Source organism: Scyliorhinus canicula, chromosome 7, assembly GCF_902713615.1.
Source record: "Scyliorhinus canicula chromosome 7, sScyCan1.1, whole genome shotgun sequence".
NCBI classification, from domain to species: Eukaryota; Metazoa; Chordata; class Chondrichthyes; order Carcharhiniformes; family Scyliorhinidae; genus Scyliorhinus; species Scyliorhinus canicula.
Genome location: NC_052152.1, coordinates 41,725,295 through 41,843,473, shown reverse-complemented (window position 1 = coordinate 41,843,473; position 118,179 = coordinate 41,725,295). Strand labels below are relative to the sequence as shown.

The 118,179-nt window shown below is 45.2% G+C and overlaps 1 protein-coding gene across 3 annotated transcripts; it reads left to right on the top strand.

Moving 5' to 3' along the window:
- The first annotated feature begins 24,189 nt into the window (after window positions 1–24,189).
- cip2a (cellular inhibitor of PP2A) lies at window positions 24,190–98,953 on the top strand. 3 transcript variants are annotated; one of them, XM_038801858.1, is made up of 22 exons: window positions 24,190–24,296; window positions 27,838–27,941; window positions 33,514–33,661; window positions 37,684–37,793; window positions 38,616–38,710; window positions 41,888–41,984; window positions 45,891–46,013; window positions 46,299–46,444; window positions 49,820–49,895; window positions 54,500–54,727; window positions 59,264–59,423; window positions 60,233–60,374; window positions 66,680–66,779; window positions 67,691–67,809; window positions 70,865–71,045; window positions 73,947–74,021; window positions 77,204–77,314; window positions 87,422–87,618; window positions 89,772–89,885; window positions 91,316–91,398; window positions 95,856–95,995; window positions 98,029–98,953. In XM_038801858.1, exons 2-22 carry the CDS (start codon window positions 27,840–27,842, stop codon window positions 98,197–98,199), a joined length of 2,718 nt encoding a protein of 905 aa, XP_038657786.1. In that variant the 5' UTR covers window positions 24,190–24,296; window positions 27,838–27,839; the 3' UTR covers window positions 98,200–98,953. The 3 variants fall into 3 exon arrangements, with proteins under 3 accessions (XP_038657786.1, XP_038657785.1, XP_038657787.1); XM_038801857.1 differs by lacking the exon at window positions 24,190–24,296 and adding an exon at window positions 24,312–24,362; XM_038801859.1 differs by lacking the exon at window positions 24,190–24,296 and adding an exon at window positions 24,443–24,600.
- The last annotated feature ends 19,226 nt before the right edge of the window (window positions 98,954–118,179 follow it).

The window sequence follows — 118,179 nt, the reverse complement described above, 5'->3', positions numbered from 1 at the left end:
GGAATTGTAAATTCAAAAGCTAGTTGAACAGAAGCACGGCATTCCTGAAATGCAGGTTTCTACCATTCTGAAATAAAGAAGGATGACTTTGATTCACCGTTCCTTCACGTCGGCGGGATTTCCGTTCCCGCTGCAGTGAATGAAGATTTGGCTGTCCTTGCTGGCAGCGGTAGCGAGGTGGACACGCAACAGAGAGTTCCGCCTGATGTTTTGAAAGATTCAAAAAGAAATAAGATTAGGCTAAAAGAAAATGGAAGTGTATGAGAAAGATGTCTGTTGTTGATTAAACACTGCTCTGGAGATTTAATCAGAAAGGAGCTCAGAAAGTCCAAAGTGACAATTGAAAGCTAAAGTTAATAAGCTTGCCAAAGGACTTAGTGTAGAATTCTTCGAAGTACTAAATAGTTGAATGAATTCCTGAGCAATGGGAAGTGAGTCAAAGCCTTGATTATGAATCTCCGATTCGAGTTCGCCCCACCAACACTGCCAGCGAGAACGGAGAATTTGGTACTCAGCCAAACTCCACTCACTGTAGCAGGGCCAGAGACTTGTGCCCGCGTGAATGGACAGAGAATTCAGACCCTTATCTACAAAAAGCTGAGTGGATAGTGACCAACCTGCATGAACTGACTACATAGTGTCAGGTTTATTATGAGTATCTACCTGACTGTTCTTACAATAGTGATGAGACGAGCCTTTTCTACCATGCAATTCCTGATCAAATTATGCAAAATATGGAGAGAAGTAAAATGCAGCAAAATGAGAAAAGGACAGTGCACATTGTCATTATGAGTTAGTAACTTGGACTTGGACAAGGTGAAACCTCTTGTGGAAGGGGAAAGTGAAATCCCACATTGGTTTGACAACATGGAAACTTTTCTAACCTGTTATGAAAACAATGCTACTGCTTGAAAAGCAGAACAAATTTCAGAAATGGTTACATACATTCAATGCCAAGCAGGGAATAGCACAAGACAACGGCATTTTTGATGGCCGATACCATGTGACAATCTTCTGGATGGCAGGGTCCAATTTGTGCCATCCATCATCATTTCCACCATCAAGCTGAAGGATCCAGGAACTAATCATAGTCTGAATCAACAGTGCACCTGAGTACCTGATGGTTTCCATTTAAGATGGAACAGATGAAACTGTTATTTCACAAGTTATGAACATCTATATTATGTTGGATGCTATGCACTCATGCAGTAGAGTTTGTAGTTTATGTAATGGAAGAGAAAGTGCAACGGTTATTGGCTTTAGATTCCTACCAAAAAAATGCAGAGTTCTATGTAGCTAAAAAAGATCAAGAGATAGCTGGCGGGATTCTTCATCGGCCGTGCTGAAATCGGGAAATGCGATTGGGTGGAGCATCGCGCTTGAGCGGAAAATCGTGGCTAGCGCCAGGCACCCAACAGAATGCCAAGCCCTGGTGCCTCAACAGCAGCGTCAGTGCGTTCTACTCAGCACGTAGAGTAAATGCCGTTGGCATATCATTAGTGCGCCTGACCCAGTATTCTCTGGGGCCTTCGCAATGCTTCACCTCCACCAGGAGGAATTACCGCTCGTGGTTTCAAAAATCAGGAAACAGGTGCTGTCGCTGCTGAGGGAGAGAGGATCCAAAAAGTGTCCAACCTCGCCATAGTGTGCTGACAGTTGTGTCGCTGGCTGGGGGCTTCTGCCAGGGCTGGAGCAATCAGCGGGAGGCGGCCAGGAGGTGAGCCGTGGGGTCGGGGTGGACGAGCATGGACATCAATGCCGCAGCCTGCAAGTCGGCCCTGTGACTGCGTATGCTGCTGACTGCCCACTGTGAACTTAATGCCGCGGGCGTATGGGTGCCCCCCCAGGCCACCCCTCCAGGTATCCTTTGGCCCCAGCCGACCCATCAATGGGATTGCACACTCCAGTGCAATCTTGTCTGTGTGTGGAGTGGAGTGCTAATATGCAGCTGCAGCTAGTCAGCCTCTCGAATGCCAATCCCGGCCCCACTGAATCCGACAACGTTTTTCATTAGAATCGTAAGTGTTCCATGTGGCGCAGGTGCTAGCCCATTAATGGTTCCAGAATTGTCAACCAATTATGTCCCGGCATCAACAGTTAGGGCGGGATTCTCCGTCCCGTCAGGCCCATTTTCTGGTGTGGTGTGCCCCTGCCGGCAGCGGCATCCTCCGTCCCGGCAGCCGGCCAATGGAGTTTACTATTGTGGCCACCCCCATGCCGTCGGGAAATCCATGGGTTTGAGTGTGCTGCCGGTGAAGCGAAGGATCCTGCCACTAGTTTCTGAAACGGAGAATCTCGCCCAGCGTTTTTCTTTAGTTTTGTATACACTTTTTTGAGATGTACTAATTTGTCGCTACATTAAAAAGCAAAATGAGCATTTTAATTTAAATTTTTAAGTATTATCATTGTAAGAAGTTATACAATATTTAGTCAAATAAAATGTTTTGCACCAAAACCAGTCTTTATTTCTGTTGTTTTTGCTGCTTTATAGAAATTACTGTTTTATCCTAATGTACGAGGTCGTCCTCCATAATTCTTGCTGTACTGAGCACTTAGCATAAGTAGGAAGTAAGGAAACATTAAAAATATTTTTTCTCAATTTTATTTACCTTAAGGTTATTTAAGTTCTCTGGGAAGTGATTGGTTTTTAAAATATTTTTATTCTCCATTTTCACATTTTCTTCAAACTTTACACCCTACTAACAAACAGTAAACGGTAACGAATACAATGTCAATCCCCTTATTAACAACAACGATCCCATCCTCCTACCACCCCAAACAACAGCCCACTTGTCAATATAAGCATCAAATAAAACAAAACCTCCCAAGGAAAAAAAAAGAAAAGAAAAAGGAATCAGGAATCGTCTATGGTCACCATTGACATATATAGTCCACCCTCCCAACACCACCCCCTCCCCCCACTAATATTCAACGCCATCCAATCCCCGAAAGAGTACTGTGAATGACACCCATGAATTGTAGACCTCCCCCCCCCCCCCCCACAGATTCCTACCCTCCACTTCCTCTTGTAAATGCCTCCCCCCAGCTTTGGTTCCTTCCTCCAGCTTTTCACCACGGCTAGACTCACCGAAACCTGTTCTACCAGGCTCCGATGGCCGCAGTCCCTCCCCTCACCTCACTCCCGTTCACTGGCCGACTTAAACTGGCCAGCATGGAGGCCCCCGCCCGGGTCTCCTTCCCCCTTGCCCGGTCCCAGGAAAACAAAGAAATCCCTTTTAGCATACAGCCCCAGCATACACACCCAACACCCAAAGAACCATCATTGCAAATGAAAGTCCCAACTCTTCCCTTGTCCAAATATACAGCACGACTCATTTAGTACATACACCAACACGCAGTGAAAAAAATAAAGTTACGTGAGGCTACATCGGTACAAGACCCGCTGTCAGTCCCATTTCTCAATTCTGCCACAGTCCTTCTGCCTTCGCAAACTCCTCCGCCGCTTCCGCGTTCCCAAAATAAAAGTCCTTGGATTTGTAGGTCACCTGGATACACTATGCCGCACTGCACCTTGCTGTTGTACAGTGCCTTCTTCACCCGGATGAGGGCCGCCCGCCTCCTCGCCAACTCCACCGTAAAGTCCTGGTATATGCGTATACCAGCTCCAGCCCACTGCACCACCCGCTTCTGCTTTGCCCAGCACAGGACTTTCTCCTTCATGCTGTACCTACAGAAACACACAGTTACTACTCTTAGCGGCACACTCGCCTTTGGTATAGGCCTCCATCACCTATGAGCCTGATCCAGTTCATAGCGAGGGGCATCGTACCTCTCTTCCAATAGCTCCACCAACATCGTGGCAAAATACTCCGTCGGCCTCGGGCCTTCCACCTCTTTGGGCAGACCCACGGTGGTCAGATTCTGCCGCCTGGATCTGTTTTCCAGGTCTTCCATTTTAGCTCGCAGACACGTGTTGGTCTCTATCACCCGCCGCAGCTCCTTCCCCATCGAGGTGAGTGTGGTGAATGTACATCATATAATTCACAGTGTATAGTATTGCATTCACACTGTATAGCATTGTGTCTTTGTGGGCTCTGTCTATGAGCCATTGCGCGACTCTGCCCACAGGGGGAGATGAGGAGCTTGTACAGGGCTCCACCCTCAGCTCCGCCCATGGCCCCTCCCACTACCGGAAGTATAATGTGCTGCAGCCTTGTGAGTCTGTCCTCGGTTCTTCTGGTCGCAGGGAGGCTCAGTTGTAAGTCTATTAAAACCACAGTTTACTTCCTATCGTGTCTCGAGTAAATTGATGGTCACATCAATTTAATAGACTTAAGAAAATTACTATGGAATCAGCCTTCAAACCTGATCAACTAGAACTCGATCCGCAGGCTGCAGAGGCGAAGGAAATCTTTCTACACTGGCTTCGGTGTTTCAAGGCCTACCTGGCTGCGTCGACTACCTCCGCTACTACTGATGAGCAGAAACTCAGTCTGCTGCACGCACGGGTGAGCCATCGCATCTCTACACAACTCAACAGTACCGACTCGTACACCAAGGCCCTCGCTATGCTCGACCGATTATACTGGCGGCCTGTAAACGAGGTCTACGCGCGGCACATTATCGTTACCCGCCGCCAGCGCCCCGCAGAGTCGCTAGAGGACTACCTGTGCGAATTAAAAGCCCTTGCATGGGAATGTAACTTTCAGGCTGTAACTGCCTCCCAGCATATGGAACTCGCTGTCCGTGATGTGTACGTTGCGGGGGTCCGGTCTAATTATGTGCGCCAGTGATTACTCGAAAAAGGGGCCCAGAACTTGGAGGACATGGTAGCGCTAGCAACCTCAATGGAGGTCGCGTTTCAAAGTCTCATCTCATTCCCCGCAGACCAAGCGACCCCACCATGGACCCCCGACCAGCGACTGCCCCAGGCCTGCGCCGCGCGGCCACCCACCCACTATGGGGCACCAGCATGCCATTTTTGTGGCCAGCCCCAACACCCACGGCAGCACTACCCAGCCCGCAAAGCGACCTGCAGCAGCTGCGGTCGAAAAGGACATTATGCCAAAGTATGCCTGTCGAAATCAAAACCCTCTAACTCCCCCGCAGTCCAGAACAATCGCTCCCCCAACTCGCAGGCCCGCAGACCCCGCAATGTTGCAGCGTGTATGCCGACTCCGCCTCCGCCCGACATGTGCAACTCATGGGGGCCGCCATCTTGGCAATCCTCCCCCACGCGGCCGGCCATGTGCGAGTCATGGGGCCGCCATCTTGGGCGCCATCTTCTTCATCGCCCGCCACATGCGATCAACGGGGGCCGCCATCGTGGCCATCACCTGAAGTTCACCTCAACGACTACGACCTCCACGGACAGTCATCACGCGGCCACTCCAGCACTGCTGATCGAGCCACTGACTACCCGCAACTCAACGCAGTCACTTTGGACCAGTCGTGGCCAAAGCACCTCAGGAGCTCGATGATGTCCGTTCAAGTCAACGGATACAAGACACCGTGCCTCTTCGACTCCGGGAGCACCAAGAGCTTCGTACATCCTGACCTGGTAAGACGCTGTTCGCTCCCTATCTTCCCTGCACAGCAATCTATCTCCCTCGCCTCGGGCTCGCACTCGGTCCAAATACCAGGGCGCACCGTTGCAACCCTAACAATACAGGGCGCCAGCTACTCTAATTTCCAGCTGTACGTACTCCCCGACCTCTGCGCCCCACTCTTACTCGGGCTCGACTTTCAGTGTAACCTCAGGAGCCTCACACTCAGCTTCGGCAGACCCCTACCTCCTCTCACTATATGCAGCTTAGTGATTCTAAAAATTGACCCCCCTCCACTCTTCGCTAACCTAACGGCTAACTGTAAACCAGTAGCCACTCGCAGCAGGCGGTACAGCCTGCAGGACAGAGTATTCATTAGAGCCGAAGTCCAGCGGCTCCTACGTGAGGGAGTCATAGAGGCCAGTAACAGCCCCTGGAGAGCTCAGGAGGTGGTTGTCAAGACCGGGGAAAAGTTCCGGATGGTGGTTGATTACAGCCAAACCATTAACCGGTTCACGCACCTCGATGCGTACCCCCTCCCCAGAATTGCAGACATGGTCAACCAGATCGCCCAGTACCGCATCTTCTCCACGGTGGATCTGAAGTCTGCATACCACCAGCTCCCAATCCGCCCGGAGGACCGCCACTACACGGCGTTCGAGGCCGATGGCCGCCTCTTCGATTTCCTCCGGGTCCCCTTTGGCGTCACGAATGGGGTCTCGGTGTTCCAACGAGCAATGGACCGAATGGTGGACCAGTACGTCACCATCTGCGGCCATGACCAGCAGGACCACGATGCCAACCTCGACCGGTTTCTCCAAACCACCCAGAAACTCAATCTCACCTACAAATGTGTTTTCCACACTACCAGACAAGCCATCCTCGGCTCAGAGGTCGCTCTCGCCGCCACTCTGAATCAGGCAGGGAGACCAGTAGCTTTCTTCTCCCGAACCCTCTCCGCTTCGGAACTTCGACACTCCTCAGTCGAAAAAGAAGCTCAAGCCATTGTGGAAGCCATACGGCACTGGAGGCACTACCTCGCAGGTAGGAGGTTCACCCTCATCACCGACCAGAGATCGGTTGCCTGCATGTTCGACAACTCGCAAAGGGGCAAAATAAACAACGATAAAATCTTGAGATGGAGGATGAACTCTCCACCTATAATTATGACATCATATATCGGCCGGGGAAGCTCACGAGCCCCCCAGATGCCCTGTCCCGCAGCACATGCGCCAGCGCGCAAGACGCCACTTAAAGGCTATCCACAACGAACTCTGCCACCAGGGGGTCACCCGGCTCGCCCACTACGTCAAAGCCCGAAATCTGCCTTTCTCCACCAAGGAGGTAAAAGCCATCACCAGGGATTGCCCGATCTGCGCGGAGTGCAAACTGCACTTCTATAGACCAGACAAGGCCCACCTGGTAAAAGCATCCCGGCCCTTTGAAATCCTGAGCATCGATTTCAAAGGGCCACTCCCCTCGAACAATCAAAATGTGTACTTCCTCAACATCATAGACAAATTCTCCCGCTTCCCCTTTGCTATCCCGTGCCCCGATATGACCTCCCACACAGTCATCAGAGCCCTGCACAGTGTCTTCACCCTGTTCGGCTTCCCCAGCTACGTACACAACGACAGGGGTTCGTCCTTCATGAGCGATGAGCTGCGTCAATACCTGCTCGACAAGGGCATCGCCACGAGCAGGACTACCAGCTATAACCCCAGGGGAAACGGGCAAGTGGAGAGGGAGAACGCAACGGACTGGAAGACCGTCCTACTAACCCTACGGTCCAAGAATCTCCCGACCTCCCACTGGCAGGAGGTCCTCCTCGACACGCTCCATGCAATTAAGTCCCTCCTGTGCACTGCCACTAACCAGACCCCTCACGAGCGATTATTTGTTTTCCCTAGGGGCACTACCACGGGGGCTTCGCTCCCATCTTGGTTGAGGACACCTGGCCCGGTTCTCCTCCGGAAGCATGTCCGGACACATAAAATGGACCCACTAGTAGAAAGGGTACTGCTGCTACACTTGAACCCACACTACGCCTTTATAGAACACCCCGACGGCTGTCAGGACACCGTTTCCCTCCGGGACCTGGCGCCTGCAGGATCCACCACCACCATCACCACCGCCGAGGTACCCCTCACACTACACCCCACCAAACCCCCCACGCCCTGTGCCCCCACGCCTACAGGTTTCCTGCACTCCCCTTCGCCCGTCGCACCGGTCAGGAACAAAGCTCTGACCAAACCACCCCCGGAGTCCACTCTCAGATCCACACCGCCCGTCACCACCCAGCTACCCGAAGAGGCTGCAACCCCGGTGCTCCGCCAATCCCAAAGGACGACTCGGCCACTGGACCGGCTCAACCTGTAGACCCGTCACCCCCGCTTTTTTACAGGGGGTGAATGTGGTGACTGTACATCATGTAAATCACACTGTATAGTATTGCGTTCACACTGTATAGCATTGTGTCCTTGTGGGCTCTGTCTGTGAGCCATTGTGCGGCTCTGCCCACAGAGGGAGATGAGGAGCTTGTACAGGGCTCCACTCTCGATTCCGCCCATGGCTCCACCCATGGCCCCTCCCACTACCGGAAGTATAATGTGCTGCAGCCTTGTGAGTCTGCCCTCAGTTCTGTTCGCAGGCAGGCTCAGTTCTAAGTCTATTAAAACCAGTTTACTTCCTATCGTGTCTCGAGTACATTGATGGTCACATCAGTGAGTTGATTACTGTGCTGTGATAATGCCTCTTCCACTTCCTTCAGTGTCTCACCTTGCTCCTACACCTCCGCCGCTGTGCTCGATACCGCTGTCACTGCTATAAAACGTTAATTGAACCACTTAACGAGGCTTCATGCCGCAAATGACTGTGCCGCCGGCTGACTCTCTGGAACCACGCTCGCCAGCCGCCTGCTAACAAGGGAGCGCGGTACTTAAATTGCACCTGCACAGCCAACCCCACACAACTCGCAGCGATGCCACTAAGGAGACCAGCCCATGATTCGGGGATGCCGACCTGGCCAGACTGTTGCATGCAGTAGAGGTCAAACAGGATGCCCTGTCCCCCGAGGCTCAGCCACAGGACAGCCAGTGACATCTGGAAGGAAGTGACAGCGGCCATTAGCTCGGGGAGGGTCACCAGGAGGACAAGCACCCAGTGCCATGAAAAGGTCAATGACCTCCAGACGGCCGCAGGGGTTAGTTGGCTGCCCCCGCCCCCCCAAAGAGAGCATGTGCCTGGCACAGACCCCATCTACATTTTGAACTGCATTTTGAGGAGTCCGATGCAATGCTCAATGCCAGCCTAGATGGCCACGTGAACCTCTATATATCGGGTCTCCGTATCAGTCTCTGGCCTCCGTACTGGAGTCATTAGCCAGTTCCTCAGCGGGTACCCCTTATCCCCCAAGAACCAACTGGCCAACCTGGGATTGTCCTCAAAGAGGCGGGGACGAATCCAGGGAGGACCCTGGGATGTCGGACTGCCCCAGGATGTAGCTGCCATCTTCATGTGGTGGTTGCACACGAGCTGGATGTTCAGGGAGTGGAACCTCTTCCAGTTGACCTCACGGATGCACTTGTGGGCTGGAGCTTGTGTGATGCCACACAAGCCCTGGAATGATCCTGAAGCATAGAGGTTCAGGGCAGCGGTGATCTTGGCGGCCACCGGGACCGGGTATCCTCATCCTCCACGTAGTTCCAAGTCTGCAAGAACATGGTACAGGTGCCAGACCATCTCCTTATTGAGGCGAAGCCTCCGGTGGCACATGCTGTCCGACAGATCAGTGAAGTCTGTTCACCCAGGGCCGTCGCTGTCATCCCCCTCTGGGTCCCTCCCTAGCCTCATGAGTGGCTGAGTCATCAAGGTGTGGGGTGGAGTCCTGAACATGGGCCGCCACCTCAAGCTTCTGTCTATGTTGTTGCAGCCACCTTCTCCGGCATCTGGCCGCCTGGCCTGCCAAAAGCACGAGGGCAGCTTCCGCAGGGACCAAGATATTATCCATCCCGTGTAATAACTGTAAGGAATTGGAGAGGTTGTGAGACTGACAACTAGCGGTATCATCCTCCCCAAGGACCCTCCTTTCCGCCATTGTTCCCCCCTCACCCCCCAGGCAATCCTGATCGCAGCAGGAGGCCCTGCTCACCGGATCCCAAACCCTGTATCCCAGACACCCACACGTAACGTTACCTGGAACAGGCGCTGATCCTCTCGCCGGTGCACACATCTATCTTCTAGTCGCTGAAGTGTCCTCAGTGCTGGGGCCCAGAGCCTGGGTGTTCGGATGTTGGCTGCTGCATCCATGGTGTTGCCTCCCGCAGTGTTCAGGCACAGTGTCCAGGCATCACAGTCTGATTGGGATGCTGGGCAATAACTACATGGCACACCTACCCATGGGGATCCACTTGTGGTGTGAAGTGCTCACTTTACTACGATTGCCAAATCCCGATTAGCAATTACATTCAGCCGCATGGCCAGAGGCTTCCGGGGCCAATGTTCAGTCATGGGTGGGTGCGTGGGTGGTGGGGCTGGCGGGCTTGGGTAGTCCCTGGAGCAGGAACACAAATGGGTTGACATGGCGAGCCCATGGGTGCTGAGACACCCATCTCCACCCCCCGCCCCCACAAGCCATGGGCGGCCACCACATCCCTGCCTGGGAACAAAGATGGCTATTCACCTCCTCGGGTCCCCGCAGCAACTATTCTGCCAGCTTCACATTCGATAGGCAGTCACTTTTGTTAATTGTATGGAGATTAGCCTTAAGTGGTGATTATTGGTTTCTCCCCACATTAGACCGGTTAGATTGCAAACCGATCGGTGCCCAATGGGGTTCTTGTTTTTGGCCTTTCCTGCGAACTAACGGCCTTGTCGCGCTCCCGCTTAGGCGCCCTAGGTTTTTCTATGTCCGATATTTCCTGTGTAAGTTTTTTAAAAATTCATTTACAGGACGTGGGCATTGCTGGTTAGGCCAGCATTTATTGCCCATCTCTAGTTACCCTTCGGAAAGTGGTGATGAGTTGCCTTCTTGAACCGCTCCAGTCCTTGAGGTGTAGGTACACTCACTGTGCTGTTAGGGAGGGTGTTCCAGGATTTTGCTCCAGCAACAGTGAAGAAATGGTGATATGTTTCCAAGTCAGGGCAGTGAGTGACTTGGAGAGGACCCGCCAGGTTGTGGGGTTCCCAGGTATCTGCTGCCCTTGTCCTTCTAGATGGTAATGATCGTGGGTTTGGAAGGTGCTGACTAAGGAACCTTGGTGAGTTACTGCAGTGCATCTTGTAGATGGTACACATGGCTGCCACTGTTCGTTGGTGTTGGAGGGTTTGAATGTTTATGAAAGGGGGAGCAATCAAGCGGACTGCTTTGTCCTGGATGGTGTCAAGCTTCTTGAATATTGTTGGAGCTGCACTCATCCAGGCAAGTGGAGAGTATTCCATTACAATCCTGACTTGTGCCTTGTAGATGGTGAATAGGCTTTGGGGGGTCAGGAGGTGCTGTAGGATTCCGAGCCTTTGACCTGCCCTGGTAGCCACAGTATTGATATGGATAGTCCAGTTCAGTTTCTGATCAATGGTAATCCGCAGGATGTTGATTATAGGGAATTCAGCGATGGTAATGCCATTGATTGTCAAGGGGCTGTGGTGTGATCCTCTCTTGGAGGAGATGGTCATTGCCTGGCACTTGTGCGACGTGAATATAACTTGCCACTTGTCAGCCCAAGCCTGGATATTGTCCAGGTCTTGCTGCATTTGGACATGGACTGCTTCATTATGTGAGGAGTCGCGAATGGTGCTGAACATTGTGCAGACATCCGCAAACATCCCTACTTCTTTTTTTGAGTATTAATATAGAGTCCTCAATTATTTTTTTTCTCCAACTAGGGGGCAATTTAGCGTGGCCAATCCACCTAACTTGCACATCAATGACACTTAGGGCGCGATTCTCCGGAAACATAACCAAGTGTGCAAACAAGTGGTAATTGTCGCGAGTTTCCCGCCGCTCGGCCCAGTGAGGCGACAATGCTATTCAATGTTTTTTTTTAATTTTAGTGTACCCTCAATTCATTTTTTCTAATTAAGGGGCAATTTAGAATGGCCAATCCACCTAACCTGCACATCTTTGGGTTGTTGGGGTAAAACCCATGCAGACACGGGAAAAATGTGCAAACTCCACTCCACACAGATAGTGCCCCAGGGCCGGGATTCGAACCTGGGTCCTCAGCGCCGTAGGTTGCAGTGCTAACCACTGTGCCACGTGCTGCCCTCCATCCCCACTTCTGACCTTACGATGAAAGGAAGGTCATTGATGAAACAGTGACGATTATTAACAATGTTGCTGCTTTACTGGGCAACATTGCACTTTCAATAGGGTGAACTTCTGCCATAAACTTCTCTCCCTCTTCAAACATCAACTATCATTTTGTTGCATTATCTGTTCGGTCATCCAGTTTACGAGAACAACTAACTCAGCCAACAATAACAGACAGCCCTGAGAATTAATCCAATAATCAATTTGGGTGTTGTTGCATATCAGCAGGTTTTTAATTATTTTATTCATCTAGGTAGATGTCGCTGGCTGGGCCAGCAATTATTGCCCATCCCTAAATGCCCTCGAACTGAATGGCTTGCTAGACCATTTTAGAGGGCATTTAAGAGTCAACCACATTGCTTTGGGTCTGGAGTCATTCGTAGGCCAGACCAGGTAAGGATTCTTTCCCTAAAGGGCATCAGTATTCGTGAATCAGATGGGTTTTTAGGGCGATTGAAAGTGGCTTTGGGGACTTTTAATTGAGGATCTGCCACTGTGGTATTTGAGCTTGGGTTCCAGAGATTTATCCCTGATCGCTGGATTACTGACAGTGACAATACCATTATAGTGTCTGCAGAAAGATTGAAAAAAAAACTGAGTCAACTTGAAACTACCCAAACTGTGGTTTTCACTTGCGGGAAGGAAGATCTATAAATATGAGCAAAATTCCAGCTTGTACTTTCAATTTGAAATGTTTTCTTTGGATTCAGACCATCTAATACAATAGATTTCACTCAATTATTCAAGATGAATTATAGTTCAAAAATAGTCTGAGACTTTTCTTTCTATTTGCCAGTAAGCTTACTCTGCTTTCTTTCCAAATTACACCTCAGTGAAGCATTTTACTTTCATTTGACAACATTCACTATTTGGGCTTCTACTTTATTAATATTTTCAAATATGTTTTTATCGGGCAGGCCCTCAGTGTGCCCTGTTTGACCTTTCCATGCATCTATCAGATAAAAAGATTGTTGTCCTGTAATTTGATTTAAAAAGGGACTGATGGAAACAACTTTGCATGGCAACCTTAGTGAATAATGGGACCATCATTGTATCTCCTCAATCAATGAGATTTGAGAAAAGAATTGAGAAGAGAGGAAGAAAGGAATGGCTGAGAAGGAAGGTGAAGAAAGTAAGAGAATTCAAAGTTAAATCAGTTATCGGAAAGGAAACAAAGATTGGATTAAAGGAAAGAAAGAAGAGACAAAAGTAAGAATTACTTTTAAAGGGCATTATTAAAATCTCCAACAACAATTCATACCTGAAAAAATGTGACTACACTACTAATTGTTCACCTTCTGGGCCAGGGAGCTTGGCAGTCGATAACAAGTGTCACATTGATGTGGAGATGCCGGCGTTGGACTGGGGTGGCCACAGTAAGAAGTCTTCCTGTTAAAGTCCAACAGATTTATTTGGAATCACTAGCTTTCGGAGTGTAGCTCGTTCATCAGGTGAGTGAAGAGTTAGGTTACACAAACACAGCTCATATAGACAAAACCAATGATGCAAGATGATACTTTGAATACGAATCTTTGCAGTTAATTAAGTCTTTACAGGTCCAAACAATGCGACTGGAGAGAGGGAAAATCACAGATTAAAGAGGTGTGAATTGTCTCAAGCCAGGGCAGTTAGTAGGATTTCACAAGCCCAAGATAGTGGAGGTGGACAGGGAATATTCGAGGGTGCCCACCATGGAGGGATTGGCGAGGAGGAAAAAATTGCAGGGACAGTTTGACAGGCTGACAACAGGGAGGGTCTACCAGCTGCGGAGGAAGGCTGCATCCAGGGAAATATTGAAGATATAGACTGAGGCTGAGGATGTGGTGTCAGAGCCAGGGAAGATAAATGAGGCATTTAGGGAGTATTATCAGGGATTTTATGAGGCAGACCCGGGAGAAGAGGAGGGGGACATGGGGCAGTTTCTGGACAAGCTGGAATTTCCCCAGGTGGAGGAAGCAAAGAGGCAGGTGCTGGAGGAGCCCCTGGGGCTGCGGGAGTTGCTAGATAGTATAAGGGGTATGTGGCATGGGTGCGGTTGCTGTGTGTTTCAGAAATGGTGAAGGTGAGGACGAATGCTATGAGCTCACAAAGCTTGGCCTGCTGGGCAGGTTAGGAGGGTTCTTGGGGTACAAGCTGAATATAGGGAAAAGCGAGGCATTCCCAGTGAATGAGCTGGCACAGCAGGCTAATTTAGGGAGGATGTCATTTACCGTAGTGAGGGATAGGTTTACGTAAATGGGGATTCATGTAGCGAGGGAATGGACGGGGCTCCATAAGTGGAACTTAACGAAGCTGATGGAGGAGGCAAGGGAGGATCTAAAGAGGTGGGATACACTGCACTTAACGTTGGCGGGGAGGGTCCAAGCGGTGAAAATGAATATTCTGCCGAGGTTCTTGTTTATCTTTCAAGCTCTTCCGATCTTTATACCAAAGGCCTTTTTTCGGAAAGTAGACACGATCATTTCTGCCTTTGTATGGGCGGGGAAGGTGCAGAGATTGGGGAGGACCCTGCTGCAGAGGCAGAGGCAGCAAGGGGGGTTGGCGTTGCCAAACTTGCTTCATTATTATTGGACGGCAAATATGGACAAGTTGCGGCGTTGGTGAGAAGGGGTAGAGTGGGTTAGGATGGAGGAAGAAGGGATCTAGTTTGAGGGCTATGGTGACAGCAGCCAATGGCTCCAAGTATCCAAGTAGGTATTCAGGGAGCCTGGTGGTGCAGTCCATGGTGAAAATATGGAATCAGTTGAGAAGGCATTTTCGGGTGGAAGGGATGTCGGTGCTAACGCCGCTGTGCGAGAATCATGGGTTTGAGCCGGGGGGATGGATAGTGTATACAGGAGGTAGAGGGAGGAGGGGCTGGAAGGTGAGGGATCTGTATTTGGAGGAAGTGTTTGCCAGTCTGGAGAAGCTAAGGGATGGATAGTGTATACAGGAGGTAGAGGGAGGAGGGGCTGGAAGGTGAGGGATCTGTATTTGGAGGAAGTGTTTGCCAGTCTGGAGAAGCTAAGGGAGAGGGTACAGCAGCCAAAGGGGAGAGAGTTCAGGTATCTGCAGGTTAAGGACTTGGGCGCGAGATGAATATTTGCTGCTGAGGTTGTAATCTTTGTAGTTGGCAAACTTGAAACCATTGGTTGGTTTGGATCTTTTAGGATCTACTTCAACTAGACCTCATGGGTTGCAGGAATTCTTCTGGAGAGTCACTTTCACTTGCCTGATCACCACTATCAATTTCACTGAGACAATCTTAAAATCCCCTGCATGAGATTTTACAAGAAGGTTTTCCATCCACTCTTCTCTTTCTGCAGAACAAGATTAGTTGCAGTGAAGAGAAAGTAAAAGGCCAATATTCTAGACCTCTAGAGATCTCGGGAGAGTTCTCAGCATTGTGCCATACCGAGCTTTCCAAACAAAGGTTAGACTTTCACAGATCTAGCTGGCGACTGCTTGCAGTCTTTTGATCAGAGGTTTAAACTTGCATAGGCCTGGCTGGAAAGAGAACGCTGCAGCATTTAAATCAGGAGTTAACCTTCACAAGTCCGACTGTTTCAAAATTCGCCAGCCTCAGCTGAAAAAAAACTGTTCTTCCTAAGGTGTAAGGAGTACTGAATTAAAATGGAGCCGTGCTTCTTCATCCCAGAAACCTCTGGGGTGCTCCACTAATCACAATCGAGAATAGAGTATGTCCCAAATACCCAGAAGAGGAGTGATGCACTATCAATTGACCACAGAAGCGAGGTTGTAGTCCGAACTGAAGGCTTTAATAGACAAGATGTTTCCCCAGCAGCTCAGGTACAGAAAGGCAGCTGTGGGGAATACACGGGCTCTTATACCCCGCCTTACTGGGCAGAGCTACCGTACAACTCTAACCAATGGGTGACTAGTGTTACATACCATCGGGCCAATGAGCAGCGAGCCTTCTCCACCAATGGTGTCTTGGCATTGCTAGGTACCGTAATACCTCTAGTCATACTACCACAAGGAGATTGGCTGCTAGCCAAGTCCATCAAACTGGCAACACGAGCTATGCCACAGAGCACACTGCACGGAGGGAATTCTCCTTGTCCAGTCCAATTAGCAACTTGCAGCAGGGGGCTTTCAGTTCAATACCAAAAGTCTGTAGTTTTTAAAACACCTAGTAGTACAGGCATTAAAAGATAATCAGGATCATACAAGAGTTTACAAGAGGTTTGTTACAGATGCAAGAGTTGGCACACATGGACTGGGAGGTCACCCAGTACCTGTGGCCCTGAAAGCTACTGCCGCTCTGAACATCTAAGCCAGCGGGTTGTTTCAGGGCTGCATGGCATTTCCCAGTCATCAGTGTACAAGCACATAAGGGTAGTCACAATTGTGCTATTTGTGAGGGCCTACATGTACATCAACTTGGGCCGGGACCAAGCGATCCAGGACCCCTAGGCCAGGGGCTTTGCCCACGTAGTAGGCATGCCACAGTTGCAGGGTGTCATCAGCTGCACCCACGTGCCTCTGCGTTCCTCATTTTTGATACAAAGGGATACCATTCCTTCAATATCTATCTTGTCTGTGACCATGCAATGCCCAACATATAGGTGTATGCCTGTTTCCCAGGATTGTACATCATAGTTATATCTTGGCGCACTCGCAGAACCCAGCTGTTTTTGAGGGAGAGCAGCGGCTGGAGGAATGGCTCCTCATGGATGAAGGATACCCACTCAGGAAGTGGCTGATGATGTCAGTGAGAAGGCCATAAATACCCGCTGAGACTCGCTACAATGAGACTAATGCATCAACGCGTGAACTGGTCAAGGCGGGGTTCCAGTGCCTGGACTGGTAGAGGAGAGCCCTCCAATACAGCACCCAGAGGGTGTCCCACATCGTAGTGGTCTGCTGCACTCTGCAACCTGGCACTGCAGTAAGGCGAGCAGTTGGACCAGAAGGAGGTGGAGGAGCATCACATCTCCTCGCATGAAGCGGAGGGCAGTGATGGGCAACCCGCAGAGTAGGTGCAAGGTCGGACCTTGGCCGATGGTTGGGGCCTGGATAGGGCACAGGGCTATGGACTCTCAGTTTGGTGAGGACCAGCATGAGAGTGTGAAGACCCTCCCCGACGATGTCTCACTTTGCCTCACTACTATGGAGCCTGCGTGTGGTCATCGACATGGCCACTCTATTCAGGGGCAGGGTGTTAAAACGACTGACCGGATGCTACAGGAGAATGATGAAGACTTGCAGTGAGGACAGAGTGATGCTCATTTAAACCTCTGTGAAATGTCCTGCATGACAGAACTGAACGTGACCTGCCACTGAACAGGGGGTGATCTAGGGGCCCACAGAGACAGAATAACACATCTGAGCTGCTACCGCCTCTTCTGAGGTTAGGGGTCCTGGTGTCCTTCTCCACTTTATGACGAGGTGGCCAGATTCTCACATATTTTCAGCTGTTGGCATCCTCATAACTAGAGGATTTTGGCACACATGAGAGGTCTGAGCGTTGGGGTGAGGGTGGGGGAACCTTCCATAGATGGGGTTGGGGCTGGGGGAGGCCTGCATCAAGAGCGATGCAGCATTCCTGCATCAGACTTGGAGGTGGGGGAGACATTACACTGCCATTCTCACACTGCACAGTGAGGAAGCGCTGAGTTTACGCAGGGTTTTGCGGAGCTTGCCGCCATGACATGATAGCATGGACATTCTTTCTCGGTGATCAAAGTGATTTTTAATGTCTGCTATTTATTACAATGGTGTATTTTATTTAATAGTGTCTAGATTCACCTGTGCTCACTAGGTGGCTATTGTTTGCAACTCTCCTAGTATGTTGTTGCACGTTTTACTATGGGCGTAAAACGCGTTTATTGGAGTGTATTAACACGCCTACGAGTTCGACGTGTGCTTAACACTGCTAGGCTCTGTTCTATGTAATTATTTAGCTCTGGGAGTCGCCAGTTGCCGTATAGGGCAAACGTCACAGTATTCCAAGGTCAAGTTCAAAGTAATAAAGACGATACACCGATTAGTAAAGTTCAAACGATCAATATTTTATTATACAGTTAATAATAAATTACTCATGCACACACTAAGAGACTAAGCTACAACTAACATAAGCAAACAGAATACTTATCTAACAGGAACAGGCAAGGTCAGAGAACGAGGCCTTCGTCCTGGTTTTGTCTGCAGCCTTCAGCAAGCGTTTCTGGTACTTGGGAGTCTAGTGGGCTTGGGATCGCGTAGCGAGCGTTGAACTTACGGTTTCGGCGGCTGGTGCCTCAACGGCTGGAGTCAGGATACCAGGTGTCAGTCGGAGCCGGAGCACGGGTTTTTAACAGACCGGACAACACGAGGTCCCTATCTTTTATAGGGGTTCCGTTGTCCTTCCCTCTCTCGGGCGGGCTCTACCTATTGGATCAATTTCTTATCGATACTGGATTAGTTCCCCAATGCGAGGGGGTCTCCGTGATGGAGGGGGCGTTTCTTATGTCCTTTTGTTTGGAGGTTTCTGGTGCCTCGATGTCTGGGTCTTGATTGGAATGTGTCCATTCAGAACCAAATGTATCTATTGTGTGGGTGTTCAAGTCTGATGGCCTCATTAGCATGCAAAGCGTTTTGCCATTTGCACCTAGCTAAGGTCTTTTCACCTGAGCCCAAACTGGTTTCTGCTGCTGCAGAATGCAAACTGCTCTTTGCAGACTGCTGTTCTGGCTGAACTGTCTGTTTCCCAGCAGCCTTCCATTTTAGTTTGGCTCAGTGTCCATTTTGCGTGGCCAGCATGGCTACAATGTCTAGGTGTATCCCAGGATTCACAGCTGAGGTTGAGGTGACCTGTTGAATTCCATGCTCTGTTGCCTGAGATTTTCCCCATTTGTCAACGGGAATTAACACTTTAAAAAAATGGTAAGATTTCCGCCCAGTTGAGTATGGATGTAGCAAAGGCATACATTCAGCAGGGGGTGGTGGTGGGGGGTGGATGTCAAATGTTTTGTAATTTCTACTTAGATAAGGACTAACGCACGCTCTGGAAAGTCATTCAAATATAATGCCTGTGGGAAAAAGGATCCTCTTTGAAAAATAAATGTTCAATATGGGAGACATTTATGGAATTCATTGCTCCTATTTTCTGAGTATTTATAGACACTCAAATCAATGGTCATCCAGACTTAGTGTCTGCAAACACAAAACCAGCAAAGAGAAGTATAAAGAAACCAGATTATCACATGTAGGTGTGAATAGAACCATTCCTCCTCCATTGTGTGGCAATGGCTTCTAACATGGTTTCATATATGTAGATAAAAATATTGATCATGTGTAATTAAAATTGATTTGAGATAACACATCTTATTATTTCAAGGACCAGTCAGGGGAGGGCAGTCTGGGACAAGCAGCACAAAGGGGAACCACCATACAGCAAGAAGCATAGAATCCTGCCGAACAACCAATCAATTCAGGCAGGGAGAGAGGAGCGAACTCTTCCACTTGCTTCTAACTTGCAAGAGTATTTACCATTTCTATACAAGTTTAGCCACAACTTTGTGTTAAAACCCAGACTTTCAATCTCCATTTAACCTCAGAGAACCTAGAGAAGGAACTCATCAAGACGGCAATGTTTCCCATCTTGTAGATCATAGAATTTACAGTGCAGAAGGCCATTCGGCCCATCAAGTCTACTGCAGGTGCTCTTTACCTACACCTAGGTAAAGAACACCTTACCTAAGCCCACACCTCCACCCTATCCCGATAACCCAGCAACCCACCTAACCCGCACATCTTTAGACTGTGGGAGGAAACCAGAGCACCCGGAGGAAACCCACGCAGACATATAGTGAACTTGCAGAATCCGCATAGACAATGATCCAAGCCTGGAATCGAACCCGGATCCCTGGCACTGCGAATCGATAGTGCTAACCACTGTGCTACTGTGCATGTTAATAACCAAAGTGCATGTTTCATCTCCGGAACTCACCTTTTTTTGTATATTTGTGTATTTATGTTTGATGAAGTGTTTTCTTTATACTTACATTTCAGGTGTTGCGTAAATAAACATTTATTTAATTTGATTAAAACACACTAGGAAGCTTTTTTGTGCCTAGCCTTTAAAATCACAACACTTAAAACGGGTTTAAAACTCTCTCTCTAAAATATTGTGTTCGGGGCTGGGGGAGGAGGTAGGGGATTCTTTTGGGTGCCTCAGAGATCGGGATGCCATTTAGAAATGATGTCTCAATCTCTTCATGGGTGTGGTGATATGCACCACTGTAAATACACAAGGGGTTAATGCAATACACTAAAACTAGGTAAACACTAGAGGGAGCACCAGAGACATCATGACACACAGACATTCAACCAATAGGTCAGTAAGATAGGACACGACCAATGGGCATTCAAGACACACCCAGAGGTGACACTACCACAAGGGGGCTACCCATATAAAAGGACAGGGCACACATGCTCTTTCTCTTTCCATAGGCAACACTCAGAGAAACAGCGGCAGATCAGGAAGCATCACACCCACCGCATGGATTAGAGCAGACTGGTTAGTTAGATTGAGTTATTATAGTTAGATTAGCAGGAGAGTCGAACTCAAGTAGGAGAATTGTTAACTGTTCAATAATGTGTAAACCTATCACCAAGTCTGAACCTTCCTTTATCCCCTAGTATACATCAAGGAAGCAGCTTATGCTACATGAAGAAGCATAACACAACATGGTACCAGTTAGTGCCTGTTAAATCTACATAGTTCAACTCAACATATTCGTGAGAACCAGCAAAAGCACCCAGGCAAGATGTTCGAGATTCCGGTTCCGCAGCAGCTCAGGTACCACAGCAATCTCATTGCAAACTGGCGTGCGTTCAGGCAGAGATTCGAGATCTACCCGGTAGCGTCCGGCCTTGATGGCGTGGCGGATGCAGAGAAAATAAAGCTTCTGCTCACCATTGCGGGTGCAAGAGCAGCAGGAATCTTCGAGACCTTCAAGTACTCCAAAGGGCAAGACAAGAGAGACTTCCAGGTAGTCCTGGACAAGTTTCAAGAATACTGTGAGGAACACACAAGAGAGAACGGTAAAAGAGACGCCAATACTCACCACGAGGCGAAGGTGAGGCTGCAAATCCAGAAAACGGCAGTTTTGATTGGCAGCCATCTTGGGGAAAGGAACCGCACATGCGCAGTTCCCCAAAAGAAGCATACCGGAAAAACAATGTTTTGCGCATGCGCGAGAAGCTGCGCATGCGCAATTGCAAAAAACAGTACAGGAAAAGCGATCTGCGCATGCGCGATCCATTCCTACGCTCTACATCACCAGCGTCATGATGTCAGAGGCCCCGGACCACGGACCACTTAAAGGGGAAATGTCCCAAAACAGTAAAAAAAAATGTTGAAGCCAGAAAACACAATTCTTTCACCTGGAACGACAGCACAATGCCTGAACTTCGACCAGGAGCTGAAAGTAAACTCCCCAGAACCTTGCAACAAGCAGTTAGCACTGCCGTAAGAGATGATTTAGTCCTTGAAGACTACGACTCAGACGTTGATGACTTCTTTGGACATCGCGAGCACAATAACAGCTCTGACACAAAAAGTGATGATATGGTCCTTGAAGACTACGACTCAGACGATGATTTCATCATTGGACGTGGCGACCACAGTACCAAATCCAAACTGCAACGAGATGTGTTGTACAGTGAAGAATCCGACACAGACATGGACGAGTTCTTCGGATTTGAGGATCCTCAGCCCAGCACAGACGACATCCTAACCCAGAAGTACAGGATTCTGCTGCGGCCTGACACCAAGAGATAGAGAGTGGTACAAGCCCACAGAGAGCGGCCTGATGCCAGGAGTCAGAGAGTAGTGGTCACAACGCCACAACAGTGGTCCACGCACCACGAAGAGTCCCCGACTCCACACAAGAGAGTGGTCCACGCACCACGAAAAGTCCCCGACTCCACACAGAGGGTGGTCCACGCACCACAAAGTGCCCCGACTCCGCACAGAAAGCGATGACAGATTCCACAGCGGGACCACTGTATGTCTCCACACAGAGAACACAGAGAGACTCCACAGCAAGACCACCGCATGACTCCACACGATGCCAGACTCCACAGAGAGAGTGGTACAAGCCTCCAGTGAGCTCGTTGACAGACTCCACGATGGAAGCAACGCAAGACTCCAGAGCGCAGTCCTTGCATGAACAAGACCATGAAGGCCTAGCAACCTCATCTGAGCAATGAGCCGCCGACGATGCAAGTCTGCCACGCTCAAGTGCACAGGAAGAAGACTATGACAGTCTACCACGCTCACGTGAACAACAAAAAGACTATGACAGTCTACCCAGATTATTTGAGCCACCAGAAGACTCTGCCAGTCTACCCAGCTCATCTAACCGACAAGAAGACTCTGAAGGTCTACCCACTGTATGTATGACAAAGGCTTCACAATTCCCATACAAGGTGTGACATCTCAGCGAGACTTACAGATCTCAGGTAGTATGTACAGAGGCACTCGACAATCAAAGTGAGGCTACTAGTGATTCCAGTGACAACACGTTAATTCAAACCTCATCCACTCGAGCCTCTCCACAGGAAAATGCATTCCTGAACGTTCTGACTCCGGACGGGGAGCATCAAGACACCTCAGATGATTCAAGTGAACCTGAAATTACTCTGGACGGGGAGTGTCAAGAAACCAAAGCTGATTCAGGTGAGCCAGAAAGGACTCCAGATGGGGACCATTGACAAGCAAAAGATGATTCTAGTGAACCGGACATGACTCCAGACGGGGAGCGCCGAGGAATCAGAGACGGCACGCTCAATGTAACAGCAGATGCCAGAAAGGACACTCACACAAGTAACTTTGTGAAGGACTCGAATTCTCCACTCGGTGTGGTCACTGAGCCCAACAAACACAACAACAAAACCTACGAAAACAACAACACCGACAGAACAAGAAGCGTACCAAGGGCACCAATGTCAACAACAAGCACGACAAAACCAACAACACTGGAACGATGACTGGTACGACATGGTACAACTCTGCAAATGCAGGACAATGTAACAGCACAGCTAACAGTGGCAAGAGTACAGCCATAACGTGGCTTAACAGCAAATCTCACCGATTCAAGTTTGCTCCACTGCAAACAGGCAAACCAGCTTTCAAGGAAGATGAGAGTGCTCCGCTACGAACAAGCAAACCAGCTTTCAAGGCAGCTGACATACTGCATCAATATCGCAATCACAAGAAACAGTCCAGGTTGGACGACACAGATTACATTCTGCATCACTACCACAAGCATAGAAAAAAAAGAGTCCAAATCAGACAACAAAGTGATTTGACCACTTCTTGGTTCCTTAAGCACAGGGACACTAACGGCGTTCACAAGGACATGCCGCCATCACCACCACCATTTCACCAACCAAACAAGAAAGCCACTCGACCATATTAATTCATGAACTTTGGACTCATACATATTATTAGTTATTGTGTAATCATCACTGTCATCATGATTTGTACATGTCATCACTTATCTACCTATTTTGTTCAATTTTCTTTAATACTGTACAGAAAATATGTAACACGGAGAAAGGGGGTAATGTGGTGATATGCATCACTGTAAATACACGAGGAGTTAATGCAAATACACTAAGACTAGGTAAACATAAGAGGGAGCACCAGAGACATCATGACACACAGACATTCAACCAATAGGTCAGAAGATAGGACACAAACAATGGGCAGTCAAGGCACACCCAGAGGTGACACTACCACAAGGGGGCTACCCATATAAAAGGACAGGGCACACATGCTCTTTCTATAGGCGACACTCAGAGAGACAGGGGCAAATCAGTAAGCATCACACCCACCGCATGAATTAGAGCAGACTGGTTAGTCAGATAGAGTTACTATAGTTAGATTAGCAGGAGAGTCGAACCCAAGTAGGAGAATTGTTAACTGTTCAATAAATGTGTTAAACCTATCTCCAAGTCTGAACCTTCCTTTGTCGGAGTATACATCAAGGAAACAGCTTGTGCTACATGAAGAAGCATAACACAATGGGAGCTCCCCATTGTATAAAAAGCAGGGCAATGTGCGGCCTTGGCCGCGCGTTACCCGTTCAGACCCCTTATTCAACACAAGTCCCGTTGAATAGCCATGTGTTTCTCGGCACTGCGGCTTAACTCGCTCACTCGGGGACTTTCTTCCATTTTGGGAAGATAATAATAATCTTTATTGCCACAAGTAGGCTGACATTAACACTGCAATGAAGTTACTGTGAAAATCCCCTAGTCACCACATTCGGACTTGCGTGGTTTGATGTCATAATTTATCTTATACTAACCCTGTGAATCTCCTTTCATTACGTTGAAAGGTGCTTTATGAATAAGTTGTTGTTGACCTGTCAGGGAGTCCCAGCGGGGGACGTCCTCACTGTGACGTCAGAACGCCGGCCCGCCCAGCCATACGAACCGCTGCGCAAGCGCCAGACCACAAGCTGAACAAAAAAAACTGGAAGGTAAGCGGAGGAACTTTCATGACGCGGCGTATCGGTGTTTGAGCAAAAGAGAAAACATGCTCAGAGGTCAGAAATCCACCGGCACTCATTGCAGCGGAGCAGTTATTGTCGTAATGCGCGGCGCAGTTCCGATCACACAACCGGCCCAACCGTTCCCTGGGACGGTTAAACTGTTGGGGTGTTATAAACTGTGTCGGAGAGGGGGTGTGAAGGGAGATGGGGTGAGCTGGAAAACAAACGCTGTACGTTGCAATTTTCTTGCTTAAAAGCTCAAGGGAATTAGTTCGATGAGAAACATAATAAGGTCAGTATCTGCAACAGTTTTGGTCTTGGATTGGTATTTTGAGGGAAGCTGGCTTGTTCCAATCTACCCCCGCGACGTTGTGGTAAATGCCGGCGATTTAAACTGAGCGCGCGAGCTGGCGGTGTTTGTAAAGCGCGCGCTCGAGAGGGGGCGGGTGAGGAAATATAACCTCTTCCGGGGGGGGGGGGGATGCAATATAACGTCTTTCGGGGGGGATACAATATAACGTCTTTCGGGGGGGGGGGATGCAATATAACGTCTTTCGGGGGGGTGGGGGATGCAATATAACGTCTTGGGGGGGGGGGGTGGGGGATGCAATATAACGTCTTTGTGGGGGGTGGGGGATGCAATATAACGTCTTTCGGGGGGGGTGGGGGATGCAATATAACGTCTTTCGGGGGGGTGGGGGATGCAATATAACGTCTTTCGGGGGGGGGGGATGCAATATAACGTCTTTCGGGGGGGGGATGCAATATAACGTCTTTCGGGGGGGGGGAATGCAATATAACCTCTTCGGGGGGGGGTGCAATATACCCTCTTTCGGGGGGGGGAGCAATATACCCTCTTTCGGGGCGGGGGGATGCAATATAACCTCTTTGGGGGGGGTGCAATATAACCTCTTTCGGTGGGGGGGGATGCAATATAACCTCTTTCGGGGGGGGGGGGATGCAATATAACCTCTTTGGGGGGGATGCAATATAACCTCTTTCGGGGGGGGGATGCAATATAACCTCTTTCGGGGGGGGGATGCAATATAACCTCTTTCGGGGGGGGGATGCAATATAACCTCTTTCGGGGGGGATGCAATATAACCTCTTTCGGGGGGGATGCAATATAACCTCTTTCGGGGGGGATGCAATATAACCTCTTTCGGGGGGGATGCAATATAACCTCTTTCGGGGGGGATGCAATATAACCTCTTTCGGTGGGGGGATGCAATATAACCTCTTTCGGTGTGGGGGGGTGCAATATAACCTCTTTCGAGGGGGGGAGAGGATGCAATATAACCTCTTTTGGGGGGAGGATGCAATATAACCTCTTTCGGGGGGGGGGAAGGATGCAATATAACCTCTTTCGGGGGGGATGCAATATAACCTCTTTCGGGGGGGGGATGCAATATAACCTCTGTCCGCGGGGGGGATGATGCAATATAACCTCTTTCCCGCGGGGGGGATGATGCAATATAACCTCGTTCCAAGGGGGGGGGGGGGGGGGATGCAATATAACCTCGTTCCAATGGGGGGGGTGGGTGGATGGAATTCAACATAACCTCTTTCCTGAGGGAGGGGGATGCAATATAACCTCTTTGGGGGGGGAATGCTATATAACCTCTTTCGGGGGGGGGGGGGGGAATGCAATATAACCTCTTTTGGGGGGGGATGCAATATAACCTCTTTCGGGGGGGGGGATGCAATATAACCTCTCCCAGCTGCACTGACTACACAGCAACTTCACCCCCCCCCCCCCCCCCCCCCCCCGCCTCCCTCCCTGTCCAAGCTCCCGCACTTACCTTGGACACTTTCGCCCCAGCCTATTCCAAGGAACAATGGGACCTTGGCTTGTTTGTCCATAGATCTCTGAAGGCAGAAGGGCAGATTAATCGGATGATAATCTTTTTTGTCGCAAAGTAGATTTACATTAACACTGCAATGAAGTTACTGTAAAAAGCCCCAGTCGCCACATTTCGGTGCCTGTCCGGGTACACAGGGAGAATTCAGAATGTCCAACTCACCTAACAGCAGATCTTTCAAGACTTGTGGGAGGAAACCGGAGCACCCAGAGGAAACCCACGCAGACATGAAGGCAAGCATGTTGTATGCCTTCTTGCCCACTCTATCGACCTGCAATGCCACCTTCAGGTTACAATGGAACTGAACTCCAGATCTCTCTGTACATCAATTTTCCCCAGGACTCTTCCGTTGACCGTATAGTCCGCTCTTGAATTGGATCTTCTAAAATGCATCACTTCGCATTTGCCTGGATTGAACTCCATCTGCCATTTCTCTGCCTAACTCTCTAATCTATCTATATTTTGCTGTATTCTCTGACAGTCCCCCTAGCTATCTGCAACTCCACCAATCTTAGTATCATCACCTTGAAATCGTGACCCCTTGTAATTGACACCCCCACTCTTGGGAAAAGCTTGTTGCTATCCACCCTGTCCATACCTCTCATAATTCTGTAGACCTCAATCAGGTGGTAGAGGCAGGCACGATAGCATCATTTAAGATGCATCTAGACAGATATATGAACGGGCGGGAACAGAGCGAAGTAGATCCTTGGAAAATAGGAGACATTTTTAGATAAAGGATCTGGATCGGCGCAGGCTGGGAGGGCCGAAGGGCCTGTTCCTGTGCTGTAATTTTCTTTGTTCTTTGACCTTGGACACTGGAGCTGTGTAGCAACTGTGCTAAGCACTGTGCCACCCATGAAAAAGATATGGGTCGCTTGCCTTTATCAATCATTGCATAGATTACAAAAGCAGGAAGTCATGTTGGAGTTGTATAAAACTTTTTTGAAGCCATAATCGGAGTACTGTGTGCAGTTAGGAAGGATGTGATTGCACTGGACGGGGGTGAAGAGATTCGCTGGAGGAGAGAAGATAGGGGCATGGACAGGCTGGATAGGGAGTAGCTGTTCCCCTTAGTTGAAGGTCAGTTATGAGGGGACACATGTTCAAGGTAAAGGGCAGGAGGTTGAGGAGGGATGTGAGGAAAAATGTTTTTACCCAAAAGGTGGTGACATTCTGGAATGCACTGCCTGGGAGAATGGTAGAGGCGGTTTGCCTCGCATCCTTTAAAAAGTGCCTAGATGAGCACTTGGCACATTGTAACATTCAGGGCTATGGGCCAAGTAAATGGGATTAGGTAGGTAGGTCAGGCGATTTTCATGTGTTGGTGCAGACTTGATGGGCTGAATGGCCTCTTCTACGAGGCTTTATGGCATTTAATGCTGTAAAAGGGGGAGCATGCCCTCCTTGGCTACATTTATTTTGGAATCCACCGCTGGACCCAGGGACTCCCTGCACTGCCATAATCTTGCTTGACCTCGGTCAGAAAGGTCAGGAGAGACAGGCATTGAAGAAATTAAGTACAGGAAAGTCTGTAGGGAGTGGCAGTCCAACGCTGATTGTCACTCCAAGAAAGTTATGACCCAATGTTATTGTTTTCTTTGATAGTAATGTGTTAAAATTGTGAAATCTATCAATCTGTTAAATTCCCTTTTTTTGTTACCTAGAAATGGATCCAACGTCTTCCATGAAATCTCTGTTGCTGGCAATCACCCAATATAAAAATGCGAAAACTGAAAGTAATGTTTTGCAAGTGCAAAGGCAATTGGATGTAAGTACAGAACTTATTGTATGGAAGAAAAGTTAATGTATTAATACTCTTTACAAGTGTGAGATGTTTCTATATATGTCCGCGATTACACTACAAAAACAATCAATTGACTATAGAATGCTCTTGACACTGAAAGAATGTTTCATTTGATTATTTTCATTTCTCTCCATTGTTGCTGTGCTCCCATCCTTCCTCATTCCCACCTTTCTCCCTTTTTCCTCTGATTGACATAAAATGTCTCCATGGTTTTAACTGTAGCATTTTATGTTATCATTTTTAATGGATTTGTCTTATGTCAGTCTTTGGAATAAGGAAACCCTTGTTTAAGCATGTCAGCATTTTATAATGGAACAATCCATAGGCTCTGGGCGAATAGTTGACCTTGCATAAAAGTTGACCCCTGACATTTTATCAAAAAAGTAGTAACCCTTTCTACTTATATGCTCACTATGGCTGTCATAGATCGACTCTCCCTCTCACTAAATCTCATCTGCTTCATGCTTTTTGCCCTGTGTTACTGTAAGCGAGGGCTCAGAAGAAGAGTGACGAGAGGAAGGAAGTGAGCGAAAGGAGCTGCAAGCCGGAGAGTTAGACAGGGAAGTGAAAGGTGGGAGAGTTGGGCCGGGAAGTGGTCAGCGGGAGAGAGTCTTGGGGAGGAGGAGATGCCATGTCAAAATGTCACCGCTCTGCCAGCCCTGGCACAAAACTATTTCAACACCACAAGTAAAATCTATCCTTTTTTACCTAAAATTTGGCCTCACAAAGTTGACTTTTATACAAGCACATATGATATTTTTGGAAGATTTGGTGAAGGAATTTCCTCCATTGATTCCATGCTCAGCTGATGTTTTCTTTTTAAAGCATTTAGTTTACTCATTGTAATTGCAAATTGTGCGCTGCCAAAAGGAAGTTGAATTTATTAGACTGTTCTTTCAAAGACCATGCACAATGAAAAGCCTCTTGTGCTGTAAGATTCAACGAATTGCCAGTTAAAAGCATTTTGAGAACATTGTGTAATTTTTGAAACAAATCATTAACTTTTTTTCTTCAATTAAAATTTCCAACGTTAAGATACCAAAATTAGATTTTAAATAAAATATTGAAGAAACCTGAAATAATTCCTTGGACTTAAACAACATTTTATTTGGCTGCTTTTGAAGAAATGAAGAAAACCTTCCGGACCAGACCAATGTCAAAAGCTTAATTCTGGTTAAAAACTTATATTTGTGTGTGCAGTGCATCGACAACATAGGTATTGGCCAGCAATGTGGAAAATTGCTCAGGTACGTCTTGTACACAAAAAGCAGGACTTACCCAACCCAGCCATTTCCAACCCATCAACCTACCCTTGATAATCAATAAAATGATGGAAGGGTCATCAGCAGTGCTGTCAAGCGGCACTTGTTTTGCAATAACCTGCTCACTGACACTCTGTTTGGGTTCTGCCAGGGTCACTCAGCTCCTGACCTCATTTCAGCCTTGGTTCAAATATGGAAGAAGGAGCTGAAATCCAGAGGTGATGTGAGAATAGCTTCCCTTGACATCAAGACAGCATGTGACTGAATATGGCATCAAGAAGCCCTAACAAAACGTGAAGTCAATGGAAATCCAAGGAAAGCCCTCTGCAGGTTCAATTCATATCAGCCACAAAAGATGATGGTTGTGGTGGTTGGAGGTCAATCATCTCGGTTCCAGGACATCATTGCAGGAGTTCCTCCGGATAGTGTCCTATGTCTAACCATCTTCAGCTGCTTCATCAATGATCTTCCTTCCATCATATGTTGAGAATTGGGGATATTCGCAGATTGTGCAATCAATGTTCAGCACCATTCGTGATACTGAAGAAGACTGTTTCCAAATGCAGCTAGACCTGGATAATATTCAGGCTTGGGCTGACAAGTGGAAAATTAACATTAATGCTACACAAGTGCCATCTCCAACAAGAGAGAATCTGACCATTGCCCTTGACGTGCAATGGTATTCCAATCATTGAATCCCCCAATATCAACAAGTGATTCTCACCTTACCTCTGGATTGTGCCATTGACTAGAAACTGGACTAGCCATATAAATCATGTGGCTACAAGAGCAGGTCAGAGGCGAGGAATCCTGCAACGAATATCTTGTCTCCTGACTCCCCAATGCCTGCCCACCATCTACAAGGCACAATTCAGGGGTTTGATGGAATAGCCTTCACTTGCCCAGATGAGAGCAGCTCCAACAACACTCGAGAAGCTTGGCAACATCTAGGACAAATTAGCCCGCTTGATTGGCACCTCATGCACCAATCCTTCACTCCCTCCACCACCAACTAACAATAGCAGCAGTGTGTACCGTCTACACTTTAGACTGTAGGAAGGCTCCTAAGGCAGCACCTTCTAATCCCATGATTGTTACCAACTAGAAGGTCAAAGGCAGTAGACACGTGAACACCACCACCTGCAAGTTCCCCTCCAAGCCACACACCATCCTGACTTGGAAATATATCACTGTTCCTTCACTGTCACTGGGTAAAAATTCTGGAACTCCATCCCTGGCAGCACTTTGTGTACCTACACCACAGTGAACACAGCGGTTCAAGAAGGCAGCTCACCACCAAATTCTCGAGGGTACTTGGGGATAGGCAATAAATGCTGACCTAGCCAGTGACATCCACAACTTGTAAATTAATTTAACAAAAAAGAATCTGAGTCGGGAATATCTGATCCGGGGAATATGTTGTTTTCTCATCTTCAGTTTTCCCATGGATATTAGTGTGAGCAGTGGAAGGATTTATAGGTTGATTAACACCTGGAATATAAACACTGCTACCATGGCTGAAGCAATCATTATACTAGCAGATAGTGGTCTTGTGTAGCAGGAGTTTTTAGGTTTTTCATATTTTTTGCAATAAGCGCAGCAAAGTAACAAAAACAATCTGCAAAATGGGTACAATACAGAAGAATTACAGCAAACATAGAAACACGCAAGACAGGATAAAATTCAGAACAGTACTCTTAAGATACCGGCGCCTCTAGTTTATAAAACAAATCAATTTCAACAACAGATTATCATTGAGTGGGGGAAAGGAGGAACAGTTGAGGATGCATGCCTACTGCGATGGCAAGACTAACAAAATGAAATAGCTCATGGAAAACCCAACAGGAGTAAGTCCGCCAATGTGGAACCTAAGAATTTAAGATAGGGATCCACCTTAGAGTGGATCAGGAATTCCATTGGGATGCAATCCATAATTAGCCTATGCCAGTTTTGAATTGAAAGATATTTTTCACAAATCCAGGAGCATAGGATATTCTCACGAGCTACAACGGTCAAGATATTGTAAGCCTTTTTCCGTTAGAATCATCTGCAAGATCCAGAATCACGAACAAAGGATTTTAAGGCACTGGTTTTCAACCTGTGTGCTGTGAAAAAAGTCCAAGTGTGCCATGAAATTTTGTACAAAGGTATTGAAAATCAAAGTAAAACAAACCTGTTGTTTCAGCTAAAGCAATATGCAATCCAACCAAAATTAAAACTTGTAGAACTCATGAAGATTAATAATCAAATACTTTAAAAATGAGGTATCGGTTTTTCGATTCTAAAATGTGAACATTCTAAACGTAGGTGGCCAAAGGGTGAAATTGAGATGACATGATAGTTTTTTTATAATAATATTATTCAAAGCTTTTCAACAAAAATATAAATATACAGAATGTCAAAAGAACAACTAAAGAAAAATGACTTTCTGATAGGCTTATTCCCTATCAGTAAATTTAGAGTTACCAAGACTCTGATTGATGATGTTTCCACCACAATAGTCACCTCTCTGTATGGGGCTCTCATATTGGCTGTGGCCTTGCGCTGACGCGCTGTGTTTTTCTTTGAAAGTCTGCCTCTGGCCACACAATCTAATTGCAGGGATTAATATAATACTGAAAATAATTGTGAAAATAGTTTAACCAGGATTAGTATGCTCCATATGAGACTGTGAGTACTTGTTATTTTCTTCTCCACGGACATTTTTTCCCACAGACCATTTTCTTCTTCAACGGATACACAAACCACCTGCAGTACCCATGGTCCGTGGACCGCAGGTTGGGAACTACTGTTCTATCCCAATGAAAAGTCTTAGCAGCCTCCAACAGTGCCCCATCTAGCTATGCCAAGGGGCTTCAGTGTAGCCCCTACCCAATGCTAAATATCAAGGCTTGGAAATGGAGCCCGCAGATTGTAACCCGTGACCAGTGTCATTTACTTAGTTAGGTCAGGCTGCAGATGCTCCCAAAGATACAGAGACAGCCACCCTGGCCCAAGCCCTCATCTGAGCAATTCCAAGTACAGATATTCATCATTCCTTTAGGAGGAGGTTTTAGACCTACAAAAAAAACTTCAAAGTAACTAATGTTCGGTCCTGATTGTAATTTCTGTTAGACCTTTTGAACAAGGAACTTCTGGGAATTCCTCAACCTTTCTCTTTGCCATGATTTCAGATGCCCAAGGTTCCCAACTGGAATTTTAAGTTCTGGCCCAGAGAGACCAGGATCCTGCCCATATTCAAGGCTACACTCCCATTGCCAATGGGACCAGTCCCCCCTCCAGCCATTTGAACTGAGGGGAGTCTAGTTGTCAGGCTGTAATTGGCACATATTTCATAGCATTGCTTTGTATTCTTTCTTGGCTTAAAATCTGGTAACGGATAAAATTAAGATACATAGGTAAAAAAAATTATATGAAGTAGAGACCACTATATATGGCTTTCACAGAACAATGAAGTCAAACATCAAAAATTTTCTAGAGTACCTTTTGATGCAAATGGAATTTCATAGAATTTACAGTGCAGAAGGAGGCCATTCGGCCCATCGAGTCTGCACCGGCTCTTGAAAAGAGCACCCTACTCAAGCTCTACACCTCCACCCTATCCCCATAACGCAGTAACCCCACCCAACACTAAGGGCAATTTAGCATAGCCAATCCACCTAACCTGCACATCTTTGGACTGTGGGAGGAAACCAGAGCACCCGGAGGAAACCCATGCACACACGGGGAGAATGTTCAAACTTTGCACAGACAGTGACCCAAGCCGGCAATCGAACCTGGGACCCTGGAGCTGTGAAGCGATTGTGCTATCCACAATGCTGCTGTGCTGCCCTTTGACTCTTATCATTCTGTTAATGGCACTGATGTTGCCTCCTACATGGCTTGAGTGTCCCTTTTATAAAATAATATCTTCCAACTCTAATGTACTAATACTGGTAGTAAAAATCCAGAATGATCATGAGTTTAACAATGGCTTTTTGATGTTATTGATGCATTATTGGATATACTGTATTCTTCAAATGTTCACTGCAGATTTCCAATCTTAAGAATGGCCAATCCTGTTCTTGTTCAATTTACGGTTTAAACTCCTATAATTTGTATTCATAGAATAATGGGCAATGTTAGCTAAAATGACAACTGATTTAGAAGCTTCTGAACAAGCAAATTGAAAGAGACAAGGATTATGTTTGGCATAGTGTCCTTGTCACAATCTTTATTCATGGTCTAGAAATATCCAAGGAATCAAATTTTGAAATATTCTTTTATCTTTCTAGGTAATTTGTGGGACAAAAGCCGTAATGATATTTGCAACAAATCAAAGTTTACCAAGTGAATGTCTGAATAGCCTTGTGGAACTTGTTGGTGACCCTAACATAAAAGTGACATTGACTCTAAAGATTATTGGATTACTAACACAGCTAGGTATGATTCATTTTGTTAGAATAAATTGAATGCTATAGTTCAATTGTGGATTTACATTATTTATCATTTTTATTTTCACTTCATACTGTAATAAAATTTGTTTTCGCTTCTAGATTGTTAAAAGTTTGAATACAAACATGCATATATATGTATCTGTAAAAGGTAAGGGGAGAGAAACTGAGTGTAATCAATATTTTCAACTTTCTCCAAAAACTTATTTTTAAAATTGCTTGTACCTTTTCATGGAAATTTATACTTTTGGCTCAAAAGTTTTGGAAAGTCTATAAATTAAATCAATTCTTTTGGATTATTTGGATTATATACAGATGGGACAGAGTGATGTGATAACCCACAGTCCGGATGACCACATTAGTATAATGTGAAGGAAAAGGATGGGCCTAATTGAATAGATATAAATCATTAGCTGGGACTTTAAAATCTGAAGGGAATGGACTCAAAAAAAGGGGACAGTAATTATCAAAAATTTGAAGTCAGACTGGGAGTAATTAGTATAAAATAACTTGAGTGAAGCACAGAAAGCTATATGATAATTTTTTTGCAAGGAAATATAATCTGATATTCTACTATTTTCCTAATATATAAGGATCCTGGGGAGATGCAGGACAATTTATTGCAATTAAAAGGTTGTGATGTGCTTAGACTGAGTGCAGTATTTGGAACTATTATAGTATCAGGATAAGATACTTTTGAAATTGTAGTGAACAGGATTCAACTTGTGAATTATCTAAATTTGGGAATGCTAAAAAATCCAAAGCTATAAATGTAGAAAGACATAAGCATTCTCTTCACTGTTTTTCTGGGGTAAGGGACTTGGATTAAAAAATTATCCTTCCCTGACGTTTATGTTTTAAACTTCTGAGGATAAAGCTATTTTTGTCTTTCAGTTTATCAGAAGTCATTGTAAAAATATCAGATGAGTCTTTTTTACTTACAAATTAATGAAATCTAATAAAGCTACTCATTGTAATTTGTGTATTAAGTATAATTTGGTCATTTAAGATTCATTACATGTATTGTTTTAAAGGATGCTTTCTAAATCCTTTGATTCTTTTTTAGTTTTCTGGTTTTCGCAATCTAGACTGATGGTGTAACAGCCAGCCTATTTTCAAACTTCCATGATTCTACAGTAGTCCCCCTTTATAACGCGGGTGTTGGGGTCCAAGACAGCCACCCGCGTTGCAACCGAGCCGCGGATATCCACGATGGGGGTTTTAAATTTATTTAAAAATCTATGCTAGCGCTTCCCATTGAGAGTCTACGGGGGGCGGGGGAGAGGTCAGACCCCCGTAGACTCACAATGGGAAGCGCTAGCATAGATTTTTAAATAAATTTAAAACCGCCATCGTGGATCCAATTAAAATTTCAGCGGCCGTCACACTTTGATCCGGAGAAGGAAGCTGCTCTCACTGAAATCAGCCGGCCGCTGAAATTGGACACTGCCCGCTGCTCTCTCCCTCCAATCCAACTTTTAAGTTGTAATGTTTCTGATTGGGAGGGAGGAGAGCAGCCGGCAGTGTCAATTTCTTTTTTTTTCCTCCGGCTTTCCCCCTCTCCCCCCACATCCTCCACTAGACCCCTCTCCCCCCCACACCCTCCGGCTCGCCCCCTCTCTCCCCACACCCTCCGCTCGCCCCCTCTCCCCCACACCCCCGACTCGCCCCCTCTCCCCCCACACCCTCCGGCTTGCCCCCTCTCCCCCCACACCCTCCGGCTCGCCCCCTCTCCCCCCCACATCCTCCGGCTCGCCCCCTCCCCACACCCTCCGGCTCGCCCCTCTCCCCCCACACCTTCCGGCTCTCCCCTCTCCCCCACACCCTCCGGCCTCGCTCCCTCTCCCCCCTCTCCCCCACAACCCTCCTGCTCTCCCCCACAGCGTCCAGCTCGCCCCTCTCCCCCCACACCTTCTGGCTCGCTCCCTCTCCCCCACACCCTCCCTGCTCTCCCCCACAGCGTCCAGCTTGCCCCCTGTCCCCCCACACCCTCCGGCTCGCCCCCCTCCCCACACCCTCCGGCTCGCCCCCTCCCCCCCCTCTCCTCCCCTCCCCCCCCTCTCTTCCCCTCCCCCCCCCTCTCCTCCCCGTCCCCCAACACCCGCAGGGCCCCACTCTCTCCGCCAACACCCGCAGGGCCCTCCTCTCTCCCACCCAACACCCGCAGGTCCACCCTCTCTCCCCCACACCACCCCCCTGTCTCCCCCACACCTCACAGGGTCTCCCCCCCTCCGCTTCCCCCCAACACCCCCGCCCCCCACCTCTCCCCCCCCCCCCCCCCCCCCCCCGCAGACCCCCCTCTCTCCCCAACACCCGCAGGGCCCCCTCTCTCCCCACACCCCCAGGGGTTCTCCCCCACACCCCCAGGGGGCCCTCCCCCCACACACCCAGGGGTCTCCCCCACACCCGCCCCCCTCCTCTCCCCCCAACACCCCCCCCCTCCCTCTCCCCCCCCCCCAACACCCGCCCCCCCCTCCTCTCCCCCCCAACACCCGCCCCCTCCTCTCCCCCCCCAACACCCGCCCCCCTCCTCTCCCCCCCCCCCAACACCCGCCCCCCTCCTCTCCCCCCCCCCAACACCCGCCCCCCTCCTCTCCCCCCCAACACCCGCCCCCCTCCTCATCTCCCCCCCAACGCCCGCCCCCCTCCTCTCCCCCCCCCCCCCCAACACCCGCCCCCCTCCTCTCCCCCCCCCCCAATACCCGCCCCCCTTCTCTCCCCCCCAACACCCGCCCCCCTCCTCTCCCCCCCCCCAACACCCCGCCCCCCCCCCCCCCCAGGGCCCTCCTCTCTCCCCCCAACACCCGCAGTCCCCCTCTTCTCCCCACACCCCCAGGGGGGTTGCTCCCACACATCCGCCCCCCTTCCTCTCCCACCCCCAACACCCGCCCGACCCCCCCCCTCTTCTCCCCCCCCAACCACCCGCCCCCCCTCTTCTCCCCCCCCCCCCCCCAACACCAACCTTGCTGTCCTGGGATGACCCTATCAGGACCAAGGAGCTCCAAAGCAGCATCACTAACGGGATCATTCAGTGCAAAAACCTCGCCATCTGTGATCCTCTTCCTCCCCCCCCCCACCACACCCGCCCCCCCCGTCTCTCTCTCTCCCCCCCACACCACCCCCCCCCCCCCAACCCTCTCTCCCGCCCCCCCCCCCTCTTTCCCTCCCCCCCCCTACCCCCCCCCCACCTCTTCTCCCCCCCCCCCCCCCCCCCCCCCCCCCCCCCCCCCCAACACCCGCCCCCCCCTCTTCTCCCCCCCAACACCCGCCCCCCCCTCGGCAGTGTCAATTTCAGCGGCCGGCTGATTATTTCAGTGAGAGCAGCTTCCCTCTCTGGATCAAAGTGAGCCGGCCGCTGAAATTGACACTGCCCGCTGCTCTCTCCCTCCAATCCAACTTTTAAGTTTTAATGTTTCTGATTGGAGGGAGAGAGCAGCCGGCAGTGTCAATTTCAGCGGCCGGCTCACTTTGATCCAGAGAGGGAAGCTGCTCTCACTGAAATAATCAGCCGGCCGCTGAAATTGACACAACTGACAGTTGGGGTCCATAATCCCCCCCCGCGGTATATTGCGGAGCGCGGTATAACGGGGGACTACTGTATTACCAGTAATTGAGGAGTGTGTGAGGACAAACCATGGTTATTCACTTCATATGCGGAAATGTCCGACCTCACTTTGGTGTCTCCTTATAAAGAATATTGAAATCAGGGCACCCTGTGAGGGAGACCACTTTCTTATAAAGTGTGTCGGTAGTTTAATGAGCTACACTGCCATATTGGATAGGCACATGGAGCACACCAGAATGACAGGGAGTGGGATAGCTTGATCTTGGTTTCGGACAAAGCTCGGCACAACATCGAGGGCCGAAGGCCCTGTTCTGTGCTGTACTGTTCTTTCTATGTATTTTGTTTATAATTGCAGAAGTTGACATTTTTACATGGAACTATTTCACATTATTGCACCTGACATCAGTACCAGTTTTAAAGTATTTTATTTTATGTTTCTATTCCAGCATCAGACAGTGAAAGCAGAGAGACTTTGCACACATACAACCTCATTGGTGCACTTGCAGCAGTGGTTCAACATTACAGTACAGCTCCCAATGAGCAGGTTGTACTGCAGGTATGAATCTAGTATAATTGGCAAGTACCTTTGGCATGGGGTGCAGAAGAGGAGAAGATTCAAGGACGGAATAAGACAATAAATGTTAAATTGTTAGAAATTCGGAGGAGTGTTTTTAAAATAACTACTCTCATCAGACCAGAATCATCTTGTTAACTGCCTTTCTATGGTATTTAAAGATTAACTAGGACATCACATTAGGTGGCACAGTGGTCAGCACTGCTGCCTCGTAGTTCCAGGGACCCTGGTTCAATTCTAGTCTTGGGTGCCTGTCTGTGTGGAGTTTGTACTTTCTCTTTGTATCTGTGGGTTTCCTCCAGGTGCTCCAGTTTCCTCCCATAGTTCAAAGATGTGCAGGTTAGGTGAATTGGCCATGATAAATTGCCCTTAGTGTTCAGAGATGTGTAAGTGGGGGTTATTGGGTGGAGTGCTCTTTCAGAGGGTCGGAGCAGACTCGATGAGCCGAATGGCTTTCTTCTGCACTGTAGGCATTCTGTGAACATAACAATTTGTTTTGTCAAAGTAGTGTAGAGTAGAGAGTTTTATTTTCCGCTTTTCTTTTTTTTTCTAACCTCTTTAACAAGTGTTACTTTGTAACAACATTTATTTATTAGCTATCAAAAATTCACTGAAAATAAGTTTCAGGTAAATATAATTAAGGATTTGCTAACACACTGTTCCATGGCTGTGTATTTCTTGCTCTTGAAAATAATTCTATCAAAACTTGAGCACCAGAGATTTATATGTATTTATTTGTAAGGTATGTGTTAATTGCACAGTTTTGAATTTTAATAAATTACTTAATCATTTATTTTTCAACAGAGCTTGCAGCTTCTACAGAAAATGACTTACAACACCAGGGTTTTTAATTGTAGTGCAAATATTGATGTGCTGATTACTTTTCTGATGAAACATATGTAAGTTTGTGACAGATTTATTATTATTAACAATCTGATTAGAACAACTTGTGTGTGTTTATGGTGCAGCTTTAATATTGTCATTGTATTGAAGTTCTCTCTGTCCTCTTTTATGTTTCAATTATTGCAGACCATTTCCAAAGGTTTCCACATTACTGGCCCCTTGATACCAGAAAGAAACACCCTTTCCCCAACAGTAAGAACCCCTCCCCAAACAGCTGATGGTGATTAATTCTTTAAAGTAGGAAATGAATGGCTGCCACTTCAGGTAGAATCCCTTGACCACCCCCGAGCAAAAACTGATAGCCAAGTTCTCCACGCACAAGTATGGCCTCAATTGGGACCTTGGATTCATGTTGAATTACATTCACCCCCCACCATCTGGCCTGGGCTTGCGAAATCCTACCAACTATCATTGACTTTGTCTATATATGTGTTTGTGGACCCCACCTCTTCACTCGCCTGATGAAGGAGCTGCGCTCTGAAAGATAGTGATTCCAAACAAACCTGTTGGACTTTAACCTGATGTTGTAAGACTTCATAGGTGACAGACAGCCTCACCAGATATACTATCCCGAACAGAACTGCCTTCTTGTACAAGGTAGCCGTACCGTTGTTAAAGGCCGCCCGCTTCCTCACCAGCTCCGCTCCCATGACCTGCAATAGGTTGCCCTCCCATTTCCAATCCCGATAATCTTTAGCCCATTTCAGAACCTGCTCCTTTCCTTGGAAGCTATGGAAGTGAACTATGACTACACGTGGCAGCTTGTTCGGCAGCAATTTCAGACGAATTTCCGATGGGCCCTGTCTAACTCCGGAGGGGACGCAAGACCACTTTTCCCCCATCATTTGCCCAAGCATCTGCACAAGATCCGAGGTGGGATCAAGGCCCTCTATCCCCTCCGAAAACCCCACATCTCTAAGGTTTTGCCTCCTGGAACGAATTCCGAGATCATCGACTTTGGCCTTCAACCTCTTGTTCTCATCCCGGCTTCCAACAAAGCAAGCTACTCACCATGCCTCATCAATGCTTCCTCCATACCCTCTAGCACCTCAACATTGTTTTTCGCCGTCTCAGCAGTCTTTTTCAAGTTTGAACCGGACAGGGTCCAGCGCTTCCTTGAATGACTTTTACAAGTTCTTTCTGTCAATTTCCACTGATGGTCGAAGTGGGTGTCCAATTCCCTAGCGAGCACGCTAGCGAGCATATCCGCTGTTATTGGGGGGGCCATTGTGCCGATACAGCATCCGCCATTTTGTCCATGGAGGAACTGTGCGATGCCTCCGGATCAGTCGATGCATTACTTTCTGACGCTTGTTTACTCTCTTTTTTTGTCATTGAGACGGCTCAGGAATCCTGTATACTCCACCAAAAGTGTTTCTCTGTAAAAACGTCACTGAGAAACCGGGTAAAAAGAGCTTTAAAACACGGATTCTGGTGGGAGCTGCTTAGTAAGTGACCTCTCCTCACATGCCAACCGCCACTGGAAGTCATTTGTTAACATTTCTGACTATTCCTCGGGGCCTGGATTTCCTTTAGCCTTTATGCTTTCACTAGCACCTCCGTGTCTCTGGCCTAAACTCCCTCATGTGATGCTGTCAAGATAAATTCAGTGTTGTTTTCTTGGTCAATGTTTAGTCCATTATCAAGATTGCATTTTGATCATCAGAGCATTGTCTGCGAACAACCTGTTCCTCACTGCTGCTGAAATATTACCCCATGTCTTCATCTTTGCAGTTGATAGCACTGCATCATCTTTGCAGTTGATAGCAGTCCGCACTGTCTGTGCGGAGTCTGCACGTCCTCCCCGTGTGTGCGTGGGTTTCCTCCGGGTGCTCCGGTTTCCTCCCACAGTCCAAAGATGTGCGGGTTAGGTGGATTGGCCATGCTAAATTGCCCGTAGTGTCCTAAAAAAGTAAGGTTAAGGGGGGTTGTTGTTGGGTTACGGGTATAGGGTGGATACGTGGGTTTGATCATTGCTCGGCACAACATCGAGGGCCGAAGGGCCTGTTCTGTGCTGTACTGTTCTATGTTCTATGTACTGTTCTATGTTCTATAACTGCAATGCTTTCCACACCTGCATCCCTGATTCAATACTTCACAACATTCAGCTAATCCAGAACTCTGCTTTGTCTCCTCCGCTATAATGCTCTTCACATCCTTCCCTCCTGTTTGAGTTTATGACTTTTAAGATGTGAAATGCTAAGTTTTTTTAATCTCCATTTCTTAATTAAAGAAATGGGGTACATCTTACATTGGGTATCTTCAATTGAGCCTTTTAAGGGCAATTATTCTAAACTAGAAATGGCTACAAGTACAAGAGGTGAACATGTTGGACAGCATTATCTAACATCAGGAATTTTTTTGTATTAAATAAAACCAGTGTAGAAGTGAATTACTTGCATAAATATGAATTGAGAAGAAAATTGTACTGCTGACTTGAAGGGTAGAGCTTTGGTTTTGGACACCTGACAATCAACCTCATGGCAGCAGATTGACCTGTAAAACTTTATTAACTGCACTCCAAAATACAGGCAAGACGTAATTATCCAGTCTAGAGAAAATATGTTTACTATCTTATGTCTATTATGCTACCTAAGAACACATGCATCACAGAAAATTGAGTCTTTTTGGACTGTTTTAGACCTTTTTCTTAACTTCTGCTTATTCAAAGAAACGCTTGTAACAACTTTCCATTGTCTTCTAAAGGTTGGGACATCCATTGATGATTCCAACCATCCTGTTTGCAAATGTTAATTTTCTACCACGACACATAAGTTCCATGAATTAGTTACAACAACTTGTACATAAAATATTCTAATAATATATCTGATTTCAATATTCTCACACAACCATATCACGAAGCAATCAGTTGGTTAGGCTGGTTAAAAATTTTGACTCATAAGATAGCTTTAATTGAATTTATCAACTTCTTTTCAATCCAACTCTGTTTATCCAAGGAAGCTAGTTCTGCTTTACGATATTTACACTTAAGCAGACCCGATATTGCATTCATTCTAATTTATTGGATAATTCGCCGTTATATTTCTATCCTTTATTTGAAAGCTTAATTTGAAGCACCTTATTGCAGGTAGCAAGATGTAATTTTATTGTAAGCTATCATCAGTGGAATTATTCCAGTTGAACTGATTAATGTGAATTCTATTCTAATTTAGTCAAGCACCAGAAGATGAACTAACTATGCCATGTCTAGGGCTGATGGCAAACATGTGTCGACACAACCTCACTGTTCAAGCCCATATAAAATCTTTGGTAAGAACTTTATTCTGTTTGGATCATACTAAACTGAAACTATGATTGCAGTAAATCCAATTGTAAAATCTACTTGTATTAATTCCAAAATCTGGTTTGCTGAGAGAGAAAAATGCCCAGCTGAGCAATTTAAATGAAACGATATAAGAAACCCTTAACGACTGAAATTAATTCTTGAAAACCTGAGCACAATGCAAGCTGTGTAATGCAAGGTTCAATCATTTCTGTTCAGCTGTAGAGGCCAGCTGTAGGGGCTGGGTTGCCAAGTATGTTCAATAAGAAAGACAGATTTTTAATCAGAGGGAATAGAGGGTTGAGAATGGAGTTGAGAATTATGACATCAGATCAGTCATGGTCTTATTGAGTGGCAGAACAGACTCAATGGGCCTAAAGGCCTACTTCTGCTCTTACATCTTAGGGTCTTATGGTTGACCAGGAACACTGATCAAGGCTGCATAACCTTAACATTGTCCTGCCTGGCATAGAAATATTTGGTAAAAAAGTGGGCTCAATGGGTGTCATCTGTGCAGTTAGAGGTCTGAAATGGTGTCCGCATATTTCATGCACATTTGGAACATGAAGCACACTTGGAACATGAAGCATGTCAGTTACCATTGTGCTGCAGCTATTAGCACATGCACAGTGGACATCTGCTGAAAGTATACCGAGCAGACAAATCACATTAAAAAAAAAAAAATTTAGAGTACCCAATTCTTTTTTTTCCAATTAAGGGGCAATTTAGCGTTGGATTGTGGGGGCGAAACCCACATAAACACAGAGAGAATGTGCAAAATCCATACGGACAGTGACCCAGAGCCGGGATCGAACCTGGGACCTTGGTGCCGTGAGGCAGCAGGGCTAACCCACTGCGGCACTGCACTGCCGATAAATCACATTCTAAGCATCATACAATGCTGACTTGATGCCAGCAGTGCTATTTTGTTATTTAATGGTCCAGGTGATGTGCTTTCTTAAACTCCTGTAGCTGAACATTTGATAAAGAGCAAGATGGATGACATTGTAACTGGCTATGAAAGTAAATGTTGTGATGAGCTTTTTGGATCTGACTCCTTTGAGGTTGTGCCAGCGATGTTTATAGCATCCTGCAGTTTGCCATCTACTGTTGGCATAAGGGAGGTCATTAGGTTTCTCTTCCAAGGGAGCACACTTTATCTGAGTCCCTGTTGCCAGAGGCAAACAGATGGAGTGAGCCTGAGGAATATATCAGACTGCAGGCGCAGAGTGCTGTTGACTGCAAGCAAATTGCTTTGTGGGCTCTACAAGTCAACTCTGCCAAGTATTGGAATCACAAAGACTTTCACTCCTGGAATGTCCAGCTGATGTATGACCATAGGCAGCACATCATGCAGGTCAATACCCAATGTCTGTGCAGCAGTCATGATGCCATTATTTAATGTCATTTTCCTGTTCCAGCTTTATTTTAGCCACCAGAGAAATCTAGGTTGCAACTATGCACCACCAGTAACTGAAACTCCAATTCTCTGTTCCTCAACAGTTCCGCACTTTTGCATTCCCTCTGACACTAACTTTCCCATTGTCCTCTTGGCCACGATGCAAAAGGTCACCACATTCCAAACCAGATTTATAATTGAAATCATGCCATATTATATATAAATCTCAACGAATTGCCCTTGTTCATTCTCTTAGTTACTCTTTTCTGTGTGTCTGTTTCACTTAATTCTTTGTGGTACTCTTGTGGCTCCAACATAGCTGGTTGGCTGCCTGTTGTAGCCTGCCCCATTGAAGTGTTTATCAGAGTTATCTGTGGCACAACTTGTGTCTGATCTGAGTTGACACCTATGCTACCCTTGCACACTTAGCACAAGGGCGCTGCAGCCAGGGCAGTGTGTCACAATGTGCAGATCTTGTCTTTATTTTATCCTTTTATTTTCATGTATAAGCATCTGAGCTTTATGGCCACAAATGCTAAATCAAATGTCAGGATGCCTTCCAGGGGGGTTTGGTTATCATTAGCTGGAAGGGTTCAGACTGTAAAAGTGATGGTGTTGCCCTGATTTTTGTTAGTCTTCCAGAACATTTTGATTTTTGTGCCCAAGTGACGTATCAATTACCAAAGAGGAATGGGTTCTAATACCTGCAAGTTAGGCACTTCATGAGAAAGGAGCTTGCTGCGTTGCTGAAGCTTCCGCCTCTGGCGCTACAGGACAAGATTCTGTCTGAGGTGGAGATAAGAGAGGGCAGGGTGTCGGACATATATGGGGAATTGATGGAGAGAGAGCTTCGGTGGAGGAAGTAAGACGCAGGTGGGAGGAGGAGCTGCGGGGATTTTTAGGCTGAGATATAGAGTGAGGCGTTGCGGAGGGTGAATTCATCCTCATAGTGTGCAAAACTGAATTTCATCCAGCTCACATATAGTGCACACATGACTTTCTCCAGGATGAGCCAGTTCTTTACATGCATGGCGGATAGGTGTGCAGGGGACCGGCGGACCATGTTCATATGTTCTGGGCATGCCCAAGGCTGGAGGAGTTTTGGAAAGTGCTTGCAGTCGCAATGTCAAATAATTTGGGGGTGAAGGTGGTTCTGAGCCTGTGGTGAAGGTGGTTCTGAGCCTGTGGATGACAATATTTGGAGTGTCGGAGGATCCGGGAGTGTAGATGGGGAGAGAGGCCGACGTGTTGGCCTTTGCCTCCCTGATATCCCAGAGGCGGATACTGCTCGAGTGGCGGGACCCGGAGTCTCCTAGGGCAGGAGCATGGGAGAGTAATTTGATGGAGTTTCTACACCGCGAGAAAATATCAGGGTGTTGGAGGAAGATTCTTCTCGAGGTGGAGGCTGTTCATTGACTTCTTTAAGGAGTGATAAAACGTCAGTTGGGGGTGGGGGAGGTGTTTCCTTTCTTTTGTTTGGGGTTCTGATAAAAGAAAAGGGAGGCATAGGCTGGAGGGAGGAGAGAAGGGGCAGATTGGTGATAATTATGGTATATTGTGTGCTGATGCTGTTGCTGTTTCTCTTTGGTTTGTATGTTATGTGAAAATGCCTTGAATAAAAATATTTTTTTTAAAAAGAAAGACTTGGAGATATGGGAATATGCCAATAAAACTTTGGTATGTAATAGAACAAAGCAGACTCGGTTCAAAAGATTGCACAGTCTGCATATCACACCCAAGCTTGAGACACATGTTTGATCCCGCTATAACCTCTGTTTCTAACATGCCAGGTAGTCGAGGGTGACTATATACATGGGCCTGTGTCAAAGCTCAATCCTACTGGTCTGGTGTAGTTAAAGAGCTTTGAGAAGATATTCGGTATAGCTTTAGAATTTGATCCTTTATTCCTAATTTTGGGGCTCCCAGATAGGAGAATTATTAACATTAATGAAAACAGGCTGTATAATATCCTAACTTTTGCAGCACAGAAGAACATCCTCTCCTCTTGGATTAGCAATAAGTATCCTTCAATTCAAATTTTCATGAAATTATTATGGAATGTACCCCGACAGAGTTCCTGACTTCCGTACTCCATTCTAAATCGGATACATTCTGAAAAGTGTGGGACCCCATCCCAAATTTATAGGTTCCACAGTGTCAGACTTGCTCCTACAAGGTTTTCCATAAGTCATGTAGCACTGTCTTAAATTTGCTGCACATAAAAGTGTGCATCTTGTTACTTCACTTTCCATGGCCTTCTTGACATCGCCTTATTCCACCCCCCCATCAGCTAGCAATTGTATGGTTGAAGGCACTTTTAATGTGTTGCCGTTCTCTTATCCTTTTCTGTATCTAATGTATGCAGAAGTAATTGTTCTGCGTCGTATCAGTTTTTTAAAACATTGTTCTGTTATTTGTAAAAATTGATAAAACTCTAGTAAAAATTATATATTAAATTCATTTGAATGTTCTCATTTTAATCTTATTTCCACAGAACCATGTAAAAGGATTTTATCGATCTCTTATTAAATTCTTAGCTCACAGTAGTTTGACAGTGGTAGTTTTTGCACTTTCTATACTGGCAAGCATAACTCTCAATGAAGAGGTTGGAGAAAAGGTGAGATCTGAAATACCTTTTTATTCACCTTGCTCTTGAACCTTTCCCCCCCAAAATATCTAGACCGCTGTACGTTTTGCTAGTAAACATTTTATGGACCGTTGATTAAGATTGCAGTACAATATTTGTTTAAGCTTGAGATTCAAGTGCCTTTCGGGAGACATTGCATGCATGAAGAAATTTGACATTCAAATTATTTTAACTTTCTTGCTGGTCAATAGAACAACATCCAGGGTATTCTTCATTCTAATTTCTGTTTCTCAATGTTTCTTTTTTTAAATGCAGCTGTTTCATGCCAAGAATATCCACCAGACCTTTCAACTTATATTTAATATTCTGGTGAATGGAGATGGGACATTAACCAGAAAATATGCTGTAGATCTTTTGGTGGATCTCCTTAAGAATCCCAAGATTGCAGATTTCCTCCAAAGGTAGAGTGTTGTTTGCTGGCATTGTATGAAAATTGCACCCAAGAAAATCTAATAGGGAACAATTAATGCAAATTCTAGCTCCATGTGGATTTTGTTTCAGTCCTAACGGTTTTGGTAGCTCGTTACTTTGACATACATTACTCTCATAATGCCTTCAGATCTACGGTTGTGAAATGGGGAAGTAACGTCTAGGGAGAATATGGTCTGTTCAAAATGCGTGCCCAATCGTTTTGTGCAAAATATAATTGTAAAAATTGTGTCATTAGCAAATGTCATTATTTTGGATTCATAAAGATTAGCCATTTCAGATTTCTTCCATCCCCAGGAATTTGAAGTAAGATCACTGACTTGTCACTGAAGAGGAGATGCCTGACTATTGTCTATGTACAGCACTAACAACCCAGCTGGTAGTCTATTCAAATTTTCTGCAATCATAAACTCAAACTCCTGCGAGTCTACCATTAACTCAAAATCAGGAGGTTTATGGTTCGAATATTATTCCAGTGTAGGATGATATTCCATACAGTACCGAGGGAGTACTGCTTTGTCATTTGGGATGTATTGCCAGTTGGGCATTAGAGAGAGACCCTGTTACTTGTTCAGGTGGATATAAAATATTCTGGTACTATCCAAGGAAGGAAGGAGTTCTCATCGTGTTCTGACAAAAGTTCATTCTTCCACCAAAACAGATTAACTGATCATTATCTCACTGTCATTTATACAAACTTATTCCTAAATTTGGCTGTCATATTTTCCCTCAAAACATAAACTCCAAAAGTAATTATTGACCTTAGAATGTAGAAAGCATTTTATAATGCAACAAAAATAGAAAATACTGGACAATCTCAGCAGGCCTGACAGCATCTGTGGAGATAAAAGGGAGCTAACGTTTCGAGTCTGGATGACTCCTTGTCAAAGCAAGTTTGTCAAAGCAATATAATTCAAGTTTATTCTTTATCTTTGACTACAATTATGCAAATTAATCAGGAAGCTAGATTATGAAGCAGAAATTGAACGGTTGTATTTATTTTGGAACTATCATAATATTAGGATAAAACAACCTTTGTTCAATGGTAGCACTTTCCACTCTTGAGTGAGAAGCGGAAGGTTTTTGTTCAAGTTGCACTTGAGACTAAACATATAGTCTAGGCTGATACTTCAGTGCAATACTAAAGGACTGCTACACTAACAAAGGTGCTGCCTTTTGAATGAAAACTTAAACCGGACCTTGTTTGACTTATTTTAAGTGGCGGTAAAAAATCTTATTGAAAAAAAATTATAGGTAGTCTTCCCTGTTTGACTTGGCCAATGTTTATCCCTCAATCAGCATCGTAAGCTTAAATGACATGGTTATTATCTAATTGCCGTTTGGAGGACCTTGTTCATTACAAATTGTTTGCCATGTTTCTTGTATTTGAATATTGACTACACCTTAAATGTACATAATTGAATACAAAGCACTTTCAGATGTCCTGAAGTTGTGATTGGTGCTGTATAATGGAAGTTCTTTCTTCCTAATCTTGGTTTTCTGTTAAGAAATCTAAATTTAGATACACAGATCTAAAGTTCAAACTTTGATTTGCCCTAACTTCTGTAGTAAATGTAGTAATTTGAGTCTGAAAATTCTTGAAAAATTGTCAAGAATTTTGGTCTTGCAGCAACACCAACTGTTGACTGTTTGCGGCTTATAATTGTTCCATCAACTAACCGAGTTTAGTTGAAGGAAAGATCAGGCTTTCCTGTATCCAGGAGCCTGTTTCGTGCTCAAATTTACAATGAAATAACTACAAGTTGGTTGTCTTGTCTCCATGCTTACAATTGCTACTTTCTTACTTTTCAGTTTGTTTCACCTCCAGTGTAAATCCCTTGTGATGTTTTGATTTAAAATTATGAAAAAAACATAGTTATGAAGTCTTTGTAGTCCTTTCCGAAATGCAGAATGAACAAAGAACAAAGAAAATTACAGCACAGGAACAGGCCCTTTGGCCCTCCCAGCCTGCGCCGATCCAGATCCTTTATCTAAACTTGTTGCCTATTTTCCAAGGATCTACTTCCCTCTGTTCTCCGCCCGTTCATATATCTGTCCAGATGGATCTTAAATTATGTTATCGTGCCCGCCTCTTCCACCTCCGCTAGCAAAGCGTTTCAGGCACCCACCACCCTCTGCGTAAACATTTTTCCACCCACATCTCCCGTAAACTTTCCCCGTCTCACCTTGAAATTGTGACCCCTTGTAATTGACACCCCCACTCTTGGAAAAAGCTTGTTGCTATCCACCCTGTCCATCCCTCTCATAATTTTGTAGACCTCAATCAGGTCTCCCCTCAACCTCTGTCTTTCCAACAAAAACAATCCTAATCTACTCAACCTTTCTTCATAGCTAGCACCCTCCATACCAGGCAACATCCTGGTGAATCTCCTCTGAACCCTCTCTAAAGCATCCACATCCTTCTGGTAATGTGGCGATCAGAACTGCACCCAGTATTCCAAATGTGGCCTAACCAAAATCCTATACAACTGTAACATGACCTGCCGACTCTTGTACTCAATACCCCGTCCGATGAAGGCAAGCATGCTGTATGCCTTCTTGACCACTCTATCAACCTGCGTTGCCACCTTCAGGGTACAATGGACCTGAACTCCCAGATCGCTCAGTACATCAATTTTCCCCAGGGCTCTTCCAGTGACCATATAGTCCGCTCTTGAATTAGATCTTCCAAAATGCATCACCTTGCATTTGCCTGGATTGAACTCCATCTGCCACTTCTCTGCCTAACTCTCCAATCTATCTATATTTTGCTGTATTCTCTGACAGTCCTCCTTGCTATCTGCAACTCCACCAATCTTAGTATCATCTGCAAACTTGCTCATCAGACCACCTATACCGTTGTCCAGATCATTTATGTATATCACAAACAACAGTGGTCCGAGCACGGATCCCTGTGGAACACCACTAGTCACCTTTCTCCATTTTGAGACACTCCCTTCCACCACTACTCTCTGTCTCATGTTGCCCAGCCAGTTCTTTATCCATCTAGCTAGTACACCCTGAACCCCATACGACTTCACTTTTTCCATCAACCTGCCATGGGAAACTTTATCAAACGCCTTACTGAAGTCCATGTATATGACCTCTACAGCCCTTCCCTCATCAATTAACTTTGTCACTTCCTCAAAGAATTCTGTTAGGTTTGTAAGACATGACCTTCCCTGCACAAAACCATGCTGCCTATCACTGATAAAGTCTATTTTCTTCCAAATGCGAATAGATCCTATCCCTCAGTATTAATGGATAATGTTTATTGCAGCAATGTAAGAATATGGTGGGTGTTACAAAAAGTGGCTTGATGCCCAAGTTCTTCTCTCTCACCTTAGGTATGAACACTTTAAATCATGCCTGGGTCAAGTACTAGGTCTTTTGCGTGGTAAGGACTCGGATTCAGCAGCCAAGGTATGAGCTATTTAAGTATCACAAAAGTAAGATTGAATGTTTAATTATTTAGTTTGGAAAGGGTTTTGAAATTTGGAATTACAGGGTCCTCAAATGTTATCTTTGGAAGTTATGGGACAGCACTGTGGCACAGTGGTAGCACTGCAGTCTCACGGCGCCGAGATCCCAGGTTTGATCCCAGCTCTGGGTCACTGTCTGTGTGGAGTTTGCACATTCTCCCCGTGTTTGCTTGGGTTTCGCCCCCACAACCCAAAGATGTTTGGTAGGTAGATTGAACATGCTAAATTGCCCCTCAATTGGGAAAAAATGAATTGGGTACTCTAAATTTGTAAAAAAAAAAAATCTTTGGAAGTGATTTTGCTCATACTATTCTTGTCATAACAAGATATTTACTTCATAATCTGCATAACTTAACGAAATAACTTGCTTAAATCTTAAATAAATTTTCTATCCCTAATCAAAGGAATGAATGTATGTGATACTTTGTCTCTTCTCATTTTCTCCCTACATGGTTCTTGTGGAGCTACAGGATTCCATTCCAGTTCCAATTTCTCGAACACATATCCAACCTGCACAGTTTGCAGCCTTTTCAGAATACATCTTTACTTTTATTTCCTTAATTCTTTAAAGTTTAACTTGATTTCTCTGCTACTATAAATTGACTTGAATGTCCTGATTATCTCTTTTCAAATGCCCAAAACCTGTCCCACCCTATCTTGGCAATCTTTAATTTCTCTGAAACGAGGTTATTCCTTATCCTCAACTTTCACTGCAGTACCATTAGTTGCTACTCATTCGACCACCACACACCGAACCTCTAGAACTGCTTTCTTAATTCAGCCTATCTTGTTACCTATTTTGCTTTCAATAAAATAATTCCAAAACATTTCTCTTCTGTTGCGATAATCCTTCAGCCTCCACCCCATTTCACACAGTTTTCAGGGCCTCGTGCTAATGAGAAATTTCATCCAAATGGAGATGAGATCAAATAAAAATGCTCCACACCCTTGCGCCTCCTCAATACACTTGAGTTTTGTTGAGTTTGGGCAAAAAACATCACCAGAGGGGGATCGACCAAATGTAGAATTTGACATTGGAAAGTTGCCACCTGTATACGAACACACATAGTACCTGACTACCTTCCCTAATTGGACGATTCATAACCACAGCAGAGTCACAGTGCTTCATTTGTTTCAGAGGAAATAGGTGAACTTACTCTGGATCTGAGGACAAATTTATAATATCCCGTATGGGATCTACGGGTGGAAATACTTATCTTCCTCATGCTATATGTGGAGTATGAGCTCCCCTGCTAGGAGCGTGGAACCTTAGTTAGTCAATGTATGAAAGGTCAGCCAGCAGATTAGGAACCCAGCAAGAATTTATAGGATAGTGTACATATTGTGTAAATAAAACTTTATTTCTTATTTTACTCGGTGTGGACTCCCCCTGTCCTTATTAAAAAGCCTCAGAGATCAAAGTGACCAACCAATGGCATAATTGTACTGCTGTGATTTTTGAATTTGCTATGTTGAATTGTGGCTCTAAATCTGTATCCTGTCAGTCTGTGAAAGTTGGTACATGAGCATGCTGTTATTTGTATGCATTCATCTCACTTGAGAAATAAAATATTGTTATACAAGGCTGGGAACCAACTTTGGGCATTCAGCCTCTTGGGCCTATTCCACTGTTCTTTGAGACCATGGCTGATCTGTACCTCAACTCTGTTTACTTCTGTTTGCACCATATTCCTAATACTGGGAGGGGTTTTCCCTGTCTCATTGAGGTGGGCTTGAAGACTGCCAGAAGTGTATCATCAAAGGCTTGCTGGCAGTGGACAGACATGCACTTCACCCACCACCCTGTGGAAAAGGCTGATGTTTGGCAGTGCTTGGCGGCAAGAGGGCTCATGAAACGTCTTTCAGTTTGCCCTCGAAAAGAGAGCCACTGCTATTGCTGCAAGCTATTCTATGGAGGAGGTTTACCCACAGGAGTTGCTTGTAACTCTGTTGACATTTTAACTTAAAAATGAAAATACCACTTCAGAGGGCGCCTCATGTTAAAGGTTCCCTCATTGTCCCCATTCTGCAGTGATAGTGCCCACCTTTGCTGGTGGGACTGCAGTAGAGGTCTGCAGCATCAGTAACCCACTACAACCCTTATATTGATGGCAGACAAGGCGACGCCCAATTAGGAAGCTAACTCCAGGAAGAATGTGCCGGCAAGTACATTGCTGACAAGTGCAGAGATGGAATCTGAAGATGGACCCACCCTGTGGTTATTCCTAAGGACATGGAATTCTATCTATCATATCCAACAAAAATCTGCCAATTTCAGTCTTGAAAATTTTAAATGATCCAGCATCTTCAGTGTTTTGGAGAGTAAGTTCCAAATTTCCACCATCCTTTGCTGAAATTACCCAGGTCTGATTAAAATCATGCATTCATGTTGCATACAACCTACTGAATCCTGTAATCATATATAATGATTAATTAGATCATTACATCATTGCAGGAGTTCCTCAGCTTAGTGTTTTAGACCCAACCATCTTCAGCTGCTTCATTAATGACCCTCCTTTCATCACAAAGTGGGGATGTTCGCTAATGACTTTTTAAATAATAATCTTTATTCGTGGCACATGTAGGCTTACATTACGCTGCAACCAAGTTACTGTGAAAATCCCCTAGTCGCCACACTATGGTGCTTGTTCGGGTACACTGAGGGAGAATTCAAAATGTCCAATTCACCTAACAGGCATGTCTTTTGGGACTTGTGGGAGGTAACCGGAGCACCCGGATGAAACCCATGTAGACACTGGGAGAATGTGCAGACACTGCACAGACAGTGACCCAAGCCGGGAATCGAACTTGTGTCCCAGACACTATAATGCAACAGTGCCAACCACTGTGCTACCGTGCCGCCCACTTTCAGCTTGCAACTGATAGAAGCATAGAATCAGAATTTACTGTGCAGAAGGAGGCCATTCAGTCCATCGAGTCTGCACCGGCCCTTGAAAAGAGCACCCTACTTAAGCCCCACGCCTCTACCCTATCCCCGTAACCCAGTAACCCCACTTAACCTTTCTGGACACTAATGGCAATTTAAAATGGCCAATCCACCTAACTTGCATATCTTTGGACTGTGGGAGGAAACCGGAGCACCCGGAGGAAACCCCCCCCACACACACAGGAGGAGAATGTGCAGACTCTGCACAGACAGTGACCCAAACCGAGAATTGAACCTGGGACCCTGGAGCTGTGAAGCAATTGTGCTAACCACTATGCTGCCGTGCTGCCCCTCAGATACTGAAGCAGTCCATGTCCAAATGCATCAAAACCTGAACAATATTCCGGCTTGGGCTGAGAAGTGGCAAGTAGCATTTGCTATGCAAATGCCAGGCAATGATCATCTTCAACAAGAGAGGATCTAACCATCTCCCCACAGCATTACTATCGTTGAATACCCACTGTCAACATCCTGGGGGTTACTGTTGATCAGAAACTGACTGGACTGGCCATATAAATACTGTGGCTACCAGAGGAGGCACCTTGAGCTCGGAATCCTGAGTGACTCATCTCCTGACCCCCCCAAAGCCCGCTATAAAGTGCAAGTCAGGAGTGTAATGGAATACGCTCCATTTGCCTGGATGAGTGCAGCATCAACAACAAGAAGCTTGACACCATCCAGGACAAAGCAGCCCACTTGTTTGCTACTCCTTTCACAAATATTCAAGCCCTCCACCACCAATGAACAGTGGCAGCTGTGTGTACCATCTACGAGATGCATTGGAGGAACTCACCAAGGTTGCTTAGGTATGACTGCTACCATCTAAAAGGACAAGGGAAGCAGAGAGCTGGAAATACCACCTGGAGGTTCCACTCCATCACTCATCTGAGTTGGAAATATATCATCGTTCCTTCACCATTGCTGGAATTCCCTCACTAACAGCACTGCAGGTGTACCTACATCTCACGGACTGCAGAGATTCAAGAAGACAGCTCACCATCACCGTCTCAAGGCAATTAGGGATGGGCAATAAATTTTGACCTAGCCAGAGTGATTTGTATACATGGACACAAATTCCATTGGTCCTTCAAAACCCGAGTCCCTCACCATTAATATTCTGATTTGCCCTTCTCTGATCCAAAGTGAATGACCTCACTGCTACCTACAAGGACGTTAACTGTCAGAGTTTATGCACTAAATGAACTAATTTGAGGCTTTTATCTGTTGAACTTGATATTTCAAGGATTTTTCTCCTGTCCTTTTCTGCATTGACAACTGCCACCAAATGGAGTGAAACAGTTCCTTTTACTTGATTGGTATGAGTGGATCTAATTTGATCTTTCAGCAATGTCCAATGCCAAGTAACAGCAAAAAACAGATGGTATAGTACCGACAACGTGGACTTTAAGGAACAAATTTTAAAACAAGTAGCACAATTGTAATATATGTAGCTGCCAGTAATTGTTTGGTCTTCAGTGACGTGGCTAACAGAGTGCACTGAGTTATACAGAAATTGGCACCACAGAGATTCAATATCTACTTGAACGTTGTATAAAAAATTATGATTTAATGTAACATTTCTCTCTTCTCCCCCACAGATCCTTGAACTCCTTCTCGCTTTCTGTTCAGTCAGCAGCCTCAGAAAAATATTGTGCCATACAATGTTTGAAACCTCCTCTGAGCAACGGATTACAACACCTAGCCTCAGATCTCATGTTAAACCTTTGCAACCAATTGTCACTCTTATCCATTGGTCAAATCAACCACTAGAGAACCCTGAGAGGTGTTCATTGTTGGCTTTGATTCTTCTGAAGGAACTGTTTGAGGTACATAGTCTTTGAATGAATCTTCGAAGGGGAGAAAGATGCATTTAAATATATTTATATGCCTATGACCGGTTAAAATATCATGAGTTGGATTCTCCGCCCTGCCGGTGGGATGCTCTGTTACGCCGGCTAGTCATTGTGGGGCAGCCCCACGTCGTCGCGAAACCCCCGCGCTGCTGGCAAACGGAGCATCCCGCCGGCAGAGAATGCAGCCTTGTGTTTTTATCTGTGTTGTCCAGTTAAGCAGATGGTTCATAATTCTGAACAAAGATATATTGCATTAACACACAGTCTATAAGAATGGAGAACCACCTGTGATTAATTGTTAAGGATGGTATCAATTTTCAAGTAAAACGTACATTTTTTCAATTATTTAAAAAAAAATTTAGAGTATCCAATTAATTTTTTCTAATCAAGGGGCAATTTAGCGAGGCCAATCCACCTACCCTGCACATCTTTGGGTTGTGGGGGCGAAACCCACGCAAACACAGGGAGAATGTACAAACTCCACACGGACAGTGACCCAGAGCCTGGGACCTGGGACCTCGGCGCCGTGAGGATATTTTTGCAAATATGACGCTGACTGGAAGATTTGGAAAATTTTAGAAACCAGCAAAGAATGACCAAAGAAATAAGGTGAAAATAGGTTGAGCATAAACTAGCAAGGAATAATTCAGTAAGTGCTTCTGAAAGTATAATGAAAGGAAGAGACTAGCTAAAGTAAATGGTATCAATTTGGGGATGGGACTGGAGAATTAGTAATGAGAAACAAGGAAATGGCAGAGTCTTTGAACAAATATTTTGTACCTGCTTTCATGGTAGAAATAGTTGAGGATCAGGGTCAAAAGAGAGGGAGGAACTTAAAACAGTATCGCTTAAGAGAAAGTACTGAAAATGCAGCCCTATTCTTCTGTTGACCCATCCTACGAATTTTGAAGATGTTACTGCAGAAGCACTCATGATCTTCTAAAAATCCCTAGATTTTGTAAAAGTCTCAGCAGATTTAAAAACCTCAAATGTAACCTCTATTCAAGAAAGGAGGAAACAAGACAGAGAGCAGGAAATTATAGGCCAGTTAGCCTAACAACTGTCATTGGTAAAATGCTAGAGTCTATTCAGGAAATGTTAACAGGACTTTTACAAGGTCATAAAGCAGTCAGCATACTTGCATGAAAGAGAATTAATGTTTGTTATTAGTGTTCTTTGAGGGTATTAGAAGCAGATCGGATAAAGGAGGACCAACCACTTAGATTTCCAAAAATCATTCAAATAGGTGGCATGTAACTGCACAAGATGGGAGGTTTCTATAGTGGGTAATATGTTAGTATGGTGAGGAAAATGGTGATCTAACAGAAAATTCTGGCTAAATGGATCATTTTCAGATTAACTAACTTGTGGGTTGCCACAAGAATCCATTTTGGACCTCAAAATCTATTTGCAATCTATTTAACTTGGATGAAGGAACTGAGTATTCATAGAATCACTGAATCCCTACAGTGCAGAAGGAGGCCATTCAACTCATCGACCCTTGCAAAGCGCACTCTCCCTCGGCCCACACCCCCACCCTATTCCCATAACCTAGTAACCCCACCTCACCTTTTGGATTTTAAGGGGCAATTTAACATGATCAGTCCATCTAACCTGCACATCTTTGGACTGTGGAAGAAAGCCGAAGCACCCGGAGGAAACCCACGCAGATACGGGGAGAAAGTGCAAACTCCATACGGACAGAGGCCGGAATTGAACCCTGGTCCATGGTGCTGCGCCTAGAAGTTACAGCTCTGCAGAATAAAGTTTAGCAGTAACATCTTATAATGCCCTACTTCAGGACTTGACCACATTTATATTTACATAGTTACATCAAACTAGACTAGGAAAATTCTTTCCTCGTGCTTGAAAGTCATGTGAGGGGAGAGGAAAATGTTATGATCCCAGTGCGTGTTACTACTGGACGGGAACATTCTAGAATGGAACCTTGCTGAAAAGATTGTAACTTTTACTTTTTATTTAGAAAACATGAAAGGACAGACTGAAAATTAGTTTCAGTAAAGAGAAAAGTATTTATTAAACAATGAAAAATTTGATTATGATACAATATTCCTTTACTCCCCCTTGTCTTCACAGATGAATGCAGATTTTGAAAATTGCACCCTACTCAGAACCAAATGGCAATAACACTCAATAGATGATCCGTTTATTTCTCTCTCAATCAATCCCCCCAGATGGTTGCAACATGAGGGTTCCCAGACCCCAGTCCCCAAAAAACACGTTTCAAAATCTTCTTTAAAACAATACTTTTCATCAGCTTTTGGCATTAAGAATCCACTCCAAGTTTTCCAACTACCCTTTCAAACAAAGCTTCTGCTCCACTTTTAAAAAACAATTTAATTAAAAACAAATTCCAATTAAGCGGCAATTTAGCGTGGCCAATCCTGTACATCTTTGGATTGTGAGGGTGAGACCTATGCAGACACAAAGAGAATGTGCAAACTCCACATGGGCAGTGACATGGGGCCAGGATCGAACCCGGGCCCTCAGTGGTGTGAGGCAGCAGTTCTAACCACTGCACCACCGTATTGCCCCCTCCGCACCACTTTTAATGAAATGAAATGAAAATTGCTTATTGTCACGAGTAGGCTTCAATGAGGTTACTGTGAAAAGCCCCTAGTCGCCACATTCTGGCGCCTGTCCGGGGAGGCTGGTACGGGAATCGAACCGTGCTGCTGGCCTGCTTGGTCTGCTTTAAAAGCCAGCGATTTAGCCCAGTGAGCTAATCCAGCACCAGGTTTTTCACTTCCTTTCTGGCTGCCTTTATCTTGAATTGCAACATGCATCCAAAATTCTACACAAACTCAGGTACTCCGTCTCCAGCAGAATAGTATTGCTTAAAAAAAACTGGAAATAAGGACACCAAACCTTTATGACTGCTTCAGATATGTGGCTTGTTTGTAGCCAACCTCATCAGCTCTTCTCTCCCTAGGTCTGACTTTAACTTCCATAAACAGTATCTTATTCCAAAGGCAATTCCTCTTTGTTCCTTTTCACATCAATATTCCTGGAGCTACTTTTCCATTTCCTGGTTTCTAGTATTAACTGTCTTTTAGTTCCCCTGGAGCTTTCTTTCGTGTACCGTACTCCATTGTATGGCTTCTCTGCTTTTAACAGAGTTGAGAGTTACTCGCACATTCTCTTCCTGTCCCCAACTGCCAAAACTGCAGTTAAAACCATACTCTAAATGCATTCCTACCCTTAAGGTGCCCCTGGTTACTAAGCAATTACTTTTTACTTCTCCGAGCTTGTTTATTTTTCATGCCCTTCTAAGCACAATGGAAGTGCAGTTTGAACTAAAACCACCCTACCGGGCGGGGGGTCCCGGCGTGTTGGAGTGGCGTGAACCATTCTGGCGTCGGGCCGCCCCAAAGATATGGAAGCTGGCTGGCGTGGAAGGCCTTTGGCGCCACGCCAACCGGGGCCGTAAGGAGTTCGCCGGCCGGCTTAAGGGGAGGCGGTCTCTTCCGTCTCCACCATGGTGAAGACCATGGCGAAGGTGGAAGAAAAAGAGTGCCACCACGGCACAGGCCCGCCCGCTGATCGGTGGACCCCGATCGCGGGCCAGGCTACCGTGGGGCACCCCCCGGGGTCAGATCGCCCCGCGCCCCCCAAGGCCCTGGCCCCTGCCCGCGCCGCCTGCACCCGCTGGTAAGGTAGGTGGTTTAATCCACGACGGCGGGAGAGGCTTGACAGCGGCGGGACTTCGGGCCATAGAATCGCTGCGGGAGGGGGGGCGGTTCCCGCCCCTGCTGAATCTCCGGTGGCGGAGAATTCGGGACATGGCGGTTGCGGAATTGACACCGGCCCCGGGCGATTCTCTGACCCGGTGGGGAGTCGGAGAATCCCGCCCCTTTTGTCTAACATGAGTCTATCTATAGGTTTACCATTCCTTACACAGCAACACTAAATTAAACCTACTTAAAACTACATTATTATAATATTTAATGATACAAATATACATTGCTTTAAAACAACCTCTGTTTTCCTGACAAACGAATGAATAAATATCCAGCTTTGCTTTGACAACTGTATCTCGAATCCTCTTTAGTTAAATAGTGTCAAATGAACCCCAGTTAACTAGTTTCACCACTCTATAGTTTTTGCACCACTCTTGCCCTGTAGCTCCTCTAGCTTCAAATCAATTCTAATTTATTTGCTACAATTTCATCCTGTTGTCCTTTCCCTACTTCTTTGTGCTTTTCAATCTTTAACCTTTTGGTCAAGATTTATTTGATTAGGAAGGGAAGTTGCAACAGATGCTCTTAGTGAGCAAGATGTCCATGACTGCTTCCACTTCTTGGTGGCAACTGTGAAGGGAGTAGTGGAGGGAAATATTTAAGGAGGCAGTTGGAAGTGGAGAAAATAAGCCAGGAGTTTTCTTTGCATTCCAAAATAATCTTGGAACAGTGAACAATTTAACGAAATAATATATGCAAGGCTTATTTTATTTTGTGATTAAACTTTATTTTCTGTAACACTATCCAGGAAATAATGGATTGTAGCCTTTGGACGACTGTTGAGCCATTTATGGAGCTGCTTTTACCAGTTATTTTGGAGCAGTTACAAACTCCAGATCATACCCAAGGGGACACGCTGATGAAAAATAAATCTGATCGAATTGCAAAGGCTCTCGATGTCCTATTAGATATCCTTTTTTCAATGAGATACTTAGAAAGGAAGAGGAGGAATTCAAAATTCCAAACTATTTCTGTCCATTGGTTATATTCATTTTTGGTAATTGAACTTGGTCCTTGTTAATTAAATTTATATTCTGGGCAAAAATACAGTGAAATGTATGAAGATTTATGAATAATTTTCACTGGAAACGTTCAACATTGAGATTTTTTTCAGTTCCTGATGAATAATGTTCTTCAGTCCCACACAAGTAAATACACTTCCACCTTGCAACTGCGGTGAAAATCTTTGATCATTGACAATTTATTTGAATCTTAGTGCTCATATGTGCGTGCATATATAAATACAAAGTGTTTTTAATCCTTCAACTAGGAAACAACAAATTAGTCATTGTAACAACCTGATTTGCAGACATTTTAGATTCCACCAATTTGGTGTCATATCACGAGTATGTTCCCTTTTTGACTGCCTTTATAAAGTTGGCAGTTGTGCCATTGTGAATTCCTAGTCTTGTAATAATAGTTGAGCTTAATAATGATTTATCGATGTCACAAGCTTTCCATCAGTGCTTTACTAAGCACCGGTGAAACATTTTTACGGAGAACAATCCATTGAGTGACAGCATAATTTCCTGATGCTAAAACGTGTGTATAATTTGATAAGTGCTAATGATCAATTTTTTAGGCAGGTCATTATAATGTATTTTTACTTGATGAGAGAACAACCTCAGAATATTAAATTGGAATGCATAACGCTGAATTGCATTTGAAGGAGGAGGAAATAACAGAACACTTGTCCTTTTCCTTAACTATATTTTACTGCTTTGTGGAGATGATACAATTAAGTTGCAGGTTGCTAAGGTTCTCACAGCCAGAAATTGCGTTTCAATTCTGGAACATCAATTCACATACAATAGGATGGAAATTGGCTACAGAAGCAATATCACAGATGTGGAGCTATGGTAAGCTATGGGGTTATCTTGCAAAGTTTTTAAAAAAGCAAGCAATATGGTAAGGTATGAAATAGAACATTATTTAATACTTGATAAAAGTTCTACAATGTGTATTGCTGAGAGATTTGTTGACTGCTTAAAGAAAACTAGTTTTGTGTTGAATCTAATGCACAGTGGCTGTGGATCCATACAAGTTGATCAGAGCTTTATGAACTGGCACTAAGTGAGCAAATTTGCAAGTAATTGGAGGTGAGGCCTATTAAATATAGAGATACTTGATAGTGGCACAAAAAGAAAAGATATTTGTTTCCTACTGACTTGTTCATGCTTCCTTTATCAATTTGAAAACGTGTAAATGCAATTGACGGTATGTTTGTCAAATGGAAGAGAGTATAATAGTTAAATGCAGTAACTTTAAAATCTTGATGGCTTTATTATACCCTATTTTCCACATGGTTTTTCAGCTCTATTGTTGTATTTCTTTGTTGCCACAAGGAGAAACGATATGGAGGTGTCCACGCTCTTGATCCTTGTAAAACACGATGAGAGGTTTATTCGTTGCTGGATGATAAGCTGACTTGGTGTATATGGTGTACACTGCTCCCTTCAAGTAGTCCTCAAACTCCTTTAAAGTAAACTGCGTACCATTGTCATTGACAATCTGCTCTGGTATTCCAAATCTTGTGTATATTTTGTCAAGTTTCTGAAGCTTGTCAAGCTTCACCTCGTCCAGCAATGGATTTTCTGAATGTTTTGTGCAATTATTAAAGCATTGTATAAAAGTATCGAAGGACATGGGGACATTGGCAAGAAGAGTAAACAAATTTCTAATATCTTACCAGAACACTGTACGCAAAGTTTAGGGTCAATGCTGTGGTTAAAGAGGAAATTACAAACACTGTTTGGTTTGATTTGAATGCTCGTCCAGATTAACTAAGAACATGTAGGACAGCATGGTGGCGCAGTGGTTAGCATTGCTGGCTCACGGAGCCGAGGTCCCAGGTTCAATCCCGGCTCTGGGTCACTGTCCATGGAGTTTGCACATTCTCCCCGTGTTTGCGTGGGTTTCGTCCCACAACCCAAAGATGTGCTGTGTAGGTGGATTGGCCACGCTAAATTGCCCCTTAATTGGAAAAATGAATTAGGTACTCTAAATATTAGATACTCTAAATTTATAAAACAAAACTAAGAACATGTGAGCCTCCAGTGGAACAGAATAATCAGTGTGTATTCTCTGCCATGATGTAATGGTTGTAATGATGGAGAGTTCATTTGTTTTATTTAGTTTTGCACAGGATTGGCATTAATACTACTTTCTCTTCAATTTGAGCATGCCACCTAGAATAACTGTGCCAAATCTTTCATCCTTACCACACCAAGATGTCCCTCATGCAATTGGTGAAGGACTCTACTACACAAGCACGAATTAATAATCATACTGATTCCCCATAATAGAACTCCATTCTGCACTGTCAACTCAAGACTGCATATGATTTAGGGCTTGAGGTCTGGATTTTTCCTATGAATGTCTGACAGCATTCCTTTTGGACCAAGTCCATCAACATCTCCATCACTGGATCGGCTCTTGTATATCTTTGAACTTGAGATGAGGTCACAGGTGCACGTCCACGAGGGAGAAATACAAAATAATGACAAAATATTCTTCAGGGTTATGCTAGACTTGTAATGGCAATCGTGACAAAGCAACAACATTTGCATGTTGCCCTGACTTGCTATATTGGATATTGTATGCGTGTGCTGACAATATCAATGACCATCTTTGCAATCTACTAACTGCCAAAGAAGCTATACCTTTAGACATAGAATCATAGAATCCCGACAGTGAAGAAGGAGGCCATTCAGCCCATCGAGTCTGCACCAACAATTTGAAAGACCACCCTATACAGATCCAATCCCCGCCCTATCCCTGTAACCCCACCTAACCTTTGGACACTTGGAGGCAATTTAGCATGGCAAATCCACCTAACCTGCACATGTTTGGGCTGTGGGAGGAAACCGGAGCACCAGCAGGAAACCCATGCAGACACGGAGAGAATGTCTCTCCACACAATCAGTCTCCCGAGGTCAAAATCGAACCCGGGTCCCTGGTGCAGTGAGGCAGCAGTGCTACCCACTGTGCTGCCGCCCCACAGATTGTAGTGACTGATCTGTCAAAAAGATAAATGTTGGCCATAAAGGTAATTGTGGAACCTTCTTAGACCAAAAATTATGCTCAAATCTTTTTCAAGCTGAGTGTAATTTGTTTCCGCTATAGTAAGAGTGCATGATTTAGCCCTGTGCTAAACCAGCCCCTGGCTAAATCGCTGTCTTTGAAAGCAGACCAAGGCAGGCTGGCAGCACGGTAGCATTGTGGATAGCACAATCGCTTCACAGCACCAGGGTTCCAGGTTCGATTCCCCGCTGGGTCATTGTCTGTGCGGAGTCTGCACATCCTCCCCGTGTGTGCGTGGGTTTCCTCCGGGTGCTCCGGTTTCCTCCCATAGTCCAAAGATGTGCAGGTTAGGTGGATTGGCCATGATAAATTGCCCTTAGTGTCCAAAATTGCCCTTAGTGTTGGGTGGGGTTACTGGGTTATGGGGATAGGGTGGAGGTGTTGATCTTGGGTAGGGTGCTCTTTCCAGGAGCCGGTGCAGACTCGATGGGCCAAATGGCCTCCTTCTGCACTGTAAATACTATGAATTACCAGCCTCCCCGAACAGGCGCTGGAATGTGGCGACTAGGGTCTTTTCCCAATAACTTCATTTGAAGCCTACTTGTGACAATAAGCGATTTTCATTTGATTTCATGCAGCAAGTGCTATTGGTCTTTCCTCTCCTGAAAGCATGATGTGTGAGACGACTGCAGCAACCCTATAGGGTCAGGAATCGCAAGCAAATTGCAACTTTATCTTGGGATTATAATGAAACAACAGTTCTGAGTTCTGTTAAGCTTCTTTCACTTCATTATATGCATTCTTACGTTTTTCTGACCAGTGCCATGCCTGTTTAACACCGAGCAAAGTGTGTCAATTGTGTTTCTAAATTCAGCACAAATTTACCATAATGATTGATCTATCCTAAAAACAACATTAATAGTGTCACATTTTGAGGATGTGGTACTTCTAAGAGTGCTGACAATTTCTTTGGCTCCTTGTGTAAGCCATCTTTGTCAATAATAAGACCCAGGTAATTGAAAATGAAATGAAAATCGCTTATTGTCACGAGTAGGCTTCAATGAAGTTACTGTGAAAAGCCCCTAGTCGCCACATTCCGGCGCCTGTCCGGGGAGGCTGGTACGGGTAATTTATGAGTGACTTGGAAAAAGTGATCCTTTTCCTTTTTAACTCTCAGGCTGTAGCTCTGCAAATGCTTCAGGATAGCTTCCAAATTCTCTAAGTGTTTCCGTTCACTTGAACCGGTGATGAATATGCCATCTAAGTAACATTACACTCTATGCAACGCAGTTCGAATTTGATCCACAGATCGCTGAAAAAGAGCAGGCCCGGCTGTTATTCCAAAAGGATGTCTTCTGTAATGAAACAGACCTTAATGCATCATGATTGTGATATAGTGGCTGTGATTCGGCAGCCACATGCATCTGCAGATATACCTGTAATTAATTTTTTATTGAATTTCTGCCCTCCAGAAAGTCCAGTAAACAATCTTCAATCCGCAGCAGTGGAATAAGAACTACGCACAAAACTAGGTTAATAGTTTTTAAATCTCCACAAATTCTCACTGAGCATCCCTTTTAATACAGGAATTATTGGTGTTGCCTAATCACGTAGCAGCAGCTTCAATGGCTCCTGTTTGTACTAGTCTTTCTAGTTCTTCAACTTTCGGCATGATAGCTTATGGTCCTAATTTTGAGACATTTGGGTGTGCTGTCTGGCTTGATTTTTAGGTGTATCTTAACTCCAGTCATAGAGCTTAGCAAATCTTCGAACACCTTCTTGTACTTCGTCAGTGGTTGTTACAAGTTGCTCTTTGAATTCACCCATTGATTGACTGTTTCCCAGTTAAGCCTAACTTTAGCCAACTAAGCTCTGCCAAATAGAGCATGAAGGTTTCCATGGACAACGAGACAATTTTGCCATCTGTCCATTTTCTCCTACTTTCACCATAATGTACCCTTTTAATGGTACAACCTCTTTGGTATGTTCTGAGGATCACATTTAGCAGTTTTCAGCTTTTGACGATAAATTGTCTCGGGTATCAATTACATTGTTGTGCCTGTATCCACCTCCATTTTAATTTTGTGACCTTCACGTTTTGCATGTGTCCAAAAACGTCATTGATTGTCCTGCATTGACAAGACAAATAGCTTTAGCTCCTGCAGTAGCGCAGTTGCGCTGTCTGTTGAGTAATCTTGAGCTTCATCCATTAATTGGTAAACACGATTAGATTGTTCCGCTGTGGGTTTTTTTCTTGCATCTTTTTGGTGTAGAGGTTTTCTGAGCCCAACATGCCACGGCCACGTGGGTCTTCTTCCACAGGTTTTGCATGTATTTGTTTTACTCCAGCATTCTCCACAAGGGTCCAACCTGTGTACAATGGTGGCATGGTTGCACCTTTGGAGCTTGTTCCTTGAGGTATCCATAATCTGTGAAGCTTCCTTAGATGTGGCAACTTCAACAGCAGCTCTTAGAGTTAAATCATTTACAGTAAGCAGCTTCTTCTGAATAGCTTTACTGTGGAGGCAACTAATCAGACTGACACGAAAACTATTGTCAAATGTTGCACAAAATTTACAATATTTTGCCAACGTCCTTAGAGTCACTACGAACTGTAAAATGCTTTTACCTTCTTCCTGACTACAGGGGTAGAACCAAAACCCTTCTGCAATCAGTAATGGTCTTGGAGAGAATGTCCCTCAGAGATTTCATTTATTCAATGTGGGACTTATCTCCTGGTTTTGCTGGGTGAACTAAATTCTGTAGCAGCATAAATGTTTTGCGTCCTACTAAGCTGAGAAAAGTTCTGACCTTTACATCCCCCAATGTCTAATTTACAATGAGAAATAATTGGAATCTGTCCTCATGAATTCCATGTCAAATCATCCTCACCAAATGCATTCATAGTACTTATTTTTCCAACCATACCGTCTCCTAGAGTTTACACTTCCTCCCTTCCAATGTTTAATGGTAAGTATGGCTCAAACAATCTCCTTTACAAGCAACTATGAATTATTTTCCGTTTTGCCTGACTAGTTATACTTTTTCTCCTGGGTAATGATCCGTGCAAAATCAGCAGTCTTCAAATTTCCCGTTCCCCACAGCCCGTTTAACTTTGCGGTCCCTGCAGCCCAGACCCCACTTACACTAACACAAGCAAATCTTCCTGACTGTCATGTGTGTGTGCATGAGTGCGTGTCTGAATTCTTTTACAGCTATTTCTTGTCGCCAGTTTTCTCTTCTGTTATATTTCTTTGTTGCCGCAAAGAGAAAAGGTGTGGCGGTGCCCACATTGTGAATTCTTATAAAACATGAGAGGTGTTGCCCATACAATCAAGGATAGTGATCTGCCCAAAACCCGTGCACACACTCTGCTGAAGTCACTGCACACCACATGATGCTAAACCAGCAAGTATACATTCTCTGATACACAACACCTATGTTTCCCATTAACACTCCTTCATGTGTCCTGGTTTTTTTTTATAAATCCCCTCTCCCCAACAAATCCCTAGAATCCATCTGATCAGCGATAGCTAGTCCTTCAACTACCAGTGGCTGAAGGGTTGATAACCACAGGACACAGATTTAAATTGATTGGCAAAAGAATCAGGCAACACGAGGAAACCTTTTTATTTATAGGTGTGTTGTGTTCTGGAATGGAACAGTTTGAAAAGCTGATAGAATCGGACGTCATAGTTATGTTTATAAATACTTCAATAGAAACACTGAATAGGGCCCCGGGGGAAGAGCAGGAGAGTGGGATTAATTGGATAGTCATACATACTAGTAAAAAGTGGTCAAATACTGTTAAAAAATTAATCTTGCCATCTAATCAGCATCCATTGATACTTCTGCACTAAGTCTTTTATTACTCGAGAAGCATATTTTTAAGCTGATAGAAAATAAAGATGTAAATTGCCAAAGTGTTTATTTTCTATTATTAGGCAGTGGAAATACATCGATGAGGCTCAAATTTGAAAATTCTTTCCAAACTCTTTCATGGTATACTAATTTAACTATGCTTATCTGGAAGTATATATTGAAATTATTTTCTAGCTGAATTATAATCACTTGAAGTCTAGAATGAGTTTGTAATTGACATATTTCTGACATTTTTTCTCCTCTTGCTCTACGTTGACAGTAAAATAGGTGCAGATGTTGCCCTGAAGACACTGAGTCTTATGAACAGAGTGAAACAGTTGGTGCCGAACATGGAAGCAAGTTTTTATAAAATTTTGCAGGTAAAACTTGAAATGGTTTTAAAAGCCAACTTTTCTGGAATATCTTTTTATTTCTGCTTTATTCGAATGAAAAATAAGGTATTGCTTGTAAAGTGTTCATCTTAAGTTGTGTATAAAAATTCCACAATTAGATAGCACGGAGTAAGATGTTGACTTGGATATTGTCAGTGCTGAATGAATGGTGCTTGCCATTCATTAAACTTATAGGTGCCTATAATGTTTCTGTGGGCTTTTACTTGACAATTTGAGATCATAGGGAGTCTAATGTAGGGTGGCATCTTCAACATGGATCACCTAGTTAATTCCAGAGCACAATATTTGATATGTTAAAATAAATTCTTCATGACACGTCCGATTCTGTTGCCAATCACGTTAATTCTGTACTATAGTTATCAACTCTGATGCCATCAGAAACTGTTCTTCTGAGCAAAGTTTAGGCAGGGCATACCAAACATCAGAAACCAGATAGCTGCAGGACCAGCCACTGCTGAGTAGGTGGACTTTTTTTAAAAAAAGTGTATTTATTAAAAACATGTATCAAATCCGGTTGCAACGTATAAACACCCCGGGAAACATACTTCCCAGCAATCAACTGAACAGTCGTTACAAATATTCCCCTTTTCATGAATGTCCATGAATCCTGATATTTCTATTTTTTATTTTCGTTTTGAAACTCTTATAGCCCTCCTGATCAACCACCTGCTGTGATAATTATGGCACATGTTGATCATTGTTGTAAGGAAATTGTGTGTAAATTATCCATTATCTTTAATTTTCATCATCTTCATCTCTGCCACCTCGTTCTTTATGTCCCTTCGGGAAGGCAAGGAGAAAGGTAAAAATTATCAACCTAAATAATGTTACAAAATAGGACTATTATTGCTCTTTACAGTGTTTTAATGTTTCTCCAGGACCAACGACTCACTTCACCTTTGTCGTTTGCTTTGACATCCGAGCACAGAGAGCATGTACAGTTTGCATTAAAAATTCTGTTTGAGGCAGCACCTTTGCCTGACTTTCCTGCAATATTGTAAGTGTTCAAAGTATTTAGTTTATTTTTTCGTTTGCTTGCTCAGAATGAATGTGACTGTGCGCCATCAATCTGATAACCAATGTAAATCAATAAATATACATGCTGTAGACATTAATTACATTATATAGGATAACACCTCGGCTAAAATGGTGGACAGAGGGATGGCACACAAGCAAGGTAAACCTTTATTTGCCATTACCAACAATAATGATTAGGCTACAACAAAAGCAAAATACTTCTGTAGCTGGAACTCTGAAATAAAAATAGAATGCTGAAAATAATCAGATCAGGTGACATCTGTGGAGAGAGAGGTGAGGTAGGTGGAAGGTTATTGATTTGACACGGTCATATGGAAATGTCAGCACTCCACGGAAGCTGCTTGACCTCCTGAATGAACATTTCCAACATTCTTTATAATTATCAGGTTTATATTTTGACGAGCTGTGGGTGTTGATGTCTTGTTACTTTCAAATGTGTAAGCCAACTTTTTTTTTTAAATATAATTTTTATTGGAATTTTTTACAGAAAATATAAAACATAACGACAAACAATGAAATGCAACAAAATAACCCATAATAACCGTATTGTAAGCCAACTTTTAAGAACTGCGTTCCTTTATTGGATTGCGGGGATAGGGTGGAAGCGAGGGCTTTAAGTGGGTCGGTGCAGACTCGATGGGCCGAAAGGCCTCCTTCTGCACTATGTTCTACGTTTATGTTTATGCCGCACAACATATGGATAAAACGTTGTTTCGTCTGTTATGGCACAAATTATACGCAAGGAATGCAATTCAGCCGTGAAGTATGAATTTGGTTTCAACATCCAATGGCATTTAATGTGAGCCCTTTCAGCAGTCCACCGTACCCATTCTGATTTCTGAATCACAAATGTATCATAGTTCCCACAGATCATCCGATATGCCAGCTGTTGAACTAAGTTGAGGTATTGGGCGAGCTTCTAGAATTAAGGCCAAGTGGTTTAATTAACTGAAGTGAGTGATTTTGGGGTTAGGGGTGTGTAAGTGCTGTTGATAAATTATCCCTCTGAAAATACAATACAAAATCTGTTACAAGATTACTTATGTCACCAGCATTACCTATTTCCCCCAATATATTTTGCTTTCAATATTTTGGCTGAATTTAAAACTCTTGGTAGATTGAATTTTTAAACTTTTGTGCGGCAATTCATCCAAATTTTGCTGCTCTGTAATAAATATCATAGTGCCAATTCTCTCATGTATTCTCATTTTGCTCGGGTATGGTGACAGATGAGGAAACTCCGCCCCTGGAAGAGTTCAAAATAGATAAGAAGGAAGTGTTGAACAACTCGGTACTCAAAGTTGACAAAGGACCGCGACTGTATGAGATGCATATAAGAATATTGAAAGAAGTGAGAATGGAAATTGCAGGGTCGCTGGCCGTAATTTTCCAGATTTCTCTAGACTTGAAAGCAGTACCAGAGGACTGGAGCATTGCAAATATTACGGCATTGTTTAAAACGGCTGCAAGGATGGCCCCAGCAATTACAGACCAGTCAATTTAACAAGCCAGTCAATTTAACATCAGTGGTGGACAAGCTTCTAGAAACAATTATTTGGGATAGAATTAGTAGTTACATGGAGAAATGTGGTTTGATTTGGAAGAGCCAGCATGGATTTCTAAAGGAGAAGTCATGTTTAACTAACTTGCTGGTGTTCTTTGGAAGGATTGATGAAGGTAATGCTGTTGATGTGGGCTTTCAGAAAGCATTCGATACAGTGCCACTTGAGAAAAGTTATGGATCATGGAACGAAAGGGACAGTAGCAACGTGGATAAAAAAAATTGGCTGAATAATAGACAAAGAGTAATGGCCAGTGGATATTTTTCGGGCTGGAGAAGGTTTGTAGTGGTGTTCCCAGGGGTCGTGCTGGGACCCTTGCTTTTCCTGCTATATATATATTATCTAGATCTTGGTGTGCAGGGGACAATTTCCAAGTTTGCGGATGATTCAATCTTGGAAGTCTAGTTGTTGTGGATCTGGGAAAACATCCCCGCAGGTAAAAAGAGTCACGTGATGTGTAATGACATCAGTAGAGTTTGCCCGGCCTTTGCAGTTCTCCATCTTAGATTGGATGAGCAACACTTTTTAAACCTCTCATCATGCTTTGAAAGAATCCAGAGTGTGCCACCTCTGGATCTTTTCTTTTTGTATCTAATAAATAAATATAACAATTGTAAACTCAGGAAGATCGTGTAGAACTTCAAAAGGACATAAATGTTGGTGGAGTGGGCAAAAAGGTGGCAGATGAAGTTCAATGCAGAGAAGTGTGAGGCAATGCATTTGGTAGGGAAGAAAATATAAAATTAGGGGTAAAATTCTTAAAGGGGAGCAAGTGCAGAGGGTGTATATGTGCATAGATCATTGAAGGTATCAGGACAAGTGGAGAGAACAGTTAATATAGCATATCATATTCTGGGCGTTTTTGATAGGGGCACAGAGTACAAGAGAAAGGAGGACACTAGTTAGACCTCAGCTGCAATATTGTGTACTGTTCTGGGTGCCACACTATAGGTAGGATGTGAATACATTAGAGAGAGAACAGAAGAGTTTTACAAGAATGGTTCCAGGGGTGAGAAACTTGATCTACGAAGATAGATTTCAGAGGGTGGGATTGTTCTTGGAGAGAAGAAAACGAAGAGGAGATTTTATCGAGATGTTCAAAATCATGAGGGGCTGGACAGTAGGTAGGGAGAAAATGTTCCTGCTTGTAAAAGGAACAAGAATGAGAGGCACAGATTTGAAGTGGTTCTAAAAGAAGCAAATATGATTTGAGAACAATTTTTTTCACACAACGGGTCTGGAATGTACTGTTTGGAAGTGTGGTGGATGCAGGATCAGTCAATGTAGTCAAGGGGGCATTAGATGTTTACTTGAATAGAAAGAATATTCACCGTTTTGAGGCAATGGGCCAAATGGCGGCCTCCAGTTCCATAATGATTCTGTGATATGCTGCCCTTATTATAGGAAAGATTGAGGAGAAATTTTACACTTATGCTGCTTTGTTCCTTTCAGACTTGGAGAAAACATTGCTGCCAATAATGCATATAAACAACAGAACACAGACCATGTAATGAAAAAAGTTCCTGTCCACCAGCATTCAGCAAGCTTTGTAGCATCAAAATGTTCAAGTACAACCAGTGCTGCCAGATCCAATATTCATGAGTTGATCGATAAATTGCAATTAGGAATGGAGGTTTGTACTGCATATTGATGGGCTTTATGGGTTATTTGTTTATATATTATAGTTTGTTTTTAATATCGCTCTCGCATCTGATGGATACCGATACTTTGTCAGAGGCACTAAAAATGCTGTTGGACCAATGGTGCATCTTATTCATCTTTATATTTAATCACTGGATGTGGACATTGCTCGCTAGGTCAGCATTTATTACCCACCTCTACCTGTCCTTGGTGATGAGTGCAGTCCGTGTAGTGAAGGTCCTCCCACAGTGCTGTTTGGGAAGGAGTTTCAGGATTTTGACGCAGTAAAAATGAAGGAATTGGTGCCAGTTTAGCTCAGTTTGCTGGACGGCTAGTTTGTGATGCAGAGCAAGCCCAACAGCGTGGGTTCAATTCGGCTTAGAGGTGTGGGTGTTCCCATTCCCCTGTTGTCTTTGTCCTTCTCATTGATCGAGTTTGCTGGTTTGGGAGATACTGTTGAACAAATCTTGGTGAGGCGCAATGGTGCATACTACAACCATATTGTGCCAGAGGTTAAGGGAGTGAAGATTCAAATTCGTGGATGGGAATACCAGCCAAGCTGGCTGTTTTGTCTTTGATGGAACTTTTGAGCATTGTTGGAACTTTACACATCCCGGCAAGTAGAGTGTATTTCATTACACTATGATAATAAGGGCCTTCAGGCACCATGTTGGCAGATTGGTTAGCACTGGTGCCTCACGTGCTGAGGACCCGGGTTCGATCCTGGCTCCGAGTCACTGTCTGTGTAGCGTTTGCACTTTCTCCTCGGGTTTGCATGGGTCTCACCCCCACAACCTAAAGATATGCAGGCTGGGTGGATTGGCCACGCTAAAATGCCGCTTAATTGAAAAAAATAATTGGGTACTCTCAATTTATTTTAAGAAATGATAGTGAGGGCCTTAAATGGAGGCAGAAAGAGATTATCCATTTACCTCCGCTGGTTGAAAATGGTTGTCTATCATAGAATTTACAGTGCAGAAGGAGGCGATTCGGCCCATCGCGTCTGCACCGGCTCTTGGAAAGAGCACCCTACCCAAGGTTGACACCTCCACCTTATCCCCATAACCCAGTAACCCCACCCAACACTAAGGGCAATTTTGGACACTAAGGACAATTTAGCATGGCCAATCCACCTAACCTGCACATCTTTGGACTGTGGGAGGAAACCGGAGCACCCGGAGGAAACCCACGCACACATGGGGAGGATGTGCAGACTCCACACAGACAATGACCCAAGCCGGAATCGAGCCTGGGACCCTGGAGCTGTGAAGCAATTATGCTATCCACAAGGCTACCGTGCTGCCCATGTTTCAGGCTTGTTTTGTTTTTGCATTTTAGCACCGAGTTCCAGTACCATTGAAATTGTGGGTGTCCATAAAGTCACCTTCTCCCATTAGTTGTTTCAGCAGTCCATCATCATCCATGACTGGATCTGACACGCCTCCAAAGGTTTAATCTAATCTGTTGATTATGGGCTCGCTTGGTTTAATTTTTAGCATGCTGATTCTACTGCCCAGTATGCATGTAATCCTGTAGTTTAACGCATTTAGCAACTCATTTTAGGCACGTCTGGTGCTGCTCCTGGCATGCTCTTTGACACTCTTCATTAAACAGGAGTTCCCTAGGTTAATGGTAATGGTGGGGTGAGGAATATGTCTGGCCGTGTGGCTTCAAATTGCAATGGAACACAATTTTGATTCTGCTAATGGCTCACAGCACATGGATACTCAGTTTTGAGTTAGATTTTTTTCTAAATCTTTCCTATTTAGTAGTGCTGCAGAATGCTCCATGTGAAAATGAAACTTTGGTTCCAGAAGGACTCTGCAGGGATTACTCCTATCAATACTGTCATGGGCAAATACATATGTGACAGATTGGTGAGGACAAGCTCAAGTATGGTTTTCCTTCATGCTGGTTCTCTCACCACCTCCAGCAGGCCCAATCTTGCAGCATCATAGCTGGGATCAGTCGTAGTTCCAATGTGCCACCCATCCAGACTATAGTTGTGTTCATACTATCTCGGTGTTTCTACCAACTAGTTGAGGGAAAGTAAAAGCTGATAATCCGCATTTCCTTGCCCATATTTGACTTGACGCCATGAGACTTTGCTGATGCCATTAATGTTGAAGTCTTCCACAGCCTCTCCCTCCTGACTATATAGCAATCTGCCACTAGGGGTGGCAACGGAGGAACCTGAAATGTTGCTGGAGTTGGTGAAAGGTACGAATCTGAGAGTATGATTGCGCCCAGATGTCGATTGATTAGTCTGTGGGACAGTTCCAGCTTTGGTACAAACCCGCAAATAATAATGGGGATTTTAAATTATGCATTCATGGAATGTGGATTTTGCTGACAAGGCTGTCAGTTATTGCCTAATTGTAATCGCCCTTGATAAGGTGGTAGTTGTGAGTCATCTTGTTGAATATAACTGAGTGGCCTCCTTAGCCACTTGAGAGATAGCTAAGAGTCAACCACATTGTGGGTCTGAACGAGTGTCTCCGGAGCATTTGTCCAGACCTGTCGGTTACTAGCTACCCTGCTATCAAACTTCCCTGTTTAATCAATAATAGTCTAACAAGAGGAAAGTGCAGCAATATAAAATAAACTACATTGATGGCTGAGTCTTATTAAGAAAATTAGCTTTCAGAATTGTGTGGGAAAAGTGTAGGATCGTTTCTTTAATTATGACAGTTTCCTGAAATTGTGTGTATTGAAAGCTGATCTCATAAGCACAAGTGTTAAATTTTTACCTGCCATATGTTTGAATTCCACAAATAATTTTGTTGTCAGTTTTATGTAAGCAATGAACACCAATTTTTAGTTTTCTGCTGAGCATTCTGTATTGGTTTTTTTATTTAGCAGCTTAATAATACATTTGATACCTTTTTTGCAGCTGAAGGAACAAGTCAAGGATGTGAGGCTGTCCGATGTAATGGATGTATATGAGCAGAAGCTTTCATCTCTTGCCGTAAGTGGTTGAAATTGATGACATGATCTTTTTAAACCAGCAGCATTGAAAATTGGTAAAACTAAAATTATATGTGCCACATGTTATGGGAACAAAATCTCACTATTACATTAACAGCTGTTTTTTCTAAGTTGAGAAACAATAAGGAAATACTGGAAGCATAATACATTTCCTCTCGATTGGTTTATATATAGTTTCTTTTACAACTGAATGCGATGAAAATGATAATGTATTGGTACCTTGCTGAATGTCTAATGACAGTAGAAATCCAGAATTATGAATTATTCATCAGTTGGTCTGGTATGGCAGTTAGACAGTAGTAGTGGATAATATGAGCTACATTGCTTTTACTCTTCAAGTTTACAGTGATGTAACATTTTTGAAATCAGCCTGATAATCACTGTCTGTGTGGAGTCTGCACGTTCTCCCTGTGTCTGCGTGGGTTTCCTTCAGGTGCTCGAGTTTCCTCCCACAAGTCCCGAAAGACGTGCTGTTGGGTGAATTGGATATTCTGAATTTTCCCACTGTGTATCCGAATAGGCATATATTAACAATGCAGTGAAGTTACGGTGAAAAGCCCCTAGTCGCCACATTCCGGCGCCTGTTCGGGTACATGGAGGGAGAATTCAGAATGTCCAAATTACCTAACGGCACGTCTTTCGGGACTTGTGGGAGGAAACCGGAGAACTCGGAGGTAACCCATGCAGAATGTGCAGACTCCGCACAGTGACCCAAATCAAACCTGGGATCCTGGCGTTGTGAAGCAACAGTGCTAACCACTGTGCTACCACATTTACAATCAAATGCAACATGTACTGAAGTACAAAACAGCTTCAGAAAATAATTGAAAACAATGAGAAACGACGTATGACTTAGAATAGACCATTCTCCCCCTCGCACTGTCCTGTCATTCAATCTGGCTGATTTGTACTTCAACTCCCATTAACCTGCCTTTGTTCCACATCTTTTTAGTACCTGTACCCAACAATGCCCTATCAATCTCATTTAAAATTTCAGTCAGGGGTGGGAGGAAATATTGTTACAAATCTTTGTGTGAAGCAATGCATTCAGATCTGAGTCCTAAATGGTTGAGCTCTAAATTTAAGGTTATGCTGTCATATTGTGGATCCCTCGACCACATGAAATAGTTTCTCCATCCATTCTGTGTAATTCCTTAATTTTAATGACTGCAAGCTGGCCATGAATAAGGCAGCCAGTGTAACCTGATAACAGAAATCCTGAAGGTGCAGGCAAAATGGTGTGGCACTGCTAAATTCTGATACTAATTGTGAGCAGTCTGTTCCTTCCCATTGGTATGTTTACAAAACATCTCTCAGAACACTACATTATGCATTTAGCTTTAGCATAAGTTTCAGCAACAATTAGCTTGTTATAGATCATAGAACATTACAGCGCAGTACGGGCCCTTCGGCCCTCGATGTTGCGCCGACCTGTGAAACCATCTGAAGCCTATCTGACCTACACTATTCCATTTTTATCCATATGTCTATCCAGTGACCACTTAAATGCCCTTAAAGTTGGCGAGTCTACTACTGTTGCATAGGCTGACCAATGTTCTACTCATGCCATTGTAACAGTGGTGCATTTTCTTGTGATGTTTTTAAATGTAGCTAATTAATGTAACACTGATCATTCTTGGTGAAGGGTTACTCCATATTACACAAGTGTGTAGCAAAATGTACAATGTCACTGGTGAGGACAGTGGCCCTGGAGGTGAAGTGGCATATGTGACGGGTCTCGAGAAGGAAGAGGATGGTGTCAGGTCTGGGATGGAGGAAGAGGTGTGATCGTGCCTTAGGGGGTGGAGAGGTGTGCGGCTGGGCCAAGGGAGAGTACTCGGGTCTTGGAGGTGCGTGTCGGTCCTTGGGGTGGCGTGTAGTGGGAGGAACTGGTGTCAAGTTGGGTCAGGCTGGGAGGGATTGCGAGTTGTGCCTGATGGTGGGGGAAGGAGTGAGAATTGTGTCTGATGGTGGAGTACGTGGGGCGAAGAATCTCCGAGGGGCGTGCAATAATTCTATGGGCTTGAGTTTCTGATGGTGGGGTGGGGAGTGTAGACCCTTGAAGATTGGAGGGGGGGTCGGGAGGAGTCCTATTGGGGGTGGGGGGAGGGAGAATTCTGTTGGTCTATATAATACTTGTAATAATTTAAGAGGTGGTAATTCTTCTAACCTTTTCTGGATAACAATTGAAGTAACCCAGTCAGAACCATCTGAAGCTTTGCGATTTAAATAGTGTTTTTCTTTTTTTTTCAATTTAGAGTACCTGATTCATTTTTTTTCCAATTAAGGGGCAATTTAACGTGGCCAATCCATCTAGCCTACACATCTTTGGGTTGTGGGGGGCGAAACTCATGCAAACACGAGGAGAATGTGCAAACTCCAGGGACAGTGACCCAGAGCTGGGATCGAACCTGGGACCTACCGCCGTGAGGCATCAGGGCTAACCCACTGTGCAACCGTGCTGCCATAAATAGTGTTTTTTAATGGTCCTCCGTGCAGGGCAATTGCCCTGGGGAAGTTTGCACTTCTGAACAATTGCCCACTGCATCTTTTGGAGTACCCCCAATTTGACACTCATGGAGATCTGATGTTAAGCCCCAAAGCCTCGTGCAGACAAAGGATTTCTTCACACAAGTCTTGCTGTTTGTTTTATTACATATACATTTTGTGTTGTGGGTGCAAAGGCTTTAAATGTATTCAATTTTCTTTTAAGGTTCCTTGGTTGAGACGACCATGACAGCTGTGAGATAGGAAATAGAAAAATATGGCACTGAGATAGAGGATCAGCCATGGTCACATTGAATGGCAGAGCCGGCTTGAAGGTCCAAATGGCCTGCTCCCGTTTTCCATGTTTCTGTTTTTGCAAAGTCTCATTTTTCTGCATTATTAGTCAGTGGGATGCATCCAAGGCCATATATGTCTTCTATGTCACATTGCAAGGGATCGTCAAGGTTCATGTAGAGGTGACTGTCCCTCATTTATTCCTTTGCATGCCTCCCCTCACTGATGCAAAGGCATGTGAATTGAGTGGGGCCTTAGCCTTCCTTACTTCATTAGATTTTCACATTTTACAATACCACAGATGCTCCTTTTGAAATGTGTTTCAATATTAACAATCTGTAGCTTAACTATAACTGATGTTGAACTCTTTCTTTTGTGTAGTCCAAAGAAAACCGTTTACAAGACCTATTGGAAGCCAAGGCACTGGCCCTAGCACAGGCTGATCGTTTGATTGCCCAATACCGCTGCCAGAGAGCCCACGCAGAAGCAGAGGTATTTTGAAAATATCACAAGATAGATAAATAATTTTAAAAGATATTGGTGGGATTCTCCACTTGCCGACACCGAAATCGTATTTGGCGATCAGGCGGAGAAATCGGGGGCGGTGCCTGTTTCCAACTACTCCACCCCCTCCAAAACGGAGTCATCGGTGAGTACGCCGCATGCATTTGGGACTGCCTCAGGGCGTCACCTGGTCCTCCCCCGATGCTATACCCCAGATGGGCCAACTTCCTGACAGCATAGACTGTTTGTGCTCTGAGTTTTTGTTAACCTTGCATGCCAACTGCGGACTGTGTCCAGCGCCACCACAGTCGGGGGGGGGGGGGGGAGCCATTCTGCTGCCTGGAGAGACTGATGGGGTGTGGCGAGGGGGGTTACAGGGGGACACTATCTGGTAGGCTATGTTGTCACCGTGCGCTGCCACGAACCCGGCAATTCTCCGGATGTTTCTGTCAGGAACGCATGGGGTTTGACATGGCGCGGCTGCTAGCCCCCCTACCGGGCAGAACATCGGTGCGGGGTGGCGCTGACTTTTCCATCCTAAGACTAGACCCATTCTCCGGACAAAATTGGAGAATCCAGCCCACTGTCTCCAATTCAGTTTTTTAATTCAACAAATTAATTCAATCTTTTGGCCTGCTGCATTACATAAGCTACATAATTCAAATTAGAAGAAGCATTGTTTTCAGTACAAAAATTGACTAAATATTGTCGGGTCGGCTGATTCCCTAGATCTAAGTTTCTAGTTGTGAAGATCTTCAAAATATAGCAGAGTATAGGGGCTGGTTTAGCTCTGGGCTAAATCGCTGGCTTTTAAAGCAGACCAAGCAGGCCAGCAGCATGGTTCGATTCCCGTACCAGCCTCCCCGGACAGGCGCCGGAATGTGGCGACTAGGGGCTTTTCACAGTAACTTAATTGAAGCCTACTCGTGACAATAAGCGATTTTCGTTTAATTTTCATTTTCAGTAAGGTACAGTTGGATTTATCATGCTAATGTTGATTATAAGTAATAAAAAGCTGTTATCAAAAGTGTAGTGTCAGGAGAATGGAAACCTATTTTGCAACTACAGTCCTTTTAATCTATGGAAACGAAGGGCAGTAATAAATTGTTAAATGTATTTGTGATTAAATAAACTTGTATGGGGTTTGTTAATAACTTTGAAAGTTGCACTGCTTCTGAATTATCCATCCCAATGGGCTGGGAAGAATACGAAAAACCACAGTAAATACTTTTTATTTTTAATTTCGAAATTCTCATCAGGAGACAGATTTCAAACATCTTAATTAACCGCACCAATTAAAACACTAGCATTTTAATTGATCTATTGGTGTAGAATTTTGGTCTGAGCCAGTTTCAGTTGGAATCATTGATGATATCAGTGTTTGTAAGTTTTGTCTGTATGAAAAGCATACTAGAATGTCAAGATGGTCTTTTTCCAGACAAAGAGACTGGTGGTAAGTTGGAGGCTTTCAAAAGTGTGTTAACCAGGGTTCAGGGTAAGCACATTCCTTATTGAGTGAAGGGCAAGACGTAGACGTAGGGAACCCTGGATGTTCCCTACGGGGATATTGAGGCCCTGGTCAAAGAGAAGAAGCAGACATATGGGGCGCGATTCTCCGCCCCCCACGCCGGGTGGGAGAATAGCGGGAGGGTCTCCCGTCATTTTTCCCGCCATCCTGCTATTCTCCCCCCCCCCCCCCAACGCCACGAATTGCCGCTCGCCATTTTTACGACGAGCGGCGATTCTCCGAGGCCGAGCGGCCGGGCCTTCATGCCCGTTGGACACGGCAGCAACCACACCTGGTCGCTGCATTCATGAAACAGGCGCCAGATGCCCGTTTGGGGCATCTAGGGGCCCGATTAGGACGGGAGCACCACGACTGTGCTCGGGAGAGGACAGGCCCGCGATCGTGCCCACCGATCGTCGGGCCAGCGTCCAAAACGGACGCACTCTTTCCCCTCCGCCGCCCAGCAAGATCAAGCCGCCACGTCTTGCCGGGCGGCGGTGGAGAAAGACGGCTCCGCGCATGTGCGGGTTCGTGCCGTCTGCACGATAAAGTCATCCGTGCATGCACGGATTGGAACCAGCGCAGATGACTTCACATTCTCGGCGTGACGAGGTCGCTGCTGAGAAAGACGGAGGCCCGCTCCTAGCCCCCCGGGCGGGGGTGAATTAGGTGCGGGGAGCGGGCTCCGAGGCCGTCTTGAATCTCGGTCGAGTTCACGACGGCCTTCATGAATTCGGCCCCCTGCGGAGAATTCCGCCCATGATGTGCATCGGCAGCTGAGATCAAGTGGATCCCTTGGAGAGTACAGGGCTTTTCTGAGTAGGAGTTGAGAGAAATCAGGAGATCGAAAAGGGATATGAGATTGCTTTGGCAGATAAGGCAAAGGAGAATCCAAAGTGCTTCCACAAACACATAAAGGGCAAAAGAGTAAAAAGGGAGAGAGTAGGGTCTCTTAAGGATCTACAAGATCAAATATGTGCGGATCCATAAGAGATCCTAAATTAATATTTCTCATCGGTATTTACTATTGAGGAAGGCATGGATGTTGGGAAACATAGGGAAATAAATAGTGATGTCTTGAGGAGTATACATTTTACAGAGAAGGAGGTGCTGGAAGTCTTCAAGCGCATGAAGATAGCTAAATCCCCACAACCTGAAAATGTATCCCGGGACGTTGTGGGAGGAAATTGTGGGTCCCCTAGTAGAGATAATTGAATTGTCAACAGGCACAGGTGAGGTGCCTGTGGAGGGTAACAAATGTTGTGCCTTTGTTTAAGAAGGGCCACAGGAAAAAGCCGGGAAACTACAGACTGGTGAGCCTAACGTCTGTGGTGGGTAAGTTGTTAGAAGGTATACTGAGAGACAGGATCTACAGGCATTTAGAGAGGCAAGGACTGATTAGGGACAGTCAGCATGGCTTTGAGAGTGGAAAATCGTGGGCGGCATTCTCCGAGCTTCGGCGCGAGGACGGAGAATGGGCGTTGACGCCGAGATCCGGCGCGGCGGCGCTCCCGCGATTCTTCAGTCCCCGGAGAATTGCCGCGAATCGCGTGTGGTCTACGTGGCACGGGTAGGGGGCCATTGACAGGCCCCTGCGGCGGTTCTCTGAAGAAAACTGGCTGAGTTCAAGATGGCGTGATTCTAACCACGTTTTGCCTTTCGGGAACGGCCAGTGGCAGCTGTGGAGTCGGTCCGCGACCGCCCTAGTTTGGGGGGGGGGAGAGAATTCTTCATCTGAGGGGGACCCTCACAAGTAGCCAGGCTAGCGATCGGGGGCCACTGATCTGCGGTAGTGTGTGATGCGGGGGCTATATTTCTGGGCCGGTCCGCGGTGAGTCCAGCATGTTGGACGGGCGGCTGCTGAAGGCCGCGCCTTGCGCATGCGTGGACTCCGGACTGGAAGTGCAGGGCCCTGTATTGGAAAGTCCAGAGTGAAACGCCCACGTTTTGACTGGAGTGGGGACATAGCCCCATTATTGGAGAATCCCGCCCCATGTCTCTCAAATTTGATTGAGTTTTTTGAGGGGGTAACCAAGAAGATAGATGAGGGCAGTGCAGTTGTTGTTGTCTGCATGGACTTCAGCAAGGCCTTTGACACGGTACCGCATGGTAGGTTATTGCATAAAATGAAATCTCACTAGATCCAGGTGAGGGAGCCAATTGGATACAAAATTGGCTTGGCGACTGAAGGCAAAGGGTGGTTGTAGAGGGTTATTTTTCAAACTGGATCAGCATATGCCTGAGGGATCATTGCTAGGTCCACTGTTATTTGTTATTTATATTAATGATTTGGATGAGAATTTAGGAGGCATGGTTAGCTAGTTTGCAGATGACATCAAGATTGGTTGCATAGTGGATAGTAAAGAAGGTTATGTAGGATTGCAACGGGATCGTGATCAAATGGGCCAGTGGGTCGATGAATGGCGGGTGGATGAATTTAATTTGAATAAATGTGAGGTGATGCATTTTGGTAGATCGAATTGGAGCAGGACCTCCTCAGTTAATGGTAGGGAGTTGGGGAGAGTTACAGAACAAAGAGATCTAGGAGTGCAGGTTCATAACTCCTTGAAAGTGGAGTCACAGCTGGACAGGGTGGTGAGGAAGGCATTCGGCATACTTGGTTTACTTTTTCAGAACATTGAATTTAGAAGTTGGGCGTCTGGTTGAAGTTGTGCAAGATATTAGTACGGCCACACTTGGAATACTGTGTACAGTTCTGCACACCCTATTACAGAAAGGATATTATTAAACTAGAAAGAGCGCAGTAAAGATTTACTAGGATTCTACCGGAACTTGATGGTTTGAGTTATAAGGAGAGGCTGGATAGACTGGGACCTTGGAGCGTTCGTTGGAGGCTTGGGGATGATCTTATAGAGACCTGTAAAATAATGAGGAGCATAGATAAGGTAGATAGTCAACATTTTTTCCCAAAGTTATGGGAGTCTAAAACTAAGAGGGCAAAGGTTTAAGGTGAGAGGGGAGAGATCCAAAAGGATCCAGAGGGGCACTTTTTTCACACAAGGTGGTGAGTGTCTGAAACGAGCTGCCAGAGGCAGGTACAATTTTGTCTTTTAAAAACTATTTATACAGCTGTACGGGAAAGCTGGATATAGAGGGCTATGGGCCAAATGCGGGCAATTAGGACTAGCTTAGTTGTAAAAACTGCGTAGCATGGACAAGTTGGGCTCTAACCAAATATTTTCCAGAATAGATTAAAATAGCCCTTTTTATTATATGCATTCTATTCCTCAGAAATATAGGGCAGCATTCTCCGTCCCAGGACGCCTGGAATACGTTTCTCAATGGGACGGAGAATCGGGTGTCGCAGCACCAAACGCGATGCTCAGATTCCCGCAGGCGGCATGAACGAGGTCCACGATGCGCGCTGGTGGGGGATGTAAAATGCAAATGGGTCTTCATGATCCATTTCCAACTATTTAGTGGGCCTGGCGCCATATGCTCCGACCTCCTGTGATTTTCCAGACCCTGTGGTCAGGAATCACGAAGGCGCGGATCATTTGTGATCTCAGCAATTGTGAACCTGATGTGGTGAACCTCCCCACTTGGCCCACCGTGAGGTCCACCACACCAGAGCCACACTGGTAGAGACCATCTGAGGGCCCCCCCCCCCCCCCCCCCCCCCCAACAAACCAATGTTCTGCCTTCTCATGCTTCCTCTAGCAGACCAGCCCCCACAGGGAACCCTGTAATATAGGCCACCCCCACAGGGAGCCCTCGGAGGACTCTCCCTGTAGGGATCCCTGCCAAAAGGAAACCTCCTCCACAGATCCCTTCCCCACACACACAGATCCCCAACCCCCAAAAAAGGACCCCCGTCTGGAAGCTAGAGTGCAGTCCAGACAGGAGCAGTGGGAAGCATTATAGCAGTAACATGTACCGTGCAGCTCCCATGTGTCTGTTCCTCGGAGCAGAACAGCTCAATATGGTGGCTTGATAGCAGGGAATCCCTCATAAGAACATAAGAACTAGGAGCAGGAGTAGGCCATCTGGCCCCTCGAGCCTGCTCCGCCATTCAATTAGATCATGGCTGATCTTTTGTGGACTCAGCTCCACTTTCCGGCCCGTACACCATAACCCTTAATCCCTTTATTCTTCAAAAAACTATCTATCTTTACCTTAAAAACATGTAATGAAGGAGCCTGAACTGCTTCACTGGGCAAGGAATTCCATAGATTCACAACCCTTTGGGTGAAGAAGTTACTCCTAAACTCAGTCCTAAATCTACTTCCCCTTATTTTGAGGCTATGTCCCCTAGTTCTGCTGTCACCCGCCAGTGGAAACAACCTGCCCACATCTATCCTATCTATTCCCTTCATAATTTTAAATGTTTCTATAAGATCATCCCTCATCCTTCTAAATTCCAACGAGTACAGTCCCAGTCTACTCAACCTCTCCTCATAATCCAACCCCTTCAGCTCTGGGATTAACCTAGTGAATCTCCTCTGCACACCCTCCAGCGCCAGTACGTCCTTTCTCAAGTAAGGAGACCAAAACTGAACACAATACTCCAGGTGTGGCCGCACTAACACCTTATACAATTGCAACATAACCTCCCTAGTCTTAAACTCCATCCCTCTAGCAATGAAGGACAAAATTCCATTTGCCGCCTTAATCACCTGTTGCACTTGTAAACCAACCTTCTGTGACTCATGCACTAGCACACCCAAGCCTCTCTGAACAGCGGCATGCTTTAATATTTTATCGTTTAAATAATAATCCCGTTTGCTGTTATTCCTACCAAAATGGATAACCTCACATTTGTCAACATTGTATTCCATCTGCCAGACCCTAGCCCATTCACTTAACCTATCCAAATCCCTCTGCAGACTTCCAGTATCCTCTGCACTTTTCGCTTTACCACTCATCTTAGTGTCATCTGCAAACTTGGACACATTGCCCTTGGTCCCCAACTCCAAATCATCTATGTGAATTATGAACAATTGTGGGCCCAACACGGATCCCTGAGGGACACCACTAGCTACTGATTGCCAACCAGAGAAACACCCATTAATCCCAACTCTTTGCTTTCTATTAATTAACCAATCCTCTATCCATGCTACTACTTTACCCTTAATGCCATGCATCTTTATCTTATGCAGCAACCTTTTGTGTGGCACCTTGTCAAAGGCTTTCTGGAAATCCAGATATACCACATCCATCGGCTCCCCGTTATCTACTGCACTGGTAATGTCCTCAAAAAATTCCACTAAATTAGTTAGGCATGACCTGCCCTTTACGAACCCATGCTGCGTCTGCCCAATGGGACAATTTCTATCCAGATGCCTCGCAATTTCTTCCTTGATGATAGATTCCAGCATCTTCCCTAATACCGAAGTTAAGCTCACTGGCCTATAATTTCCTGCTTTCTGCCTACCTCCTTTTTTAAACAGTGGCGTCACGTTTGCTAATTTCCAATCCACCGGGACCACCCCAGAGTCGAGTGAATTTCAGTAAATTATCACTAGTGCATCTGCAATTTCCCTAGCCATCTCTTTTAGCACTCTGGGATGCATTCCATCAGGGCCAGGAGACTTGTCTACCTTTAGCCCCATTAGCTTGCCCATCACTCCCTCCTTAGTGATAACAATCCTCTCAAGGTCCTTACCTGTCATAGCCTCATTTCTATCAGTCGCTGGCATGTTATTTGTGTCTTCCACTGTGAAGACCGACCCAAAAAACCTGTTCAGTTCCTCAGCCATTTCCTCATTTCCCATTATTAAAACTCCCTTCTCATCCTCTAAAGGACCAATATTTACCTTAGCCACTCTTTTTTTGTCTTCTATATTTGTAAAAACTTTTACTGTCTGTTTTTATATTCTGAGCAAGTTTACTCTCATACTCTATCTTACTCTTCTTTATAGCTTTTTTAGTAGCTTTCTGTTGCCCCCTAAAGATTTCCCAGTCCTCTAATCTCCCAGCAATCTTTGCCACTTTATATGCTTTTTCCTTCAATTTGATACTCTCCCTTATTTCCTTAGATATCCACGGTCGATTTTCCCTCTTTCTTCCGTCCTTCCTTTTTGTTGGTATAAACCTTTGCTGAGCACTGTGAAAAATTGCTTGGAATGTTCTCCACTGTTCCTCAACTGTTCCACCATAAAGTTTTAGCTCCCAGTCTACCTTAGCTAGTTCTTCTCTTATCCCCTTGTAATCTCCTTTGTTTAAACACAAAACACTAGTATTTGATTTTACTTTCTCACCCTCCATCTGAATTTTAAATTCCACCATATTGTGATCGCTCCTTCCGAGAGGATCCCTAACTATGAGATCATGAATCAATCCTGTCTCATTACACAGGACAAGATCTAGGACCGCTTGTTCCCTCGTAGGTTCCATTACATACTGTTCTAGGAAACTATCGCGGATACATTCTATAAACTCCTCCTCAAGGTTGCCTTGACCGACCTGGTTAAACCAATCGACATGTAGATTAAAATCCCCCATGATAACTGCTGTACCATTTCTACATGCATCAGTTATTTCTTTGTTTATTGCCTGCCCCACCATATCGTTACTATTTGGTGGCCGATAGACTACTCCTATCAGTGACTTTTTTGCTTTACTATTCCTGATTTCCACCCAAATGGATTCAACCTTATCCTCCATAGCACCGATGTCATCCCTTACTATTGCCCGGATGTCATCCTTAAATAACAGAGCAACACCACCTCCCTTACCATCCACTCTGTCTTTCCGAATAGTTTGATACCCTCAGATATTTAACTCCCAGTCGTGACCATCCTTTAACCATGTTTCAGTAATGGCCACTAAATCATAGTCATTTACAATGATTTGTGCCATCAACTCATTTACTTTATTCCGAATACTACGAGCATTCAGGTAAAGTACACTTATGTTGGTTTTTTTTACCTCTGTTTTGAATCTTAACATCTCCAGTTTTATTCCTTTTGTTATTACTGGGCCTATTCACTGAGCTCCCCTCAGTCACTGTACCTTGTACTGTCGCCCTTTTAGATTTTTGACTATGTCTTCTCTGCCTTGCACTTTTCCCCTTACTTCCTTTTGCTTCTGTCCCTGTTTTACTACCTTCCAACTTCCTGCATCGGTTCCCATCCCCCTGCCACATTAGTTTAAACCCTCCCCAACAGCTCTAGAAAACACCTCCCCTAGGACATCAGTTCCAGTCCTGCCCAGGTGCAGACCGTCCGGTTTGTACTGGTCCGACCTCCCCCAGAACCGGTCCCAATGCCCCAGGAATTTGAATCCCTCCCTCTTGCACCATCTCTCGATTACCACGCATTCATCCTATCTATCCTGACATTCCTACTCTGACTAGCTCGTGGCACTGGTAGCAATCCTGAGATTACCTTTGAGGTCCTACTTTTTAGTTTAACTCCTAACTCCCTGAATTCCGCGTGTAGGACCTCATCCCGCCTATGTGCACCACGACAGCTGGCTGTTCACCCTCCCCCCCCCCCCCCCCCCCCCCCCCAGAATGTCCTGCAGCCGCTCCGAGACATCCTTGACCCTTGCACCAGGGAGGCAACATACCATCCTGGAGTCTCGATTGCGTCCACAGAACCGCCTGTCTATTCCCCTTACGATCGAGTCCCCTATCACTATAGCCCTGCCATTTTTCTTCCTGCCCTGCTGTGCAGCAGAGCCAGCCACGGTGCCATGAACCTGGCTGCTGTTGCCTTCCCCTGGTGAGCCATCTCCCTCAACAGTATCCAAAGCGGTATATCTGTTTTGCAGGGAGATGACCGCAGGGGACACCTGCACTGCCTTCCTACTCTTGCTCTTTCTTTTGGTCACCCATTTTCTATCTCCCTCAGCAACCTTCACCTGCGGTGTGACCAACTCGCTAAACGTGCTATCCACGACCTCCTCAGCATCGAGGATGCTCCAAAGTGAGGTCCATCCGCAGCTCCAGAGCTGTCAAGCGGTCTACCAAGAGCTGCAACTGAACACACTTCTTGCACGTGAAGGAGCCAGGGACAGTGGACGTGTCCCTGAGCTCCCACATCGCACACGAGGAGCATGACACGGGTCTGGGATCTCCTGCCATGTCTTAAACCCTTGGTAAACTTAAACAACTAGAATTTCAAAATAAAAATAAATAAATTAGACAATGAAAAGAAAAAGAGAGACTACTTACCAGTCACTTACCAGGGTTAAAAAGCACCTCCTCACACTCTGCACCGAATTACCTCACTGCACCAAATTACCAAGTTTCAATCCTCACTCTGGATGAGTCTCCTGGAAAAGTGCTATGCAAGAGGATAGTCAAACTGGTGCAATTCAGCTCCGGCAGGATAACATAGTCTCCCTAATGGCGAATCCTACCCCTCATCTCCAAACGTGGTACCAACTTTGATAATTAACCCGACTTGTTCACTACTATCGTAGACACCAGGCCTGCTGCAGCAGCAGTGTTTGATTGCTGTCTATTATCACTTGTCAATCAGATGTGTATTCTCTGGCAATATTTAATGTCTCAACCATTTGATTTTCATGTTGTTTTCCAATGCTGCAATACCTTCTTTATACATACATTCTGAATTGTTCCATTTTATAAATTTTTTGGTCTATTTTTTGAGTCGTAGGCGCGACAGTTGGCTTCACTTCTAATGGATGCAGAGAGAAAAAATGAGGAACTTGATGGAATCGTAAAGACTCAATTGTTGGAATCTGATCGTGCCAAGGCTGACATTAAAGAGCTTTATCAGCACAATTGTAAACTGCAGGCTATTTCTGAAGAACATGAATCTTTAAAAGTTACTTCAAAAGGTCTTGCTCAAAAGTAAGGTTGAGTGATATCTACTCATTTTTTGGTGCAATTTTCCACCCTGTCATTGCAAAAAATAAATTGCGGTGGCATCAGGGTTTGTGTACAACAGTAAAGAATTGATTTTGTATATGGCACAGAGCAATAATTGTACCAGTTGCTTATAAGAATGGGAGAGGGTCATATTATAAACCAGTGGTTCCCTAACTGGGAACCATGGACCCATGGAGGTCTGTGAAATCACCAGTAGGTCAGCAGAACTGGTGGCCACCATTTGTCCAGAAAACGGCAGTTGGAAAGGCGCAACCAACAAATTTCAACAATAACTGCTCCAATCAAGTAGGCCAATCACTGGATGCTGATATGCTGACTCAGGAAGGTGCTTCTAAGAGAGCAGGGTGGTGGATGTGGGTCTCTGGAGAGGCAGTTGTAAGGGAGCGGGTTCAGTCTTCTGTGAGTGCGGGGACATGGGTTTGGAGAGACCTTGGAGGAGCTGTTGTAGAAGAGCATGGGAAGGGCAGGTTTGGGCCTCAGAGAGGTGAAATGAAAATGAAAATCGCTTATTGTCACAAGTAGGCTTCAAATGAAGTTACTATGAAAAGCTCCGAGTCACCACATTCCAGCGCCTGTTCGGGGAGGCTGGTACGGGAATTGAACCGTGCTGCTGGCTTGCCTTGGTCTGCTTTAAAAGCCAGCAATTTAACTGTGTGCTAAACCAGCCCTGGTTGTAAAAGAACAGGAGAGTCAGGTTTGGGCCTCGGAAAAGCACTTGTAAGAGAGTAAGGCGGGGGGGGGGGGGGGGGGGGGGGTTGGGGTGGAGGGGGTGGAGGGGGTGGAGGGGGGAGAGGAGATTCGAGCCTGAGGCTTGCAAGGGAACGAGGGTAGGTTCGGGCCTCAGCAAGCTGGTTGTAATGGGGGGTGAGGGTGCAGGCCTCAAAGGCAGTTGTAAGAGAGTGCAAGGTGGGCTTGAACCTCTGAGAGGTGCTTGTGTGAGAGCGAAGGGGGCGAGTGTTTGAGACGGAAGGCCGGGAGCAGAATGTGTGTATTTGTGTTTGTGGGAGAGAGGTGCATTTGTATGAGGGGGGGGATGTGTGCGTGGGTGGGGGAGGTGTGCGTGAGGAGATGGGGACGGTGTGCGTGAGGAGAGAGGTCTGTTGGGGGACGAGGTGTGCTTGAGGAGGGAGGTCTGTTGGGGGCGAGGTGTGCATGAGGAGGGAGGTCTGTTGGGGGCAAGGTGTGCGTGCGTGTGGGGGTGGCGAGGTCTGCGTGCGTTTGGGGTGGTAAGGTTTACCTGCGTATGAACGGGGTGACGTGTGTGAGAGGAAGGGAGCTGTGTGTGTGTGTGAGAGGAGGAGGTGTGTGTCTGTGAGAGAGGGGGAGATGTGTGAGGGGGGAGAGGGAGAGGTGTGAGAGAGGAAGGGGCTCGAGAAGGGGCGTGCGAAATGTGGGAGGAAGGTGTGCAGGAAGGGAGGGAGGAAAGGAGCACACGTGTATGAGAAGGATGTGCGTGTGTTATATGTGTGCATGTGGCCGTCGTTGGGGTGGGTGTGGAGGGGGTATATAAGAATCAGCTTTCCAGCATCAGTTCTGCCGCTACATATGATAAAAGTTAAGAGTAAGTATGTTTATAATAGGAGAACTTGTTAATTATTACCCGATTACCGATCCTAAAGTGGGTACTACTTCCAATGGGTAATGTTATAGGGCCAGGGAGGCCAAGTTGGCCAGTGGTTGATGTATAATAATAATCTTTATTGTCACAAGTAGGCTTACATTGACACTGAAATTTGGTTACTGTGAAAAGCCCCTAGTCGCCACATTCCAGCGCCTGTTCGGGTACACAGAGGGAGAATTTAGAATGTCCAATTCACCTAACTGCACGTCTTTTGGGATTTGTGGGAGGAAACCGGAGCAAAGTGGTATTAATGGATATATGGGAGAGGACACCAGAAAAATAACTTAAGACACTGAGTGTGGGTGAGGAGAGAATGTGCCTCTATGGGAGTGGGCTAAATTAACCTCTATGTACGACAGTTCACAGTATACTTAGATTTGCGTAACTTTTTTAAAGGTTAAATAAATTGTTTTTTTGTCTGAATAACCTTTTTGAAACCGTAATCCATAAATCCAGTTCCAGATTTGTATGTTTACACGTACTTTCTTTTTAGCCTCGAGACAGTTGAAAGGCAACTTGAAGAACTCCGGATTAAACACAACTCCCTAACTGAACAAAGTGAATTATTCAAAAAACAAATTGACTCCCTTAAACAACAGAATGATAGGTAAGTCCATTTTCTAACCTGTGACTAGATGTAGGGCATGATTCAACAAATTGTGAGCAAAGTCTCATAGCGAGCTCGTTTAGTTGCATGTTTCTTAGCACTCGCAATGCCAATAAATACATGGCTATACAACACGCCCTCCCCCGTTGTACAAGGGACCACAGTGGGGATCGCGCGGCTGGGGCTGCACATAGCCCCATTCGTCCTGATCTCAGGAGGCCCCCGAAGCGACCCACCCCCCACCAAACATCCACACAGGGCAAACCTTGCTTGATCGCGTGTGTGCAAAGAAAATGGCAGCTTGGCACCCTGGTAATGCCCATGCTAGCTGGCAGTGCCACCTTGACAGTGCCAGGTAGCACAGCCAGGGTGCCTGACTGACACTGTCGGGTGCCAGATTGGCACCAGTTTTGCCAGGGCACCACCTTGCCAAAAGCGCATGCAGTTGGGGGCCTCCAATCCCTTGGAAGACCCCCACAGGTGCAGTTCCATCTGGTTCCTGTTTGTGTGGACCAATTTTTTTTTTTTAAATATACATTCATAAAATTTATCATAAACTTTACAGAACATTTCAAATTGCCTTGACTGTACATTTCCGTCTGAGTTACATTCATTTGTCTTCAATTCAATTGGGATAACGTTACACACGTATCCTACTATAAGTTACAGTTCTTTCTTAAATATTTACATTGCTTTGTTTCTTTCATACATTGTGGTATTGGACCAATGCTGAATGACGCTCGCCTGAGGTTTCCGAGGCGAAGGGGGTGAATCCCAAAGCCTCAGGTACCATGGGAATCTGCACATTAAAGTGAGGCTAGCTGTCTCACTCTTAATGTGCACATTTGCCAAACGTTATCCTGCCCACAATTTGTGTTGGATCTTGCAAGGCATCGTTGCGAGCCGGGTAGGTCCCGGGAGCAGGGTCTCCCATGTTTTACAGGCCACGCTGCGCCGCGCGAGCTGCTTCTTAGGTGCAGCATGGTGTTTGGATTGTGCCCGTTTAATTTTTAGATCATTAAGTCAGTCAGAATGGTTTGATGTCAGTTTCAAGTGGGAATTATTTTAAAGAAACAGTAACATATGAACATGGAACATACAGTGCAGAAGGAGGCTATTTGGCCCATCGAGTCTGCACCGACCCACTTAAGCCCTCACTTCAAGTCTATCCCCGTAACCCAATAACCCCATCTAACCTTTTTGGACACGAAAGGCAATTTAGCATGGCCAATCCAACTAACCTGCACGTCTTTAGACTGTGGGAGGAAACCGGAGCACCCGGAGGAAACCCATGCAGACACTGGGAGCACGTTCAGACTCCGCACAGACAGTGACCCAGCGGGGAATCGAACCTGGGACCCTGGTGCTGTGAAGCCACAATGCTAACCACTGTGCTGCCTACAAAATATCTTGTCTTTTTTGAATCTTAGATGTCTTGCTCAGTTGGCAGAGATGGAAGCACAGAAAAATGATTTATGCATTCAATTACAGGAAAAGGACAATAAAGTATTGGGTACGTCTTTGGTTTTTCACTTCTCCATGTCCATTTGTCTGCTTCAAAATGTATTTATTATTTGAACAGAAGAGTGAAGTGTTCCAGGGAGTGATCGGATATATTTCATTTGTATGTGTTTGTGTGCTTAAAGTGGCTAAACTCATCTGGAAGAAATGACATTGGAAATTTGCGTGTGATGCTATTGGGAACTCAAAAGATGATGGAATAGTAGCAAAATGTATCTTCCCCTATATTAAGAGCATTTAATTTACTTTGGATTATGTTTCTTTTTGGTGTGGATTTACTATTCTTCAAAACATTAGATAGATGACCCAAGATTGTAAGTCACAAGCCCTGTACACTGTTTGACATTTATTCCTCGCTTATGTCAAGTTTTGTTGCATTTCATGTATGTCCATAATTAAAGAACAGTAAGAAGTCTTACAACACCAGGTTAAAATCCAACAGATGTGTTTGGAATCACTAGCTTTCGGAGCATAGCTCCTTCATCAGACTCACCTGATAAAAGAGCTATGCTCCGAAAGCTAGTGATTCCAAACACATCTGTTGGACTTTAACCTGGTGTTGTAAGACTTCTTAGTGTGCCCACCCCAATCCAACGCCGACATCTTCACATCATAATTAAAGAAGGCACACATTGGGGAAATTATAATTCAATTTATCATATAAATTAAAATCACAACTAGGGTATGAATTGTAATCAGTCACTGACAGATATCTGGAATGCAGTTTGTATATGAATCACTGCAGACATGCTCTTATATCTACTAACATCTTGGTAGTATTTTCTGTTTATCGAACAAATAATGCTTTGAGGACCTTCAGGGGACGCACAAAAGGACTTGGGAGTTCTCGTTCAAGATTCTCTTAACGTTAACGAGCAAGTTCAGTTGACAGGAAAGCAAATGAAATCTTAGCATTAATCAGAGAATTTATAGTGCAAAAGGAGGCCATTCGGCCCGTCGAGTCTGCACCGGCCCTTGAAAAGAGCACCCTACCTATACTACTCTATCCCAGTAACCCCACCCAACCTTTGTTTTGGACAAGAAGAGCAATTTAGCATAGCCAATCCACATAACCTGCACATCTTTGGACTGTGGGAGGAAACCCACGCAGACACAGGGAAAACGTGCAGACTTCGCACAGACAGTGACTCAAGCCAGGAATCGAACCTGGGACCCTGGAAGCAACTGTGCTAACCATTGTGCTGCCCATACATTAATGTCGAGAGGGCTAGGATACAAGAGCAGGGATGTACTTCTGAGGCTGTATAAGACTCTGGTCAGACCCCATTTGGAGTATTGTGAGCCGTTTGGATGGATTTGCTGACCTTGGAAACATCTCGCCCACCACCACCTTCACCTGCAGGGTTTTACCCGCCCAAACAAATCCACAGATCACAGTGTTTACTTCTTTAAAGAACGCCTTGGGGATAAAAATTGGAAGGCTCTGGAAGACGAACAAAAACCTCGTAAGGACCATCATTTTTACTGTCTGAAACCCCACCTCTCCCCACTAATGACAATGTGAGCGCACCCCACCTCCAAAAGTCCAATTAAATCTGTTCTTTCAACTGACCCAGATTCCGTTTTTGCAGCTGCTCCCACTGCCGCGCCACCTGGATATCCAAATACCGGAAGCTCTCCCCCCCCCCCCCACCACCACCTTGAACGGCTTCTCACCCAATCTCTTCTCTGTCCCCTCCCCTGAATTGCAAAGACCTCACTCTTACCCATATTCAATTTATACTGTGAAAAATGACCAAATTCCTCTAATATTCCCATAAGCCAGTGTTCTTCAAACTTTTTTTCTGGGGACCCATTTTTACCAACCGGCCAACCTTCGGGACCCGCACCAGCCAACTTGCGCGACCCACGCCGGTCGACCTGCGCGACCCACCATTTTCTCTTGCCTTGTTTGCTGCTGACAAAAATGGAGGAAATGGTTTTGGGTCCCTTTGGCCCTCATACACGCTCCTCCAATGGAACCTGTTGGATGAAAGTGAAGCCTTCCAGTGTCGGAAAGTATGGAGTCTCCATCTGTCCAAAGTTCTGCATTTTTTCCCTGTAAAATTTAATCAAAAAGAAGCCTCCGAACTTGTAAAAAGAAATAAAAATTAAAACAAAAAGCTGCGACTGTTTTTTAAAAAAGTGGCTGCACTGCAGCTGCGCGCCTGATCATTGGTGTGCATGCGCAAATCTATATAGTTTTGCGCATGCGCAATGCGGCCGATTTTTAAAAAAAATATATATGCGGCCATTTTGAAGGCCCCTTGCAGCCGCTGATATTAAAAGCCGGCTGCTGATTCGTGCGATCGGGAGCGCCGCGAAGGACGGCTCCGCGACCCACATGAGCACATTAAGTAACCTCCTGATGTTTGCCGTCAGATGCCTCCCACTTCACGAACCCCGTCTGGTCCTCCCCTATTACCCCTGAAACACAGTCCTCAATCCTCGAGGCCAAGATCGTGGCAATAGTTTGGCATCTACATTTAACAGGGATATATGACCCACATTGTTCCGGACCTTTATCTCGCTTTAGAATGAAGGAGATCGACGCTTGCAACAACGTCGTGGCGAGTGCTGCCAGCTCCTTTGCCCCATTGAAAGCCTTTACCAACAGCGGTCCCATTACCCCTGAGAACCTCTTATAGAATTCCACCAGGTACCCATCCAGACCCGGGGCCTTCCCCGATTGCATCGCCTCCAGCCCCTCCACTACTTCTACCAGCCCATTTGGGGCCCCCAGGCCCTCTACCCCTCCGAACAATGGCCCCAAACAAATTAAACGCAGCACCAAAGCATGTTCACCAAAGTTCAAAGTCCTGCCAGTCCATTTTCTCTGATAAATTCTATTGCCTCCTCCGACATCCCAATGTACAGCTCCAGGCCTTGTTAAGTCACCCACAGATGTGCCGGGTACAACATCCCAAACTTCATCCCCTTCTTGAAGAGGGCCGCTTTGGCTTTGTTGAAACTCGCTCCTCTTGGCCAGCTCTGCACCCAGGTCCTGATATATTTGAAGTTCACTGCCGTCCCAGGTACAGGGCCTAGTCTGCTTGGCCCACCTCATGATCTGCTCCTTGTCCAGGAAATGGTGCAAATGCACGACCATCGCCCTCGGTGGCTTGGTCGCCTCGGGTTTCCTTATTAGCGCCCTATGCGCTCGATGCACCTCCAGCGGCCGTGCAAATGCTCCCTCTCCCAGCAGCTTCTCCAGCATCCTCCCCACATACGTGCCAGCGTCGGCTCCTTCACTCTTCTCCGGCAGGCCCACAATCCTAACATTCTGCCTGCGTGACCGGTTCTCCTGGTCTTCTGCTTTCTCCTGGAATTGCTCTGCTGATCCCGCTTCAGCCCCATCTCCGCTGCCATCGAGGCAAACTGTTCCTCATGTTCTCCCGCCACCTCATGTTCCCCCTGGGCCTCCAGCCTCGTCTCCACGTGGTCGATCACCGCCTTAATTGAATCCACCGCCTGTGCCAGGTCTTCCAGATTCTCATTGCGTTGCTTGGTGAACTTCTCATTCAGGAAGCCCACCAGCTGCTCTGTTGACCACTGAGCCGGCAGGGACGCTCCCTGACACTCCCATCTCCACGTGTCTCGCAGGCACCGCACCAACTTTTGCAGTCTGTTCCGCTCTTTTGCGACCGCTTCTGGCCCTCAGCTCCATATAACAGTAGGTCAATCTCTTCTGCTAACTCTCCTGCACCTTTTTTCTTCCTGACATCCACCCATTAACCGGGAAAAGGTCTGAAAAACCGCCACGAGCGGGAGCCATCAAATGTGCGACCATTCACACCATGGCCGCCACCAAAGGTCGACTGTGCACTTACTAAGAACGTTATAATGTGGAGATGCCGGCGTTGGACTGGGGTGAGCACAGTAAGAAGTCTTACAACACCAGGTTAAAGTCCAACAGTCCAAACCTGTTGGACTTTAACCTGGTGTTGTAAGACTTCTTACTAAGAACGTTATAGCATAAGATATATTTTATAACCTGCATTACCCTTAAAATCTATACATTTATGAAGTGGGAATGAAGGACTATTGTATTATGGCCAAACATTTTGTGTTTAGAAATGTTTTGCTTTTGTTATTAAAAGCTAATTGGCAGTCCCGTGACTCTAATAATCCCCGATTTCTTTTTTAAAAAACAGTGGAAGTTACAGCCAGGTTCTGAGACCTTCCTGCCCAATGGTAACATCAACTGGGATCATAACAAATTTTAGTCATTTCTTCAGTTTGATATTCTGATGGACTGGAAAATCTCGAGGACTAGATTATTAGAGACCTTTTGAAAGTTGAAAATATTGCCTTGTCAATAGAAAGGACAGAGTGGCAGAAAGGCATCCAATACATAGAACGTGTGTGATTGTAATAACGGTGATAAATCTGCACTCTGCATATTAATCTGAAACCACTATTTAACTTTTGTCTTGTAACGATTGACAGGTTTGGAACAAAAGCTCCAAGCACAGCAAGAAAAAATAAAAACAACAGAGAAGGAGAAAGAGGACATGGAAGAAGCTATTGACGTTCTCCGAAAGGAGCTTAGCAAGACGGAGTTAGCCAGAAAAGAGCTCAGTATTAAGGTAAATGATGTATTTACAGTGGTTAATCTGTCTATTTTCCAGAAGATAGTAGTAGTGCATGTGAGGATCACAATATCATCCAGTTTGGGCACCTGTGCCCTCGTCCCCGAGTTATTCTATGATATGACTAAATTTTGAATAGTGACGGTAAACTGCTGATTTCAAGAGTTGCAGATCCAATTACAGGAGAAACCAGTGTCTCTGACTAATCTGAGAGAATTTTTAGCATAGACTCGATTTTGTAACACAAATTTAATTAGGGAACAGAAAGTTTCCTTACGACCGTTTGAACTCAGCACAGGATAATTTGATAGTCCCTTTTCAGTTGTTTTGAATAGCATTCCTTTCAAGTTGGAGCATGTAACATAATTATACATAAATTGGCACTCGCGCTTAATACCCATAATGGATGATGAGGAAACTTCAGAAATTAATTCTTCATGCAGCAAGATGTGCTATTCTGAGTTTGGGATCAATCCAAAGTATAAGGAGAATAGTCCTCACATTGACTGTGTCAGGGGCCGGTTTAGCTCAGTGGGCTAAACAGCAGGTTTGTGATGCAGAGCAAGGCCAGCAGCGTGGATACAATTCCCATTCCGACTGAGGTTATTCATGAAGGCCCGCCTTCTCAACCTTGCCACTCGCCTGAGGTGTGATGATCCTCGGGTTAAATCATAGCTAGTCAGCTCTCCCTCTCATACTGGGAAGCAACCTGTGGTCATCTGGGACTATGGCGACTTTACCGTACCAAAGTGCCAGATAATAACATTTATAACATATATTTCCTTATGAGTACAAAAGTGGATCAAAATAAATAAACCTAACCAACAGTAGATAGTTGGTGTTTGATGAAATCATCCTAGAAAATAATTGCACGCATGCTATTTTTTATTGAATAAGAAGTAATTTCTAATATTTTTCTCCACATTTTCTCTAGCTTTTTGAACAGACAAAATGAACTAATCACTCCCATAATTTACTTTTTTAATTAATTGACTTGGCTGAAATTGTATTTTCAGTTCATTACTATTAAACTTTAAAAAAAATATATATTTTTCACATGTTGCATACCACTCGAGTTTTCTATTGCATTAACTTTATCCAATTTCTTGCAGAGCTTCTGTAATATTTCAATTTGTCATGGTGTTTTGGCACTCATTAGTAATTTGGGTTGTGATTTGAATAAATATTTTGGCCTATAGTTTCTCCTAGGTTTCACGGTTTGTTTGTTTTTTCCAGTACAATTTTCACAAAATTGATCAAACTGGTGCAAAAAGACTAACTAATTTAAAACGCACTTAATTTCCAACGTGGATTGTGTTTCCAAGATTTGTTGCTTGCAAAACTGGCCATGTAAGCAGATATAATTGATAACCAATGCAGATTTTTGCTGATTGCTTATCTTGTCGGTCATCAAGCTGACTTTAAAAATTGAAGCTGCATTTTTAGGACCAAAGCCATAAATAGCTATCAAATATTTCTTTTAGAAAGTATTTGCAAAGAAACAGTCCACTGTGCACCAATAAAACTAGTGAATGGGGTTCAGTATAACACAGCTATTGGACTAGACATTGATTAAAAGTGATTTATATGCTCTCAGGTTTAGAAAAATGAATAATTGAGTGATATAAGATATTGACAAAGTAAACATGGAGCATATGGTTCCTCTTGTGGGGCAATCTACGACGAGAAGTCACAGTTTTTGGATAAGGGATAGCAGATTTAAAACCAAGATGAGGAGAAATTACTTATCTCAAAGAGTTGTGAATCTGTGGAATTCACTACCCCAGATTGTGATAGATGCCGGGACATTGAGTAAATTTGAGGAGAGAAACAGACTTTTTTTAAATTAGCAATGTGTTGGCGGGTTATGGAGGATGGGCAGGAAGGTGGTATTGAGGCCGAAAGGAGATCAGCCATGATCGTATTGAATGGCGGAGCAGGCTCAAGGGGCTGAATTGCCTACTCCTGCTCCAAGATCTTATGTTTTTATGTCCTTCCTAATATGATTTTCATTTTGTTTCGTCCTGCAGTTGTCATCTCTAGAAATGCAAAAATCCCAGGTAGAAGCACGATTGCAACAAAAAGAAGCCCTTGTCCAAGCCCAACAGGATGAACTCAACAAGCACTCTCAGATGATAGCAATGATTCACAGTCTGAGTAGTAACAAACTACAGCCAAATACAGTAAATCTCAGTTTGTAGCCTTGTTTCTTGTGATTTGGGCTTGACTTTGTTTTTAGTCCTTGTGCCTGATACATTATATATCCACCTGATGGGATTAAAACAACAAATTACTTTTAGCAAATAATTTATAACCATTAATATTCGTTTCTTTTTAAAGTTTGCTTTGGAAGTGAGTGTTTGACATTGCTGAGGTACTGATTTGAGTTCATTTACTGGCAGGAACTTAGTGGTATTGCAGTCTTTAAATTTAGTGTAATACAAAATTATTTCCAATTGCATCATCAGTCTCAATATGTAACATATTGCATCCTTTAGCCATAAACTGACTGACTGGATAGGTAGTTCAGGTCAAGACATGTTCGCACTGTATTTTTTGACTAGATATAACTTTGACATTGAAAGATAGCTGTCTCATACTTGAGCATCTGTGCGTCTCAGTGAGAAGAATACAAACTATAATTTTCAAGATAAATTATAATAATCTTTATTAGTAGCTAGATGTAATTCTGTCTTCCTATTACTGTCCTGAATTCCAATTCCAAATGCAGAGCTATTACTCTAGCAAAAATTATTGTATTTTAATCATAAAATAATAACTGCTATTCATCAGCTTATGTGCAATGTAAATATATGGTAATTTTATCTGTTTTTCGATGTTTTTATGAATGTCCCTGACCAAATTCGGGAAACACTGCTCTACAATTCAAGAAAAATCAACTTTCAGATTGTGGTTTAAAGTAACCAACTAAAAATATGTTTTTAAAAAATTACACTTGCGCATTCCTGTCACTTTTTTGCTTCCTGTTTTTGATAATGTTTTAATGTATGGTGGCATCTCTAGATATATTGTCTAATTTTCAATTTGTGTTACACCTTTTTTCCCTTTCCCCCTCCTCCTTCATGTGAAAATAAACTTTTTTCAATTGAATATATGCTGAAAATTGAATGCAAACTTTGGTTTATACCACACTTACATAGAACATAGGACATAGAACAGTACAGCACAGAACAGGCCCTTCGGCCCTCGATGTTGTGCTGAGCAATGATCACCCTATTCAAACCCACGTATCCACCCTATACCCGTAACCCATCTGGTCCCCATTTGTGGAGACCAGTACTGAACGGCCAAGGTCTCTGATGCGAAGCGGATCGATCCCAGTGCCTTGGGTACCTCAATAAATTGCGTATTAAAGTGAGACTAGCAGTCCCGCTCTAACATGCAGATTTGCTAAAATGTGATCCCGCCCACAATGGGATCACATTAGATCTCGCAAGGTATTGCGTGCCGGGAAGATCTAGCTTTTATCAGTCACGCTGCGCCGCGGTGAGCTGCACTTCGGACGCAGCATGGCCGTTGCATCACACCTTTGTTTTCTTCTCAGAAGGCTAGTTTAAATTTCAAGGAAATTTTTGCTAATCTCAGTCCAATTTGCAAATGGATAGTTCACAAGTTCTTCTTGTCTTGCATGCCCATCTATCCTCCTGCTATGCCTTTCCTCATATTCCTGCCAGTTCATACATCACTCCCACTCTGCCACCCCTCTGCAATTTTATGTTTTTCCCTGAAACTCATTCCATTGACATAACACCATTATAATCATTTATAACTATGTCCTTTCCTTCATTGCAAGAAAATATAGTACAGAACATCAGGCAGAGGGGGAGAACTGGAGATGGCCCTCTAGCCACTTTGCATCTAAACTGTAAAAGAGGAGATACAGGAGATCAGAAGACTTTTGGCTGCCTAGCGGGGGGAGTTGGAGAGGGGGAAATCCTAGTTCCTGCTGACAGTTAAAGAATTCCAAATGTCTATTCCTTGCAGGATGTAGTGCATTTGACGCATGCTCGCTCTTTGCTGGGACCTTGCACAGGGTTTGGTTTTCACCTGGTCACTTACACTTCACAAGTGAGCAATGGGTTTGTGGTAGTGCAGGTAGCAGTGGGGATTTCATGTGAGAGGGTACAACCTCTTTAAGTTCTGCTCAATAGGGTATAGTTGCTGTAACCCAGAGATTGTTGTAAAAGAGAATCGTTGAGAGCATGAGCAGAAAATAATGTATGATGGACTGACAGCCTTCTAATCCCACTCACCACGATTGCACAGAGCAGAGGAGTCCACCTCAAACAGGACTGTAGGGTTAATGTTCTAAGCCATTAAGATATGCTTTTACATGGATAGTGGCCAGTACCATGGAATTTAAGTGTTTAATTTTTTAAAAGATATGCACATTGTAAATATTCATACAGATCTAGATATCATTATGTCTGATACTTCAAAATTATGACATACCTTCACCTTGTTTTTTGCAGCATCCAAAAGTGCTCTCCACATTCGTAATGTTGAGATAAGGATGACTGCATGAGGGACAGTGACAAATAATAATAATCTTTATTATTGTCACAAGTAGGCTCACTGCAATAAAGTTACTGTGAAAAGCCCCTCGTCGCCGCACTCCGGCCTGTTCGGGTACACTGAGGGGGAATTCAGAATGTCAAAATTACCCAACAGCACGTCTTTCGGGACTTGTGGTAGGAAACTGGAGCACCTGGAGGAAACCCAGGCGGACACGAGGAGAACGTGCAGACTCTGCACAGTCAGTGACCCAAGATGGGAATTGAACCGTGACCTTTGAGCTGTGAAGAAACAGTACGACCCACTGTGCTAGACCTGTCGCCGAGACATAGATGTAGGAAATTCACTTGGTGCTTACACTTCAGCCAATATCTCGCATGCTTTCCATTCTCCTGCTGGCTTGGTTTGTCCCTATGTGGGCTTCGGTGGGGCCTTCACTAAACCAAGGATGTCAACCAAGAATGATTTGTGTCAGTTACGTTGTGGAGGGTTCTATTGAATCCTTGTGACAATGGTGTTCACTAGTGCAATCAAAATTAATCTTGCATTTATAAGGTATCCTAGGCAGCAGTGTGAGCAGCTGGTGATACATTTACCTCATCACGTCTTCCCCACACCCCTTTCAAATTGGCCACAGAGGACCTGAGTTGTTCACCTTGATTCTCCTGCATAACATTGTGCAGAGTGCAGTAAGCCATAACTATTCTGGAAACCCTGGCTGGTGTATATCAAAGAGTGGCTCCAGATCTGTCTCGGCATTTAAAAGTGCATCTTTAACTTGCTGATGGCTTGTGATCTGCTGATTGGTCACGTAGCAATCATTGTAGTACTGTTGTGCTTCAACGGTTGCATTTTTGTAAAGTGTAATCAGCCACGGTTTAAGTGGTTATGCCTTATCTCCCAGAAGTCACCCCTTAAGTGTGCTTAATTCTGAAGATGTCAGGAAACTGGAACTAGTGCAAAATGAAACCGTTTTAGCAGCTCCCCAGTTGTGCATGCCTGCAGAACTATATTTTTATGGGTTATACACCAGCTGCACATATAAAAGCCTTTGCAGCTAATGAATACTCCTTTGTGACCTGGGGTGTCCTGTTTTCCCATGTGCAGTTGATGCCTTGTACATGTGTGAAACAGAGTTGCAAACCCGGAACAGTTGCTCGTTCAAACTAGCATCAGCGCAGGCATTGTTAATATACTTGCTTTCCCTGGAAACTAATTACTTTCACTGGAAAACAAGCTATCATTTATCTGTCATGTGTGTTTGTGGGCTGCAAATTTAAAGATCATGAATATATCATTAGCGGCATGATCCAAGCCAAAAATGCTCAGGTGTAGGTGACTTTGCCAGTCACAGATAAATATAAGGTAACCAAAATATCACTCATCCTCCAAAGTGTGCTAAGTACATTCAACAGAACTACTTTAAACCCACTTTTCCACTAGCAGACAAAACAATTGTGTATGGAATATTTATTGCTATATTTACTTGAGTTGACCCTCTCAATTGCTACCATGTTCTAATCTTGTTTTAACCGGCAGGTTTTAGGAAGACATTGGATCTGGTAAATTCAAAAGTGTAAATATTAACAATTTAGAAATGTATATATTTAATTGGCAAGCCACCTCTCCTGACGGAGTTGGCTGCACGCAGCCTATTGCTCGAGTGAAAAGTGAAGGAACTGAAATCCTGTAGTTTACCCTGGTTTTGACATTCCCAGCACCACTCCCTTTCACGTCTTACATTCTTTACTACTTTTCAATTTCAGAAACAGAATCTCTTGGTAAAATTTACATGCAAAGTTGCAATGGTTGAGCATTCAGTATGGTTTAACAAATGGTAATAGCACTTCAAGGATTATAGCTGTCTTTATGCTTAACAGGAAAGGCTAGATATTGATCAGTTTGTGGGCCAACCTTGAGGCTTCATCATATAAGTATGGTGTGGTCCATGCAGGATTGTGCATCGGTGGCCAATGCAGGATTGAGGGTGTTGTACCTAAATGCACGCAGTATGCGGAACAAGGCAAATGAGCTTGTTGTGCACATTGAAATTGGCCAGTACAATGTTGTGGGCATCACAGAGATGTGGCTGCAAGGGGATCAGGGCTGGGATCTAAATATCCAAGGATATGTGTCCTATCGAAAGGGCAGGCAGATGGGCAAAGGGGATGGGGCTGCATTGTTAGTAAGGAATGAAGTTAAATCGATAGCAAGGAGTGATATAGGATCAGAAGACATAGAATCTCTGGGGGTAGAGTTGAGGAATTGTAAAGGTAAAAAGACCCTGATGGAAGTTATGTACAGGCCCCCTAGCAGTAGTCAGGAGGTGGGGCAGAAAATAAATCAGGAGATAGAAAAGGCATGTAAAAAAGGCAATATTACAATAATCATGGGGGACTTCAATATGCAGGTGGACTGGGAAAAATCAGGTTGGTAGAGGATCCCAAGAATAGCATTTTGTGGAATGTCTTAAGAGAGAGTTTTTTGGAGCAGCTTGTGACAGAACCCACTAGGGAACAGGCAATTCTGAATTTCATGTGTAATGGGGCAGACTTGATTAGGGAACTTGCGGTGAAGGAACTGTTCGCGAGCAGTGACCACAATATGATAGAATGTACCCTGCAGTTTGAGAAGGAGAAGCTAGAATCAGATGTAACGATATTACAATTAAACAGGGGTAACTACAAAGACATGAGGGAGGAGCTGGCCAGAGTTGATTGGAAAAGGAGCCTCGCAGGGAGAGAGTGGAACAACAATGGCAGGGGTTTTGGGATGGGGGGGGTTATTCGGGAGGCACAACAGAAATTCATCCCAAGGAGGAGGAAACATGCTAAGGTGAGGCCAAGGCATCCATGACTGACGAGGGAAGTCGAGGACAGCATAAAAACTAAAGAAAAAGCATACAAAATGGCAAGCATTAGTGGGAAGCTTTTAAAAGCAAGCAGAGGGCAACTAAAAAAGCAATGGGGGGGGGGGGGGGGGGAGATGAAGTATGAGTGCAAGCAAGCTAGTAATATAAAGGAAGATAGGAAGGGTTTTCAATATATAAAAGGTTAGAGAGAGGCAAAAAAGACATCAGACCACTGGAAAATGTGGCTGGAGAAGTAATAAAAAGAAACAAAGAAATTGCAGCCGAATTGAATATTTACTTTGCGTCAGTCTTCACGGTGGAAGACACCAGTGGAATGCCAGGAAAATCAGGGGCAGAGGTGAGTGCAGTGACCATTACTAAGGAGAAGGTTCTGGGGAAACTGAAAGGTCTGACGGTGTATAAATCACTTGGACCGGATGGACTATACCCCAGGGTTCTAAAAGTGACAGCTCAGGAGATTGTGGAGGCATTGGTGATGATCTTTCAGAATCACTGGAGGCAGGAAGGGTCCCAGAGGACTGGAAAGTGGCTAATATAACACCACTGTTTAAGAAAGGAGGGAGGAAGAAGACAAGAAATTATAGGCTGGTTAGCCTGACTTCGGTCATTGGTAAGATTTCAGAGTCCATTATTTAAGATGGGATTGCGGAGTACTTGGAAGTGCATGATAAAATAGGACTGAGTCAGCACTGCTTTGTCAAGGGGAGGTCATGTCTGACAAATCTGTTAGAGTTCTTTGAGGAAGTAACGAGGAAGTTAGATAAAGGCGAACCAGTAGATGTGATTTATTTAGATTTCCAGAAGGCCTTTGACAAGGTGCTGCAGAGGAGACTGTTAAATAAATTACGAGCCCATGGTATTAAGTCTAAGATCCTGGCATGGATAGAGGATTGGCTGACTAGTAGAAGGCAGAGAGTGGGGATAAAGGGGTCTTGTTCAGGATGGCAACCAGTGACTAATGTACCATTGTGTGCAGTTCTGGTCACCTCATTATAGGAAGGATGTGGAAGCATTGGAAAGGGTGCAAAGGAGATTTACCAGGATGCTGCCTGGATTGGAGGGTAGGTCTTATGAGGAATGGTTGAGAGAGCTAGGGCTTTTCTCATTGGAGTGAAGGAGGATGAGAGGCGACTTAAAGGTTTATAAGATGATGAGGGGGATAGATAGAATGGACGTTCAGAGACTATTTCCTCAGGTGGATGTAGCTGTTACAAGGGGGCATAACTATAAGGTTTGGGGTAGGAGATATAGGAGGGATGTCCGAGGTAGGTTCTTTATTCAGAGAGTGGTTAGAGTGTGGAATGGACTGCCTGCTGTGATAGTGGAGTCGGACACTTTAGGAACTTTCAAGCGGTTATTGATTAGGCACATGGAGCACACCAGAATGACAGGGAATGGGATAGCTTGATCTTGGTTTCGGACAAAGCCAGGCACAACATCGAGGGCCGAAGGGCTTGTTCTGTGCTGTACTGTTCTATGTTCTACCTCAGGGGTCGATGCTGGGACCACAACTTTTCACAATATACATTAATGATCTGGAGAAAGGAACTGAAGGCGCTGTTGCTAATTTTGCAGATGGTGCAAAGATCTGTAGAGGGGAAGGTAATATTGAGGAAGCAGGTGGGCTGCAGAACGACTTGGACAGGCTAGGAGAGTGGGCAAAGAAGTCGCAGTTGGAATACAATGTGGAAAATTGTGAGATTATGCACTTTGGGAGGAGGAATTTAGCCATAGACTATTTTCTAAATGGGGCAATGCTTAGGAAATCAGAAGCACAAAGGGACTTGGGAGTCCTTGTTCACGATTCTCTTAAGGTTAACACGCAGGTTCAGATGGCAGTTAGGAAGGCAAATGCAATGTCAGCATTCATGTCGAGAGGGCTAGAATACAAGACCAGGGATGTACTTCTAAGGCTATATAAGACTCTAGTCAGACCCCATTTGGAGTAGTGTGTGCAGTTTTGGACCCCACATCTAAGGAAGGATGTGCTGGCCTTGGAATGGTTCACAAGAATGATCCCTGGAATGAAGAGCTCGTCATACAGGGTCTGGTTTAGCACAGGGCTAAATAGCTGGCTTTTAAAGCAGACCAAGGCAGGCCAGCAGCATGGTTCCACAGGAAAAAGACAAAGTTGTCGAGGAGAATACTGAGATACAGGCTACTAGACTAGAAGGGCTTGAGGTTCATAAGGAGGAGGTGTTAGCGATTCTGGAAAGTGTGAAAATAGATAAGTCCCCTGGGCCGGATGGGATTTATCCTAGGATTCTCTGGGAAGCTAGGGAGGAGATTGCTGAGTCTTTGGCTTTGATCTTTAAGTCATCTTTGTCTACAGGAATAGTGCCAGAGGACTGGAGGATAGCAACTGTTGTCCCCTTGTACAAGAAGGGGAGTAGAGATAACCCCGGTAACTATAGGCCAGTGAGCCTTACTTCTGTTGTGGAAAAAGTCTTGGAAAGGTTTATAAGAGATAGGATGTATAATCATCTGGAAAGGAATAATTTGATTAGAGATAGTCAACATGGTTTTGTGAAGGGTAGGTCGTGCCTCACAAACCTCATTGAGTTCTTCGAGAAGGTGACCAAACAGGTGGTTGAGGGTAAAGCAGTTGATGTGGTGTATATGGATTTCAGTAAAGCGTTTGATAAGGTTCCTCACGGGAGGCTATTGCAGAAAATACAGAGGCATGGGATTCAGGGTGATTTAGCAGTTTGGATCAGAAATTGGCTAGCTGATAGAAGACAAAGAGCAGTGGTTGATGGGAAATGCTCTGACTGGTGTCCAGTTACTCGTGGTGTGCCACAAGGATCTGTTTTGGAGCCGTTGCTGTTTGTCATTTTTATAAATGACCTGGAGGAGGGCGTAGAAGGATGGGTGAGTAAATTTGCAGATGACACTAAAGTCGGTGGAGTTGTGGACAGTGCAGAAGGATGTTACAAGTTACAGAGGGACATAGATAAGCTGCAGAGCTGGGCTGACAGGTGGCAAATGGAGTTTAATGCAGAAAAGTGAGGTGATTCATTTTGGAAGGAATAACAGAAAGGCAGAGTACTGGGCTAATGGTAAGATTCTTGGTAGTGTGGACGAGCAGAGAGATCTCGGTGTCCATGTCCATAGATCCCTGAAAGTTGCCACCCAGGTTGTGAGGGTTGTTAAGAAGGCGTATGGTGTGTTAGCTTTTATTGGTAGAGGAATTGAGTTTCGGAGCCATGAGGTCATGTTGCAGTTATACAAAACTCTGGTGCGGCCGCATTTGGAGTATTGTGTGCAGTTCTGGTCGCCACATTATAGGAAGGATGTGGAAGCATTGGAAAGGGTACAGAGGAGATTTACAAGAATGTTGCCTGGTATGGTGGAAGATCATATGAGGAAAGGCTGAAGGACTTGAGGCTGTTTTCGTTAGAGAGAAGAAGGTTAAGAGGTGACTTAATTGAGGCATACAAAATGATCAGAGGATTAGATAGGGTGGACAGTAAGAGCCTTTTTCCTCGGATGGTGATGTCCAGCATGAGGGGACATAGCTTTAAATTGAGGGGAGATGGATATAGGACAGATGTCAGAGGTAGCTTCTTTACTCAGAGAGTAGTAAGGGCGTGGAATGCCCTGCCTGCAACAGTAGTGGACTCGCCAACACTAAACGCATTCAAATGGTCATTGGATAGGCATATGGACGATAAGGGAATAGTGTAGAGGGACTTTAGAGGGGTTTCACAGGACGGCGCAACATCGTGGGCCGAAGGGCCTGTACTGCGCTGTTATGTTCTATGTTATTGAAACTTACAGGATACTGCGTGGCCTGCATAGAGTGGACGTGGGGAGGATGTTTTCACTTGTAGGAAAGACTAGAAGCAGAGGACATAATCTCAGACTAAAGGGATGATCCTTTGAAACAGAGATGAGAAGGAATTTCTTCAGCCAGAGGGTGGTGAATCTGTGGAACTCTTTGCCGCAGAAGGCTGTGGAGGCCAAATCACTGTGTCTTTAAAACAGAGGTAGATAGGTTTTTCATTATGGGACATTATGGGATATGTTCAGAATATCATAATTAGCCACTGCATGGTGCTAGATGCAGAAATATATAAAGCACTGACTCCCAGACTTCTGGAAGAAGGCTGGAGAGGAGAGCATATGAGTAATGAGAGAGATCAGAGTACAATTATAGATAGGGCATAGAAACTAGTGTTAGTTGAGTATAGATTGTAGATTACTAGATTATTGTTTACTGTAGAAGTAAGTGGTTGATCTTTAATAAGTGGTATAAATAAATGTTAGTTTTGTTCATGAACTCGGCTTCTGTGGATTTTGTGAACATTACAACATCCATCCTGAGAACAAGAACCACAAAGAACATCACACCTCCTACGAGCAATCAGTGAGGCGAAGGTTAAAATATCTGCCCCGGCTGAGGTTCTTGTTTATCTTTCAGGCTCTCCCTATCTTTATACTGTGGTGAATTATATACCTAGTAATTCACACTGTGTTGTATTACATGTATTGTGTCCTCGTGGGCTCTGTATACGAGCCGTAGCACGGCTCTGCCCATAGGGGGAGATGAGGAGTTTGTACTGGGCTCCACCCTTGGCTCTGCCCATGGCTCCTCCCACTAACCGGAAGTATTAAAGCACTGCAGTCGTAAGCTTGCTCTCAGTTCATCTTGTCGCAGGCAGGCTCTGTTGTAAGACTATTAAAACCAATGTTGACTTCCAATCACGTGTCTTGTGAATTGATGGTCACATCATATACCAAAGGCCTTTTCGGAAAGTGGACACGATCATTTTGGACATTGTATGGGCGGGAAAGGTGCCAAGGGTGGGGAGGACCCTGATTCAGATACAGAGGCGGGGGGGGGGGGGGGGGGGGGGGGGGTGGCGTTGCTGAACTTCCTTTATTAGTGGCAGCGAATGTGGACAAGGTGGGAAGGAGATAGGGTGGAGTGGGTTAGGACGAGGAGGAATCTTGTAAGGGGTCTAATTTGTGGGCATCGTTGCCAATGGCTCCGTGCGGAAATGAAATGATATTCAAGGAGTCTGGTGGCGCAGTCTACGGTGAAAATATGGAATCAGTTAAGGAGGCATTTTCGGGTGGAAGGGATGTCGGTGTTAACGCCGCTGTGCGAGGACATGGGTTCGAGCCGGGGGGGGGGGGGGGGGGGGTGATGGATAATGTATATGGAGGTGGAGGGAAGTGGGGCTGGTCAAGGTGAGGGATCTGTATTTGGAGGAAGGGTTCGCCAGCCTGGAGGAGCTAAGGGAGAGGGTAGAGATACCGAGGGGGAGTGAGTTCAGGTATCTGCAGGTTAGGGACTTTGCACAAAAAGTCTGGTGGGGGTTCCCTAGTTTGCTGGAATCCACACTGCTGGACCGATTGCTGCTTCCGGATGTGGAAGGGGAGGGAAGAATTTGGGGATATATATGTGGCTGGGGGAGCAGGGAGGTGAGCGGGTGGTAAAGACCAAGGAGAAATGGGAAGCGGAGTTAGGAGGGAAGGTCAATTGGGGAGTATGGCGTGAGGCACTGCGAAGGGTAAACGGGACCTCCTCGTGTGCAAGGATGAGTGATACAGTTCAAGGTGGTGTACAGGGTGCATATGACTCGGCCGAGAATGAGTGGGTTCTTTTAAGGGGTAGCAGGACTGTGAGAGATGTAGGCGGGGGCCAGCGAATCACGCACACATGTTTTGGGATTGTGAAAAATTTAAAGATTCTGGGCGGGAGTGTTTGCGGTCTTAGCCAGGATAGTAAAGGTGGAGCCTTTGGTGGCGATATTTGGGGGTTTCAGGGAAGCTGGAGCTCATGGAGAGGAGGAAGGCTGATGTCTTGGCCTTCGCCTCTCTGATTGCACGGTAGCGAATTTAACTGGAGTGGCGGTCGGCATCGCCCTGGGGGTAGCAGCATGGTTGGGTGACCTGTATGACTTCCTGCGGTTAGAGAAGATAAAGTATGAGTTAAGGAGCTCTGCAGGGGGGTTTGAGAAAAGGTGGGGGATGTTTGTGACCATGTTTGAGGAGCTGTTCGTCGAGGGAGAGGGGTGAAAAAGGGGAAAAAATCTATACAGACTGTATAGTTGATTGTGGGAAGTATATTGCCCGGGATGTTTATTTGCTGTAACCTGTTTTGATACGTTTGTAACAAAATACATTAAACTTTTTTAAAAACATCTGCCACCGCCCTCGCCTGCAGCTCCGGCCAGTCCAACACCCCAAATATGGCCTCGAGGGGATTGGGCTCCACGTCCACATGTAAGGCCCCGAGATGATGCTGAACGCCGTACTCCAAAACCTTTCCAGCTTCGGGCAGGACCAAAATATATGTACATGGTTCGCGGGGCCCCTGCCACATCACACACAGATATCATCCACCTCATCTTAGACTTTGTAAGGTGCATCCAACCTTCAGCTACCTTCAGCTGTATCAGCCCCAGCCTCGCGCACATTTACCCTCCGCAGCACCGCGCACCACAGACCCTCCTCCTGCACAACCCCAAAATCATCCTCCCACTTCGCCTTAACACTCCATGGACACCCTGTCTTCCAAAATCCTCCTGTGAATCGCCGGGACAACCCCTCTCTCCAACCCTTCTGCTGACAGCACCGCCTCCAGAAACGAGGAGGCAGGCACTATTAGGAAGGCCTTCTTCGCAAAGTCCTGCACTTGCATACACCTGAAACTTTCTCCCCGTGCCAGCCCAAACTTCTCGCCCAACTCCTCCAAACTCGCAAATCGCCCTCCCAGAAATAATCCTTAATTTCCTTAATCCCCCTCTCCTCCCATTCCTGGAACCTTGCATCCATCCTCCCTGGCTCAAACTCATGATTCTCTCTAATCGACATTCCCCCAACCCAGCTCCCAACCTAAAATGCTGCCTAAACTACCTCCAAATCTTCAACGTGGCCACCACCACTGGACTCCCAGAATACTCCCTGGGGCCATGAGTAGCGGCACCATTGCCAGCGCCCTCAACCCCGACCCCCTGCAAGAACTTGCCTCCATCCTCAGCCACAAACTGCTCCCCCCTTCCTGCTCCATCCCCAACTTCTCTGCATCTGATGCCCAATAGTAATACATCAAATGTGGGAGACCTAACCCTAAAATGAGAGGCCACCAGATAAAATGGCGGCCGCCCCACTCCCACTCCTGGAGGGGAGACCTCAAAGTGCTTACTCTGCTTTACCTAGATGACTTGGATATGTAGTAATGAACAAAGAAGAACAAGCCTTGTTGACGAACAAAACTAATTTATCAACACGACTAAATAAGATTAGTACATCTTCCTGAAGTACAATGTTGCTATATTAAACTATGCTATCTCTAACAACTCATCTCTCAAATACACAACTAATCTTCATGCCTAACCATCTTCTAACTCTTCTACCCAGAATCCCAGAAGCCAGTCACTGGGCTATATTCGCTGGCTTTTCAAGCAGGCCAGCAGCACGGTTCAATTCCCGTACCAGCCTCCCCAGACAGGCGCTGGAATATGGCGACTAGGGGCTTTTCACAGTAACTTCATTGCAGCTTACTCATGACAATAAGCGATTTTCATTTTCATTTCATATATACATGATTGTTCTGTGGTTCCCTCTAGTGATAAGAAGCATTATCATTAACTTGTTAACTCTTTACATCCCAGTCTATATATATCATAACACTCACTTTTTCCTAAATTCAACTTGTAACCTGAGAATCTCTGAAGCAACCCCATTATGCTCCCCACCAAAGAGCTCGGCTCCAAAATGTACAGTAACAAGTCATGTGCATATAAGGACATCCTATGTTCCACAACCCCGCGCTCCTCAGCACAATGGCCAAGGGCTCTATAGCCAATGCAAACAGGGGGGAGACATGGAGCATCCCTACCTTGCACCCTTGTGTACCGTAAAATACCCTGAGTTCATACTATTTGTGCGCATTCTTGCCATCATCTTATATAACAGGTGCACCACACCACAGACTTCGACCCAATCCCAAATTTCTCCACTACCGCCATCCTTGCCCTTCTTCAACAACAACAAGATGGAGGCCTGCCTCATCAAACATTCCTACCATCAACGGCGCCAGCCTATCCTTAAATCTTGAATAGAATTCAACTGGGAACCCATCGGGCCCCGCCGAATACGGCAACCTCTTAGTTCTGGCCAACAATGCCTTACCCACAACAAAGAAGTCAGTCCCCGAAAACAGCTTGTGCACTGGGGAGAAAAAACAAGTACCCCCGGTCCCTTGGGTGTAAAAATCTCCATGGGTCACCTTCGCCAATCTCCCTCGTAAGCCCTGCCAGAACCTTTGTCCACCACCCCCCCCCCCCCCCCCCCCCCCCCCCCCCCGGTCAGCGAGGGTGGCTGGGACCTGTCCACCCTGCACTATGTTCCAATACTCCCCTACTATCAGCTCATGCGTATGCAGATCCAGGATTGCACCCACCACTCCCTTCACAAACTCCGCATCGTCCCAACTGGGGCCATGTATGCTTACCAGCGCCACCAACCTCCCCTCCAACTCACCCTTCGCGATCACATACCTACCCCCCTGATCAGTCACCACCTCCATCTGAAAATTCAGTCTTCCCCACCAAGATCCCCACCCCCCCCCCCCACCCCCCGTGCCCAACTGTTATACCCGAATGAAACACCTGACTCACCCACCCCTTCCTGAACCTCATCTGATCCTTCAACCTCAATAGGGTTCCTGCAGCATCACCACATCAGCTTTTAAACTCTTCAGGTGCACAAAAACTCTTGTTCTCTTCACCAGTCCACCTAATCCCTCACATTCCGTGCCGCCATTCTGACCAGGGGCCTCTCATCACTCCATCCCTGCACCCCCCCCCCCCCCCCCCCCCCCCAATCCGCCATCACCATTATCCCGGGCCCCGGTCCTCCGGCAAGGTCCGCCCCATCCTTTTGTTACCGTCGAACCCCTCCCCCCTCCCAGAATCCCCCCATCCACTTTGTCTTGCAAACAGTTCACCCAGTATCGATCTCCTCCCCCCCACCATTCACACCTCCCAGATCCATCGAAACCTGCTCGACCAGGCTCCATCCCTTACCACACACCCGTTCACTAGCTAACCTACGTTTGCTAGTGTGGTGACCCTTGCCAGAGCCTCCCTTTCCCCTCCTCAGTAACCCGGCCTCACGTGCCCAAAATCCACCTCCCTTTAACCAGGAAACAGTGCAGAACCGCACCCATGAGAAATAAAGAAAACCAAAACCCAGAACACATGTAAACACCCCCTCCCCCCCACCATTCAAGAGACAGAATACAAAACCCTAATCAAATGGAAAACCCTCCATAAGAAAAATGCAATCCCCATCCCCAAACCAACCTCCCCTCCAACTCACCCGTCATAATCACATACCTACCCCCCTGATCAGTCACCATCTCCATCTGAAAAATCAGTCTTCCCCACCAAGATCGCCACCCCCCCCCCCCGTGCCCAACTGTTATACCCGAATGAAACACCTGACTCACCCACCCCTTCCTGAACCTCATCTGATCATCTGGACCAACCAAGTCCAAATCCCAACTCTCATCTCAGTCCTAGTCCTTCAGCCATAACGAACGCCTCCACCACCTCAAAATAAAAGTCCCACGAATTGTGAGATTGTGAGTCACTCTCAGCTCCGCAAGGTAGACTGCTCCAAATCTCACTCCGCTGTCATACAATGCTGCCTTCACCCGTCCAAGGCTACTTGCCAGCTCCAGCATAAAAGTCCTTGTATATTCGTATATCAACACCTTCCCACTTCACATTGTCTCCGCTTTGTTCAGCTCAAAACCTTCTCCTTCACCTGGAGCTGTGAAAGCAGACTATAACTGCCCTTGGTGACTCATTCGTTCTAGGCTTCGGCCTGAGCGGCTGATGTGCCCGGTCCAACTCATAGCAGGAGGATTCTTCCCACTCCCCCATCAACTCCGCAACATCTTCGCAAAGTACTCGGTTGCTCTTGGGCCCTTCACCCCCTTGGGCAAGTCCACAATTCTCAGGTTTTGCCTCCTGGACCTATCCTCGAGGTTCTCCACCTTACCTCTGAGTTCTTTGTCGGCTTCAGCCACGCTCCTCACCCATCGAGGTGAACTCGTCGCTGTGCTGCAACAGTGCCTTCTCCACCCCCTTCAACTTCTCTCCTCGCTCTGGCACCTCGACCGACTTCTTCGTCACTGCTACCTACACGGGGGCAATCGCCTCCTACACCTACTCTTTAAGCATAGCCATCATCTCCTTCCAAAACACCTCCATATGCTTGGCAAACAGCCTTTCAAACTCCACCGACATCACCTCATTCAGAGTTTCCACCGGCAGGAGTGCGGCCCCACCCAACGGCCAGCTGCTGCCATCTTTCTTCCTATAGGATTCAGAGCCTCACTCGCCGCCGACTGTCGCTCACTCCTTCTTTCCAGCACCTTTCTTCTGGGGCTTCAAAATTCCTTATGACTTCCCACACCAACTCATCCACAAACTACCCCTGCAACCGGACATAAAAGTCCAAAAACCAGAGACTCTAACAGGAGCCAACCAACGTGAAACCTCCTCCTACATACCACCACCAGAAGTCTTCAAAGTCCAGGTAAATTTTGCCCTGACCCTTTATTTCTGCTGTAAATTACCTCTGGCACCTTAACCAAGTGACCATTATCTATGTGTGAGCATTGATGATCAGTACTAATAAGTTAATTTACCATAATTCTGTCTGATTTTGACTATCATGTGTCTAGGTTTGTGTACTTGAGGTCACTGGAGAATGATCAGGAGCTAATAGATAATTGGTTTATGAAAAGGGCATTAGGGCATGTGCCAAATTGTGGTGATGATACTAATAAAACAAGCAATCATAATTGATAACAGATTTATAGACAATCATTAAAATAAAACAGGTATAATATAAAGAATTGTCCAATATTAATTTTTCATCTTAAAATAATTACGATTCTTTGCAAAAATACAGCTCTTAATTTACAGAATAAAAATAAATGGCATACTATACTAAATGCGTACTACAGTGCATTTTGTATTTCTGTATTGAAGTCCGCAGGTCATAAGCTGTCAGGTTGAGTTCATTAAGTTTCTCGTTTCTGAACACATTCAATCTTGTTCACATGCCCTTTGGTATGTCTAGCATTCAAAACTGGTACTGCGTTTTCAGCAATGGGTCTTGTTTGACTATTAAACACTAAATATATCAATTCATGTGCCCCCAGCAACAATTGCCCCAATATGTCATTTTATCATTCCCTCTTGCAGTTGCGAACCTGAAATGTGAACAAAGTACGCTTTAGCAAACCTCATAGAATTCACACACATAAAATACATCTGTAAATTTAAAAAAATACAATAAATAAGTAAACTGCAAGTGTTGTAAATCTGTAAGAAGAAAGGAAAGGAAATGCTGGAAGTGACAGGTTTCTGAGGACAGTGGATCTTGTGTAATATTAAACACTGAATAAGTCAATTTCAGATATGCTGTGATGTTTGTGAAGCCAGCACGTAGAGTTTCCATTTGTTCTTGAGCGTTTCACAGAGCGGGTGCAGAAGAGATTTATCAGGATGTTGCCTGATATGGAGGGCATTAGCTATGAGAAGTTGAATAAGTTGAACTTCGTAATCTCATTTAAGATCACTTTGAATGTAGATTCCTAACAGTTTAATGCATACTTGTTGCACAATCTCAGCAACATCTAAATTGGTGGGGATGCGGTGGTGGGTGGGGGGGAGCTTGGAGTTCAGTTTCATGTTAATTATGGTTTCCCATTCATCCAATAAAGTAAGTTGCCCTTGCATGTGAGATGTGTTGTTTTGATTCTGACACACCAAGAGGGTCAGCTCATCAACATAATTTTAGCGATGAATAGAGGTGGCAATATCAAGTCAGGAATTATTTCAGCTGGCTAAAAATACAACAGGACCTAATTGGGTTCCTTGTGGGCCTCAGCATATAGCATTATGCAACTAGACGTGCTCGATTAACATCCAACACATTTCCGTCGATGGTGGAGAAAGCCTAGGATCCGGTGTACACATGATGGCTTACTGCTAATTGAAGAAGATTGTTGATTGCGATGTTATGATCTATACTGTCAAATGCTTTTCTAAAATCATTTAGCATTACTGTTGATGTTTCCTGTTTGGCAATGTTAAAGTAGGCACATTGAGGAGATCCATCAGACAATGGACTGTGGATAATTCCTTTCTAATACAGACCAAATGACGGTCTGAACATTTTGTCGACGTTGAAGCTTCAGGCTTATTGGGAAAAATGACCAGAGAGCGAGAGAGAGAGAGATGGCAGGTATGTACTCAACAGTAGCTGGGGATGAATTTGGCACAGTGGTAATGATCATTTGTTTTCACTGACGGGGCTGTACCAGAATGCATGTCAGCATACACTTGTGAATTCTTATCAAGTGTTAGTTCAAAGAACAAAGAAAAGTACAGCACAGGAACAGGCCCTTCGGCCCTCCAAGCCTGCGCGGACCATACTACCCATCTAAACTAAAATCTTCTACACTTTCGGGGTCTGTATCCCTCTATTCCCATCCTATTCATGTATTTGTCAAGATGCCCATTAAATGTCACTATCGTCCCCGCTTCCACCACCTCCTCCGGCAGCGTGTTCCAGGCACCCACTACCCTCTGTGTAAAAAAACTTGCCTCGTACATCTCCTCTAAACTTTGCCCCTCGCACCTTAAACCTATGCCCCCTAGTAATTGACCCCTGTACTCTGGGAAAAAGTCTCTGACTATCCACTCTGTCTATGCCCCTCATAATTTTGTAGACCTCTATCAGGTCACCCCTCAACTCCTTTGTTCCAGTGAGAACAAACTAAGTTTATTCAACTTCTCCTCATAGCTAATGCCCCCCATACCAGGCAACATCCTGGTAAATGTCTTCTGCACCCTCTCTAAAGCATCCACATCGTTCTGGTAGTGTGGCGACAAAAATTGAACACTATACTCCAAGTGTGGCTATACAGCTGCAACATGACTTGCTAATTTTTATACTCAATGCTCCAGCCAATGAAGGCAAGCATGCTGCATGCCTTCTTGACTACCTCCTCCACCTGTGACCTGTGGACCTGTACACCTAGATCTCTCTGACTGTCAATACTCTTGAGGGTTCTACCTTTCACTATATTCCCTACCTGTATTAGACCTTCCAAAATGAATTACCTCACATTTGTCCGGATTAAACTCCATCTGCCATCTCTCTGCCCATATCTCCAAACGATCTAAATCCTGCTGCATCCTCTGACAGTCCTCATCGCTATCCGCAATTCCACCAACCTTTGTGTTGTCCGCAAACTTACTAATCAGACCAGTTACATTTTCCTCCAAATCATTTATATATACGATGAACAGCAAAGGTCCTAGCACTGATCCCCATGAAACACCACTAATCACAGCCCTCCAATCAGAAAAGCACCCTTCCATTGCTACTCTCTGCCTTCTATGACCGAGCCAGTTCTGTACCATCTTGCCAACTCACCTCTGTACCCGTGTGACTTCACCTTTTGTACCAGTCTGCCATGAGGGTCCTTGTCAAAGGTCTTGCTGAAGTCCATATAGACAACATTCACTGCCCAACCTGCATCAATCATCTTTGTGACCGCCTTGAAAAACTTAGTGAGACAAAACCGTGCTGCCAATCGCTAATATGTCCACTTGCTTCCAAAAAGGAGTAGATCCTGTCTCGAAGAATTCTCTCCAGTAATTTCCCTACCACTGACGTAAGGCTCACCAGCCTGTAGTTCCCTGGATTATCCTTGCTACCCTTCTTAAACAAAGGAACAACATTGACAATTCTCCAGTCCTCCGGGACATCACCTGAAAGATTTCTGTCAAGGCCTCAGCAATTTCCTCTCTTGCCTCCTTCAGTATTCTGGGGTGGATCCCATCAGACCCTGGGGACTTATCCACCTTAATATTTTTCAAGACGTCCAACACATTGCCCTTTTGTATCTCAATGTGACCCAGGCTATCTACACACCCTTCTCCAGACTCCTCCAACAGTTCCTCCTACTTGTTATATGTTTATGGATTTTAGTTCATGGTAAGCTAGCTTTGGTTACACAATTGGACAAGATTTTGGGAATGGCATGTAAGCTGCTGATGAGATAGGGGATGTCATGAGGCATAAATGTGAAATGACCGTTGATATGATTGGCGATATTCATGATTATTGCTAGCATTTCTGGGTATGATGATAGGAAGTTGATTAGGGTTGCCAAACGTATCCCTCTATGCCATCCCACTGGATCACTATTTATTGCTGGATTTGCTTGGAGTAAAATTTTGCACCAATAAGGTGTTCACCTTATTTTTGCCAATCTATATAAACTAATGTTTTCAGGGTGGGTGATGAGGAGTGTGTGTTTGGAAATCATCAATTTGATACTAGCCACCACCCAGGGCTCATCAGATAAATGACATTTCCATTTTTGTGTTGGAAAATGTTTTTCAGTATTGGAGTACTGTAGAATTCCTGACACTGTTGATCAACATCTGCATTACAGACGCTCTCAAACCAGTCATGAGTTGTGATCCATCTGCAAATGCTCGAACGCCACTGTCTTGCAGTGGGTGTGTTACGAGTGCAGGGTTCTGACTGGGAGATAGTAGGTACTCCTCACTTCTCAAGAACAGTGGCAATATCACAGTTGCCGCATGCATAGGCGGCACAGTAGCACAGTGATTAGCATTGTTTTGTCACGGCTCCAGGGTACCAGGTTCGATTCCCAGCTTGGGTCACTGTCTGTGTGGAGTTTGCACATTCTCCACAT

Excerpts from the sequence above, each read along its gene's own strand:
- cip2a (XM_038801857.1), top strand. Across the intron at positions 59,424-60,232 it reads GGCTCTCGATGTCCTATTAG|TGCTTTGTGGAGATGATACA; the intron begins ATATCCTTTTTT and ends ACTATATTTTAC. Across the intron at positions 89,886-91,315 it reads CTTAAACAACAGAATGATAG|ATGTCTTGCTCAGTTGGCAG; the intron begins GTAAGTCCATTT and ends TTTGAATCTTAG.